Source organism: Dasypus novemcinctus, chromosome 10, assembly GCF_030445035.2.
Source record: "Dasypus novemcinctus isolate mDasNov1 chromosome 10, mDasNov1.1.hap2, whole genome shotgun sequence".
NCBI lineage: Eukaryota > Metazoa > Chordata > Mammalia > Cingulata > Dasypodidae > Dasypus > Dasypus novemcinctus.
Window position 1 is genome coordinate 35652 of NC_080682.1, and position 127633 is coordinate 163284.

At 50.8% G+C, this 127633-nt stretch overlaps 9 protein-coding genes and 1 long non-coding RNA gene across 33 annotated transcripts; 6 read left to right on the forward strand and 4 right to left on the reverse strand.

The window, feature by feature from the left end:
• The first annotated feature begins 7537 nt into the window (after positions 1-7537).
• SCGB1C1 (secretoglobin family 1C member 1) lies at positions 7538-9341 on the forward strand. Of its 2 annotated transcripts, none has more exons than XM_004474911.5 (3): positions 7538-7773; positions 8432-8631; positions 8733-8892. In XM_004474911.5, exons 1-3 carry the CDS (start codon positions 7542-7544, stop codon positions 8796-8798), a joined length of 498 nt encoding a protein of 165 aa, XP_004474968.1. In that variant the 5' UTR covers positions 7538-7541; the 3' UTR covers positions 8799-8892. The 2 variants fall into 2 exon arrangements, with proteins under 2 accessions (XP_004474968.1, XP_004474969.2); XM_004474912.5 differs by lacking the exon at positions 8733-8892 and adding an exon at positions 9173-9341 and having other exon boundaries at positions 7550-7773.
• Positions 9342-10175: 834 nt separating this feature from the next.
• Positions 10176-13768, forward strand: CIMAP1A (ciliary microtubule associated protein 1A). The gene is made up of 7 exons (XM_058304848.2): positions 10176-10258; positions 10596-10718; positions 11022-11222; positions 11565-11666; positions 11788-11909; positions 12627-12767; positions 13435-13768. Exons 2-7 carry the CDS (start codon positions 10610-10612, stop codon positions 13522-13524), a joined length of 765 nt encoding a protein of 254 aa, XP_058160831.1. The 5' UTR covers positions 10176-10258; positions 10596-10609; the 3' UTR covers positions 13525-13768.
• A 626-nt stretch (positions 13769-14394) lies between these two features.
• Positions 14395-18822, reverse strand: BET1L (Bet1 golgi vesicular membrane trafficking protein like). Of its 3 annotated transcripts, XR_011649815.1 has the most exons (5): positions 18700-18822; positions 17419-17510; positions 17138-17194; positions 15409-17000; positions 14395-15306 (listed from the first exon to the last, which is right to left on the reverse strand). XR_011649815.1 is itself a non-coding variant. In XM_058304849.2 (4 exons), exons 1-4 carry the CDS (start codon positions 18716-18718, stop codon positions 16789-16791), a joined length of 360 nt encoding a protein of 119 aa, XP_058160832.1. In that variant the 5' UTR covers positions 18719-18822; the 3' UTR covers positions 14395-16788. The 3 variants fall into 3 exon arrangements, 2 of the variants coding, with proteins under 2 accessions (XP_058160832.1, XP_004474966.1); XM_058304849.2 differs by having other exon boundaries at positions 14395-17000; positions 17138-17174; XM_004474909.4 differs by having other exon boundaries at positions 14395-17000.
• Positions 18823-20311: 1489 nt separating this feature from the next.
• On the forward strand, positions 20312-26431 carry RIC8A (RIC8 guanine nucleotide exchange factor A). The gene is made up of 10 exons (XM_004474907.5): positions 20312-20518; positions 20772-20819; positions 20911-21504; positions 21915-22006; positions 22538-22688; positions 24246-24341; positions 24425-24569; positions 24736-24880; positions 25178-25297; positions 25674-26431. Exons 1-10 carry the CDS (start codon positions 20435-20437, stop codon positions 25792-25794), a joined length of 1596 nt encoding a protein of 531 aa, XP_004474964.1. The 5' UTR covers positions 20312-20434; the 3' UTR covers positions 25795-26431.
• On the reverse strand, positions 25999-53466 carry SIRT3 (sirtuin 3). Of its 12 annotated transcripts, none has more exons than XM_058304843.2 (8): positions 53334-53466; positions 44610-44801; positions 44298-44530; positions 42797-42877; positions 42504-42604; positions 38040-38201; positions 29058-29267; positions 25999-27707 (listed from the first exon to the last, which is right to left on the reverse strand). In XM_058304843.2, exons 1-8 carry the CDS (start codon positions 53414-53416, stop codon positions 27636-27638), a joined length of 1134 nt encoding a protein of 377 aa, XP_058160826.1. In that variant the 5' UTR covers positions 53417-53466; the 3' UTR covers positions 25999-27635. The 12 variants fall into 12 exon arrangements, with proteins under 12 accessions (XP_058160826.1, XP_058160830.1, XP_058160829.1 ...); XM_058304842.2 differs by having other exon boundaries at positions 27503-27707; positions 38034-38201; XM_058304844.2 differs by lacking the exon at positions 25999-27707 and adding an exon at positions 28348-28481 and having other exon boundaries at positions 38034-38201.
• Positions 53467-53970: 504 nt separating this feature from the next.
• PSMD13 (proteasome 26S subunit, non-ATPase 13) lies at positions 53971-66658 on the forward strand. Of its 2 annotated transcripts, none has more exons than XM_071217868.1 (13): positions 53971-54165; positions 55598-55676; positions 59566-59600; positions 59684-59739; positions 59971-60014; positions 60187-60273; positions 61752-61923; positions 62894-62973; positions 63054-63179; positions 64718-64780; positions 65366-65446; positions 65579-65726; positions 66241-66658. In XM_071217868.1, exons 1-13 carry the CDS (start codon positions 54071-54073, stop codon positions 66279-66281), a joined length of 1107 nt encoding a protein of 368 aa, XP_071073969.1. In that variant the 5' UTR covers positions 53971-54070; the 3' UTR covers positions 66282-66658. The 2 variants fall into 2 exon arrangements, with proteins under 2 accessions (XP_071073969.1, XP_004474965.1); XM_004474908.5 differs by having other exon boundaries at positions 53972-54165; positions 65579-65695.
• A 406-nt stretch (positions 66659-67064) lies between these two features.
• Positions 67065-68586, reverse strand: LOC131279941 (uncharacterized). Its single transcript, XR_009187438.2, has 2 exons — positions 68450-68586; positions 67065-67241 (listed from the first exon to the last, which is right to left on the reverse strand). It is a non-coding gene; the product is annotated as an uncharacterized lncRNA (long non-coding RNA).
• Positions 68587-99631: 31045 nt separating this feature from the next.
• NLRP6 (NLR family pyrin domain containing 6) lies at positions 99632-108530 on the forward strand. Of its 2 annotated transcripts, XR_009187440.1 has the most exons (9): positions 99632-100662; positions 101320-101597; positions 101746-101784; positions 101962-103741; positions 104543-104635; positions 105692-105862; positions 106518-106685; positions 107041-107475; positions 108397-108530. XR_009187440.1 is itself a non-coding variant. In XM_004474891.2 (8 exons), exons 1-8 carry the CDS (start codon positions 100634-100636, stop codon positions 107177-107179), a joined length of 2697 nt encoding a protein of 898 aa, XP_004474948.1. In that variant the 5' UTR covers positions 99632-100633; the 3' UTR covers positions 107180-107753. The 2 variants fall into 2 exon arrangements, 1 of the variants encoding a protein (XP_004474948.1); XM_004474891.2 differs by lacking the exon at positions 108397-108530 and having other exon boundaries at positions 107041-107753.
• A 589-nt stretch (positions 108531-109119) lies between these two features.
• On the forward strand, positions 109120-122147 carry PGGHG (protein-glucosylgalactosylhydroxylysine glucosidase). Of its 8 annotated transcripts, none has more exons than XM_058304852.2 (14): positions 109120-109229; positions 109679-109958; positions 110267-110477; positions 110560-110995; positions 111587-111706; positions 111861-111992; positions 112840-112951; positions 113088-113160; positions 113245-113381; positions 113529-113662; positions 113735-113830; positions 113985-114082; positions 114154-114365; positions 119868-122147. In XM_058304852.2, exons 1-14 carry the CDS (start codon positions 109152-109154, stop codon positions 119873-119875), a joined length of 2127 nt encoding a protein of 708 aa, XP_058160835.1. In that variant the 5' UTR covers positions 109120-109151; the 3' UTR covers positions 119876-122147. The 8 variants fall into 8 exon arrangements, with proteins under 8 accessions (XP_058160835.1, XP_071073972.1, XP_023439387.1 ...); XM_071217871.1 differs by having other exon boundaries at positions 113245-113370; XM_023583619.3 differs by lacking the exon at positions 119868-122147 and adding an exon at positions 114437-115070.
• IFITM5 (interferon induced transmembrane protein 5) lies at positions 116574-117953 on the reverse strand. Its single transcript, XM_004474913.5, has 2 exons — positions 117459-117953; positions 116574-117060 (listed from the first exon to the last, which is right to left on the reverse strand). Exons 1-2 carry the CDS (start codon positions 117660-117662, stop codon positions 116848-116850), a joined length of 417 nt encoding a protein of 138 aa, XP_004474970.2. The 5' UTR covers positions 117663-117953; the 3' UTR covers positions 116574-116847.
• Positions 122148-127633: the final 5486 nt, after the last annotated feature.

The following is a 127633-nucleotide window of genomic DNA, read 5'->3' on the forward strand; positions in this document are numbered from 1 at the left end:
AAGAAGCAAAAACTGGCTTACGTAACAATACAATACAGTAATACTGATATTTATAATTGCGCATATGTTATCTTTACCAGAGGCCTTTATTTCTCTATCCTGCTTTGATCCACTGTCTAGTGTCCCTTCTTTTCATTCTGAAGAATGCTTATAGGCCATGTATAGTGGTGACAAACTCCATCAGCTTTTGTTCATCTGATGTGGTGGTCAGGAGCTGTAGGTACCCCAGCAAACACACTAATCCATTCCTGTGGGTGAGAATCCATTCTAAGTAGGATGTTTTGATGAGGTTATGTCAGTTAAGGTGAGGCCAGCCCAATCAGAATGGATCTTAATCCTATTACTGGAGTCCTTTATAAGTAGAATGAAATTCATATGGACAGAGAGAGAAAGCCAGAGGGAGCAGCCAAAATCTGAACATCAGCGAAATCTGGCCAGGAGAAGCCACCATGCACATTGGCGTGTGGTGAGGATCCCAGGATGAAGGATTACCAGCAGCCAACTCCAGAATGTCAGTCTTTGGGGAGAAAACGTTGCCTTGACCCCACCTTGATTTGGCGTTTTTTCTGGCCTGAAGACCAAGAACCATTAAATTCCCATTGTTTAAGCTATCCTTTGGTATGATATTTGCTTGATCAGCCAAGGAATCTAAAACATATGGGAATTCCTTAATCTCTCTCTCACTTTTGAAAGACAGTCTTGCTGGATATAAAGTTCTTGGCTGACACTGTTTCCTTTCAGCACTTGTATATTCCACACCACTGCCTTCTTGCTTCCATGCATTAGTGGAATGGTCTGGATTCTGGGCTCCTAGGTTCTGGGCTTATGTCACATAAAAGAATTGAAGGACACATCATAGGGTAGGCAAGTGAGCAGAGAGTTTATTAAGAAACAGGAAGCTAGAGTGCACAGTCTGAGACATAAACGTGGGCGTGCTGCAGGGGAGCTGCGTGTCTGAGGCTCCAGGTCAGGCCTTTTTAAAGCCCTTCCTCCTCCCCCTTCAAAATGCCGGGGAGGGGCCCAGCTGCTTGCTGCTGATTGGTTGGTTGCCTTGCCTGTTGGCTCTCAGGGGCCAGTGGGGAGGCCTGTTGTCTGAAGGTATCCAGGGCCTTCTCTTGCCCCCCGAAAGAGGTCCAGATGGGATCTTGTGGGCAGGGTCTCGTGGGTCTCTCCAACAGCCTTCCCCTCGGGAGGTTTCGGGACGGGGTCTCATGGCCACGTGGTCTGCCAGGCCTGCTGTCTGCCGGGTCTTCAGCTGTGACCCAACCCCTCCCTTTCCCTAGACTAACCTGCCTCAACTCCCCCTCAGAGAGTTTATACCCATAATCTTTTTTCTTTCTTTCTTTCTTTTTTTATGGTACCAGGGCCGGGGTAGAGCCCAGAACCTTGTATGCAGGAAGCTGGCACTCAACCACAGAACCACATCGGCTCCCCTGAGTTTATCCCCTTGTTTGTTTTGCCTGTTGTTGATTTGTTGTGAGGCACCAGGGACTGAACCTGGGACCTCCCATGTGGGAAGCAGGTGCTCAACTGCTTGAACAACATCTGCTCCTGACCCTTATTCTTAAAGGGGCGCTGAAGGGTGGTGGTCCTTCTTCTGTAGCTGCTTCCTGCTGGGCAGGGGGAGTGGGCCACTCCTGACAGGGTGTAGACCCTCTGACTATTCTATTGAGGTTGACAGAGGACAGGTCTGGCACCATGGTTGGAACTGGAAGAGATCCCCACGTGACTAAAATCTTGTTCTGGAAGGCATTGGTTCTGGAAGAAATAAACTTAGCTGGAATTTAAGATACATAGTCTTACTAAAACGATAAAGAAGATGGCGGTAGGCAGGCCCAAAAAGGGAGCCAGCCATGACCTACAGACCACGAGAGTAGACAAGGTCAGGCGCCTTCAGAGGCTGCATTCTCCCAAGTTGATGGGCAACAGCATTCTTCCTTTAGTCCTTTTTTTCCTCACTCTTTAATTGAATTTTTTAATGAAATTTTTGTCTTCTTTTAAAGATACAAAGATCACATAAAATGTTACATTAAAAATATAAGAGGTTCCCATAATCCCACTCCCCACACCTCCCCACTCCTCCCACATCAACAACCTCTTTCATCAATTGCCATATTCATTTCATTTGGCAAATACATTCTGGACCACTGCTGCACTACATGGATTATAGTTTACATTGTAGTTTACACTCTCCTCCAGGCCATTCAGTGGGTTATAGCAGGATATATAATGTCCTGTATCTGTCCCTGCAATATCATTCAGGACAACTCCAAGTCCGGAAAATGCCCCCACATCACACCTCTTCTTCCCTCTTCCTGCCCTCAACAAATCCCATGACCACTGTCTCCACATCAATGATACAGTTTCTTTCATTGCTAAAGTCACAAAATTCTATAGTATAATACCAGTAAGTCCACTCTAATCCATATTTTTTTCCTCCATCCTGTGGACCCTGGGATGGTGATGTCCATTCCACCTGTAAATCGAGAGGGGGCTTAGATCCCACATGGCTGATGGATGGAATTCTCCTGTTTGCAGGTGTAGATGCTCTCGGTTCCCTGGTGTGGTGGTTGACCATCCTCACCTCCCTGTTAGCTGACCTGGGTAGGTCCAATGAACTGGAGAGTAGGTGTTGCAATTCTGCTGAGGCTCAGGGCCCAGGTGGCACATGAACAGTCCAGAGATTCAAGTCTCCTGAGCAAACACCAAACTTTTCAATCCTACCTCTAAAATGCCACCTTCTCATCATTGCATCACTGCCATCCTAATCCAAGTTCCTTTATCTCTCATCCATATTTCTCCAAATCCCACTAAATGGTATTTCAGTTTCCATTCTTGCTTCTGTATAATTAAAACTCCCTGCTCTCATTCACATGGTCTTAGAATACAGCCTGGAATTCTTTCTCAGACTCTGCAGGCCTGGCAGCATCTGGCTCTTCTCTGCTCCTCGGTCTCTTCTCACACCACCACCCCCTTCCACACTCCGGCATCCTGGTCAGCTCCCTCTGGGAGCATCTGTAGCAGGGGCCTTTGCACCTGCCATTCCCTCCAGCTGCAAGGTTATTTCTCTCTCGACACCACGGCTCCTCCACGTTTAGGCCTCAGGTAGCGTGTCCTTCCTCCATCAGGCCTCCCCCGTCCATCCTATTTAACCTTGGTTATTCCTTCACCTTGGAGTCTGCAACGGCTCCGACTCTGTTTACCTATTCATTATCTGCTTCATTAGAATGCAGTCTTCAAGAAGGCAGGAAGCTCGTCTGTGCCATTCCAAACTGAATCTCTGGACACTGTCAAATATGCAGTTGGTACTCAATAAATAACTCTCCTCTCCATGTGGCAGGTCCTGATGGAATCTCACTAGGTGGTTTGAAATACCCCAGTCTAAAAATTCTCTTGGTCTCTGTGGATTCTACAGTTTAATGATCCTCTTGTACAAAATGCAAAACAAATATAAAATCTTGATTAATATTCATTTAGGTTGGACTGAAGGAGGGGCATAGAGCCAGTGGTTTTGAAGTGTGCCTGTCTTGATGGAAGTTTTTCAATGAGAACTCAACACTGTCTTCTTTAAGCGAATCCCCTCCCATTTTTTTTTAAAGATTTCTTTCTTTCTCTCCCCCTCCCCCCCCCAGTTGTCTGCACTCTGTGTCCATTTGCTGCTCACTCCTCTGTGTCCACTTGCATTATCCAGTGCCACTGGGAAACTGCATCTCTTTTTTTTTTATATCATCTTGCTGCATCAGCTCTCCGTGTGTGGTGCCACTCCTGGGTGGGCTGCGCTTTTTTCACACAGGGTGGCACTCCTTGCAGGGCGCATTCCTTGCACCTGGATCACCCCTAGGCAGGGGCGCCCCTGCATGGCACAGCACTCCTTGTGAGCGGCAGCACTGTGCCTGGGCCAGCTCCACACGAGTCAAGAGGCTCTGGGGATCGAACCCCAGTCCCTCCATGTGGTAGATGGACGCTCTATCAGTTGAGCCATGTCTGCTTCCCCCCTCCCTTTTTTTTTTTTTTTTTTTTTGCAATGCCTAGTATCCTTGTGTGCAATGTATCTTTTACAAATCAAATATTACTGGACAAGTCCTAATTACACAAGACGTGGTAAAGGGAATAAGTTTAATCTGTACATGTCTTTAATGGTAAGGCCAATGTACAAATCCTTATCATATATTTGAACATCTGGTCTTGCCAAACACAGGTCTCTGTTTAAGAAATATTTGCATGTAGAGAATTTGAACATAGAGAATTGCCAATCTTTGGAGACTTTAAGCACAAGCTTTACTTGTGCACCTAAATTCATTTACTGAGTATAAGATTTCTTGCATATTTACTGACTACAGAGGTAGGAAATAGATGAAATTAATTAAAAAACAAATGAAAAAATTCCATTTTGTTTTAACGGAATACTTGTAAATAGCCTTTTTTATCCCCTCCCTTCTTTGTGGCTTTTTGCATGCTGCCTGCTCTGTGTCCATTCGCTATTTATTTATTTAATTTCCCCTCCCCCCTTGCAGCTTGCTTGCTGTGTGCTCTCTGTGTCCATTTGCTATGGGTTTGTCTGTGTTCCCACTTGTCTCCCTTCTTTTTGTTGTGTCACCTGGCTGAGTTGGCACTCCACGGTGTCTGTGGGCCGGGTGGCACGCCGCAGCATGCGGGCAAGCTTGCCTTCACAAGGAGGCCCCGGGATGTGAACCGAGGGCCTCCATATGGTAGATGGGAGCTCATCTGACTGAGCCACAGCCGCTTCCCTAGCCTCCTTTCTTTTTTCAAAAGTCAAAATTTAACCCAAACACATGAATTTTGAGCACTTTAAATACAAGAAAGATGTGGGTAACTATATGCCCATTTTATTATTTTACTCCAGAGTTTGATTATATTCAGTTGTTGTGATGGTTGCTGGTGAAATAGGGATGGATTTGTTCGTGATTAAACAGTGTCTATGTGGTTAAAAGTCTTTGTTCATCCCACCGCAGGGAGAGCCTCACCAGTAGCCAGGGCCTCTGCAGGTGGGCAAGCTGTGACAGGTGTGTCAGGCCAGGGGGTGAGCAGGGGCTGCTGGGAGGAAGGGGCTGCACCTGCCTGTGATTCCCAGAAAGCTGCCCTGTGAAGGTTCCATCTTATCCAAAATTGTTCTGCCTTCTTTTTTTTTCTACAAAATATTAGAATTTATTAGAACTCCATGGTGGAGGCAGGGATGTTTATGTTACTCTTTGAACCTATGTATACATTTGAAATATTTCATAATAATTTAAAGATGCATCGGTCCCATGCAATTTTACCAGTAAGTTCTATAATCCTTCAAGGAACAGGGAGTTCTCATGCTACATACTCTTTATATAAGCTTTCAAAATAAAGAAAATTCTTACAAATCATTTTATGAGTTTACATTAACCGAAACCAACACCACACAAAGATAGTGTGCAAGAAAAGGCTAATCTCATTCACTGATTAATGTCATCAAATAAAATCCACCATCATACTAAAAGAATCATAATTATGAAACAATAAAGGTTATTCCAGAAATGCTCAGATTAATAAACATCTGAAAATCTATTATTCTTGTGTGTGTTTTGAGGATTTTGAGTATTGCATTTTTTTTTAAAGATACATAGATCACCAAAAAAAATGTTAAATTAAAAAAATAAGAGGTTCCCATATACCCCATCCCGTACTCCTCCCACATCAACAACCTCTTTCGTCATTGTGGCACATTCATTGCATTTGGTGAATACATTTTGGAGCACAGCTACATAGCATGGATTATAGTTTACATTGAAATTTACACTCTCCCCCAGGCCATTCAGTGGGTTATGGCAGGATATAGAATGTCCTGTATTTGACCCTACAATATCATTCAGGACAACTCCCAGTACCAAAAATGCCCCCACATCACATCTCTTCTTCTCTCTCCCTGCCCTCAGCAACTCGTGTGGCCACTGTCTCCACATCAGTGGTACAATTTCTTCCACTGCTAGAGGCACAATAGTTCTATAGTAGAATACCAGCAAGTCCACTCTAGTCCATATTTCTCTATCCTGCGGACTCTGGGATGGCGATGCCCACTCCACCTCTCAATTGAGGGGTGCTTCGATCCACATTCTGCTTTCCTTCTAAACTCTGTACTAGAATATGCCCAAGGCAGGAACAGGGGCTCCTCTGCAATGAGCAGCCTGCCTCCGCTGTGCCCCAGATTTATATTCCTGGCTTCAGGGTTTAAAAATCTGCTTTTCTCAATCTCCATCAGCCTCCAAAGGGCAGTGCCCCTTAAAAAAAACCACCCTTCACCTGTCCAGAGGAAACCTCTGGATTCCGGCATTTTGTTTTTTCCTAATCATATTTGTTCTATGATCAGAAAGTGTATTTTTACTTATTTCTACTTTTAATGTGCTCTACAGTAGAAAAAGAATATACATAAAAGGGGACATTGGTTTGGTCCTAGACGCCTATCACCCAAACCTGTTTGTTTTTTTCCCCCTACTTGAGGTCAGATTATATTTAATTTCTTATAATTTTTCCTGGTCTATTCTGAAACACTCAAATGTACATTAAAGTTGCAATTACAGGGAGGCGGATGTGGCTTGAGCAGTTGGGTACCTGCCTACCACATGGGAGGTCCCAGGTTCAGTTCCCAGTGCCTCCTAAAGAAGATGAGCAAGACAGTGAGCGGACGCAAAGGGCTGATGCAGCAAGCTGATGCAATGAAAAGACACAATGAGGAAGATACAATGAGACACAACAAGCAGGGAGCATAGGTGGCTCAAGTGATTGGGTAACTTCCTCCCATATGGGACATCCCAGGTTCGGTTTCCACTGCCTCCTAAAAAGAAGATGATCACACAACGAACAGACACAGAAAGCAGACAGCAAGAACAAACAATAAGGGGGGAGAAAAAAAAATTTTAATGTTGCAATTATAAAAAAAGAAATGTCTTTTCAGGTCAGCCGGCTGGGGCCCTGTAGGACGACTCCAGCCACCAGGTGGCAGCAGAGGACAGGTTAGGGCTGGGGCGCCTCAGGTCTTAAAACGCACCCTCCCTGGCTGGCCTGGCCATCGAGTGGGCGTTGCGCCTGACACGACGGGGACAGTCCAGTCATCAGGCCCTGGGCCTCTGGGGGCACGGCAGCCGAGCCTCCCCCCCAGCCCCCCGCTCCCCGGACCCCGCCTCCCACCGCAGGCCTCCACCACCACCTGACGCCTCGCAGCAGGACCCGGGGCCCCGGGGGCCCTGCCCGCTCGGCTCCCCCCTCGGGCAGTCGTGCCCCTCTCCTGAGTGTTGTCCCCACCTGAGCCACACTGTGGCCACAGACCTACAGGAACCCTGCACCCAAGGAGGCCTCCGGGACCAGGGCTCGGGGCCCAAGCCGGTGGGGCGATCTCACCCCACAAGAGCCGGGGCCAACCCGGCAGAGGTTCTGGGCAGCCCGGCGCCTCCCACGGCCCACCCCACCCCACTATCACGCCCACTCACCCCAAACCATGTGCCCAAACCACCCACTCAAGTCCGCCCTCGGCTCGGCTGCTGCTCTCTGCACTTTGGGAGATGGAGGGGCAGCGGGGAGGGGTCCAGGAAAGCACACGCCCTCCTCACCTGCCAGGTGCCAGGTCACCTGCCAGGTGGGCCGGACCGCCCACCTTGGCTAGGCGCCACCTGCTGGACATAAAACCCGGGGAGCCAGGCCAGAGGCAGCTCCCAGGACGCCGCCACCCGCTGCTCACCATGACGGGGCGCTGGGCCTTCCTGCTGGCGGCCCTCACCTCGCTCTGTGTCTGCCGTGAGTTGTGCCGCTGGGCTGGTGCTAACACGATGCTTCCGGCACATACCTGTGCGCGGAGGGGGAGGGGGAGGGGGCACTGGGGAGCTGAAACACAGGCATCGGTCCCCCTCGCAGTGAGCACTCTGGTTTTCCAGGAAAAACGCAGCCCTGCCTGCCCTTCCTAGCCTCCATCACAAAGTACCCCCTGAGCAGCAGAGATCCTGGGTCAGGGGTCCCCACCCAACCCAAGGCTGAGCCCCAAGTGGCTCCACCCAAGCTCTAACTTTAGCCCCAGGCGAGTCCCAACTTGTGTCACTACCAGCCCCAAGCCAGACCGACCCCAACTCTCCAACCCCCGGGCTAGACCAGCTCCCCAGGAGTAGAGAGGAGCAGGTGAGGTTAGGGCCCACTGGGGGACACCTGGGACAAGTGAGGTGGGCGTGTTGGGGAATACCTGGGGTGGAATGAGGAGGGGCATCATTGGGGGACACCTGGGGCAGGTGAGGAGGGGATATCTTTGGGGGACACCTGGGGCAGGTAAGATGGGAGCACGATGGGGAACAGCTCAGACAGGTGATGGGGAAACTGCTGAGGTTGGACACTGGTGGTAGGTCTAGAGGACAGCATTGGGTTGGGGTCCTCCTCTCCTTGGCATCACCTTGCCCCTGTGATACAGGGCTGGCCACAGCGGAGGACACAAATGAGTTTTTCATGGACTTCCTGCAAACACTGCTGGTGGGGTCCCCAGAAGAGCTCTATGAGGGGCCCTTGAGCAAGTATGACGTCAACACAGATGCCAAGGCAGCCATGACTGAGCTCAAGTCCTGCATCGACGGCCTGCAGCCCATGCACAAGGCAGAGCTGGTCAAGCTGCTGGTAAGGACCGTGCGGGAGGGGCACAGGACCCCTGACTCCCCACCCTGAAGGCCTGCAGCCCTAGCAGGACCCCACCACCCCTGGTAATCCACCCAATGCAGAGTCCTCCCCACCAAAGAACATCCCACAGATGTCCCAACCTGTCTGGTCAACGGAGATGGACATGACAGACCCCACTGCCCCACAGAGTGCCCTTCAGCCAGAAGAGCCCCCAGACTCCATAAAGGTGCTGCTCCGCCAGCCTGTAGGAACCCTACACACATGTGTGTGTGCACACGAGCACATGCGCCCTGCACATGCACAGCTGTGCACTCTGCCTGCCACGCTGCACCCACCACCTCACCAGCTGCCAGGAGGGGACTGGCCATGGGGTGCTGGAGCCCTGCGTTCCCCTGGAGGCTTACCTGCCCTTTCTTAAAAGGGGGGTGTGGGGGGGTCGAGGCTTATGAATAAAATATGTTCTATTAAAAAACAACTCGATAGTGGTGCCTCTCTAGGTGTGGGGCTCCCAGCCCTCTTGGCTCACATGTCTGCCTTCCAGGTGCAGGTGCTGGGCAGTCTAGAGGATGCCTGAGTGGACCCCAGACGTGGCTCCACACAGCCACAGGACCAGCCACACAAGCAGCCACAGCCACGCACTGCCCCACCCTTCCCCATGTGTAAATTCATCCTCCAACTGTTTAATAATCAATAAAGGCCCCTGCAGCTCAGGCTCTGGCCTCTCTCTCCCCCACAAGCAACACACTCACATGCAGGCACACACGGAAAGCACAGAAAGGCCCGCGGGGGCCGTGTTGGGGGGTGGGCAGGGGCTCGGGGCAAAACGTTCCAGAAAGACCAAGTGTCTGCAGGGCGAGTCCAGGGCTGGGTGGGACAGACGGCCCCCATGCTGGGGAGGACACTCTGCATCTGGAAGCTCTTTCAGACACCAGCCTGCTTGATGACCCAGGCTCTAGTCGTCCAGGCCCAGGAGGCCTTTGAACAACCTCACAGTCACTGGAGGAAAGTCTGCTCGGGAAGAGACCCGCCTGGGCCCCAGAGGGACCCGGACAAGCCAGGAAAGAAACCCCCTGCCCCCCAGGGCAGCGCCGGCTCAGAGGCCATGACCAAGGCCAGCAGTGGCTCCAGGCGGCCCTCGGCACTCAGCTGCGGTGGTTGGGGGTAGAGCTGAGACAGGTGGGTGGTCTGAAGGCAGCCGCAGCCTCCTGCCCACCAACACGCCTGGGCCCTGGGCCGGGACTCGCACAGCAGGAGCCTTTCTGCACCTCAGCGGCCGCCCACGCCTCCCTAGTGGAAGGGCTGAGGGTCGTGTGGGCTCCTCAGCCGGCCTCCCCTCCCCCGCGTGGGATCACGAAGACCACAGGGGAGGGGGCTTGCGGGAGCCTTCCTTGGGGTCCTGGGCCCAGGGACCATTGTCTCCGTCACAAAGGCAGCGATCTAGAACCCACCGTCCCACAGAGCCACATTCTAGAGCTCGGGGCCTAGGCCCTTCCCCGTTCTTGAGGCACCTCGGCGAGGGAGAGGCCTCTCTCTCCATGCTCCTTCTGCAGGAACTCCCTGGGACCGAGGCCGGGGGGACAGCACCGCCACAGACGAGGCTCAGTCCATAGGGACCTCTGCACCAGAGGTGAGCAGCCCCCCCAGCAGCCCCTCCTGGCCCCAGCAAGCCTCAGCCAAGCAGAGGTCCCCACGCACACACCTTTGCCCACTGGCCCTTTTGGAGGCCTGAGTAGAAGGAACCTGCCCGGGATGCCTCCTCCCCGTCCCCCTACAGCTGAGAAAGATGGTGAGAAGAGGGTCAGGGTACTCAGTAGTTCTGGGCCAGCACACGAGGTGCTGGAGAGGAAGGGAGAGCTCACATTGCAAGCAGAAAGCCCCCGTTCCCAGCAGGGGTCAGTGAGGGCAGAAGCAGAGATGGGGGAAGGGGCAGGCATGGCGGGTGACCTGCCGCCTTCCTGTCTCAGGGACACAGCTAGCCATGGCAGAGGAGGTGTGGGTGGGAGCCTGGAGGCCCCACCGCCCCCGGGGGCCCATCATGGCCCTCTACAGCAGCCCTGGGCCCAAGTATCTGATTCCACCCACCACGGGTAAGAGGGAGAGGTGGGCGAGTCTAGAGGGGCATGGGTTGGGGTGGGAGTCTGAAGCAGGAATTAGGGAGGCCATGGGTGGGCCACGGGTGGGCCACGGGTGGGCCTGGGTTGGGCCTGGGAGGGCTGGGGGGCTAGGAGGGGCCCGGGGCTCATTCCCTAACTCCCAGCCCCGTGGCTGTCCCCTGGATGTTCTGCCGGTCAGTCCCTCGGGCAGGGGCCCCTCTGGGATGAGGAAGGCAGGGAGGCCAGCGGAGCGGCTGGGGCAGACAGCAGCAGGCCTCTGAGGACCCGGCTCCCCAGGCTTTGTGAAGCACACCCCCACCAAGCTGCGAGCACCAGCCTACAGCTTCCGAGGGGCCCCCATGCTCCTGGCAGAGAACTGTTCTCCAGGGCCCCGCTACAGCGTGAACCCAAAGATCCTGAGGACTGGCAAAGACCTTGGGCCCGCCTACTCCATCCTGGGGCGCTATCACACCAAGTCCCTGCTGACCCCCGGCCCTGGTGAGACCCCAGCCTCGCAGGCAGAGGGCCGCCTCCAGCCACAGCTCCACCCGGCCCTCAGTCCTCTCGAGCAGGCAGGGTGCCCCGGGGCTCCTCCTCTCTCCTGGCCCTGGTGCCCAGGGCTGCCAGGAACCCCCCCACACCCCCGGCGCCCAATCCCTGGACCCAGCCCAGGCCTGTCTCAGCCTATGTCCAGTCCCTGCTTGCTCTCCCACGTCCATCCTGGGTACCCCCTGACCAAACCCGAGTCCACGCCTGCCATCGTGAGGGCCCAGATGCCTGTGACTGCGATGTCGGGGAGCCCCAGCACGCCTCCCTCTCTTCTTTCCCCTCTCCCCCTAGGCGATTACTTTCCGGAGAAATCCACCAAGCATGTGTTTGACTCTGCACCCAGCCACTCCATCTCCGCCCGGACCAAGACTTTCCGGGTGGACAGCACCCCAGGTCCAAGGCGCCTCGGCTCGCCTGCGGGGAGGGTGGAGGGCGCGCAGGGAGGGGCAGAGGAGACAAGGGCGGGCACTGGCTGGACCACGGCAGCAGCTGAGGCCCTCCTGTCCGCCCCCAGGCCCCGCCGCATATGCGCTGCCGGTGGTGATGGGGCCGCACACGGTGGGCAAGGTCTCCCAGCCCTCCTTCACCATCAAAGGCCGCAGCAAGCTGGGCAGCTTCAGCGACGACCTGCACAAGGCAAGCGTCCTGGCCGCCTGGCGCCGCGGGCTGCTGGACCTGGTCAGGACCCAGAACCCTGGGTCCGCCAGCCTTGAGCTGCCCGAGCCCCCTGAAGCCCTGAAGCCCCGGGGTGCCCCAGGGTGCCCACAACGTGCCGGCCCCAAATGAGGAGCTGGGGATCTCCTCCAGGGGTGAGGAGGGGGCAACAAGCAAGGGGCAGTGAGCGCGCCGAGGAGCGAGGGCTTGGAGGGACAGGTGCGGTGTCAGGAAGGGTGGCCCTGGAAGAGGAGACTGAAGGTGAGGGCAAAAGCCGGGAGGCTGAGGGAAGAGGGCTCCGCCCGCTGAGAAGGCCTGGGCCGAACCAGCCACCGACAGCTCCGCCCCTCGACCCCGGACCTCTGGCGGCCTCAGAGCCGCCGGTGTCCCGGCCCAGGTGTGCCCACGCGACACAGGCCCCCCCACAGGACTGGAACACCGGCAGCGCGGCCGGCAGGGGGCGGCACCACCCATCCAGGGAAGGGCCTGCACGAGACACCCCTGCTGCCCCCAGACGGGGTCCCCGGTGCCGGCCGGCGCTGGCTGCACCCGGAAGCGCGTGCGGGTCTGAGCTGCCAGCTTGTAGCTGGCCTTGCTGGACAGCGGCCGGACGCCGGCTGGTGGAGCTGCTCGCCAGCCCCGGGGTCGCACATCCGGGGCAGGCCCCGCCCAGCCCGCTGAGCCGCCGCCACCTCCCAGACCCCAGGGCCTGCAGCCTACCGACAGACGGACGTGCAGCTGACCAAGTTCAAGGCTCCCCAGTACACCATGGCCGCCCGTGTGGAGCCCCCGGGAGACAAGACCCTCAAGCCAGGGCCAGGAGCCCACAGCCCAGAGAAGGTCCGCGAAGAGCCCAGACCAGGGGTGGGGCGGGGGCGGCCCTGGGGGTGGGGCCAGGGCAGGGGACCGGGAGGGGCTCGGGCAGGGGAAGGGCACGGCCTGAGAGGGAACTGGGGGAGCAGAGCCTGGGCGGGGCGGGCGGAGCAGGCGGAGACGGGGCTGCCTGGGCGTCGGAGTGTCCATGGACCCTCAGGACTCGGTGCCTGTCCAGTACCAGAACCGGAGACGCGTCCTCCTCAAGCACCTGCTCGGCGCCGCCCGGACGCCAGGACAACGCCCACGAGCCCAAGCCCAGAGGGCTGGGCGCCTGCGCCGTGTGGGCGGGGCCGCGGGGAGGCGGGCTGGGCGCCTGCGCCGTGTGGGCGGGGCCGCGGGGAGGCGGGCTGCGCGCCTGCGCCGTGCGGGCGGGGCCGCGGGGAGGAGGGCTGGGCGCCTGCGCCGTGTGGGCGGGGCTGCGGGGAGGAGGGCTGCGCGCCTGCGCCGTGCGGGCGGGGCCGCGGGGAGGAGGGCTGGGCGCCTGCGCTATGTGGGCGGGGCCCACGTTGGAGATCTGGGCGTCCTTGTGCAGTATGGGCAGGGTCGTGGGGCCCGAGTGCGCCTGCGCAATGCGGGCGGGGCCGCGGGGCAGGCACGTGTGCTGATGTTTCTCGCCGCTTTTTCTCTCCAGGTGACGATGACCAGGCCCTGCGCGCCCATAGTCACCTTTGGCATCAAGCATTCCGACTACATGACGCCTCTGGTGGTGGACGTAGAGTAGCCCAGCCCCGGCCCTCTCACCGCCGGCCCATGACCCACCGAGCCTTGGCCACATCATGTTTCCGCAACAACAAATTCACCCTGGCTTCCGGGCTCAGATGCCTCCTCCAAGCTGGGTCGGCTGATCCGACCCGCAGGGAAGAGTCTTCGGGACGTTCGATCATTACTATTTTTTCTATGCTACTTTTCTCATTAGCTAATCTTGTTCCTGCTGTGTCCAGATATTTAATAAATCACTGATTCCAGTAGTGACAATTTATCTTGGGGAGAGGATCTGGCTTTTCCGGAAAAGGGCCCGCTAGTCAGCACTATCCTCAGGCAGTCCTGGCTCAGGAAGTGGCCAGAGCAAAGGGACTCAGAAGCCCTGAGCAGCGCCTGCCCTTCTGACAAGCTCTGACTTGAACGTGCTTCTGCTTTCTGTTCCATTTGGGCTCACCCCGCCCCGGTGCTCTCCTCACACTGCCGGGCCTGCCCTACAGTCCTGAGCCAGGGGAGGGTTGCTGAGGACTGCCATTTGTGCTGTGGGGCCGCTGACACTGGAGTAGCCCACACAGGGCTTCCTATCCTAGGTACTCACCGTGGACCCACTGAAGCCTCTCAACAGCCTCAGGTGATGCTACCACCCAAAGAAGGTGCAGAAACTTAGGCAGGGGGCAGATACAAGGTGGTGAAGCTGCTAGGTGAGCCTGCAGTCCATGGGCCCAGCTGCCCTGGACACAGCCTCACCGAGGCCTGAGGCAGGAGGCAAATGCAGAGGGGACAGCAGTGACTCTGGAAGAAGTGAACGTGGGGAAGGAAGAAGGGCCGCAGCCAGTTCTGGTCTCAACTGTCTCAGGCCCCCACGGAAATGAGAAAAGCAAGGACTATGTGGTTACTTTTTCATACAGCTGTTTATTTTTAAATTGTCTTCTTGAATTACGGGGTTGAACCTGGTGGCACCAAATAGGCAACACTAGGCCTTATACTGGACCTCAGCTGTTCTTACTGGCCCATGAAATCAAAGTCAGCACACCTCATTTATCCAGCATAACATAAGAGCTGAGTGGGAGGAAGGGTCAAGACCACCTCAGGAAATTCTAGTTTGAACAAGGTGGCAGCAAGCCAACTTCCTAGAACTCATCCTTAGACAACAGAGAATGTGAAACAAAACAAAACAAAAAGGAACCTAAACTGGACCTAAAACCCAGGCCCCAGGTAGGTGGAAGCACTGTGCAAAGCTGTGGAAATCAAACAGGCACCATGTGCAGGGGTTCTTAAACTTTTTTGTTCCATAGACGCCTTTGCCAGTCAAGTGAAAACCACGGATCCCTTATACACTATACTATGTATTATTATTTTGTTTTTGTATTAATATTATTACACCCACACCAACATATCCCTACAAAACTAATGTTTTTTTGGACTTCCAATTCAAGCTCACAGACCCCTTGTTAAGAACCCCTGTCCTAGAGGAAGCCGAGATGGAGGCCTGTGGAGACAGTAACAGCAACTCTCAGCCAGAGTTGGCAAATTTTTTTCTCAAGGCAAAGGGCACTTCAAAATGCATGATCTAAATTCTTAGTCTGTAGCAGCAGGATGAGAAGTGCAAAGGCTGGTGGCAAGAGTATCCTTAGATCTGATTTGGTCTCCACATCTGAATTATGCTCTCAGAGGCGGAGGAGGGTTTCAGCACCATACAGCCCACAGTGCCCTGGTGGGGATGCCACTTAGGCAGCTGGCAGTGGACAGGTTCCCTGTGGCGTAAGCAGAGGGTCGAGCCCAAAGCCCCAGCACATAAGGACACCTGGAAACAAAAAGACACCTGTGAAGGTGGGAGGGAAGCTGGGAGTCACACCGCCACACTAGGTAGAGAATTTGGGAGGTTAGTCCACTCAAGCAGACTCACTTGGTGAGACGAACAGAGTGCTAAGAAGTAAAAGAGTAGAAAGACTGCTCTCTGGGACACTCAAGTTGTCAAGTCCAAATGCTAAAGAAGGGAATGAGAAAGAAAAGCATTGGGTGAGTGCTTCAACAGGGGGAGGAAGAAGGGAAAGAAGGGGGAGACGAGGGGAAGAGGGAGGAGGGAAGAGGAGGAGGGGAGGAGGTAAAAGAGGAAAATGGGGGGAGAGGAAGGAGGGGGGGAAAGGGGGAGGAGGAGGGGGCTGAAAAATAGCAATAGAAAGACCCAGTCTGGGAGGTAAGCTTCAAGGGGTGGAGCCTGGATAAAGCCTGTGGGAGCTGATGGGCAGCAGGCTGGTTCAGTTTCAGAGGCAAGGCCAGGAACGCAGATGATATGGACAGGGCAGGGGAGGGTCCACAGCTGGATGGCTTGGTCTTAACTGGGTCGCGTCTGACCTGCCCCAGGACTGGTGAGATGTGGGACATGGGGAATGAGGACCCAGGGAAGGGCAGTGGCTCAGATGCTCACAAGGAAGGTTCCCTCACAGTGGGAGGAAGTACAGGGCTTGGTGGAGGAGCAAGTTGCCCACACACAGCCAGGCAACCCCAACACATGTAGACACAGCAGGGCCCACCCATGCTCTGCCTTTTCTGAAGGTCTAGTCTCCCAGCATCCACCTTCAGGGTGCAGTGGATCCACATCCTGGGTGGGAATTCCTGTCCTGAACAAGTGGCCAGGCGACCCAGAACCCAAAAGGACCCAGGGCCTCCTTAGCCACAGGCCACGACCCCTTCCCTTCCCCCCAGGGTCTGGTTTTAGGTGCCTTTTGTGGGTTCCAGGGAGGCGCATGAGGGTGGGCAGAGGGTCCTAGGGCAGGAGCTGGCCTATATTAGTCCACCCTTACTCCATAAGCCTTGGCCGAGAGTAACTGCTGTTGGTGGGGGTGGGCTGAGGACCCTTCTTCCAAGGTGATGGCACCAACTTGGGTTCGAAGCCATAGCCATTTCTTGTGCCAGTTCCATGCTCCACAGATCACACACATGGCCTTGCCCAGAGAAGGAAGGCAGAGGAGCCTTGAGAAGCCTGAGGGTTGGGGAGGGGCTGCTGGCCACGGCGGCCACATCAGATTCCCAGCAGTTCCTCCCCACACTTCCGTGACCCTGCTCTGCCACGACATCTAGCCTCCAAGGGGAGGGGCGGACCCTGCCTCTCCCCAAGGCAAAGGGTCCATTCTGTGGATGCTCCCAGCCAACAGGAGCTCATGGATCAGAGGCAGCACAGCCCCTGGCCACCACAGAAGAAGACTTCTGACCCACATTCATAATTTCAAAGGAGTATTTTGTAGGAAAGTCCTCAGAGCCCAGGAGCCCAGGTGGCTGGTCCTGGCTACCCTGGGCGCCCACAGATGCAGCTCGCCAGCACCCACTTGCTCATGTCCTTGCCCTCGACACGAGGTAAGAGAGGATGAAGAAGGCCACAATCAGGCCCACAGCCACACCACAGAGAAGCTTCCTGTTGTCTCGCCCAGACCGTGCCATTGTGGAGAAGCGCTTCACGCTCCCGGTGAGCAGACCTGTCATGCTTGTGAAGTCCGAGTCCTGGGGGAGGAATCCCAGCAGTGTGACGCATGCTGGCACCTCCACACCCACCCTCACCGGTACCCAAGGACAGCGCCCGTCCCCAGGCGGTGGAAGTCAAGCTCAGCAGGATGCTCTCGAGCTTCGCAAGCCCTTACCATGCCATCCAGGTACCGGTTCTGGTCTTCTGCATCCCTATCAATGTCCAGGGCAAGCTAGTTAGGACACAGAGAGGGCAGGATCAGGCCTCACCAGGCAGGGGGTGGCACCCTCCCCGGGACCAGCCAGAACAAACACCACCCTCACCAAACATGGAGAAGAAGGTCAGGAACATCAGGGGTCACCCAGGCCTCACGCAGCCAGAATGGAAAGCTGCCTGAGGCCCCCAAGCTGTGCCCTCCTGAGTCCCAGCTCCCAAAAGAAAGGAGATACCACAGACCGATTTGAGCCTGGTGACCTTGGAGGCCAGGCTGTCGGCCATCCGCTTGTTCTCCCGGTCCAGAATCTCCTCCACAGCCCCAGGGCTCTGAGCTGCAAAGAGAGGCTAAAGTGATGCATCCATCCATGAGCATGACCCCTGACCCTTGGATACTGGAGAGTAGGCCCTCTGTGGCCTCAGCCCCATCTGGCCCAGTTGGAGGTCTTGGGGGCCTAGGCTTTCACCTGTAACCTAATGGGCAGTGCCAGGTGTGTGAGATGGTAAACAGCTACGTGGGAGCATGTGTCCAGGCCAGGATGTGTGAGGTGCCCTCTAGCGTGTGCCCAGCCAGCACCTGTGACGCCCACTGCAGGACAGGACCAGCGCTAACACCAGGTAGCCAGTGAGACACGGCACCTGCTTGCGGCATCACCACGCATCTACCTGAGGCCTATTCCAGGCAAAAACGGTCCACTCTGGGGAGGGCCCAGGAAACTGTGGAAGAGCCCCAGCCCCAGGACAGCAAGGCTCTGAAGGGGCAACCTGGTGCTGAATAACAGATAACCAGTGAAGGACCTCGGGCAGGCCCTTCTATGCAGAGAAAAGAAGGTGAGTCAAGCCTCCAAGCGGGGACAGGGGTCCACATCCGAGGGCAGGGACTGGGTCTGCTCACCTCTGTCCCACACAGCACCTCTGGCAAGCACCAGCGCGTGGTGCCAAAACCCAACCCATGACTCCGGGCAAGCCCATTTCCCACTGCACATCGGCGCTAGACCAGGTGAAGGGGAATGTGTCACATCAGGTGGGTGAGACTGGCCTCTCCGTGCCGGGAGACACCACTATCAGTGTGAGCCTTCTAAGAGACCGCGGGCCCAGGAATCTGACATGTACAGACCGCGAGGGTAGGGGCGCTGCCAGAAAGCGTCCAATTGTGCGACGCCTGCTGCCAACCCCTACGCGTTCGTTCACTCTAATCGTCACGACAACCCAGCACAGCGCCCATTCTTCAAGTGAGAGCACGGAGGCTCCGAGAGGGGAGACGCCCAGGACCTTCACTCCTAGAAGCGCCTGGCGAGGTCCGATCCAGCGGTAGGGACCCTCGGCGGCGCAGCGGCTGGAGGGGGACACGCGCAGGTCCCCCTGTTTGCTGCTGTCCGGCTCGCTCGGGACCCGACAGGCCCTTCCCGCCGGTGGGCGCCCAGAGCCGGGGTCCTGCGCAGGGGCGGCTCCTGCGCTTCCGGCCCGGACCTGCCCCCAGGCCCCGCCCCCGCCCCCGGCCGGGCCCCGCTTTCCAGCGCTCACCCCGAGCCCAGTCCGCCATCGCGCCCAGCTCCGGCCCGGCGCTTTCTCACTAGCGCAGCCGCCGCTGCCGCTTCCGCGGACGTGGCGCGGGGTCACGGTGAAGGACTTCCGGTCATGATCCCGCCCCTTCCGCCGCAGGCTGGCTGGACTTCCGGCCGAGGCGCGGACTGTGAGCGGCGGTCGGGAGTAGGGGAGCTCGGGGATTGTGGGGTGGGTTCCCTGCTCTTGGAACGCCTCGGTTGATTAGTAGTTTTAAGGCCGAAATATCTCTCGGTTATTCAAACTGGTCGGGTCAGGCGGCGGCACAGCGTCAGGTCCTACGAGGTGGGAAGAACTCGGGCGTCTTTTACTGTTGCCGCAGGAGTTCTCGGTTCACTTGGACCTGGGTGACCTGGGGAAAAGTTCCTATCTGCGTATCAGTTTCCTTGTCTGTAAGTGTTTAGAACAGTGCCTGGAACAAGTAGGGCTGTATGAGTGTTTTAAAAATAAATTAGAGATGTAAAGAATTAAACAGTAATACAAGGAAACAGGATTGGGGAGGGGGCAGTGGGAACATTAGGAGCCAGTGTTTCTTGCCTTTGAAGCCTGCCACAAAGGGCCTGATAATACAAATTATGTTAAAATAATACTTGGGAGGGAGAGTGGACTGCACTCGTTATGGAGCACTTTTTGAGTCTCAATCATTGTTGACTGTTTTGCACTCATACACCTCTAATCCTCACAACAACCCATTGAAAAGGACAATTTTATTATCTCCACCTTACAAAAGAGAACACTAAGTCCAGGCTAGATTGTGTGTCTGGGTCACACAGCTCGGCAGTCGCTATACATAATCAAGCCCTGCCTTCATCCCTCATCTCCCCCTTTCCTCCCTTTCTCAGTACCAACCGTGGCGTCCATTCCCTCGTTCCCATATTTGCACTTTCTATTCCTTCTGCCTGGAATGGCCTTCCCCCAGATCTTTTTGTGGCTCTAAATCTTCGCATCAGGTCTCAGGAAAATGTCACTTCTCCAGAGCCCTTTTCTGTCTACCCAGTACCACAATCGCAGCACTATCGAACCACTGATCGACTAGACTCTCCTTGTCCGTTTTCCCCTCTAGAACGCAACCTCCACGAAGGCAGGGTCCTCTTCATCCGCATCCCCGCCGCCTCGTCTGCAGCAGGCGCTCAACAAACGCCTGTTCATTAAACCAAGTGGTCCCGAGACAACAGAGCCCTTTCCACTTGGGCTTTCCCCCTCCACTCCATTCGTTTTGTAGTGGGTGGAGACGAAGGGGATAGTTTTCCTGCTGGAAATCCCAGCCCAAGGAGCACGCGAGGGAGGGGGTCACCGGCTGGTCCGAGCAGGGTCTTGAAGCCCGGCCGGACTCGCCGAAGCAGCCGGAAGACACCAGCGCGGTCCAGGGACCACCTTAAACGGCCCGCAGCCCAGGCCCGCCCCGCCCCGCCCCGCCCCGCCCCGGCCTCCCCTGCGTGCAGCCCAGGCCCCGCCCCGGCCTCCCCTGCGTGCAGCCCAGGCCCCGCCCCGCGCCGTCCCGGCCTCCCCTGCGTGCAGCCCAGGCCCCGCCCCGGCCTCCCCTGCGTGCAGCCCAGGCCCCGCCCCGCGCCGTCCCGGCCTCCCCCGCGCGCCCGACGCGGGCTTCCCGGGGCAGGGCGGGGTCGGTCTGGGGCCGGCGCCGCGGAGCGGGCTCATTTACGGCCCTCGGCCGGATCCTTCCGGCGTCCGGGGCGCCATGGAGCCCGGGGCGGTTGCAGATGCCATGGAGACGGGTCAGGAAGACGTGATTATAGAGGCTCTGCGTTCGTACAACCGGGAGGTGAGCGCGAGCGGCGGCCCTGGGAAGTGCGTGGAGGGGGTGGGGTGCGAAGCGCGAGTGCGCGTTGTGGGCTGAGCGTGGCGGGGCGAGGGGTGCTGACTGTACGTCGCTTGGCGGCGCCACGCCTGTGGGACACGCTGGGGGACTGTGCGCTGCGGGGGCGCTGGAGACAGACCCACCGGGCACCCCCGGCGGGGACCGGCCCTCCCCTGCGTGCGCCAGTGTCCCGAGAACCCACCCGGCTTCTCTGCAGAACTCCCAGGTCTTCGCGTTCGACGATGCTCAACAGGAAGACCGGAAGGTGGGTGTCTGCCGAGGGCGGGGGCGTGGGTCCGGAGGCGGGGCGTGGAGGGGCTGAGGCCTGGGGCACCCGCTCTTCCATCTGCCCACAGAAACTGGCGGAGCTCCTGGTCTCCGCCCTGGAGCACGGCTTGCCGCACTCCCACCGCCTCACCTGGCTGCAGAGTATCCGCATCTTGTCCCGGGACCGCAGGTGCCTGGACCGGTTCACCAGCCGCCAGAGCCTGCAGGCCCTGGCCCGCCATGCCGGCATCCTCGCCTCTGAGGGGTCTGCCCCCGAGCCCCCAGACACGGCTATGGACGTTGTACTCGAGTCCCTCAAGTGCCTGTGCAACCTCGTGCTCAGCAGCCCCGCGGTGCAGGAGCTGGCAGCCGAGGCGCGCCTGGTGGTGAAGCTGGCAGAGCGCGTGGAGCTTTATGGCCAGAGGTGCTTCCCGCATGACGTCCAGTTCTTTGACCTGCGGCTCCTCTTCCTGCTAACCGCATTGCGCACAGATGTGCGCCAGCAGCTGTTTGAGGAGCTGCAAGGAGTTCGCCTGCTGACTGACACGCTGGAGCTGACGCTGGGGTCGGCCCCTGAGGACAGTGCCCCTGAGCTGCTTCCCGCGCAGGAGACTGAGCGCGCCATGGAGGTCCTCAAAGTGCTCTTCAACATCACCTTCGAGCCCACCAAGAGGGAGGCCGAGGTGAGGCCCCCGAACCCAGGGGCCGTGCGACCTGCTGTATGCCTTCAAGCAGAGTGTCACATGTAGAGAGGACCGGGGAGGCCAAAGAGGGGCCCTTCCGAGGAGGAGCCTCAGAGGTTTCTGAGGGAGGTGGGGGGCATTTCCCAGTCTGGAAGCTCAGGAGCTACAGGTGTGTGTTGTTTAGGGAACCTGCAGGTGTGCTCTTGGGAATCCAGTCTTGGAACTTTGGGGAAAACAGCACTGGTTGTTGTCAGCCTCACTACCCAAGAGGTGTGCAGTGGGAGAGATGCAGCTTCACAGTCACAGTGGCAGTGGTAGGGCAGGGTCATAGGGTACAGCCTCAGCTGGCAACAGCTGCAGCTCCCAGGTAAGTGGGGTCCTGACTGGGATTCTTATTTCTCCCTGGTCAGGAAGATACCGCCCTTTATTGGCACCTGGGGATCCTTTTGCGGCGCTGTGTGATGGTGTCTGCTGCTGGAGACCGGACTGAGGAGTTCCAGGGGTGAGGAGCCTGGGGCTGTGGGGTTGACTGGAGCAGGGCTGGGGCTTAGAGGCACTCCTTGGCCGTAACTGGCTGGGAAGCTTGTTCTGATGATTTGTTAGCATTTCTTGGTTCTGTGTACAGATCAGAACCACCTGGGAGCCTGGGCTCCATCCCCGGAGTCTGCTCTCGTATGTCCAGTGGGATTGACAAGTGTTCTTCATAGACATTTAGGCCAAGGGGGAAGGGCATGCCAGCCTGCACCTTGATGCCAGGGTGGTCACTCACTTTCCACTGTTCTCTGTGACCTGCTTACCAGAGACCGCCTGAAGCTCTGTGCCAGCCAGCAGAGAAAGAGGGTGGGGTGTGGGGGTGGTCTACAGGTATGCTCCCCTCCCCCTCATGCACTGCAAAGCAGGCACTAGGGACCTGGCTGGTGCTTCCCTCCGGTCCCAAGACACTGGCTCACGTCATGTGTGGCTCAGCAGGGTGGGCACCTGGGGATCGCACCTTGTCCATCCTCCCCGCTCTCACCTGGTCACTTGTCTCTAGCCACGCAGTCAATCTTTTGGGGAATCTGCCCCTCAAGTGTCTGGATGTTCTGATCACCCCGGGACTGCACGTGGGCTCCCTCGAGTTCATGGGAGAGGACGTGGCTGTGATCCGTGTGCTCCTGGGCTTTCTGGAGAAGCGTCTAGACCAGGTAGGCAGGGGCCCCGGGACCCTGGCCTTTCCGCACCGGTCACATCGCTGCTCAGCACCATCGTGCTGGTGTGTGCAGAGCCTCTTCACCTCTGTGGTCCGGCCAGGCATGAGACAGACCTTCCCTGAAAAGCATGGAAATTCTCCCCTTTTGAAGGTTTTCTTCTGGTTCCTACAAGGACACAATGTCAAAACAGCCTGATTATCAGAGTCTCACAAAACACTCATGTATTTTTTTTTAAGATTTTTTTTTTTTTTAATTTCTCTCTCTTTCCTTCCCCTACCCCAGTTGTTCGTTCTCTGTGTCTATCTGCTGCGTTTTGTTTCTTTGTCCGCTTCTGTTGTTAGCGGCATGAGAATCTGTGTCTCTTTTGGTTGTGTCCTCTTGTGTCAGCTCTCTGTGTGGGTGGCGCCTTCTTAGGCAGGCTGCACTTTGTTTCGCACTGGGCGGCTCTCCTTACAGGGTGCACTCCTTGCGCATGGGGCTCCCCTATGTGGGGGACACCCCTGCGTGGCACAGCACTCCTTGTGCGCATCAGCACTGCACATAGGCCAGTGCACACGGGTCAAGGAGGCCCGGGGTTTGAACCACAGACCTCCCATGTGGTAGACGGACGCCCTAACCACTGGGTCAAGTCTGCCGCCCTATATATATTAAATCTTTTGTGGCATACCTCTTGGAAGGTCCTGGGAAAACCCCAGCCCTCGTTTGTGACCTTCAGACCCGTAGACTCACTACGCGCAGGCAGCCAGGCTTCCGGTGGCTCCTGTTAGAAGCATCAGTGCCCCTTGCCCCTCCCTGGCTTTCTCCAGTAACCCTGGAACCCACAGGAGCCTCTGGGCAGTCCCTCCTCTTTGATTCCTGCAGCTGTACCACAGGGAATTGGGGTGGTTGGTTGGGAGTTTGCCAGCAATAGCAGGTGGAGTCGTGTAGCTGGCTGCAGACAGGGCGGGTCACGGGGCAGCGTGACCAAGTCAGGGTGGGGCACAGCACTGAGTCCAGTGGCTGTGTCCTCTGCCCTTGTGGCCATTGCTGCTGGTGTGGGGCCAGGGCAGTGACGGGAACGCTGGGAGGAAGGGAAGTTCGTGCTCTATGTCAGCTACGCCTGTAGCTCTGAGGGAGCCCTGGCCAATGGAAGTGGAGAAACTTCCTGGGGCAGAGAGATCTCATGGGACCTGCTGCTGCTTATTTAAATACAAAACATTTAAGTGCCCATTTAAAAAAGTTTTTCTTCTAAACAATTTCTTTTAGGACCCCATACATGTAAAACAGACACTTAACTACCGAGCTACACCTGTCTTGCTAAAATTAGCTAGAAGATTACTCAAAAAAAGAACAGAAAGCAGGAATACAGTCACTTTCAAAAAAGGTTAAAAATCCAGACAAAGGGCCACACAGAATCTTGGCTCAGCAGAACAGCGTCTGGCTGGCTTGAGATGCGTCCACATCCCCCTGGGGCCTCAGCCCCTGCTGCCAGGAGCAGCAGGTGTGGGAGCGGCGCCGGGGGCAGGCCTGGGAGGGTTGGGTGGCCGCTGGGTGACAGAGGCTCCTCTGCAGGTGCACAGGCTGAAGGAGGGCGTGGCGCCCGTGCTGAGTGTGTTGACAGAGTGTGCCCGCGTGCACCGTCCAGTCAGGAAGTTCTTGAAGGCCCAGGTACAGGGCGGGTTGAAGCCAGCCCTCCTGGGGGGTGGGATGAGGCCCTGGTCACAGGGACTGAGGGAAGGCCACCTTCCCAGGTGCTGCCCCCACTGCGGGACGTGAAGACCAGGCCCGAGGTGGGCGAGCTGCTGCGCAACAAGCTCGTCCGCCTCATGACACACCTGGACACAGATGTCAAGAGGGTGGCAGCTGAGTTCCTGTTTGTCCTATGCTCTGAGAGTGGTGAGTGGGGTTCCCAGTCTGCCTGCCCCTCCCTGGCCAGGGCTGGGGCACTGATGGGGTGAGCAGGGTCAATGTGCCCATCTTGCCCCTCCCCTTGCCCAGACGAGAAACCCCACCCCACCTCCACTGGAGCCACAGTGGGACACTGACCCCCACCCACCCCCAGTGCCCCGCTTCATCAAGTACACCGGCTTTGGGAACGCCGCTGGCCTGCTGGCTGCCCGGGGCCTCATGGCAGGGGGCCAGGCCAGGGGCCAGTACTCAGAGGATGAGGACACGGACACAGAGGAGTACAAGGAGGCCAAGGCCAGGTGTGCGTCCCTCACGGGGTTTGTGGGCCCTGCAGGGCTGGGTGCTGGGCGGTCCGGGCGGCGAAGGTGGTCCTCAGTCCGGCATCTTTTCCTAAGTGGTGGCTTTTCTTAGGTCAGAACGTTCCTTTCCGAGAGCAAGGCAGAAGGGCCCAGAGCCTGTCTGGGGGGGTTTCTTCCTATAGTCAGCCCCACCCAAAAAAAAAAAAGTTCTCGCTAGGCCAGGCTTGTGCGGGAAGAGCTAGGACCCGCCCTGGAGCGGCACTGATGCGTTTCCCACACTCCCTTCCTGGGAACCAGCATAAACCCAGTGACCGGGCGGCTGGAAGAGAAGCCTCCCAACCCCATGGCGGGCATGACAGAGGAGCAGAAGGAGCACGAGGCCATGAGGCTGGTGAACATGTTCGACAAGCTCTCCAGGTGTGTGGGGGCAGGGGCCGCCCCGGGGGAGAAGGCTGAGGACAGACCCAGGGAGGCAGGACGGGGCGGCCCTCAGGACACCAGCAAGGCCCGTTCTGAGCGCTGAAACCCCTCGTCCTGGGAATCCCAAGGAAGGGAAATGAGCTCTCATTTGTTCTCTGTAGCAACCCAAAGGAGGTCGGTATTGTGCCCATTTTATAGAAAACCAAGACAGAGACCCAGAGGAATTAGAGACACTGCTTAATGCCTCAAATTCAGTGGGAAGCAGTCAGGTTTCAGGCCTGGTCCCCATCGGGTTCCCCTTAGGCTTCCCCAGTAAAGGAGAGCAGACTGCCACTGCCCACCCACCCCAGCCTGCCACCGCCTTCCTCCACAGGCACAGAGTCATCCAACCCATGGGCATGAGCCCCCGGGGCCACCTCACGTCCCTGCAGGACGCCATGTGTGAGGCCACAGAGGGGCAGCTCTCCTCAGACCCCGACTCAGAGCCCGACTGAGGCTGCAGCTCTGCCCTCCTGTCCGAACTGGTGCTGCTTCCAGAGACGTCCTCGGAGCCACAGCCTGGGAAGCTCCGGCCCCTGGGCCACGAGGCCTCATCCCCTCCTTCCAGTCTGGAGACCCTTTCTCATTATTCTCAAAGGTCTGGTCATGATTTGCCTTCAGTCCAATTCATAATCTCTAGGACTGTGAGGAGCTTGTCCTACTATAAGGAAATTTAGCCTTTATTTCTACAAACAAAACAAGTTCTTTTATGTGTGCCAAGAGGAGCCCGTGTGAAGATGACAGCCTGGGGGAGGGTGGGGCTGGTGGCCGAGGAGTCACGAGCTTGTGGGTGTGCTGCCTGCAGCCAATGTCCAGGCAAGTGCTGTGTTTCGCAGGGGAAGGACTTTGTACCTGCTGTTGATGTTTCTGTCCCCCTGGGTGCATGACTGGACTTGCCTTGGCCAGTCGCTGTCATCTCCTGCAAGTTCTCACCTATTGTGATACAGTTGAATCTCGACCCTCCTACTAGCTTAAACACTAAGTGTTTATATGAAGGAAAAACACCCCTTGTTAAACTATCAATCAAGATTCTGTAGTGCACTGCAAATAGCTCAGAAACATCACCCCAAAATAAAGAAGTTTTCGGCAAAAGTATGTGTGTGAATTTATCTGTAAAGCTCCAAGCAAGAGCCACCTTAAGTAGCACAGGAACTAGTTTGATTCTTTTTAGTATTCCGCTTTTCCTGCATCACCCACGTCTTAGTTAAGGGGCAAGACCACAGGCCCCTGTGTGCCCGTGGGTAAAATTCCTTCACTCCCCAGAGCTCAGCTGGCCGTGAGGAGCATGAAGTGTCATCTTTTGGAGGAAATGTCCAAGCAGCCAGATTCTTGGTGAGCCCAAGTGCTGAGAAGGGCGTGTGTGGGTGGGAAGGAGCCAGGGAGGGCCTCCTGAGGGGCCATCCAGGCTGAGCAGAAGCAGAGGGCACAGCTTGGCTGGAGCAGGGTCTGGGGAGCTGCAGGGTGAGGGCTAGAGCAATGCAGCCCATGTTAGGAATTCTAACAAAGGCCTGGTTGAGAGTATGGCAACGGGGAGACCGCCTAGAAAGCTGCTGGAACGGTCCATGGAGAGGCTGGTGTGAAAAGTGTCCTGGGGGAGAGGCAGCAGGACCCAGTGGCCTTCAGAGGGCTACCGGTGCTCTGAAGGGCCTGGGGTGAACACGGATCTCAGGGTGGGAGGAAGGTGCTGGCCTGTCTCCAGGGTGAATTCAGGGACTTCCAATAGGGATGAAAACATCCACATAGTCTCCAGGACCTCCACATTCAATGCCAACATTTGCATTCCTTCTCAAGAGAAGAATGAAGGGAATCCCAATTTTTACACTAAAACCTATTTCATGCCAAAAACTAGGGACAGATTCTGCGCAATTAAAAGGAGCCCTACTCATGACACTGGTCGGGTGCCCAGGCCCAGCACTGCACTTGGGGAACCGAGGCCAGGTGCCACGCCCTGAGCCCGGGCGTTTCTAAGCCAACAGCGATGCTGAGGCTGCTCTGCAGACCGAGTCTAGGGCTCCACAGCCTGTTCGGGCAAGAGGGCCACCTCAGAAGAAAGCCGCTGCCACTGAAGAGTTCCTCACGTGGGCACTGGAAGAGCTTCAGCAGAATGAAGAGTTAAAACTGCAGAAGAGTGGGCCAGGCAGCACCTTCGCGTCCCTGGCAGGGCCGGCCGAGATGGTCCCACGGCAACCTCCGTCCAGTCACTGGTCCATTCTCTATTCCTCAGGCCACGTGTCCTGCTTCGGCCAAAATCTGCACGTCTACCCAAGCTGTGTCTTCAGGGAGGAGGCCTCACCGGCTATGGGATGTGGCTCTGGTGTGAACCACTCGCATGTGGGCCCCCACCGCCTTCTCTGCCCTGTGCGTCGAGCTGCAACACAGTGGGGAGACAGTGGTGGTCTCTGTCAACACCAGACAGGCCACAGGTCTCATGGGCCAGGGCCTGGGTACAAGCACCTGGCTACAGACCAGCAAAATATTTCTATAACGGAAGTTTTTCTCTTTACAAATGCTGCTGTTGTGTCATGTTATAACGGTCCTGGTGGGTCTGGGGGAGAAGCAGCCAAATGGAGACCCTCATTCTAGGGATTTTAAACAAAAATCAAGACATAGATTCTCACATGCTCAAAACATCCACCAATTGGAAAAGTAACAAATTCATCCCTCTCTGTTTAACTACTCTCAGTGACTTTTTAAAAAATAAAATCATAAATTTCCATGAAATAAGAATGTAGCATAGGTCAAAAATGGGCAATAAGAACTGGGAAAACCAGCCAGGTCAGCCTGGCCAAGAAGGTCCCTGGCTCTCCTGGTAGCAGCCAGGAGTCACCTGGCTGTCACTGTCCTTTTAGAAGGGCAAAGCCTGGGACCCTCTGCCTTCATGGTCAAGTGGCCCAGCACACAATTCTGGCACTTGACAGTCTTTGTAAAATAATGAGGTGAACAAATGGCATCAGCACCTCATCCTTAAGGGCCAAGCTCTGGACTGAAAGGCGGAACCAGTGATGGTGACACCTAGCACGTGTGGAGCAGGACATTCTATGTTTCGTCTTGTTGAGTGAGCTGTGCATTCTTCTCTGGCTTGGTCTTGGCAGAAATGGGGCCAGAGGCTGAGGGCCTTTTTCTAGCAGAGACGGGGAGGGTCCTGGGGAGGCAAGTGTCACACACAGCTCTGGGCTTTAACTGTTTACTGCCACCTCCCATAGAAGACAACCCTCACATCCATTTCTACGTGATTCTCATGGGGAACTGCATTTTCTGTAAATTCACTTGTTTATAGGAGCTCTTACATCTTTTCTTGGCCAGAAAGGTCAAGGTTCTTTGGCTTTCTACCCTCAGAATATTAAAACCAATCAATGGCTCTCACACAGACTCACTGCTTAGAAGCACCGCAGTGCAGAGAATTCAGCTTCCTTTACCCTGCATCATCTCAGAAATCACATACCAGCTCTGAGTGTGAGTTTTATTTTAGGGACTACCCAGACTGCCTGGAACTGAAATCCCTCCACAATTAACCATGTGGCCTGGACAGCAGTCACTTGAGGGCCATGTCTTCATCTCGAAAATGGTGGTGGTGACGATCTCCCAGGCAGAAGCCTGGGAAGGGCCCAAGTCAGTGTCTGGTATATGAGTAACATCCCACACAAGCTACCACCATTACCGTCTTGACCAGGTCAGTGGACCACGGGCAGCAGCCTATGGGCCCGCTCTGATTCTGTACCTTTTCCATTTCCCGCTGAACAAGATCCCGCACCTCTTCTGTCCAGCCAAGGAGCTTCACCAGCCTCTCAACGCTGTGCACCACATCCCCCAACTGGGCCACGTCCTGGCTCCGAGGGCTTGACGCGAAGGACCCCACCAGATCACGGTTGATGAGCACACGGGGCACTGAGCTGCAGACGGCTTCAGATAAGCTGGCAAAAGGCTCCACCTGGAACAGCACCCAGGACAGAGAGGGGCCAGTGTCAGACGCCCTGGGCCCTACCCACACGCGACACCTGAGGCCAAAGATCCAACCTCAGGAGGCACTTCTTCCCATCAGGCCCGAGCATGCGTCTCCCCCACCGTAAGCTGAATCTCCCTCCCGCCCTGCCTGTTCCCACATCTAACACCGTGGTCCCACCCACTTTGGAGGCTTGTCTGGGCTCACTTTTTCTTGCCTGCCTCTCAAAGTAATTATGCACAACCTCCATGTCTCCACTCCTTGCCTTCAACCTATAAACGCATTCCCTTCTTACCTGTCCTCCCGAACCACACAGTCGTGTCCTCATCCTACTTTGCTACTCTAGCACGCCACTGACTTACTCAACAGTCTCTTCCTACTGGGTCCTGCTCATTCTCCCAGCCAAGCCACACGGAGGAGCCACGACTTGCTCCCACGGAGCTTCACCTCCCACGTCCCCCAGAGGCCTGGCCCAGTGCCATCCAGCTGCTGCAACCTGCTCTGAGAAGAAACTTCCATGATCATGGTTAACAACATAAAAAATGGAGTAATGAATAAATGGTATTGAAACTGGCTCATTATCAGCAAGAAAAGTACTCAATTCCTGCCTTCCATTTTAAAAATTCACAAATTAAACCTTTAAATGCAAAACAAAAAAAAACAGTTCTTGAAGAAAATTTAGGATTTATGCCTAAGGGTAGGAAAGGATGTTTCAGACATGACAACTGAAGTTAGAAAAGACAGGCAAATTACATTTCATTTCATTACATACTATGCGCTAGTACAGAGAAAAATAAAAATAAGCCTCTGACCACCATATATATTTTTAACATGTGCCAAATAGTTAATATCGCTCATTTACAAAACAGCTCTTTCAAGTGACAAGTGAACAAAAAGATAAAACCCAATCAAAAATGGGAATAAGATACAAAGAAATATAAGTGGCTAATAAACATTCAAAAAGCTGCACCTTTTCATTACAGTAATGTAAAATTGTATACATCTTTTAACCACTCAGAGTGGCAGAAACTTAAAAGGCAGATGCTATCTGGTATTGGTGAGGCTCTGTGAGATGACCTCTCCACACTGCCAGTGGGAGGGTAACTGGCATTTTCCTGGAAAGCAAGTTCTTGACATTTACCAACACTTACCTATAGAAGTGTACAAAAATGTGTACACAAGGGAAGCGGCTGTGGCTCAATCAGCTGGGCTCCCGTCTACCATATGGGAGGCCCTGGGTTCACATCCCAGGGCCTTCTTGTGAAGGCAGGGTCGCCTGCATGCTGCGGAGAGCTGCCGGCCCACAAGCGCCGCAGAGAACTGACTCAGCAAGGTGATGCAACAAAAAGGGAGATAAGTGAAAACACAGAAGAGCGTGCAGCGAATGGACACAGAGAACAGACAACAAGCAAGCTGCAAGGGGGGCAATAAATAAAAAATAAATACAGACACACAGAAGAACACACAGAGAATGGACAGAGAAAGGAGGGGAGATTAAAAAAAATGTGTACACAAGGATGTTTACTATAGCATTATTTCTTATATTGTATGTATTTTTTTTATTTTTATAACCCATCAATAGGAAACTGCTTAAATAAATTTTGGTGTAGACCCACAATCCTGTTATGTTTAAATTCTTGGGGCTGGAGGTGCTTCAGAATTCAATATATTTCAAGTTTTAGAAAGGACAATATACCATATATATTGCTGCACTACTAAAATCTGGGTTAGTACTGCCTAATCAAACTGTGAATATATCGTCCACAAAACATGTGGTATAAAGTCCACGAATCACTCAGTTTAAATTGTTACTACACATACAAAAAAGCACCCAGAGGAGCCGATGTGGCCCAGTGGTTGGACACCAGCTTTCACATATAAGGTCCAGGGTTTAATCCCTGGTCCCAGTACCTTAAAAATAATTGTTTTAAAAAGGCATCCCACCCTTGGAGTTTCTCAGAGTTTAGACTGCCAAAGACCCCAAGAGGCAGGTCTGCCTGTGAGCATTTGGGACATACTTGAAGGAGAAAACAGCACAACTGCAGAATGTAGCATACAGTGTAAAAACTAGTTTCTGCTTAAAAAGATAACAGATTGGGTGGGAAGATGGCAGAGTAAGAAGCTCTAGGAACTGGTCTCTACAGAACTGTCTACTCTTCTGAAACTCTGGCATCTAGTAGAACATTGTACAGCATCCAAGACAAAGCTGGATGAAGAGACTGGTAAACTGTGGATAAATACCAGTGATTTGTAACTACTTTCTTCCCATTTAGGGCAACAGGCAAATGTGTAAAATAACATTTTATACATATTTTAATGGACATACAATAGATGAAAATGTAATCTGAGACAATAACATAAAGGGGGTGTGACAGAAATACATAGGAATAGAGAGTTTATATACTACCTCAACTAGGTTGGTACTAGTTTAACTAGGCTATTATTAGTTTAGTAGGTTAATTGTAATTACAAAGGTAAACACTATAAAAATAAAAACTATAGAGAAAAAGTAAGAAGAAGGGAATCAAAGTGATACACTACCAAACAGTGACTAAATACAAAAAAAGACAGCAATGAAGTAATTAAGGAATAAAAAACATACAAGACATTCAGAAAAAAAATAGCTAAACAGCAGAAGTAAATCCTTCCTTCTCAGTTATTATCTTAAATGTCAATGGATTAAACTCTCCTATTAAAAGGCAAAGACTGGCATACTGGATGAAAAAGCATGATCTGTCTAAAACAGATTCACTTGAGGTACAAAGACACAAAGAGGTTGAAAGTAAAAGAGCGGAAAAAGATATTCTACACAAACAGTAATCAAAAGAGAGCTGGAGGGAAGTAGATGTGGCTCAACCAATTGGGTGCCCGCCTACCACATGGGAGGTCCTGGGTTCAGTTCCTGGTGCCTCCTAAAGATGACAAGCAAGACAGCGAGCTGATACAATGAGATGATGCAATAAAGAGATACAACAAGGAAACACAATGAGAGACAGGAGCAGGGCTTAAGCGATTAGGCGCCTTCCTCCCACATGGGATGGTACCAGGTTTGGTTCCTGGTGCTTCCTAGAAAGATGAGCACACAACAAAGAGAGAGAACAGACAGCGAGCACAAACAATGCACACACACACAGACATTCCTTCCCATAACAGAATGTATATTCTTCTCAAGCCTCAATGAACCATCCTTGCATTCCTGGCATAAATCCCAGTTGGTCATAATGTACAATCCTTCCATATACTTTTATGGAACATTTTCCAGGATACATATGTTAAGTCATAAATCAAATTGTTTTTGTACTTAATCAGCATTTATTAAAAAATTGTGATTAAAAGTAATGCATCAGAACACTGATTCAGCCAAGACTCAATAGATGCTAAAACTGGCAGGTAAAAAAGTTTTATGAGAAACTGGGTATTTGCATTGTCATCTCAATGAATCTGTCCATAAGATACATATTAATTACAAAGGGGGAAATTATAACTTTCCAGAGAAGAAACTGACAGATACCCCCATAACTCTGTGGTCATAGTTAAAACAGACATTGTGTACCTCTTGATAGGATATACTGAGAAGGATACACCAGCACCTCTGTGGTATTCCTGCTAAAAATATATAACTTAAATCTAATCACCAGGGAAAATCAGATGAGCCCAAACTCAGGCCTGTAACCTTCAAAAATGACAGTGCGGGAAGCGGACTTGGTCCAATGGATAGGGCATCCACCTACCACATAGGAGGTTCACGGTTCAAACCCCGGGCCTCCTTGACCCGTGTGGAGCTGGCCCATGCACAGTGCCGATGTGCACAAGGAGTGCCCTGCCATGCAGGGGTGTCCCTGCATAGGGGAGCCCCACGCGCAAGGAGTGCGCCCCGTAAGCATGAAAGAAAGTACAGCCTGGCCAAGAATGGCGCCGCACACACGAAGAGCTGACAGAACAAAATGACGCACAAGAAGAAACAGATTCCTAGTGCTGCTGATAAGGATTTAAAAAAGCGGTCACAGAAGAACACACAATGAATAGACACAGAGAGCAAACAACGGGGGGGGGGGGGGGGGAGGAAGGGGAGAGAATTTTTTTTTTTTTTAATGACAACACCAAGAAAAACAAAAGATGAGGAATGTTTCAGATTAAAGGATGCTAAACAGATATGACATCTAAATGCAATACCTGATCCTGGTTTGGTCCAGGGACTAGAAAATAAAATTCTCTTTAAAAGGCATTACTGGAAGGAGCAAAGGTGGCTCAAATGATTAGGCACCTTCCTCCTACACAGGAGGCCCCGGGCTTGGTTTCTGGTGACTCCAGAAAGGGGAAGATGAGCACACAATGAACATACAGTGAGCTCAAACAACAAGGGGGTGGGGAGAAAGAAAGAAATAAAATAAACCTTAAAAAAAAAAAAAAGAGTTGGAGTGGCTAAATTATTGTCAGACAAAATAGATGAAGTCAAAAGAGATCACAAGGGACAAGGAAGGATATTATATATTGATAAAGGTTCAATCCAATAAAAAGATATAATGATTATAAACATATATATATCCCATAACCCCATAACAGAGCCCCAAATATATGAAGTGAAAACTGATCCATAACTGGAGAGAGAAGTAGACAGTTCTACAACAATACCTGGAGACTTCAACACACCACTTTCAATAAAAGAACATGTAAACCAAAGATCAATAAAGAAATAGAGGACTTGAATGACACTATTAGCCAATTAGATCTAATGAATATATACACACATGTGCACGCGCGTGCACACACACACACTCTACCCCACAGCAGCAGAATGTACATTCTTCTCAAGTGCACATGAACCACCCTTGCATTCCTGGAGTAAACACCACCTGGTCATGGTGTGTAATCCTTTTATATACTTTTATGAAACATTTTCCAGGATATACATGTTAAGTCATAAATCAAATCTTAATACATTTTAAAATATTGAAATCATACAAAGTATCTTCTGGGACCACAATGGAATAAAGCTAGAAACCATTAACAGAAGGAAAACTGGAAAACATTACAAATTTGTGGAAATTAAGTAACACACTATTTAAAATCCAATGGGCCGAGAAGAAATCACAAGGGAAACTCATAAATATCTTGAGACAAACAAAAATGAAAACACAACATATGAAAACTTACAAGATGCAGCAAAGGCAGTGCACAGAGGGAAATTTCTAGCTCTAAACGCCTACATTAAAAAAAGAACACAAGTCAATAATCTAACTTCTCACCTACAGAAACTACAACAAGAAAAGCAAACTAAACCCAGAGTTAGTGGGAGGAAGGAAAGAGTAAAGACTAGAACAGAGAAAAATGAAGATTAGAAAACTAGAATCAACAAAACCAAAAGTAGGACTTTTTTTTTAAAGATCATATAAATTGATCTTTATCAATTTAGCCAGACCAACAAAGTAAAAGAGAGAGGACACAAATAATTAAAATCAGAAATAAACACAGGGACATTACAACTGACCTTACAGAAATAAGGATTGTAAGAGTACTATGAACAATTATATGCCAAAAATAACAACACCTAGATGAAATGGACAAATTCCAAGAAAAATAGGAAGATAAAGAAAGTCTCAACAGACTCATAACAAGGAGATTGAATCAGTAATCAAAAACCTACCAACAAAGAAAAGTCCAGGACCACAGATGTCTTCACTGCTGAATACCCAATATTTAACAGCAATCCTTCTCAAACTCTTCCAAAAATAGGAGAGGATGGCTACTAACTCATTCTAGAATGCCAGTATTACCTTGATACTAAAGTCAAATAAAGACAGCCCAAGAAAAGAAAATTACAAACCAATATCCCTTATGAATATAGATGCAAAAATCCTCAGCAAAATACTGGCAAACCAAGTGCACCATATATAAACGGATTTTATATGATAAACAAGTGGGATTTACTCCAGGTATACAAGGATGGTTCAATATAAGAATATCAATCAGTTAAATACACATTAATACAATAAAGTTTTTTAAAAACACACATAATCATCTCAGTGCAGAAAAGGCACCTGACAAAATCTAACATCCTTTCGTGGAACTTTCTCAACATGATAAAGGGAATTTATATGAAAAACACATAGCAAATATCACACTCATTAGTGAAATACTGAAAACTTTTCCCCTTAGATCAGAAACAATCAAGGATGTCTGCTGTCACCACTGTTATTCAACAGTGTACTGGAAGTTCTAGCCACAGCAATCAGATAAAAGAAAGAAATAAAATGCAAGCAAACTGGAAAGGAAGAATTTAAACTATCCTTAATCACAGATGACAATTATCCTATAAAAAAAATCCCAAAGAATCCACAAGAAAGCTACTGGAACCAAATGAATTCAGTAAAGTTGCAAGATAAACATGCAGAAGTCAATTGGGTTTCTGTACGTCAGGAATGAACAATCTTGAAAAGGAATTCAATAAAACAATTCCATTTACAATAACATAAGAGAATGAAATACCTAGAAATAAATCTAACCAAGGAGACAAAAGACATGTATGCCAAAAATGACAAAACACTGCTGAATAAAATTCAAGAAGACCTAAAGAAATGGAAAGGCATTATGTGTTTATGGACTAGAAGACTTAAATATCTTCAGGATCTTATAAAAGGCAATGGATTTTTAGATTTTACACCAAAACCACAAGCAACAAAAGAAAAAATAAATAAAATGGGTTTCATCAAAATTAAAATTTTTTGTGCATCAAAAGGACATTGGGGGAGCAGATGTAGCTCAAGCAGTTGTGTGCCTGCTTCCCACATACGAGGTCCCGGGTTCGATCCCCAATGCCTCCTAAAAACAAAAACAAAACAAACAGCAAACAAAAAAACCAACGGGGGGAGCCAATGAAGCCCAGTGGTTGAGCGCCAGCTTCCCACATACAAGGTCCCAGGCTCAATCCCTGGCCCAAATACCTCAAAAAAAAAAAAAAAAAGACATTAGGAGGAGTGGGTGTAGCTCAGTGGTTGAGCACCTGCTTCCCCTGTACAAGGTCCCAGGTTCAATCCCTGGTACCTCCTAAAAAAAAAAAAAAAAGGACATTAGCAAGAAAGTGAAAAAACAACCTACAAAATGGGAGAAAATATTTGGAAATCATATAACTGATGAGGGTTTAATATCCAGAATATATAAAGTCCTACAACTCAACAAAAGGCAAGCAACCCAGTTAAAAAATGGGTCAGGGGTTGAATAGATGTTTCTCCAAAGAAGATAATCAAATGGGCAATAAGTATACAAAAACATGCTCAATATCAATAGCCACTAAAGAAATAAATTAAAACTACAATGAAATACCACTTCACACCCACTATGATGGCTATTATTAAAAAATCTGGAGATAAGTGTTGGCAAGGATGCAGTGAAACAGGAACCTCTTACTTTGTTGGTGGGAATGTGAAAAATGGTGCATTCACTACGGGAAACAGTTTGGTGGTTCCTCAAAGTTAAACAAAGAATTACTATATAACCCAGCAATCCTATTCCTAGGGGTAAACGCGAAAGCATCAAAAACAGAGACTCAGACAGATGTTTATACAGCATGTTCACCGCAATATTATTCACGATAGCCAAAGGGTAGAAGCAACCCAAGTGTCCATCAGCAGATGAGTGGCCAGACAAATGCGGTGTGTCCATGCAATCGAATATTCAGCCATAAAATTAAGTGAAATGCTGGTACACACTGCAGCATGGATGAATCTTAAAGACTTCACAAAAGGACAAACACTGTATAATTTCTCTTATATGAAATACTTAGAATAAAGTAAATCCACACAAAGAAAGCACAACAGTGGTTACTGGGGTTGAGGGCACAGGGAAGTATGAATTTTGGTTTGGGATGATACAAATAATCTGGAAATAGGTAGTGAAGTTACTGAGTATCATCAAAGAATGATCCCCTTAAAATCGTTAAGATGATTTTTGTGTTATGTATATTTTACCACAATTGGAAAGAGTTAAATTAATTATTTAAAAAAGATACCGTAGCTGTATATGTATTTTTGTATAAAAAAGAAACCTGAAAGGATATAGAAAATTTTAAAACAAGTGTACGGTATTGTTATAATCAGGGAAAAAAGCTATTTTCAGAGTAACGCCTGCTCCCTGTGGCACCCCAGCTCCTGCCTCTGTCTAGAGCCATGGGTCTAGACATCCACCGACAGCCCACCTGGCCCCAGCGCTGAGCCCAGCACCCTCCCTCCAAGTAGCTCCTCCACCAGTGACAGGCTGAACCCTGCAGGCCAGGCTGGACCCTCCACAAAGTGATGTCAGGCCCACGGCCAGTCATTCTCTTTTCTGACAGCACTCTCAGTCGTTCCATCCGACCCATACCCAATACCGCTGCCCTCTCTAGGGCTGGCCTCTTGGACACTGGCCTGTCTCCAATCCTGAGGGTGACCTTCTCAGGATCTTCAGGTTTCCTGCAGCTTCCAGCACAGCACCTGGCCTGCTCCTCCCCTCCCCTCTCATGCCTTCCCTTGTCCCCACATGCTGCGCCCCACCTACACTTCAACTCCCACCTCCCCATGCTTCTGCAGACACTACTGTCCCCTAGGCCAGAAACCAGAAACGCCTTTCCTTGCTTCCTCACTACCTGATCCACTCGCCCTCCAAAGCTGGTACCCGAATGCCCCAAGCTCCTGGCACTGCCAGGAGCTCCTGTGTGTCCCCCAGCAGTGACTCCCCTGCACCCCACTTCCCTCCCATCCACTGTGCAGTGCTGGGCCTGACCACAACCTCCAGGGAGGTGCCCAGGATGAGCAGCAGATCTGCCACAGGGAAGTCAATCAGGTGCAGCAAGAACCTCTCAGGCAGCGGCTCCCCAAAGAACACGATGTCAGGCTTCATGATGCCAGAGCAGACAGGGCAGCGGGGGATCCTGTCCGCCATCACGTCGGCCTGCAAGAGAGGGCACAGTCCCAGGGAGCCTTTAATGGTGAACTCTCCAAATACCCCAAAAGCTGAGAGAAGAGTACAGTGAACCCCCACATTCCCTAAACTTACCCAGTCCCATCACTTATCAACATTCTACTCACTTTGCCTCATCTATCCCTCAAAATCTTTAGGGGCTGGGATATTTAAAAGTGAATCCTGGACATATCATTTCACCCATAAATACCTGCGTAGCTATCTAGTATCTAATGACTTAACAAAAGACAAACCAAATCGCAGTGCTACTAACACACCTAACAGTATTCCTTAACATCATCCAAGCTAAAATCTCTCCAATTGCCTCATAAAAGTATTGTTTTTAAACAATTGGTCTGTTGGAACAAGGATCCAAACAAGGCCCACACATTTCCTTTTTTTTTTTCCTTGAAGACACCAGCCCCTCATCTGCAGATCCGCTGGCTTGGACCAGCTGCCTGTCCTGGGGGCCCGGTCCCCTGCCACCCCCAAGGCAGGCCTGGTTCTGGCTGTTCTTGGGCAGCTCACTCCCCAGATGGCGCCGTGCGTCCTGCGGCGTCCTGCCAGTGGCACGCAGTGCTAGCTGCCCGCGACGGACTCTCCACAACCAAGCCCAAGACATAGCAGGGCATGGCTTCAGCAACCCCAACACTGTCCCTAGGTCCATTTTCCAAGGTGGTTACAAAGGGCTTTTTCTTGATGGTTCTTTTTGCCTTTAGGATACATCTCAGTAGGGGCAAAAATACAAATATTTGAACAACTCTTCTCTGTGAACTTTTTTTGAAATGTAATTTAGTTTTTTAACATGTTTCTAAAGTCAATGCCATTTTTTTTAATGATATAGAGAAATACAGATTTCTTCTTTGCAGTCATATTTGCAGTAAATTTTTTTTATTTACCTTTGTATTTTTAATAAAAAAAGTTTAGTCTTTTCTTTTGTGATAGCATCAAATACTTCAAAATCATACCAAGTCATCTATTTTCCTCTAAGAAATTATAAAGAATCAATTTTACTTTCTTCTAGCATTTTTTTTTTAGCTTTATAATCTATCTGGAACCTATTTTTAAGATGTAATGTGGGAAAATAGTATATATGTGTTTTTTCCCAAATTACTGACATTACCCCAACATTACTGAAAAACCTCTCTCTATTGTTCTGTGATTTGCCATTCTAATATTTTAAATTACTAGGCACATCATGGTCTACTGTGGTGTGGAACTGTTCTGTACCCTGGAAAATCGTGCTCTTAAAGTGAATCCATTCCTGTGGGCATGAACCCACTGTACGCAGGACCTTTTGATGAGGTTATGGTGTGCTCCAGCGTAGGTCTTAATCCTCTTACTGGAGTCCTCTATAAGAGAATGAAATAAAGGCAAAGCAGCAAGGACACCCAGAAAAGAAGGGCAGGTGCCACCATGTGCCTTGCCATGTGGCAGGGGAGTTCAGGATTGCCAGCAGCCAGTCTTCAGAAAGAAAGCACTGCCTGACAACGCCTTGATTTGGACAATTTCCTCATCCTCAAAACTGAAAGCTAATAAATTCCCACTTTCAAGACAACTTATTTCATGGTATCTGCTTTCAGCTGCCTAGCAAACTAGAACAGCTATGTATGGAATGCTTTATTCCAGAGTCTAGCTATTTACACTCTCAGATCATCGCTACCCTGATGATTACTGTGCTTTATTGTACTCTTATATTAAATAAGACTAGTTCTACCTGCTTTTATAATCTTGCTGAGAATGTGAAAAAAATTATGTGAAATTTCAAGAAAAGTCCTGTTAGAATTTAGACTGAGAATGCATTAAACATTTGGAGTAGAATTAACATTTTATGATTTAATATTTCAATCAAGCAAAATGTTTTCCCCTCCATTTGTTTTCATTTTTTGTACCACTAAATAAACATTACTTTATCTCTCTTTATATCATACATTTTTATCACAGTCATAGCTTCTACAATCTGTTTTATGATGACTCTCAAATGTACACTTCCCACACCTATTTTTTTTAAGATTTATTTATTTATTTATTTCCCCTCCCCCCCCGCCACTGTCTACTCTGTGTCCATTCGCTGTGTGTTCTGTGTCAACTTGCATTCTTGTCAGCAACACTGGGAATCTGTGTCTCTTGTTGCATCATCTTGCTGCATCAGTTCTCCATGTATACGGCACCACTCCTGGGCAGGCTGCGTTTTTTTCACGCAGAACAGCTCTCCTTACGGGGCGCACTCCTTGCGCATGGGGCTCCCCTAAGCAGGGGAACCCCTGCATGCATCAGTACTATGTATGGGCCAGCTCACCACACGGGTCAGGAGGCCCTGGGTTTGAACCCTGGACCTCCCATGTGTTAGGTGGATGCTCTATCAGTTGAGCCAAATCCACTTCCCCATACCTTTCTTGAGCTCCAAACCCACTGGCCAGATGCCCCCGAGAACTCATGCCCAGGTCGTCTTCCTCAAGCCCCCACGTCCCCCGAGAACTCATGCCCGGTCCCCATGTCAACCACGCATTTGGCCACTGAGCTCTTTTGAGCCAGTCGCATCTGCTCCTCTCCTCAGATGCTGCTCAGTCCAGGCCCCTGTCATTTCTTATCCAGACTACCTGAAAAGCCTCTGAGTGATTCCCACCCCCCTTCATAGGCTCCTGCCCCCTCAAAAAAATCCAACCTGCTGCCAAAAATAAGTTTCTAAATGTAATTCCCACCACATCATTTCCCCCTTAAAAGCCCTCTGATGTCTCCCAGCGGTCTTCAGGATGAAGTTCAAACTAGCAGAGCACGTGAGCCCCTTCCACCTCGGGTTCTGCACACGCTGTCTCCTCCACCCTCTCCCCGGTTCTTCCAACTGCTGTTCATCCCCAAGACTGACCTCGGGACTATTCGCTCTTCAAAGTGCCTCCAACCCACCTTCTTCCCACATCTGAGTTTGGAGCTCTCCTAGTATCTGGTACATGTTTTTAGTAAAATTCACAACACTGAATTATTCTGCTGGTTGACTCCACCTTGTTTTGATTTGTTCATTTTTTATCAATCACACCCAGTGCTGAACTTAGCACCTGACAGTCTAAACTATTTGTTGAACAAATTGACCATCCAGTGAATGAATGAGTTGATAAAAAAGACTCAATATGCACTTATGGAAGTCCCACTATGCACAGTTGAGGTGCTGAGTTGTACCGGATCTGTGGCACCCTCGTGTTTCAGAGTTTTACATTTGTTAAGACCTTTCCACTCTATCCTATTCTACTTTAAGAAACCCATCCTAGGGAAGCAGATGTAGGTCAAGCAATTGAGCTCCCACCTACCACATGGGAGGTCCCTGGTTCAGTTCCTGCTGCCTCCTGGAGAAGACGAGCTGACACCAAGCTGGCATGACGGGCAGGCACGGTGAGATAATGCAACAAGATGATGCAACAAGGAGACACAAAGAGGAAAGACAATGAGAGACACAACAAAGCAGGGGGCTGAGGTGGCTCAAGTGACTGACCTCTCCCACACGAGAGGTCCCAGGTTTAGTTTCTGGTGTCTCCTAAAGAGAATTCGAGCAGAGAGAGCACACAGCGAAAGGACAGAGAGAGCAGACAGCAAACACGAATAACAAGGGAGTGGTAAATAAATAAATATTCAAAAAATAAAAGAAACCCATCCTACAGATAGACTTACAGACATGCACAGGGGTTTAAGCATGGGAATCACTTCTCCTTAATTTTTGGGGGGGAGACAATGGGACTTGAACCCTGGACCCCGTATGTGGTACGCCTGCAGTCAGTCACTGAGCTACACCCACTCCCCTGCATTACTTTTAATTAGTGAAAAACAGAAACCTCTTAAATGTCCTCAATAGGTGAATGGCTAGACGTACTGTCTACTAGTTATGAAAAGGAGTAAGCAGAACTGTAGGTATTGATACAAGACTCAAGATGTCCCTGAAATTCTGCTCAGTAAAAAAATTTAAAAATTTTAAGTTTACTATGACCTCACTGCTGAGTATGTACATAAATATGTGGGTATATGTTTATATATATGTATCTTTTTTTTCTTAAAGGCCTAAACATTTATACCAAACAGTTAAAAGTAGGCTGTAGGAATTGGTTGAAGGGAGATTCATTTTTTCCTGCATATTTTTGTACTTCTTAATTTTTTTTACAAGCTCGTATTATTTTTTTCATTTAAAAATGGAATTATTTTCACTCTACTATTGTTTTATTCTCTTTCCAATGCTTATAAAATACTCCTTTTCCAGACAACCCCACCATGCGCTGCAGAAAGGAGAGAACTGTCAGTGCATTGACTCACCCAGGAATCCTCCCCTGGGAAGGAGCTCCGGCAAACTGTGCAGGTGGCAGAGGCAAAGGTCCCGTGAGCCTCAACCAGCTTGGAGGCAGGGATGCCCGACACTGAAATTCAAACCAAGAGTCAGTACTGCTGCCTCCAGAAGGCCAACAGCTAACTTCTGGGCTTGGGAGGTCTCCCAGGAAGAGTCTCAGCCCCTCATGAAAGCCTGATGTCCCTATAGGTGACACTCCACAAATAAGAACAAGGTCCAGGAGGCAAGGAGCTCTGCTGGAGCCAAGCACAGCAAAACATGCCTGTCACAGCACAGCCGAGAGTGATGGGAACCTCAGGTAACAAACTGTGGCGAGGGAGGCACAATACTGCCAATGGTATATCTGAAAGTGAGTAAAACAGGAAACTTTAGGTTGTATATATGTTACAGAATAATTTTTTTTTAAATCCATAGAATTATGTAACACAAAGCATGAACTCTGATATAAATTATGAACTATAACTAATAGTATACCCATAATAACGCTTAATCAATTGCAAAAGGAAAAAAAAAAGTGGGGGCAGGGGTGCTATTTTGTACAAAAATGTGATCTGTGTTACAGTGAAGTACATCCCTACCTAGGACCACATCTTCTACCACACGGACACCAAGTAAGCGCGAGGGGACAGAGGCAGCATCCTAGCTGCAGACGCCCGCCCATGCCCGGGCAGCCTCTTCACTTTGCAGGGCTGTGGCCCACACCAGGGCTCCCTGCTGCCCTCAGGCCCATCCCACCTCCCCAGGAGGAGGTGTCAGCCACACGGGTAGCCCTGCCAGCTCTGCTGAGTGAGCACTTCCTGGGTGCTCACTTGGTAAAACCACAATACCAACTAATATATTAACTGATTAAATTTATGATGGGTGGGATTCGCATCAAAATGATCTGAGGGTGAGGGAGAAGGTGGGGGAGAATATAGATGAAACAAGGAGTAGCCCTAAGTGACAATTAAAACTGGGTGACATGATCCTGCAATGAGGGATACATGACATGATATGCTTATACATTCTATGCATTATAAGCATTATATGCTTATACAGCCTGTAAAAACGTACAATGGGAAGGGGATGTGGCTCAAGCAGCTGGGCTCCCACCTACAACCTGGGAGGTCCCAGGTTTGGCTCCTGGTGCCTCCTAAAAAGAAGACAAACAGACAGCAAGTGCAAACAACTTGGGGGGGAGGATAAAATAAAAACAAATAAATCTTTAAAAAAACAAACAAAAAACTGTACAGTGCAAGGTGTAAACCATAAGCTAGAGACCTTGACTAGTAGCAATGCCTCAATTTAGCTCATCAACTGTAACAAATGAACCTCACTAAAGTAAGACGTTAATAATGGGCAAATGTGTATGGGAGCTTATTTAGGAATCCCCTATACTTTTGATGTAATGTTCCTGTAATCTAAAAGTTCTCTAAAAATAAAGTTTATAATGCTTTTTTTAAAAACTGAGATGGCTACATGAGGGTCCATTACGTTTTTTTATATGCATGAAAAATTCCATATTTTTAAAGTAAATTTTTTAAAATCCTATCAGATTAGCAAAACCAGATGCTCCCAACATCACTGAGTTCTTCCTGAAACGCCCATCCCAGCAACTTATTAGAACAAACACACTCCACCACCGAGATCCCACAGCGGCCAAAGGCACACAGAGGACAGGGCATGGCTCCTGGCTCTAGAGGATGAGGTCACACAGGAGACCTGAGGCGCTGGACCCTTCCCTGCAGGGTAGAGAAGACATGCCCCGGGGCGGCAGTGCTCACCTCTCTCAAGCCCATCAATATTCTGTGTGTAGAGGCGCAGAAGCAGTCCCTTGTCATGGAGGAGTCGGAGAAAGTAGTGAGTGATGTTGGGCCTGTATTTCCCAGGGTACAGCTCCTTGGCCAAAGTGAAAAACGGCTTGGGGTTATGAAAGAAAAACGAGAGTTCGAAAATGGCTTCAGGGTATGGGAGGTCATACTGCTGGAGATTGCTATAAAGGCCAGTCTCTGGAGATCTGCAAAGAGAAAAAGGGGTTCTGAAAACCCTGCTGAGACAGCTGAGGGCGGTGAGGGAGGCGTAAGCGCCAGTGGCACCTGAAGTCTGGAATCCCGCTGGGTGTGCTGATGCCAGCCCCCGTCAGGACCACCAGCCTGCGGCAAGCTCTGCTTCGAATCAGCTCAGCTATGTCCTGCAAGGAGAGTTTCTCCTTCCCGCTGCTGCCTCCCCTTCCAAAGATGCCTGAGGTGCCAGTAGGAAAAGATACAGGCCTTCTGTCACCTGGAACACTGAAGAAAAAGCAACGAGAGAGAAACTTAGCAGGCGATGATAACGCTCATACCAGTAAACACACGTTCACCCCTTCCCAGTGTCCCCCCACTGAGACTGTCTACACACTTCCCTCCAGCCCCCAAACTGATCACCTTTCTCACAATGGATGGTTCCCGGACTAAAACAGAAAGCTGTCCCAACTCAGGAATCAAGGCTTACTTGGGAGCAAAAAATTCCAGTGACTAGGAACCATGAGAGTAAGTTTCATTTCATAAACCCATTCTCAAGAACCAGTGATGATGAAAGAACGCAGAGTGAGTCGTTTCAGGGCTCCATGCCCCCACAGAACAAAGAACTGGCAGAAACATCTGCCTTACAGAGCCAGAAAACAGTTAAAGGACTGCAGTAACAGGGTGTGCATCAAATCAAGAGGAAAGCTAATTAGGCAGCAACAGGCTCTCCTGGGCCCCTGGCTACCCTGGCCCTCAGCTCTGCATAGAGCAGGCCCAAGCTCTGGTGTGGGTTCCTGGTTGTTCTGGCAGGAGCGGAGTAGCCCTCCTGCACACACTGTGGGCGTGTAAGTCTGCCCCAACCCAACAGGCAGAGGCTGGAGGGACTCACTGCCCAGAACCTGCCCTGCAGGAAGAAGGCAGCTCAGGCCTACAGAGTGCACCTGGAGCAAGGGATTGCTGACTGCAGGACAGACAGTGCAAAGGGCTGGGAGAGACTCAGGAAGCCGTGTAAACGAGGGGGATTCCTAGGCCTACAGCACATCTGTGGCCATTCTCTAAGCTCAGTGCACGGACAAGCCCTGGAAAGCCCTCACAACCAGCTGGAAATGAGCTTAAGGAACAGAAGCCTTGCAGTCTAAGTTCTGTCAATAACACAATAAAATATCAAAATATCAAAACCTTTTAATGAAAGGTTACAGGCGGCGGACTTGGCCCCAGTGGTTAGGGCGTCTGTCTACCACAGGGGAGGTCCGCGGTTCAAACCCCAGGCCTCCTTGACCGGTGTGGAGCTGGCCCATGCGCAGTGCTGATGCGTGCAAGGAGTGCCGTGCCTGCAAGGGTGTCCCCCTTGTAGGGTAGCCCCACACGCAAGGAGTGCGCCCCGTAAGGAGAGCTGCCCAGCGCGAAAGAAAGCGCAGCCTGCCCAGGAATGGCGCCGCACACACGGAGAGCTGACACAGCAAGATGACGCAACAAAAAGAAACACAGATTCCCGTGCTGCTGACAACAGAAAAGGACAAAGAAGATGCAGCAAATAGACAGAGAACAGACAACCAAATAGACAGAGAACAGACAACCGGGGTGGGAGGGGAAGAGGAGAGAAATAAATAAATAAATCTTAAAAAAAAAAAAAATGAAAGGTTACAAAACATACAAAGAAACAAGAAGCGATGGTCCAGGCAAAGGAGATTAAAGCATTAGAAACCATCAATGATCAAATTCAAAACTTTAAAATTCTTAGTAGAAAATATCGATTGGGAAATAGTTCCTAAACCAGACCAAGCAATGTCTATTTGAAAGAAGACTGACAACTGCAAATACATTCAAATTAAAAATGTTTATTAAACGATACTTTAAAAGACATGGTAAAAATTAACAAAAGACTAGTGTCAAGAGTGTTAAAAAAAAAAACAACTTTTTGAAATGTATATGAAAAGCCCAACCAACACTATAGAGAAATGGGCAATAACTAGGAATAAGCTTTACAGAGAAAAGGGAACACCTACATCCAATAAGTAGAGATGCTCAACGTTAGTGATGAGGAAATGCAAATCAAGACCAAAATAATATGCCAATTTATACTCTAGCCAAAAATAACGTCTGACTATACCAGAGGCAGAGAGAACATGGACCCACTGAATGTCTCGTGTGTTCCTGGCGACAGTATAAACTGGGGCAACCACTTTGAAAAGCAGCTGGGCACTACCTTCCAAACCTGAACTTTCACGTACTCTCTGATGCATCCATTTCAAGAGTGTCCAACAAGAGATGTGTACAAAAGTTATCACGGAAGCACTGCTCACAGTCTCTAAAGTCTGAACATGAGGATGAATACTGTAGGATATTCATACAATGGATTCTTTTAGAGACAATTCAACAGTCAAAATAAACTAACCATAACAACACTTTAAAAAGTTGACTTTGGAAATATAATACCAAGTGAAAAACATACTCCCAAAAGATTACAAAGAGCATGATAAGAATTTGTTTCCCTCCCCAATTCTCCTTATAGTAATGCAAATGTTTATCCTTTGTCTGTCCCTGTGTATACTGGAAACAGATAAATTGTTGTTACTTTCCACAGGTCTACAGCCAGGGGGACTTTGCCCAAGACAAAATGTATTCTATAAACTGATTGTGATATGGTTTTGTACTTAGCATTGTTACTGATTTTTTTTTTTTTAATATTGCAATGTATTTGGGGATTCAGAGGGTGGAATGTGGCAGTTTAAGATCATTTATAAATCCCAAAAAAGAAAGATTATGTTTGTAAACTGGTCTGTTTCTCTGAGCATGATAACCTTTGATTGTATTAGATTCAGCTGAGTTGTCTTTGATTAAATTAAGGTTAGGGTTTTGATTTGACCATGTAAATAGGGTAAAACTTAGGTTAAGTCCCCACCCTCTTGGTGGGCTGATATAAAAGGGCGCTCACTCAAGAAAACACAGAGGATACAAAGGAGAGAGAGAGAGCTCCATAGACACAGAAGAGGAGAGAACTTGGTCATTTCGGTCCTGCCATGTGACAGAAAAGAGAAGGCTCAAACAGCTAAAGCCCTGAAAAGAGATGAGCCTTATGCCAGCCTACAGATCAGATCAGAAGAAGCTGGGTCCACCGAGCTTTAAGAGGACGAAGGTCTGAGAGACCCAGCAGAGATCGCCCGCCATCTTGCGTCAACATACGGCAACAGACTTCGATGAGAAAGTGTCTCTTACAGTACCATAAGTTGGACTCTTCAGGGTCTTGTAACTGCAAGCGTCCATCCCAAATAAATACCCTTTATAAAAGCCAACATATTTCTGGTACTATGCATCAGCACCCCTTTGGCTAATACACCTCCTGTCTGTTTGTGGAAGAGTCTGAGCAAGATTGGTGTCAAGTCTTTTTGGAATGTTTGGTAGAATTCCCCTGTGAAGCCATCTGGTCCTGGACTTTACTTTCTTAGGAAGTTTTTGATTACTGATTCAACCTCTTTACTAGTTACTGGCCGGTTGAGATCTTCTTTTTGTTCTTGAGTCAGTGTAGGTAGTTTGAGTGTTTTTAGGAATTCATCCATTTCATCTAGACTAATTAGTTGGAGTTAAGTTCATAGTACCGTCTTATAAACCTTTTTATTTCGGTGGGGTCAGTAGTAAGGTCTCTCCCACATTTCTGATTTTAGTTCTGTGTCCTCTCCATTTTTTTTTCTTTCATCAGTTTAGCTAAAGAATTTTTGTGTTTTCTTTAAACAGCCAACTTTTTGTTTTGTCAATTCTATTGGTTTCCCTTCCTCCCACCCACCCCAGTTGGCTTTGTCTGTTTGCTCATTGTTCTTGCTTGTTTGTCTGCTCATCATTTTTTTGCTCGTTGTCTGTGTTTTCAGGAGGCACGGCGAACCAAATCCAGGACCTCCCATGTCAGAGGTGGGCACTCAACTGCTTGAGTCACATCCTCTCCCCTACTGATTTTCTATTTCACTTATCTCTGCTCTAAGCTTCGTTATTTCCTCCCTTGTGCTCAGGGTTTATTTCACCTTTCTTTCTCTAGGTCCTCCAGTTGTGAGGTTAGGTCTATGATTTGATAGCTTTCTCTTTTTTTAATGTATGCATTTAGAGCTATAAATTTCTCTCTCAGCATGGCCTTTCCTGCATCCCATAATTTTTGGTATGTTGTATTTTCCTTTTCATTTACCTCAAGATATTTTCTAATTTCCCTTGTGATTTCTTCTTTGACCCATTGGATATTTAAAAGTGTATTATTTAATTTCTACATATTTGTAAAATTTTCCATTTTTCCTTCTAATATATGTTTACTTATATCAGTTTTACTAGAAAGTTACTCCACTTTTTACTTCTCACAGAATTTAAAAGGCAAATGCATAAAAAGTTGTGAGAAATCAGTGGTTTTGGATTCGTAATTTGTAACAGAAACTACATAACAATGGGGGAATGGCTAGGAATATAGTTTGTATATACCATTTGTATTAGCCAGCCAAAAGGGGTGCTGATGCAAGTACCAAAAATCTGTTGGTTTTTATAAAGGGTATTTATTTGGGGCAAAAGTTTACTGTTACAAGGCCATAAAGAATCCACTCAAAGTACCATAAGAGGTATTTTCTCACCCAAAGTGTGTTGCCACGTGTTGACGCAAGATGGCAGGCAATATCTTTGAGGTTCAGCCTTCCTCTTTCCTCTTAAGGCTCCGTGGGCCCAGCTCCTTCTGATCTCAGCTGTAGGCTGGCGAAGGGCCCATCTCTCTTCACAGGGCTTGTTTCTTTCCAGGCTCAGCAGCTCTGGTCTCTTCACAAGGTCAGCTATCAACTATCAGGCTGGCCCCAGCATCAAGTTCTCTCTTTTTCAGTGCCTATGGAGCTCTCTCTATTCCTCTGTGTATCTTCTCCTATGTATCTACCTCTGTGTTCTTCAATGAGCATCCATTTATACAGCCCACCAAGGGACTCAACCCTGCACACCCTAATGTCGAATCAAAGCCCTAATCTTAACATAATTTAATCAAAGCCATCTCAACTGAATCTCATATAATCAAAGGGTATCACACCCAGAGAAACAGACCAGTTTACAAACATAATCAGTATCTCTTTTGGAATTTATGAATAATAGCAAACTGCCACACCACTGAAGTTAAGCTGGTAACAAAGCAAACAAGACTGTTAGAGATTTAGGATGTTAAATTTGAGACTCATGGTAAATACAAAGAAAATATCAGAGAATATGCAAACACATGTGAACAGAAATTACAGTACAAGTTGTCAGAGGCAAAGGAAGGGGTAATGCATAATGGGTGTAGAGTTTCTATTTGGGGAGATGGAAAAGTTTTAGTAATGGAAAGTGGTGAGGGTGTCACAATATTGTGAATCCCATTGAATGATATGCTTGGGAGTGGCTGAGATGGGAAAGTCTACATCATATACATGTCCCCACAAATTTAGAAAAAACTGCAACTAAAGCCATAATGACAATGAAATGCAACACATGTGGGATCTAGCAAGGGAGGAGAAGAGGCTCAAAGGGACATTATTGGAATACAGAACATAGGCTTCATACCAATTTTAAACTTCTTGAACTTGATAACTGCACTTAAAGTGGTCACAAAGTGAATATCCTTGTTCTAAGGAAATGTACATAGCAGGATTAAGTGTTCAAGAGGCATGGTGTATATTCAACCTACACTCAAGAGTTCAGAAACAGACTGATAAATACACAGCTGAACGGATAGAATGATACAGCTAATGTGGCAAAATATTAAAACTGGATCTGGGTATGGGGGGGATGGTGGAGTTTCTGTATGGATTTTGTATTATTTCTGTAACTGTAAATTGTTAGATTTACAGTTACTTTTGTAACTGTAAATTTGTTTTGTCTTTTCATTTATTTTGTCCTGTAAATTTGAAAGTATTTCAAAATAAAAAGTAACAAATAAACAAGAGCCAATCATGAGAACAGAGGCTCAGACCAAAGATTCAACCCAAAGCCAAGAGTGTCCCTTTGTGGGGGCTCTGGGCAAGCTCTCAGCAGAGCCGCACATCCTAATGTGCCTGGGCTATAAGAAATTTGAAGTGACATTCCAAGAAAAGTAAACTCATTAGACTTCAGGCTAAATATTATCAGGATGACAATGGGCTCTTGAGACCATTCCCAAAAGAAACATTCGCCCCTGATAGCTAGGGGTTCAAGCTGCTACAGATGTGATACATCCACAGCCACTCGAGTAGGCAGCTCAGTATCACTCAGCTGCCAAATAAATCACACTGGCAGGCCCAGGTGCTGGGTGGACTCCAGCTCAGGGCTATGAGTACAAAATGGGCATTCAGAGGCAAAAAGCACAAAACACAAGGCTTGGCACATGACAAAGCCCAGGAAAGCAACAGGAATAAAACAAAAGCAACAGAAAATAACACAGAGCCTGGGGCAAACCCTGAAAATGATCACCTCCAGTTGTGCAGTCATGCACAGGGTCCAGAAAGGCCTTATGGGTTTACACATCTTTGCTCTTAACCAAATTGCAAATGTGTTCTTCACCTCCCAATAGCAGCCCGGTGAGACCAGAGGCCAGTGCTGTCAGGCCTCCACTGCTCAGGGTGCCTTCCTCACACCCCAGTTCAGCCCTTCCAGGAGCTACTTCAACCTTCCCAGACGAAGGCTTCTCCCACCCAAAGGACCAAGGCCCTGCCAGCAACCATGCTGACCCCACAATCACTTCAAAATAGGTTTCCCTACCTTGGTCCCTAAACACCTGCCATCGTCTCACCACACTGGGTCCCTGGTAAATCATCATGGGACCAGAAATGAGGTCTGAAGAAGCTGCCATAAGCCTGAAGACAGAGGACTTGCATCAAGACACCTGAGGGCCCGCACAAGACCCTCACCACGACAGCTTGGAATGTACAGAGACCCTCCCTATAACATTTCTGACTGCCTGTAGTGAGATTCCTCCACTCTGAGGGAAGAGTCAAAATTTCAACTGACAGCCTTCTCCAAATAAATGATGATTCTTAAGTACAAACAGACATAAAAACAGGAAACAAAGCATTTTACTTGTCACACAAACAAGAAATAAGCACCCAAAATATATAAATAACATTTTTTAGATACAGATCAGGACAATTTATAACTTATCTTGTAATTGGTATGATCATAACTCACTTCTGTGTCTTTTTCTTTTGCTCCTTAGAAAGCCAACACTGCAAAATCTCTTCAAGAGACGGATCCACTGCTGCCGTGGTTTTCCCGGAAGCTCAGCATGCATTGCTTATAATGGCTTCCACTCCCCACAGAATCCTAAAGTCTTAGTACAGCATATACAACCTTTGTGGTCCACTCCTGTAACATTTTTAACCTCCCTCCACTCCCTTTCACAAACCCCTCATTTGGGTCAAACAAAAGACTCCCTGTTTTATGGAGATGCGCTAACTCTTCAGGCTTCCAAGCTCTTTTCTCATTCAGCGTCTACATTTCAGGAGCCAAGGCAGGACCGAATGCCACCTCCTCCTAAGCCCCTTCTGAGTCCCAGGGAGAAGCCACTTTGCCCTCCCCTGGAAGGCTGCTTTTATAGTGCCTGTTACCCACTCCCCACTTCTGTGCAGCTGCCTCACACAGTGGTGTCTGCAACGGCGTGACTCGGGTGACTTGGCTGCCGGTCACAGCGAGGTCATAGCTGCCTTGGGGAGTGGGAGACGGGGGCCTGGAGAGGCACATGGGTGCAAGCTGGGAGAGGCACGTTGTAGAGGGAAACAGGGCAATTTCATCTACAAGGCCCGAAATCAAAAGTCAAGGGGCAGAAATTCCAAACGACAGAAAGCCAGTGCGAGCTCCTCCGGGCCACCCCCACACCTCCTATTTCAGAACAAGTGGCAACAAAGACGATTAGTTTCATGCTGGCAGCGCCATGTAGACCAGTAACTGACCACCAAACATGCCAGTCACAGACCACCTACAGATCATCTCTGACACTAGAACAAGCTCCGTGGAAACACGTGTTTGTCCGTCCTGTACCCTGCTCTGTCCCCGCACCTAGAGGAGTCTGCCAGAGTTAGCACTCAAGGAGGGCTTCTTGGAAGAAGCAATGTCTCTTTATTACAAAATCTTCATTAACATTTTTACAAGCTGTGAAGATGGTATTAATATCAAGTAACGTACCATTACTTGCTTAAATATTTGTCCACTTTTGGGCACTTAGGTTTGCTTCCAATTTTTATCTCTACACATAATTGTATGATTAGCAACTTTGAGCCTGAGGATTTTTCCATTTGTGGGCTCACTTTTTAGGTAAGGACCCCCAAAAGTGCAATTACTGTGTTTAAGTGTATGAACACCTGCTGGTGGGATGGAAGATAAAAAAAACGTAAATCATATAAACCTCCAGTCCCAGCAATTCTACTGCTAGGAATTCATCCAAAAAGTAAGGTATAAACAAGGTTATTTACCAGAGCATTATTTGCAGTAACTAAAGACTGGAAACTACCTCAATAAAGGAATGAACGGTTAAGTAAACCATGAAACCTCCACTGGGATTCTATGGATCAGGTAAGAGAATAAGGATTTAAGCACTAAAATGGAAGTAACTCCAAGGTACACTGATTTAAAAGGCAAGGTACAGAACGCTTCTGTACTTAAAAGCGGGGTCAGGGGTCAGGACTGTTGGACGTGCCCACGCAGCCGCCGCGGAGGCCACGAGACCGACGCCCTCGCTGACCTCGGGACACCCGGTGGGCCGCGCGTTTTCAAGGACTCGCAAGTGCCTTCCCCGCTCCGCCCCGACCACAACGCCCGAGGCCCGCGCTCCACACAGGCCCCGAGACGGCCGCCACGCGGACTGACCGAGGCTGGCGGCTCCAGGGCCCGCGGGAGCGGAGAAGCCCTTTCCCTAGGGCGGGAGCCGCACGCCAGCCCCACGGCGCCATCTTCGTCCGCGACCCGCGGCGGCCCCGCGCGAAGAGCCCCGCCCCCGCGGGCCAGGCCCCGCCCCGCGAGCCAGGCCCCGCCCCCGCGCGAAGAGCCCCGCCCCGCGGGCCAGGCCCCGCCCCCGCGCGAAGAGCCCCGCCCCCGCGAAGGGCCCCGCCCCCGCGGGCCAGGCCCCGCCCCGCGCCCAGGCGCAGTGCCTCACGAAGGTCCGAATAGACCCCACGGCCCTCGTAGGCTGGGCCCGAACGAGGCGCGTGCATTAGTACCTGACGCGCCAGCCATTGTCCCCCGGGATGGTGATGGCGACACTCCCACTTCCTGTGCGCCCTGCGCCAGGCTTCACACGTACACTGACACTGCTAGGAAGGTGCTATGTGATCCCTAGTGGAGGTGGAAAACGGCCGCTTCGGCCCCAGGCGGCTGCGGTCGGCTGCCCGGGGACCCGGTACGGACCCCGGAGAAGTTTCTGTCCATAGGGACGAGGCGTCCAGTTACCTTGACAACCAGCGGAGGCCCGAGGCCGACCTGCAGCGCTCCCGGCCTGCCCCGCGCGGCGCCGGAAGTGAGTGAGCACTTCCGGCGGCCGTGCTCCCCGAACTGGCGTCTCGCTGTTGCCTTGGGTAGTGCCGCCGGCGCGGTACCTTCCTGCGGTCATGAAGGACGTACCAGGCTTCCTACAGCAGAGCCAGAGCTCCGGGCCGGGTCAGGCTGCCGTGTGGCACCGTCTGGAGGAGCTCTACACGAAGAAGTGAGCGCCGAGCCGGGGGTACCCGGGCCCCCGGGAATGGCGAGCGAGGGCGAGGGGCCCCGAGGTGGCTGGGCCGGGCTGGGGTGGAGATGGGGGCGGGAGGGTCGGGCCTTAGTGGACTGAGGGCGCGCAGGTCGGTGTGGGGAAGGCCTGAGGAGGTGGGGACGTGTGGGGAGGGTGGCGACACTCTGGCCCGCGAAGTGTCTGAGGAACCTCGAGGGAGTAGGGCCAAAGGGAAGAGGGGTGACAGCACGCGAGGACCGAGGAGCCCTGCTGTAGCCTGGGTTTTTGGGTCTAGGATTCACTGCCGTCCTCACTAGGAGCTATGGTTGAGGCTTCTGAGCCCCCTTTCCTTCTGGCCTTACTGAAGGGGTTCAGGACTGGCCTGTGATTTTAGTTTTTGATTCCAGTCAAACAAGCCTTTGAGTGTCAGGCTGCCACCACTTTTGAGTAACAAATCCCGGTGACTTGTACTTAGTCTTGTCTTAACTATCTCCAGTTATCTTTCTCACTCCCTGGAGAGTATAAATCAGAGGCCAGTGTAATTTTGTTCCTTTCCCTGTTGGTTCTGCAGCTGGTTACACGCTGGAATATAAGTCCACTTCCCCTCTCTCTCCTGGTCCCTACTTTCCTATGCATTTCACATTGGGCTTTGTGTCTCTAGAAACAGGATGGGTTTCAGAACAATTAAATTGTTGCTAAGCACCAACCTCTTTTAACACAAATAGAAAATAGAGTAAATAGCTAGCATTGAGTGAGCGCTATGCTCAAAGTACACGTCCTATGATTACCTCCCTGGTATCAACCATAGCATTTAGATTAGTGCTGTTCACATGGGTATTCAGTACATGTTTTGATGATATTCAGCAGCCTTCTGCTATTAGCAACTTTGGTAAGAAAATTGTTCGTGCTTGGTCAACAATTGCTTGTATTGGGTAGCATTTTATGTTTTCCAAAGCATTTATATATATATACATTATTAATATTAGCCTTCAGTCTTTGAAAGGCTATGCACTGTTCTAGACATTCCATGTTTTAGCTCATTTAATCCTTCAGCTCTATTCACAGATGTGGAAACAGAGTTCAGTTTAAGTACCTTTCCTGAGATACAACTAATATGTATGAGAGCCAGGATTTTAACTTAGATCTGTGTGATTCCAAAGTTCTTTTTCCTAATTGAGCCTCAAAATCACGCTTTGAGGTAGTCTAGAAAGATATCCACTTATAGCTGGGAAAATTGCATCGTAGAGATGTTAAAGTGATTAACCATCTATTAGCAGAGCCAGAAAAAGAACTCAGGCTAATTAGCATATGCTTTAGTATTCTTTCTTCTGTATAGTAGAGACAGTATTTATTTGGTAGGACCATGAAGGCTGAAGGTGTCTGAGATGCAATAATAATTTACAGGTCTTGACGGCCTTGTGTTTTTCAGGTTGTGGCATCAACTGACACTTCAGGTGCTTGATTTTGTGCAGGACCCATGTTTTGCCCAAGGAGATGGTCTCATTAAGGTAAATAATTTATCATACTGAATCAGATTATATAAATGTACTCAAGGACTTTTTAAAATAATAGATGGATTTTCTCATAATAAGTGACACTTATTCAGCAATAACTATATGTCAGACACTGTTCTAAATGCTTTACATATTATTTAACCCTCATAACCACATTGGGAGGTAGGTACTGCTATTATCTTTGATGTTTTTAAAGTAGACACAGAGACACCAAGAGGTTAAGTAACTTTTCATAAGTCACAGCTAATTAAATGGCAGAATGGGATTCAAACACATTTTGCTTTTATGTATCTAAACTTTCAGCCTAAAGTATCACCTTGTAGCAAGCCTTTATATCTTATTGTTGAAAGATATTTTTTGGAGTACTGTACTTTTAGAAAACTATTATAATAAAATTGAAACTTAAAACCATTAGGATATAGAGAAGGATTATCATAGGAATTGTTTAGACAACTACTATTGCTCCCTCTTCTCACCCCTTCTGATTCTTGCTTGCTCTCAATGCTTCTGGGTGCTGTGGAAGACAGAATATCTTTTGTGCTTCACTTGTGCGGGGAGTCCCGTGTGCTACCAAACTGGCTCTGTAATAGAGCACTTTCAAAATTTTGTCAACAGGAAAAATAATACGTTGAGTTTCCCAATATTAAGAGTTATCGAACTGTAGATTAATTAACTCGTATTTCTTTTCTGGAGTTTTGGGGGAGGAGACTTTTGTTTTTATATTTGGCATAGAAAACCATTTATTTCTAGCTATTTTGGGCATGTTTGTGTTTGGAATCAGCAGCTGTCTATTTCTTCATACCTGTCTTATTTCTTCCCTCATCTGCCCATCCTCTGCTTATCCTTAATAAACCTCATGATGCTCAAGGAGCCCAGCGTCCTCTGATCCAGGTCCCCACATCTCCTTCAGCTTCTCAGATGCCATAGGCCATCTTTTTTCTGTCCCTTTGTTCACTGCACTCTGCCCAGCCTCCCCAGATTATGTGTCAAACCCCCACGACTTTGTTCACCAATAACCTCCCCTGTGAAGTCTTTCTTGGCATCTTTCTCTTTGATTCTGAATGAATTGAAGAATTATACTTGAATTGTAACTGATAGCTAGCTCATAATTATAGTTTGAGTTATTTATCCTGAACACATTACTTTATATGTGCTCAGAGTGAAGCTTAGGTGCCACGTCACTGTCCTATCATATAAGATATTGTGTATACCTATCAGTTTGGCATTTTACTGCTTAGAAGAACTTGTAATCACCTCCTAGCCTAGAGATTTTGCTGGGCATTTTCTCTTCTGGATTATGTGGGGAAATTAGAAATAAGACTCCATCTTAATATTTGTTTCCTAATGTTCTCTGTTCTATTCATGGAAAATTCATTTATCTCTGTCCTTCACTTCTTGTCTTTCAGTCGCTTTTCGCACATGACAAAATAGTTCCTCAACCTCTTGCCAGTGTGACACTTACTCAGTTGTGTGTGTGTGTGTGTATGTGTAAAATAAATCTTTAAAAATTGTTGGGACCCAGTCCACGTAAGTGCAAGATAGATTAGTCATGAGGTGGCAATCAATAGAAGTGATTTTGAGGTTCTGGACTTAGCGTGGGCTTTTTTTTTTTTAGATAATTACACGAATTATAATAGTTATCCCAGAAGAGTTGAAGTCATTTATTTCCTGTGGTTCGATTTAATATCTAACTTGTTATAGGGACATTTCATCTATCTCCCTTCAAATCCCAGGGGAACTTCAGGCTCTCCTTGTCAAAGTAGGACCCATCTGGAGGCTCCCTCCCCTACTGTGCCCACGCAGGCTTCTCTTCAGTGAGTGGTGCTGTCCAGACATCAGCTCAGCATCATTCTCAGCCCCTCCGCCTTGCTTCTGCCCTGTCCCTGATCAGTTCTTATTCAGCTTATCAACAAATCTCTCTCAAACTCACTTTTGCTCCCTCACTTCTTGTCTTGGCAGTAGCATCATGACTGATCTCTCTTAGTCTTTTCATTTGCTATCTTCTCTGCCCCCAGGTGTTTCTAAAATTGAAGTGTGATCATCTTTTTGCTTGCTTAAAACCCATCACTGCTCAGCTTGGACTTCAGGAAAAAGACCAAGCCCCTCCTGGCTTGTGCTCAATACCTTCCACCTTCTGTCTCTTTCAGAATACCCCTGAAACAATGCAGTTTTTTTTTTTTCTTCTTTATTGCTTTTGCACGAGTTGGTTCTTGTCTGGAATGTTCTTTCCTAATTGCTCCCTCTCCCACACCAAATTTTCCCACCCCTTTTATAAAAAAGATTTATTTATCCCTCCCCCCCTCGTTGTTTGCACTCACTATCTGCTATCTATGTTGTGTGCTCTTCCTGTCTGCTTGTCTTTTTTTAGAAGACATCAGGAACCGAACCCATGTGGGAGGGAGGTGCCCAGTCGCTTGAGCCACATCTACTACCTGCTTATTGTGTCTCTCATTGCGTCTCCTCATTGCGTCAGCTTGCCACACCAGCCCTTCATATCAGCTCACTGTCTTGCTTGTCTTCTTTAGGAGGCACCAGGAACCAAACCCAGGACCTCCCGTGTGGGAGGCAGGCGCCCAACTACTTAAGCCACATCTCCCTTTCCACCCTCTTAATTGCTCTTTTAAAAAAGGTTTTTTAAGCTTTAGATTACATAAATGATACATCGAAAATATAATTCCCATATACCCTACCCTCTATTCCCTTTATTCCCTTATAATTGCTCTCTGATCCTTAATTTTTTTATTTATTTATTTATTTTTAAGGTATCAAGGTGAGGGATTGAACCCAGGACCTCATATGTGGGAAGCTGGCGCTCAACCACTGAACCACATCAGCTTCCCTTCTTCAGTTACCACCTCTTCTAGAATAATTTTCCTTGAAACCTCTTTCTTTGGCTGATCTACCTCTGTGTGCTTTTTTTTTTTTTAAGATTTATTTATTTATTTATTTCCCCTTCCCCCCATGTGCTTTTCTTATTGCTCTTAAACTCACAGTATTGTCGTTTATTTGTTTACAAATGTGTCTTTTCTACTAGGCCAGGAGCTCCTTGAAGGGAAGTTTTTTCTTACTTTTTCCCATGACCATAGACCCTAGCAAAGAGTCTGAATGAGTGCCAAAATATTTCCTGAGTGGCTGAGAAGTTTGGTAACAGGATGTAATTAGCTTGTAAACTTTTTTTTTTTAAGATTTATTTATTTATTTATTTCCCACCCCCCCGCCCCCCGGTGGCTGTTCTCTGTGTCTATTTGCTGCATCTTGTTTCTTTGTCCGCTTCTGTTGTCGTCAGCGGCACGGGAAGTGTGGGCGGCGCCATTCCTGGGCAGGCTGCTCTTTCTTTCACGCTGGTTGGCTCTCCTTACGGGAGTACTCCTTGCGCGTGGGGCGGCACTCCTTGCGTGCATCAGCGCTGTGCATAGGCCAGCTCCACACGGGTCAAGGAGGCCCGGGGTTTGAACCGCGGACCTCCCATGTGGTAGACGGACGCCCTAACCACTGGGCCAAGTCCGTTTCCCTGTAAACGTTTAAAATCTGAAGGAACTCCATTCTGTCAGGACAGTGAACAGTTCAAACTGATAGCATATTTTACTTGGAGGAACTTGGAGGGAGGATATAAGAGTTGACCTTTAGGAAATTCTTAGAGGGCAGTGTTCTATTCCCAGCAACATCACCTTTCTATAAGAATCCATTGGAGATCATTTATGTGAACTTAAATAAGCCCTGGTTTGGATCTCCTGTCATTCAGTTTATTGAAAGCTTACTATGTGTTAGACATTGTGGCTGCCAAGCTCATAACCGGATAACATTGAACTAAAAATAGTGTTTGGAGTCTTGGTTTTACAGACTGAAAGACACCCTGTAATTCCTCCATGTTTTTATTCCACAGCTTTATGAGAACTTCATCAGTGAATTTGAACACAGGTAAACCCTCTGTCAGTTCTTCACTTTGATAATGAGTATGTGGATATGCATTGACAAACTGAAAGAGGTGGTTTTTGTTTCAGGGTGAACCCTTTGTCCCTGGTAGAAATCATTCTTCACGTAGTTAGGCAGATGACTGGTGAGTCTCATTTTATTTCATGAAGGAACAGGTCCAAATGGTAATTAAGATGATCTTGATATATAAGCTAATTGAACTTACACATTTTTGTAGAAAATCTTAGATTCTAAGTTATGTGTTAGACTTAATGGTCTAAGCCTAAAGATTATCCAACTTGAAAGCTTCTTGGTTGGTAGAAACCAGTCTGCAAAGGTGTTCTGTTGGTGGTTCTGACTTTGCTCTTTCTTCTAGATCCTAACGTGGCTCTTACTTTTCTGGAAAAGACTCGTGAGAAGGTAAATGTGAAGTTTGAACTATACCTTTTGGACTGTTTGTGATTTATGGTGTCTGCGCACACAGCTTGCATTAATTTTCCGTGGTCATGTAATCTAATATACATATGGAATGGCTTGCTTTGTTAGTCTGCTGCCTAGACTTCTGAGGTTCCCTTATTTATGATGTCTGTAGGTGAAAAGCAGTGATGAGGCTGTGATCCTGTGTAAAACCGCAATTGGGGCTCTAAAATTAAACATCGGGGACCTGCAGGTTACAAAGGTGAGATCACCATAATACTGATTTATCTTTGGTTTAAAAAGTTGTTTAAATCCATAGGGAGAACATCCTGTTTTTCCTCCTTAACTGTTTATTTTTACATAATTTTGAATTACAGAAAAGTTGTAAAAAATAACACAAAGAATTTTCTTAAAGTCTTCACCCATTTCTCCGAATATTAGTGTTTTACCACTTTTGTCTGTTCTGTGTATGTGTGTAGTTTTGCTGAGATGATGCCCATTACCCTTAAACAGAGGCACACTCGCCCTGTGAGGGCCCAGCACCTACACCTGAGGTCTTATTGGCAGCTCGTGTGCACTCTTCATCCTCCCCTGCTTTCTAGATATGGCACTTCCTGCCTATGTTTATATCATGCTTATTTTCATTTAGTGCATTTGGGAATAGGTGGTAGGTATGGGTGGCATAGAGACAGCTGTAAGTGATCAGTCTGCCTTGTTTAGCCAGAAACCACAAGTTAGTTTTTATTTTGTTCTGTTATAACCTTAATTAAAGAAAGTATTGGGTGTAAAAGGTTGAAATTGCTCTTGTTCTCATTGCTCTAAAAAATACTTTTTATTTTGCATATCATTTCCCAGTCCTAGCCATCATGCATGCTTACTGCATTTTATTTTTAAATACTTAAGACATGTAAAAAGCCCTAAAACACAATAAAGAATACTGCGGCAGACATTCCTGTTCCTGCCAACCTGCTTAAGAATTAAAGCAGCACCAGCACAGCTAGAGCCCTGTGCAGCTCAGGTCCAGCTCCTCCACCACTTGGTATTGCTTTAACTTACTAGTTCATCATAACGTCGATAGGTGTAATTACTTCATTTTTTCCATTTATGATTATAGACATTTAGGTTGTGCTTTGTTTTCTGTTAGAAGCAATGTACTTATTTTCCTTTCTGTGCCTGAGTCCTTGCGTACATGGACACGAATTCCCTGCATTACATACCTGGAAGTGAAATTTACTGGGCTGTAAGGTGCTTACATCTACAAGTTTATAACGTATTGCCAGTTTTTTCTTCATGAGCATTTCCAATGCTCCATATCATCAACACTTGATATTTTCAGATTTTTTAATTCTTGCCCATCTGATGGGGATGAAAAGTTACTTCAGCATGGGTTTGATTTTCATTTCTCTGAGAACTAGTAGTTTTTTGGCCATTTTCCACTTGTATAGAATGCCCATTAATACCTTTTACCCACCTCCCTGCTGCATTGTTTGCCCCCTGATGGATTCGTGCTTTCCATGTCCTGATCATGACCCTTTGTGGGTTACACGTGCCATAAGTATCTTTCCCAGTACTCAGGAGCTTCCTTTGTACTTTTGTCCTGTGTTTTGGATGAACTAAAGTTTTCTATTTCAACGATGTATTTATCAGTCTTTGTGATTTTTGCTTTTCAGAAAATCTTGTCCTATATTACCTTAAAACCTTACAAGTTAAAATAAAGACAATCTTGCTTTCTGTATGTAGGAAACAATTGAGGATGTTGAAGAAATGCTAACCAACCTTCCTGGTGTGACATCAGTTCACAGTCGTTTCTATGATCTCTCCAGTAAATATTATCAGACAGTTGGAGACCATGCGTCCTACTACAAAGATGCTCTGCGGTTTCTGGGCTGCATTGACATTAAAGATCTGCCAGGTAATGTTGGGCCACTTTGAGTCAGCTCCTCGTTGTACAACAGGCACGTTCTCCAAACGTAGACACTGCCAGGGCTCTGGGCAGCAGGTCTCAGGACTGTTCAGAGGCATTCATTTCTTCGTGAAGGAATCCCATTGGGCTAAAGTACAGGGAGATTCGTTTACCCTTCTGTTTCCATGTTGTATTTGTCTTCAGCATTTAATTCAGATGAAAATGAGGTCAGCTCCTGAGCCACTCACTGTCCCTTCTCCACGACCTTCCTGCATTTGGAGCATGAAGGTAGAAGTGCCTTCGTGTCCCCTGCTGGGGGAAGGGCACAGTAACTCACAGTCTGAATACTGAAATGCCAGACCCATGAGAATAAATTACAAAACTGTTTCAAGAATTTGAGAGTGGAAGGAAAAGTGACCAGTGAGTTTTCGGGAAAGTGCAAGGAATATGTATTTTAAAAATTTTCAGCCTACTTTAGACATTTCGTACAATAAATTGGTAAAGCTGAGGAGGCCAGCAAACCTTAATAATGTTGATGCAGCTTTGATTGTTGCTCCTTAAGAAAAATATATTGGAAATAAGCAACTTATGTGGTCAGGAGAATAACTTCTGTACGGGAACAGAAAGTAGATTAATTCTAGTCTGAAAAGAGGCTAAATGAGGTAACTTTATAATAGATAAGAAATAGTACTACCCACAGCTGGAAGGGATTTAAGGAACTCTTTCCTCCAGGAATTAGTACAGACTGAAACTATAAATAGATTTGCATATTTTTGGAAAATAAGTAAATAAATGTTCTTTCCACAAAACTCATGCTCCTGATATAACTTGAGTCCGTGTGTTACTTTAGAAGAGATGCTCTTAAGGCTTTGTCCCAAAACCATGACAAAGACGGTCCTTTTCTTCTTACTGTGCAAGACCTTAAAGCCAGTCAGGACTGGGGCCACAGAACGTAACTGGTGTGTTGTTGTTGCTGTAGCCTCCGAGCAGCAGGAGAGAGCGTTCACACTGGGCCTGGCAGGACTTCTTGGTGAAGGAGTTTTTAACTTTGGAGAACTTGTAAGTTGGCGTGAACACAGATTTCTTGAGAGTGAGTGGCTGCACACTTTTCTCTGGCTGACTGCCCACCCCTCTCACAGCTCATGCACCCTGTGCTGGAGTCGCTGAGGAGCACTGACCGGCAGTGGCTCATTGACACCCTCTATGCTTTTAACAGCGGCAACGTGGAGAAATTCCAGGCCCTGAAGGCTGCCTGGGGCCAGCAGGTGAGCCATGGATTGGGGCTGCTGAGTATTTCCTCAGTACCTTTGCGTTCATTCATCATGCATTTGTTCATTTAGTCAACAGTCTATGTCTGACATGCAGGGAGGCACTGGGAGAAGAGAGAAGAATGAGAGGCTCAGGCTCTCATAGAGCACTGTAAAGAGTAGAAACACATCGAACCGGCTGTTAGCTGGTTGATTAGTTAGGATACTGGTCAGAGCCACAGGCATTCTGCTGTCTTGAACCTGTGCCTGGTGGGGGGCTGTTGCAGAAGGCTCCCTCAGAGAGGTCTGCTGTGCTCAGGGCCTTGGGGTGAGTAGAAGCAGCCGGGAGCCAGGCCTGGGAGGAGCATCCCCAGCAGAAGAAAAGGGAGCTATTAGCATGTTGGCTGAAGTGGGGAAGAGTGAGTCGGTGGTGGAATGAGCAGTCAGTGGAGGGGGGCCGGTGGGGGTTAGTGAGAGGTGCTTCAGGAGGACCTGAGCTTTAATGGTGTTTTCTTAAAAATGAAATGATGAGAAGCAAATATTATTAAATGTAAACATCATTGATTTTTGATGGTAGGAATTGTGTTTATATTTATAGTTTTGTCTTTTTCAGAACTTTAAATTTTCTCTAAGTTTAAAATAAACTTGTAAAAATCTACACATAATGGAGCAAGGTAGAGATAAACAAAGGGACCATGAAGAAGCAGAAGGTACCTGGTCCAGCCAGGCCACCCTAGAGCCTGAGGCATGCAGAGAGTGCTGGAGAGAAAACGTGGCTTTCAGAAAGAAAGATGGCTAGTCATAGAAATCTAAATGAAAGAAGGGAAGGAACTCAGATGCATGCTAGCAGTGTCTGTCCAAGCAGCACAACCTTGCCAGGGTGGAGTGGACCCTTTCTGAAGCGTTTGTCCAGTGCCTGTGGCAGGAATGTCCCTGCTGGGGCTGCCTCTGTCAGGGTATCAAGTTCCTAAACATTGGAATCAAAGTAATCAATTCTCCTTCTGTGCTCACCAACCACCTGCTTGCGGAAGATGGCCCAGGCCTTGCAGAGGGGTGTGTTCTGGTTCTGACAGTGCTGTTCATGACGAGTTAGACGATAGGCTGCTCTTTGGACTTAGAATAAGTCTTCCGAGCTGAGGGAGCCTGTTCCTAAGACCTGGTGCCCTGACACTGTGCTGATCCTGAAGGCTTTGGAGCCTGGAGGTCTTGCTTGAACTCACCAAGGCAGCACACACCCTGACATTACCTTGTGCCCCGGGAATCTTCTGGAAACTTCCACTGCCTGTATTCTAGCCTTGTGCTATTTGTGACAAATCCTATCAATTTCTTGTGTGAAAAATGGTTTTCAGTTAGGTACTCTTAGGATTTGTCAAGAAAAGTAATGTTCAAATCACTTGAAGCTAATGAGCCTCAGCTATCAGCAGTGTACAAGGCTTTGATTTGCCCAGTTTCTCTTTGTTTGAATTGCTGTTATAGAAGGAGCTCCAGAGCCAGATCACGCACCTGATAAGCACAGATGCAGGTGATTTGTTTTTATGTCTTTCTATACTTTACAGCCTGATTTAGCTGCCAATGAAGCCCAGCTTCTGAGGAAAATCCAGCTGCTGTGCCTTATGGAGGTAAGCCCACTCTCCCAGGCAGGTGTGCCAGTGGCTCTGGAGCCTTTTGGGCATAAACCCATAGTGATGCTTTTGTCTGCCACACTGCTGCTCTCCCTCACCTTCTGTCCCTTTGGCAATGCTTGCGTTGTGTGTATTTGCTTCTTGGTTTGGAGAGTTCTCTGACCTTCTGAACTGAGAGCCGCCCCTTCCCATTACTGATCCACTTGTTGTCCATGTGCTTGTCTGTCTTTCCACTAGAATTTAGGCTTCTTGAGAAAATGCATCTTGTCCTTCTGATTCATCTGTGTCACTAGCTCCAAGTGCAGCCCTGGCACGTGGACTGCAGTCTCACAGACTTGCCAAGTGGAAGAGGGATGCTTTTGTCCCTTCAAAGCTTAATTTCCCCTTTGCCATTCTATTCTAAGCTTTGGAAATTTGTTCTTAATGAGATATGTGACTAATATTAAGGAGGTTTAATACGTGGCGTACTACTGATAAGATCATCTATACATTTTCAGAGCAAGTATTAATAAAAATATCCTTATCAATCAGCTCTGACAAATTTTATTTGGAAAAATAGCTAATAAAACTCTTTTTTTCCAGATGACTTTCACACGACCTGCCAATCACAGACAACTTACTTTTGAAGAAATTGCCAAAAGTGCTAAAATCACTGTGAATGAGGTATGGTTCTTGGGCCTGGGGCACCACAGACAGAGGGGCCAGGGACCTGCAGGAGCACACTGGTCCTAGACTCTGTCAAAAAGAAAAAGCATCTTGGGTCTGCAGATTACAAGTCGGCCCCCTCTGCCCCAGGTGGAGCTGCTGGTGATGAAAGCGCTGTCCGTGGGCCTGGTGCGAGGCTCCATCGACGAGGTGGACAAGCGAGTCCACATGACCTGGGCTCAGCCCCGCGTGCTGGATCTGCAGCAGGTGACGCTGTCGAAATACCTGGTTTGCCTGGGTGGGTTTTGGGTCATATCTCTGTTTTGTTTGGATGGACACCATTTAGGAAGAAAACATTATTAAACAGATTGTGGAGAATGAATTACTGCTGTAGGGACTAAGGGCTTTTTAAAGACTAATTTAATGCAAGCCTGGGATTCGAACCCTGCATTTAAAAGCTTAGTGTGATAACAGTGACGGTTGTGCTGATGATGCCTTTTAATCTCAAAATTGGTGCTCCAATCAAATGTGTTCCTGGTTCCGTGATTTGAGCTCACTCGCACCCTGTTCACATTTGCTAGAAATTTAATCCCACAGATTTCCTCCATTCTTGCCTCCTTTCCTTCATACAAGTTTTAAACATCCCTGTGGTAAGACTTGACTGGGATAACCCATCACACACCAGCCCCCCGCCCTGCTCTGGTGCCCTTGCTGTTAGCCCTGCCCTACAGGGCGAGCTGACCGTGCGGGTGCTGCACGGCCTGGCCGCTGCACCGAGCCTCATGCCCACGTGGTCTTGCCTCTGCCCTCAGATCCAGGGCATGAAGAGCCGCCTGGAGTTCTGGTGCACTGACGTGAAGAGCATGGAGATGCTGGTGGAGCACCAGGCCCACGACATCCTCACCTAGCGGGCCGGGCTGCCTCTGCCCACGGGAGCCTCTCTGTGCTTGCTGGACCTGGCAGCTGGAAGACCTGCATTTAATTGGGGTGGGGGGCTGGGGTCCTGTTCAGAGTGAAACAGAAGGCTGTCACTGGAACCTGTACACTTCTGTACACTCTTGGGGTAAAGGAGGCCAGCATGAGTGCGCCAGGAAATGAAGAGCTGGCCCGGAGTTCTCTGGAGAGCACTGCCCTCAGTTTGGGTTTGAGTTGGTTTCCGTGTGCATCCACCCACGTGCCCTTCCCAGTGTGGCTTAGGAATGTTTCTATAATAAAGGCCTCAGATTTGTCCTCTTGTGGTTCTGTTTACTTGGGCTTCACTCCCAGGTGAAACCTGTGCCCCAAGGTATTAGAAATCATGTTATCAGAGCTGGGGAGGGTTTGGTGGAGATTCAGCTTTGGCCTCTCTTCTCCCTCGACTCTGAGGAAAAGGCCTCCCTGGCAGATAAGGTGGGGCTGGGGAGTCAGACTCGGGGCTGGGGGCACTTGAGCAGGAGGCATCTCTGCCTTAATGTTGCTCAGGGAGATGAGTCCATCCCCTTGGGCCTCCTCGGCTGACTTCCCTGACAGGTGTCTGTCTCGTGCCACCGTGAGAGTGGACATGAGCCAGCCTTCGGGATACCTGCTGGGCGTCCAGGGGCACCCACTGCGCAGGGCTTGGGGGCATCACGGCACTTAAACAACAGTCACCCCAGTGAACGGTGTGGGAGGGATTTAATCATCTTTTCAATCCTGTGCTTGGAGCGGAGCCGGAGCCGCCGCCTGGGGGTCTTCATCTGGCTGAGCCTTTCTTGTAGGTCTCCAGGTGGGATAAGACCCAGCCCGCAGGAACCAGGAAGCTGAGGAACATGGTCGAGAGGGCGATGGCCTGCTCCTGCGTTAGGGGGAGGACAGAGTCAGGGCTGTGGCCCACGGACCCGGGTCTGAGGTAGGAGACCCGGTGCTCACCAGAGCCACGGTCAAGAGCTGGAAACAACGCCCTGCTGCCACCCCCTCACGACCCTTGGACGAGGCTCTTTATCTGCCTCCAGACTTCTCTACCGGGAGGAGCCCTGGCAAGTTGTGGGCAGTAAATAACTCCTGTCATCATCAGCGACCTGCCCCGGGTCTGCTGGCGGAGTCCAGCCCAGCTCTGCTCATCTGAACCACTCAACACCGCCCCGCGCATCCCCCATCCCGTCCCCGCCCTCCCCCACCCCATTCAGCTTCCAGCATGGCTGCGTTTCCCTCAGCCTTCAACGCCTTCCCTCCAGCTTTGCTCACAGTCAACCCCGGGCGGGCACGCCTGGCTGTCGGGCTGTGGGCATGTCGCTATTCAGAGCTGAGACTAAGCTGCTTGCAATGAAATGCAGGCCCTTCTCCAAATGAAGAAGCCAGGGTGGAGGTGCTCAGGGCCCCTCTGCGACCGGAACCCAGCCGTCAGGGCTGCACTTTGGGAGCAGGGTTCCAAGGCCCAGCCTGGGCCCAGGCCTCCTGCCCCCTCGTTCCTACAGTGATCAGACACCGGCAGAGACCTTGGTCTGGGCTCAGCTCTCAGGTGCAGCTGGCTGCATGACCTTGGTTTGTTTATACAGAAAGGAAAGACCACCGTGCCCTCCTGGGGTTGTAAGGGTTAAATCAGGCATGGGCCCCCGTGCGGAGGTGGAGGCTGCTTGGAGAGCCCGTTTCTTCAGGCCTTTCTGAGGCGAAGGTGAGTTTCCACCTGCAATCCCACTGACCCTCAAAGCAGCTCCACATCCCCCCTTCAAAATCAAATGGATGGATGGAATGCTTTATGAATATCAATAAACTTGATTTTAAAAAAAAGTTGAAGCGAATGTGCTGCCCTCTGAGCTCAGCCTTTAGCACCCCTTGTTTGCCAGTCAGCAAGTGGGGGTGAAGGGTGGAGAGAGCCTCTTTGACCGCTGACCTTGGGAGCCTGGCCTTCGGGAGGCCAGCATGGGACTTGGGCCCAGGCCCCTCAGCTCCGGACACTGTGCCCAAAGGACCTCCCTCCACTGACCTTGCCTGTGTCTCGCCCAGAAGCCCCAGGAAATGGGCCTCGTCCTGCCTGAGCCCGTCCCCTGCCTTGGGGCCACTTACCCCTGGAGAGGTGGGTGTCTTGGCTGGCCTGGCAGAGATGTGCGCACTGGGGACCACCCGAGGCCTCAGGCTGGCCTGGAGCAGCCGGGCGGTGCGGGGCCACTGGGGCATGGTTCTGGGGTCACCTCCCTGAGTGCCCTACAACTCTTCTGCTCTGAGTCCCTGCTTGGAGTGTCCTGAGCAAACTTGGGCACTGGGCTTTTTATAGCTCCAGGGGCAGCTGCAGCTGTCCTCGCCTATCACAGCCCTTGGCACGAAGCCCTGGGGGCACACAGGGGTGGGAGGGGGTGAGGCAGAAGCTCTGCCGGGGCTCTAGCTTCTGTGAGAAAAGGGAGCCCCACAAAGGAGCAGGTCTGAGGGAGTCCGAGTCAAGGCTGCAAGGAGGAAAAAGGCAACAATTTGCGTTCACTTCAGACACCTGGGTTATCAGCTGTGCACGTGGGGCTCTTTCGGCATCCCCTAACTTGAATTCCAGACGGCGGCTCACCCAGCCCTGTCCTGGCCTGCACCGCTGGGCTCCGGCTGAGCGACTCCCACCCCCATGCTGTGGGGACACAGAGGAGGGGAGGGGCGTTCAGCTGGCACTTTGCACTCCTGCCCTCCAGGGCCCCACGTGGGTGAAGGCACTGACGCAGAGTGCAAGTGCTGTGCCCACAGGCCGGGAGGGCCGCCCTTGCCAGGATCTGAGCCTGCCTGGCAGTGTCACCCAAACACGAGCGCAGAGCTGCCCCTGTCTCCCTCTGCTTCACAGACATGAGCTGTTCATTCCCTCCCACGCGAGCACAGATGAGCAAACTCGCCTCTGCCCTCCAAGACCACTTCACCCCTTCTCTCTGCAAGTCCCTCCCCCATCCCAGTGACCTTGTGCTTTCCCTGAGGAAAGTGGCCAGGTGAGCTGCCACCCTGCCAGGGCAGAGGTCTGTTCTCCAGCCTCTGTGACTGCTGGACCCTGTGCTCCTCAGTTGCCCCCACCTTGTCCAGACTGCCTGACCACTGACGGCCTCGGGCCTTAAGCTCCAGATCTGATCCAGCCCCCGTCTGAGGGCTGTGACCCCCTGCTCTCCCGTAGGTGGGAGCCTTCACCCCCACCAGAGCCTGAGTTCCTGAGCCAGCTCCCACCGCGTGCCTGCCCCCACCGCCCCGCCTGCAGCTGCTTGGGCCTCTTCTCTGGGTGTCAGCCTTCATTGCCCTCTGGTTCTCACACTCCACGTTCGACATGACCACATGTCCAGGTCTAACAACCTCCCTCCCCAGTCCAAGCCACAGTGACCTCAGTGACCCCAGAGCAGTCATTTTAGAGCAAATCACATCTTGTCACTTTCCCTGCTCAGCACCTCTTGGAGGTGCCACTCATACTTGGGGTGAAATTTTCCTTGGAGGCCCCGAACGATCTGACCCCAACCCCCGGAAGGCCTTCCACCTTTCCCCAGACACACCCAGGAAGGGGACCTCGTGTTTTCATGTCATTTGTTCAGTCGGCCTCTCAGCTCTCCTCCAGTTCCATCTAAAGCAGCACGGCTTCCTCAGCAACTGTTTAATTTTTTTCAATGTCCTGATCACTTTCCAATGACATATATTATTTACTGTTTACTTCCCTGGAATATAAGCCCCCCAAGGGCTCGCCGTGGAGTCTGCCTGGACGAGTGGACAAGTGGAACATCAGTCAGTGTGGGATGGAAGGAGGCATTTCCAGTGCACGCCAGGCTCGGGCTGGACCAGGATCCAAAGGCAAAGAGGGCCAGGCCTGGCTGGGGCACTTGGCGACCAAGCCAGATGCACGGGAGGAGCAGGTGCTTGCCCGGCACCATGCCGGCTCGCCCATGAGAGCCATTGCCCCCCGCTGGGCGGGGGGATGCCCTGGGAGCACTTGCCGGCTGACACGGTGCGCAGGAAGCAGGGTGGGCTCAGGGCCAGGGTGGCTGCACGGTGGGCGGGACCCTGGGGTGGGCACCTCCCAAGGCGCCCCACCACACTCCCTCCCCTGAGACTCACCAGAAACCCTCATTCCTGGCCTTGGCCCAGGAGAAGAAACGTAGCTGGCATTAAGCCCATGCACCGAGTGGGCACTCACAGCCCAGGAACTGGATCCCCTCCTGGTTTAGTTTCCTAAAGGTTCTGCTCCAACAGTGGAGTACATTAGCCTACAGAGTTGAGGCCAAGAAAATGTCCAAACCAAGGCCCATCAAGGCAAGGCCTTCTTCCCAAAGCCCACCTGCCGGCAGTCCTCGGCACCTCTACCACACGGAGAGGCACATGGCAGTGTCTGCTGGGCTCCCTTCTGGGTCTTGATTTCAGCTTCTTGCTTCATGGCTTTCTCTCTGTGTGTTCATTCTGTTTATAAAGGACTCCAGCAAGAGGATTAAGAGCCATCCTGAGTACTTGGAGTTGTCCTGGGTGGTGCTGCAGGGACAGTTACTAGACATTTTATGTCCTCCCATGGCCCACTGAGTGCACATAGTATGGGCTATGGAGTGGACCACTGACCATGTGGGGCAGCAGTGCTCAGAGATGTATTCACTAAGTGCAATGAATGTCCCATGATGATGGAGGAGGTTGTGGTTATGGGAGGAGTGAGGTGAGGGGGGTGGAGGGTATATGGGGATCTCATATTTTAATGTAACATTAAAAAAATAAAGATAAATTTAAAAAAAGATCCATCCTGAGCGAGGTGGGTCACGTCTTAACTGAAGAAGTCTCATCCAAGAAGGTCCTCCTTACCACGGGCTCACACCCCAGGACCAGATTAGCTTTAAGAGCAAGTTTTTCTGAGGTGCACACAGCGTCAAACCTCACACCTCCCTTGTGGCAGGGGTGGCCTAGGACAGGCATCTCCATTCTCTGAGGGGCTGCGGGAGAGCAAGCGGTGCCCACAGGGCGTGCTTCCTTGCTCTGGGGAAAGGCTGGAGGCAGGGGAGTGACCGCAAGGCGTCTGTAGAGGCAGTGCAGCGTCCAGGACAGCCCGTGCTCTCCTGGCTGTGGGGGCCACCGACTGCCAAGGGCCCACCCCCATGTGGCTCTGGAGAGGTGGCAGGATGGGTGGGTGTTGGGGTCAGGGCCCAGGAGGGGCTGGGACGTCCAGTCCTCCCCAGAAATGCTAGGAAAAGGCAGTAATCATGCTCCACCAGTAACGCAACCCAGGGGTCACACTTGACAACGGTCTTCCTGACCAGATGGTAGTGGGCCGAGCCCAGGGGCCAAGAAGCAGTAGGACGTCCAGCCACACCTGTGCCTGGGCCTCCAGACCCAAACCCCAAGCAGTTGGCTTAGAAATGGCCAGTTCATCAAGTGAGCACAGCCCCAGGGAGGATTTTACTTTTGTTCTTTCCTGGAAATCACGAGTGGTGTAAGGTGAGGGCTGCCTGCTGCCTCCCAGTCTGATCTCCCAGCCAGCCTCGCGGGCGCCTCCCCGTTCTGGAATAATCCCTTCCGCCTGAACCTTTAATTACAGCCTTGGGGCCACGCGGGCTGCTCTTCCCGCGCTCTGAGGCGCCCCGCCCGCCCCTGCCAGCTGGGTGGGGTGCAGGGTGGGGTCTCGGCCTGGAGAGGCGAGGGCTGGACCCGACGGCCGAGCCCGGCGCCTGGCTGAGCACTGAGCAGCCCTGGCGCTTCAGGCCTCTGACCCCAGAACCGCTGTCCGCAGCAGACCCTCCGCGGACCTGCGTGGCCCCCTCGTGGCCCGGGAGTAAGGGGCAGGTCCGCGGTCACGGCTGACCGGGGAGCGTGACCCGGGAGCGGGAGGCCCTGCGGCGGCAGCCGGGGAGGACGGAGAGCGGCTGCGGCCCGGCCTCGCCCCCTGCTCCTGCTCCTGCTGGTCCGCCCGGGGCGCGCCGGCGCCGCGAAGCCGCGGACCCGGAGGAGGACGGACTCCCGCGTGCGCGTGGCGCCACCCTGCGGCCGGGCCCGGGACCACAGGCACGGCCTCTGCGCAGCTCCCCTCGCGCAGCCACCCGGCGCCAACCCACAGGAAGGGGTCTCAAAGTGTGGGCCTGGGCCTTGTTAGAAACGAATCAGAAGCTCAAGGGGTGCGTCCGGCAGCGCTGAACAAGGCCTTGCAGGTGATTCTGATGCATGCACGTGTTTCCATTGAACAAAATGCTTCACACTGTTTCATTCTAAATTAAATAGCCACTTCGAGAAAAATTTAAATCTCACCCAGGTTCCCAAACTCTGCCCCTTCCCTGCATCTACAAAAATACACTTCCACTAGGTATTTCCTGGTTAGCAGAAAGTACCTAAAATTTTGCCCATGGGCAGAGGTCCTGTAGAGGGCGTGACTTCCTGACCTCCTCCTCATCTCCTTCCCTTGGTCCCCCTACCCAACCTTCTACCCAATCACTTTTCAAAGACCACGGCCACAGGGGAATTCTGGTCACAGCATTTCCACAACCCCGACAGTTTTGTTAGCAATACTGCACCATAAAAGAAGAGACCATGGATCCAGCCTTTCACTTTTCCGTCTTTTCACCTTCAGCAGTGAGAATAAAACTTTATCATATTTTTCTTCTTTAATGTTTACGGGATTAAATGATGCCCAATGTAAATCCAGACATGTCCTTGATCCAATAGTAGGAACATTTTCTCTTATTTCTACCAAAGGGAATTTATAGTCATCGCAACGTGGTGTATTAGTTTTCTATTGCTGTGCAAGAAACTACGACAAATTTAGCAACTTAAAAGAACACACATTTAATACCTCAAAGCTTCTGGTCGGTAGTCCAGACATGCTTTAGCTGGGTTCCCTGCCCAGGATCTCGCCAGGTGTAGGCTGGGCAGAAGCTCTCATCTCATCTGAGGTTCAGAATTTTCTTCCGACTCCACTGGTTGAGCAGAATTCAGCTCCTGGTGGTTATAGGACTGAAGTCCGCATTTTCCAGCTGCCTGTCGTCTGGGGACCTCCCCAGCTCCAAGAGGCTGCCCCCAGTTCTGCCCATGGCCCCTTAACAGCTGTACACAGCCTGGCTGCCTGCCACTTAGTGGCCAGCAGGAGAATATTTTCAGCTTCAAATCTCTCTCTTTTTAATATAAAGTTCTTGTTTTAGAACAGTTTTAGATTTACAGGAAGACTATGAAGATAGTTCAGGGAATTTCATATACACACACAGTTTCCCCTATTACTAATATCTTAAATTTGTTGCAACCTATGAACCGACATTGATACATTATTATTAATTAAAGTCCATATTCTATTCAGTTTCCTCAGTTTTTGTCCTTTTTCTGTTCCAGGATCCCATCCAGGATGCCACATTACATTAAGTCATCAAGTGTAAAGGTTCTTCTGGGCTATGACAGTTTCTTCAACTTTCCTTGCATTTAATGACCTTAGCACTTTTGAGGAGTATTTGTCAAGTATTTTCTTGAATGTCCCTAGATGGGATTGTCTGATGTTTTTCTCCTGATTAGAGTGGGGCAATGGGTTTTGGGAAGAAGACCCCAGAGGTGGAGCGCCCTTCCCATCCCATCCCATCAAGGGCACAAACCATCGACGTGACTTATCACTGGCGGTTGAACTTGGTCACCTAGCTGCGTAGTGTTTGTCAGGTTTCTCCACTTGAAGCTACTCTTTTTACTTTTCCTTTCTGCACACTACTGTATAGGAAGGAATTCACTTTTCATAGCACATACTCAAGGAGAGAGGAGTCATGCTCCACTTACATGAGGGCAGAATCTGCCTAAATTAGAGATTTGTCTCTTTGTCCCATTTATTTATTCAATCATTTATCTATAGCAGAGTGGCTCCATGAATATTTATTTTATATTTTGGGTTAAAATCCAATACGACTTTATTTATTCTGTTGCTCAAATTGTTCCAGCTTTGGCCATCGAGATAGATTGGCTTTTGTATCCTTTTGACATATCCCCATCACTGTGGGGTGTTTGTTTCGTTTATTCCTTACTTTCTGGCACTTAGAAAATGCTCCAGGCTCATCTTATCTATTTCTTGCTCCAGTCCTATAATCAGCCTTTTCTCTAAAGCGCCCTGGTTCATTTTCTGGGAGAATGGCATAAGAAATCAATATCTGGGTGCCAGATGGATACATGACACCATGACTTTGTCAAAGCCCACAGAACTTTACAGCAAAAAGAGTAAATCTTAATGTATGCAAATTTTGAAAAATTATTTGGGAAGTCAGGGGAATCCCAAAATGAAGTGCAGCATGTGACAAAATAATCTAACTGTATTGCAAATATATGAAACAACCTTGCCGAAGGGGACAAGGGGGAAAGGTGGTGGCCGAGGTGACATTGGGTGAGTGGCATGTAGTCTGTAAGACTAAATGCTAAAGAAACTGTGCATAAGCACTGAAATCCACTTGACAGAGTTGTTCCCAGAGAGGGAATATATATGAAAAGCCCACAAAAATTAGTAATAGAAAGACCAACAACTTAACAGAAAATGTAAATGAGTGATCGTGCAGCAGAGACTGCTGACCTCTCCACAGCTGCGGTCCTGCCCTCCTGGACTCGGAGCTGGACGGCATTGTCTACCGCTTCCCGTGGTTAGGCTTGGCCACCTGACTGTGCGGAGTGACATGCACGGCTTCTGGATCTGACCCCGCGTCTGTCATGCATGACATCGTCCGCTGGCCCAACCCCAGGTGACCTTGGAAACACATGCTGCGGGGAGCAGGGACTCTATCGGCCTGGGTGGCTATCCAGTCAACCTATCCAACTACCAACTCTATTACTTGAATGATAAATACATTTATATGGTATTTGAGCCATTATACATCTTGGGATCTAATGTTACTGCAGTTAGAAAAATCCTAACTAATGCAGATAAGATCAAGCAATTTACAGACAAAGAAATACAAATGGTCAATAAACTTGTGAAAAGAGGCTTAGCTTCTGTAATAGTCAGAAAAATGCAAATTTAATCTGCAAAACTCTAAATGATGATTAATATCCAGTGTTGGTGAGGGTGTGGGGTAAACTTGGTCTCAAATAAGCTGTTTGTGGGAATATAACTCAACAGAGTCTTTTTGGAATACTATTTGATAATCCTTATCTATTGTAATTGGGCATGTCCTTTGTCTCTTGGCCCTTCTGTTCTACAGAAGTACTTGCATGTATGTCCAACTTATATGTATTAGGTTGCTGGTTATAGCACTCTGCATAGTAAGGGGGGAATGGGAATAATGCAATTTCCTGGTTAAATAACTTGTTCTACATCTCTACCATGGCAACCACGGTGAAAGTAAAAAGAATGAGGTACATGCGCCAACATGGAAAAATGTACCAAGCATATAATTAAATTAACAAAAGCAAATTAAAAAGCAATGGATAATGTCCACACGTGAATACTACTCAGCAATAAAACGAACAAGCTACCAGTACACATGGATGGATCTCAGATGCATTATGCGGAGTGAAAGAAGCAGGACTCAGAGGACAAGGATATACCAGGGCTTGGCAAACTATGGGCAGGAGTCAAATCCCACCCAGGGTCTGTAAGTCAAGAATGGTTTTTACATTTCTAAAGGACTGGGAAAGAATTCCAAGTACTGTACCTTTTAGTTTAGGAGATCACAGTCTACAGACTCATTTACTTATATTAGAGAAGATTAACCTCATTCAAAACTTACTGTAGTTCATAAATTAACATAAATACAGAAGCTGATGCAATTAAATAAAAACTTCAAGATTTTATTTTTAAAGTTTTTAGATTCTAACTTTTTCTTCAGGTTATTACCAGCCCCATGATCACCACTGGTTATGGTTCAGTTTAACCACATCAGTTATAAACCCTCTTTTATAAAGAAACTGTAAGTGAAAATTAAAATTTCTAACCAAAAGGTTTAGGGTTTTCCAAATTTCAAATAATGAATGGAACGAGAATATCTGCTACCATCAATTCAAATCAACATTGTACTATAGGCCCTAGCCAATGAAATAAGGCAAGAAAAAGAAAAAAAAGTATAAGTGTTGGAAAGAGAAAACGAAACTGTCATTATATAAAGAGAATAGATAAGCTAGTAGAATCAGCAGGTGTATTTAGCAAAGTCACTGGATGAAAGGTCAACATACAAAAACATTTTATGCTTCTATATATTATCAGCAAGTCATTGGAAAATGAAACAAAAAATAAAGTTTACAATGCATAAAAAATAAAATGTAAGATGTGCATGACGACTACATAGAAAACTATAAAACATTCTTGAGAGAAATTAAAGAAGCCCTAAATGAATGGAGGGATATATCATAGTCATGAATTAAAAGACTCATTACTGTAAAAATATCAATTCTCCCAAGATTCAACCATAGTTTCAAGTGTAATTCCAACCAAAATCCCAACAGGGCTTTTTTTTTTAATGGACTTTTTAGTTAGTGGGAATTTACAAGCTGATTACAATAAGTAAACAGAAATGCAAAGGGCAAGAGTAACTAAGACAATTATAAAGAGGAAAAAGAATAAAGCTGGAGAACTGATATTCTAGACTTATTATAAGCTCTCATAATTAGATGGCATGGTAATGGCACAATATAGATAAGTAGACCACTAGAGAGAACAGAAAATTGGGTAGCAGGTAAGGTGGCACTGCAGGTCAGTGGAGAACATGTGGTCTTTTCAATAGATGGAATCTTTTTTAAAATAATAAATGTATTTGTACTTGTGGTATAATATACATAACATAAAAATAATTTTAAACATTTAAACTGGACAATTCTCTGAAATTAAATACATTGACAATATTGTATAACTTTCACCACTATTTCCAGACCATTTGCATCACTGAAAACCAAAACTCATACTCATTTAGCAAGAACTCCCCACTCCACCTACCACCACACGTGGTAACCACTATTCTGTTTTCTCCACAGATTAGTTTGTTTTAAGTATTTCATATAAGAGAAATCATTCAGTATTTATCCTTTAGTGCCTGGCTTATTTTGCTTGACATGATGTAGCCAGGGTTCATCTATGTTGTAGCGTGGACCAGCATGTCACTTATTTTTATGATGTTGTGTGGATATACCAGATTTTGTCTATCCATTCATCTGTTAACGGACACTTGAGTTGCTTCCATCTTTGGGCAATTGTGAATAATGCTTTCAATACTTTCGGGTATATACCTAGGAGTGGAATTCCAGGGTCATTGGAACCTCTATGTTTAATTTTGTGAGGAACTGCCAAACTGTTTTCCACAGTGGCCGCACTAATCTACGTTCCTACCAATAGTCTATAGGGTTCCTAATTCTCCACATCCTCGCCAATACTTATTTTCAGTTTTTTAAATAATAGCCATCCTAGTGGGTGTGAAGTGGTATCCCACTGAAGTTTCAACTTGCATTTCTCTAATGGCTAATGATATTGAACATCTTTTCATATACTTTGCTGGCCAGTTGAATATCATATATGGAGAAATGTCTATTCAAATCACTGGCCCATTTTTTAATTGGGTTGTTTATATTTTTGTTATTGAATTGTAGGAGTTCTTTGTATATTCTGGCTAGTAAACCTTTATCACATACATTTTACCAAATATTTTTCCCATTCTATAGGTTGTCTTTTCACTTTTTTGATAGTGTCCTTTGATGCAAAAAAAGTCTTTAATTTTGATTAAGTCCATTTTATCTGTTTTATCTTTTGTTGCTTGTACTTTTGTTGTCAAATCTAAAAATCTTTTGCCTACTACAAGGTCCTGAAGACATTTCCCTATGTTTTCTCATAAGAGTTTTGGAGTATTAGGTCTTATATTTAGGTTGTCGATCCACTTTGAATTGATTTTTGTGTATGGTAAGAGGTAGGGGTCCACATCAGTTCTTTCCCATGTGGATTTCCAGTTCTCCCAGCACCATTTATTGAAGAGACTGTTCATCCCCTATTGAAAATATTTGACCTCATTCTTGAAAATCAGCTGGCTGTAGATGTTTGGAATTAACTTTGGACTCTCTCAATTTTCTTCCTTTGGTCTATGTGCCTATCCTATGCCAGTACCATACTTTCAATTACTGTAGTTTTGTGTACTTTTATTTTAACAAATCAATTTTATTGATACATATTAATAAAAGATACAATTCATCCAAAGTATACAATCAATGGTATTTGGTATAACCACATAGTTGTGCATTCATCACTTCATTATTAGAGTATTTTCATTCTTTCAATAATAATAATAATAAACAAAAACCAGACAAACAAGAAAAATTCTTCCCCTCTTAATCTGTTTTCCCTGCTGTACATAGCTGCTATTTCTGGCTATTCTTGCACAATTATTCATTTATTTAAGGAGTAGTTTTATTGAGATATATTCACGTGCCATACGATTTATCTAAAGTGTATAACCAATGGTTTTTAGTACAGTCATAATTTTGTGTATTCATTAACATGAAAATTTTTTAAACTATTTCATTACTCCAAAAAGAACCCCTTAGAATGCCTTCCCCAGCCCTACATAACCACTAATTTCATCTTTATAAATTGATTTATACTTACATTTTATATGAATGGAATCATACAACATGTCTGGCTTGCTTTGCTCAACATAAAGTCCTCCAGGTTCATCCATGTTGTCATGTGCTTCACAACTTCATTTCTTCTTACAGCTGCATAATACCCTATCATGTGAATAGACCGCAGTTTATCTCTTCATTGATTGATGGACACCTGGGTTGTTTCCAACTTTTGGAAATCATGAATAATGCCGCTGTAAAGATTGGTGTGCACATGTCTGTCCGTGTCGCTGCTCTCAGTTCTTCTGGGTATATACCCAGCAGTGATACTGCAGGGTCATGTGGCAAATCTATATTCAACTTCTTTAGGAACTGCCAAACCGTCCTCCACAGTGGCTGTACCATTCTGCATTCCCACCAACAATGAATAAGTGTTCCTATCTCTCCACATCCTCTCAGCACCTGTAGTTTTCTGTCTTTTTAATAGTGGCCATTCCGATAGGTGTGAAATGATCTCATTGTAACTTTGATTTGCATTTCCCTAATCATTAGTGATGTTGAGCATTTCTTCATGTGGTTTTTGTGTGTGTGTGTCATTTGTATTATTTCTTCTTTGGACAAATGTCTGTTCAAGTCTTTTGCCCATTTTTTAATTGGGTCATTTGTCTTTTTATTGTTCAGTTGTAACATCTCTTTATGTATCTTGGATATTAAACCCTGAACGGACATATGATTTCCAAATACCTTCTCCCATTGAATCGTCTGCCTTTTCACCCTTTTGACAAAGTCCTGTGAGGTGTGAAAGTGTTTAATTTTGAGGAGTTCCCATTTTTCTATTTTTCATTTTGTTGCCTGTGCTTTGGGTGTAAAGTCCAAGAAACCACCACCTTCCATAAGATACTTACTTTTTAATTTATTTCTCCCCACCCCCCACCCCCCGTTGTCTGCACTTGCTGTGTCTATCTTCTTTTTTACTTTAGGAGGCACTGGGAACTGAACCCAGGACCTCTGATGTGGGAGGAAGGCGCCTTATCACTTGAGCCACTTCCATTCCCTGCTTTGTTGTATCTTTCATTATGCTTTTCCTCCTGTGACTCTTTTTGCACCATCTTGTTGCATCAGCTTGCTGCACATGCCCATTGCGTTAGCTCACTCTCTTTCTTTCTTCTTTAGGAGGAATCCGGAACCTCTGCTCCCTGCTTTGTCCACATAGATGAGGGTTTATTTCTGGACTCTCATTTCTATTCCACTGATCGATGTGTCTCTCTTTATGCCAGTACCATGCTGTTTTGACCACTGTAGCTTTGTAATATGTTTGACGGTCAGGCAGTGAAATTCCTCCCATATCGCTCTTCTTTTTTAGAATGCTTTTATCTATTTGGTGCACTTTCCCTTCCGAACGAGTTTTGTAATTGTTCTTTCTCTTCTGTAAAGTAGGCTGTTGGAATTTTGATTGGTCTTGCATTGAATCTATAAATCAGCTTGGGTAGGACTGACATTGTCACGATATTTAGTATTCCAATTCATGACACAGAATGTCTTTCCATTTGTTTAGGTCAGAAAGTCCAGCATGCCCAGGAGTGGGGCCGCACACATGGAGAGCTGATGCAGCAAGATGATGCAACAAAAAGAAACAGATTCCCGGTGCCGCTGAGAAGAATACAAGTAGACACAGAAGAACACACAGCAAATGGACACAGAAAGCAGACAACTGGGGAGGGGGGAAGGGGAGAGAAATAACTAAAAAATAAATCTTTAATAAATAAATAAATATATATATATATATGATATCCCCATATGCCCCACCCCCCACTTTTCCCACATCAACAACTTCTTTCATTAGTATGGTACATTCATTGCATTTGATGAATACATTTTGGAGCACTGCTGCACAGCATGGGTTATAGTTTACATTGCAGGTTACACTCTCTCCCAGTCCATTCAGTTGGTTATGGCAGGATATAAAATGTCCTGCATCTGTCCCTGCAATGTCATTCAGGACAACCCCAAGTCCTGAAAATGCCCCCACATCACACCTCTTCTTCCCTCTCCCTGCCTTCAGCAACTACAGTGGCCGCTGTCTCCACATCAATGACATAATTTCTTCCATTGCTGGAGTCACAGTAGTTCTATAGTAGAATACCAGTAAGTCCACTCTAATCCATATTTTATTCCTCCAGCCTGAGGACTCTGGGATGGTCGTGTCCACTCCACCTCTTAACTGAGGGGGGCTTCGATCCCACGTGGCTGGTGGGTGGGAGAAGGACAGCTGTCACCCGTTCCCCGTGGAGCATGATGCTAGTGTGGGCTTTTCATATATGCCTCTTATCATATTGAGGAATTCTCCTTCTACTCCTATCTTTCAAAGAGCTGTTATCAATTGAGAATGTTGGATTTTGTGAAATGTCTTTTCTGTGTTGATTGAGATGATCATGCTTTTTTTCCCTGCAATTTGTTAATGTGGTATATTTCATTGATTGATTTTCTTACGGTGAAATAGCCTTGCATACCAGGAATAGTCCTACTTGGTTGTGATATAGAAGTTTATAAGTTTTTAGATATGCTGTTGGATTCAATTTGCAAGTATTTTGTTGAGAATATTTGCATCTATGTTCATTAGGGAGATTGGTCTATAATTTTCTTTTCTTGTAGTTCCTTTATCTGGCTTTGATATTAGGGTGATACTTGCTTCATAAAATGTGTTGGGTAATTTTCCCTCCTCTTGAATTTTTTGGAAGCATTTAAACAGGATTGGTGTGAATTCTTTTTTAAATGCTTGGTAGAATTCACCTGTGAAGCCATCTGGTCCTGGACTTTTCTTTGTTGGGAGATGTTTTTGACAGATTCAGTCTCTTTAAATGTGATTGGTTTGTTAAGTTCTTATATTTCTTACAGTGTCAGTGTATGTTGTCTGTGTGTTTCTAGGAATTTGTGTTACGTTTTGAAATCAGGTAGTGTGAGTCCTCCAATGTTGTTCTTTTTCGAGGTTGTTTTGGCTATCTGGGGCCCTTGGCAATTCCCTATGAATTTGAAGGTCAGCTTTTCCATTTCTGCAAAAGAGGCTACTGGAATTTTTATAGCGATTGCCTTGAATTTGTAGATCTATTTAGGCAATACTGATATTTTAATAATATTGTTAAAATACCAATATCTTCTAATCCATGGACATGGGGTATTTTCCCATTTAGTTACGTCTTTAATTTCTTTCAACAATGTTTGTAGTTTTCAATGTACAAAGTCTTTCATTTCCTGGATTAAATTTACTCCTAGGGATTTTATTCTTTTAGATGCTATTGTAAATGGAATTGTTTTCTTTTTTTTTAAGATTTATTTATTTAATTTGCCCCCCTCCCCCGGTTGTCTATTCTCTGTGTCTATTTGCTGCGTCTTGTTTCTTTGTCCGCTTCTGTTGTCGTCAGTGGCACGGGAAGTGTGGGCGGCGCCATTCCTGGGCAGGCTGCTCTTTCTTTTCACGCTGGGCGGCTTTCCTCACGGGCGCACTCCTTGCGCGTGGGGCTCCCCCACGCGGGGGACACCCCTGCGTGGCACGGCACTCCTTGTGTACATCAGCACTGTGCATGGCCAGCTCCACACGGGTCAAGGAGGCCCGGGGTTTGAACCGCGGACCTCCCATGTGGTAGACAGACGCCCTAACCACTGGGCCAAGTCCGTTTCCCTGGAATTATTTTCTTGAATTCCTTTTCAGATTGTTCATTTCAGGTTTATAGAAACCCAGATGACTTGCGTGTGTTTACCTTGTATCCTGCAATGTTGCTGAATTCATTTATTATTTCTAGTAGGTTTCTTGGGGTTTTCTATATATAATATCATGTAATCTGTGAATAGGGATAATTTGACTTCTTCCTTTCCAGTTAGAAAGCTTTTATTTCTTCCTCTGGCTAGAACTTCCAGCATCAGCACTGCGCATGGGCCAGCTCCACACGGGTCAAGGAGGCCCGGGATTTGAACTGCAGACCTCCCATGTCGTAGACGGACGCCCTAACCACTGGGCCAAGTCCGCCGCCTCAAATGCCTTTTCTACATCAATTGAGAAGATAATGGGTTTTTTCCCCCTTCATTCTATAACATGCTGTCTTACATTGATTGATTTTCTTATGTTGAATAATCCTTGTATTCCTAGAGTAAATCCCACTTGGTCATTGTATTAGTCAGCCAAAGGGGTGCTGATGCAAAATTCCAGAAATTGGTTGGTTTTCATAAAGGTTATTTGGGGTAGGAGCTTACAGCATAAGCCATAAAGCATAAGTTACTTCCCTCACCAAAGTCTATTTTGAGCAAGATGGCTGCCAATGGCTGTGAGGGTTCAGGCTTCCTGGGTTCCTACGTTCCTGGGGCTTGCTTTTCTTTGGGTTCAGGATTCCTTCTTCCTGGAGCTGGCTCCTCTTTCCTCTGCGTGCTGACTTCCCAGGACTCCAGCTTAAGTCCTCAGCATCAAACTCCAACATTAAAACTCCAACATCAGAAACCCCTCAACTCAGTCCTTTGCCTTTTATCTGTGAGTCCCCACCCATCAAGGGGTAGAGACTGGGTGGGGACGCAACGCCCTAATCATTACTCAGTCATGCCCAGGTATAGATCAGATTACAAGCATAATCCAATATCTATTTTTGGAATTCATAACCATATCAAACTGCTACAACACTCATCATGTATAATCCTCTTAACATACTGTTAGATTCAGTTCACTAATATTTTGTTGAGGACTTTCGCATCTACATTCATAAGGAACTTTTGTCTGTAATTTCCTTTTTTTGTGCTGTCTTTATCTGGCTTTAGTATCAAGGTAATGCTGACCTCATAGAATGAGTTAGTAATCTCTCCTCTACTTTTTAAGAGTTTGAGAAGGATTGGTGTTAAATCTTCTTTAAATGTTCGGTAGAATTCAGCAGTGAAAACATCTGGTCCTGGAGTTTTCTTTGTTGATATGTTTTTGATTACTGATTCAATCTCTTTGCTTTTTAAATTTTCTTTTTGCGTCATTAGCGGGTTGCATATTTCTAGGAATTTGTCCATTTCATCTAGGCGTTCTTTTTTGGCATATAATTATTCATAGCACCTTCTTATAATCCTTTTTATTTTTGTAAGGTCAGTAATGTCCCCATTTTCATTCCTGATTTTAGTTATTTGTGTCCTCCCTCTTTTTCTTTGTTAGTCTGGCTAAGGGTCTGTCAATTTTATTGATCTTTATAAAACACCCAACTTTCTCTTTGTTGATTCTATTGTTTTTCTACTCTGTATCTCGTTTATCTCTGCTCTAATCTTTACTGCTTCCTCCCATCCTTCCTCTAGCTTTGGGTTTAGTTTGCTCTTCTTGTTCTATTTTCTTTTGGTGTGAAGTTAGGTTATTGATTTTCTATCTACTTTCTTTTTAAATTTAGGTATTTAGAACTATAGATTTCCCTCTGAGTACTGCCTTTGCTGTGACCCACAACTTCTGGTATGTTTTGTTTCTGTTTTCATTTGTCTCAAGATATTTCCAAATGTCCCTTGTGATTTCTTCTTTGTCCCATTGGTGTTTAATTTCCACATATTTGTAAATTTTACAATTTTCCTTCTGTTGTAGATTTCTATCTTAATTCCATGTGGTCTGAAAAGATATTTAGTATGATTTCAATATTTTTAAACTTACTAATATTTGATTTGTGGCCTAACCTTTCTATCCCAGAAAATGGACCAAGTGTACCTGAGAAGAACCTGCTCCTGTTGGGTGCAGTGATCCACATACCCCTTAAGTCTAATTTATTAATGGTGTTGTTTGAATCCTCTACTTCCTTAATGGTTGGTTAGATGTTCTACCAATTTTTTTTTTTAGATTTTATTTTATTTATTTCTCCCCACCCCCCCTCATTGTTTGCACTCCCATGTGAGAGGGAGGTACCCAATCACTTGAGCCACATCCATTCCGCTCTACAATTACTGAAAGTGGTATATTGAAGTCTGAAACTATTATTATTATTTCTCTCTTCAATTCTGTCAACTTTTGTTTCATCTATTTTGGAACTCTGCTGTGAGATGCATATATAAACCTTTTTGTTGTATTGAAACTTTTATCAGTATAATATCTTTCTTTGTCTCTTGTAATCTTTTTTTACTTAAAGTCCATTTCGTCTGGCAATAATATAGTTCTCTCTCTCTCTCTCCCCCTCCCTCCCTCCCTCCCTCTCTCTCTCTCTCTCCTCGCCCCCTTCTCTTTTGATTATTGTTTGCATGGAATATCTTTTCCACCTTGTTTTCAACCTCTTTGCATCTTTGTATCTAATGTGATTTTCTTATAGCTAGTATAACATATAGATGGATCATGCTTTTTCTTCCAATCTACCAGTCTCTACCTTTAAAAAAGGGAGTTAAATCCGCTGATATTTAAGGCAATAACTAAAAAGGAAGACTTTAGTTCTTCCATTTAAATATTTGTTTTCTGTATGTCTTGTATGTTTTTTTGTTCCTCAATTAAGCCACTGCTGCTTTTTTTGGTATTTAGTCACTATTTGGAAGAGTATCATTTTGATTCCTTCCTTCTTTCCTTTTCTCTATATTTTTTAGTTATTTTCTTAGAGGTTAACTTTGTAATTACAATGTATATCTTAAACTAATAATGACCAAGTTCAACTAGCACCAGCCTAGCTTAAGTAGCATACTATCTCTCTATTCCTATATATCTCCTATCCCTTCCTCTTTATGTTATTGTGTCAGAGCACATCTTCATACATTATCCATTAAGTGAACTTTACAATGTTATTATACACGTTTGCTTAAGTCATATGGGGGGAAAAGCAGACACAAACCAAAAGTGCAATAATACAGTTCATGTTTACCTATGTAATTACTTTAGCAACGGTCTTTATTTCTTCTTATGGTTGAGTTCCTCTCTAGTGCCTTTTACTTCAGCCTGAAGGAACCCCTTTAGCATTTCTTGTAGGGTAGGTCTTTCAACTTTTGTTTATCTATAAAAGTCTTAGTTTCTCCATTAAGCATTTTTTTGTAAGAGAAGTTGAAGTTTTACAGAAAAATCATGCATAAAATACAGAGTTCCTATATACCCTCTTCATTATTAACACTTTGCATTAGTGTGGTAATTTGTTACAATTGATGAATGAAAAATTTTATAATTGTACTATTAACAATAGTCCACACTTTACAATAGAGTTCCCTGTGTTGTACAGTCCTACGGTGTTTTGGAGTTTTTTATTTTAATCTAGTTACATATTACAATCTAAACTTTCCCTTCTCCTTCATTTTTGAGAGATAATTTTTCTGGATATATAGAATTCCTGTTTGTCACTTTTTTTTCCTTAAGGGCTTTAAATCTGTTACCCTACTGTCTCTGACCTCCACGTGTTTGATGTTATTTGCTGTTAAATCTTATTGAGGATCCCTCCTATATGACAAGTCACTTCTCCCACTGTTTTCACAATCCTTCTTTGTGTTTGGATTTTGACAATTTCACTACAATGCATCTTGGTTTAGATCTCTTAGAGTCTATCCTGTTCATGGTTTGATGAGCTTCCTGGATGTGTATATTCATGTCTTTCATTAAATTTGGGGAGTTTTCAGCCATTATTTCTTCAAATACTTTTTCTGCACCCCTTTCTCCCTCTCTCAGACTCCAGTTATGTGTATGTTGGTTCACTTGATGGTGTCCAACAGCTCCCTCATGTTCTGTTCATTTTTCTTCATTATTTTTCCCTTCTGCTACTCATACTGGATAATTTCTATTGTCTTGCCTTCAAGTTCACTGATTTTTTCTTCTGCGTGTTTAAGTCTGCTGCTGAATCTGTCTAATGGTTTTTTTCATTTCAATCACTGTACTATGCAATTCCAAAATGTGTTGGTTCCTGTGATGGTTAGGCTATTGTGTCAACTTGGTCAGATAATTGTGCCCAGCTGTTTGGTCAAGCAAGCACTGGGCTAACTGTAATACAAGGGCATTTATGGACTTTAGTCACCATTGACTTTACTGCAGTGGTAAATCATAAATAGTTGATTACAATTATATCAATCAGGGATATGGCCATCAGCAATCAGTGATGCTTTATCCAATCAGTTGAATGCCTTAAAAGGGGAAGTCATTCCAGCATTGAGTGAGAATTTTCCAGCTCATCTTTGGACAGCCAATGTCTCCCAGAACTCATCAAGGACCTTCACTGGACTTTCATTGGCGCCCCTGCTTGCAGCCTGCCTGTGGAACCTGGACTTGTGCATCCCCGCGGTCACATGAGAGACTCTGATAAAATCGTTCGCTACTGACAGGTATCTCTTGTTGATTCTGTTTCCCTAGAGAACCCTGACTAACACAGTTCCTTTTCACAATTCCCATCTCTTTATTTTGTTTAGACAATGTTTTCCTAATTTCCTTTAGTTCTTTGTAAATGGATTCCTTTAGTTCATTGAGTCACGCAGCAAGATGATGATGCATCAAAAGGGAGACAAGGGGAGAGTCAAGGTGAAGTGGAGCAAGACCAGGAACTGAGGCTGTGCAACTGACAGGGAACCTCTCTCCCCATCAGAGGTCTCTGGGACCAGGATCGAATCCCAGTGAATCCTAGAGGAGAGAAATGAGAAGAAAAGGCAACACAGACAGCAAAAACAGCACGGCGGGAGGAGGGGAAATAAATAAATCTTTAAAAATAAAAATAAAAAATAAAATGGTTGATTTAAAGACTTTGACTGATAGTTCCAATGCATGAGCTTCCTCAGGAATGGCTTCTGGCAAATTCTCTTTTACCTATGAATGGGCCATACTTTCCTGTTTCGTGTGCGTGTGCTTTGTAATTTTTTGTTGAGAAGTGGACATTCTGAGTATTATGTTGTTATAACTCTGGAAATCTAATTCTCCCACTCCACTGGTATTGTGTTTCTTTCTTTTGAGGGCTGGAACTTTCAATTTGTGTTTTTTCCAAACCATTTCAGCTCCCAAATGAGGAATGGAAAGTGACAAGGGAAACAAAACAAAACAAAAGGTACTGACTTTCTAGGGCTTCCTTATTGCTTTTCCCCAGGGATCTGAACTGCTCCGAAGCAGGACTGGTGATCAGAGCACTCCCCAACCCCAAATCCCCACATTTAACTTGGAGGTCTAGGTCCCCACAGCCCACCCTGGCTGAGCCAGGAGCCAGCGTGCAGCCCCCACTGCTGCCTGCCATGGGCTGGGGGATGGAGGATGGCAACTGCTGCACAGACGGTGAAAGTCACGAAATCTACACAATTTACCAGCCACTTCCTCCAACACTTCCCTGAATATTTCACAGTGTTCCACTGGACAACAGAGTTCCAAAATAGCTTATTTGGACAGTTTCCGCCAGCTCAGTGGTTGTCTTGGTAGAGGACTGATTCCTGGACTTTCTACTCTGCCACCTTCCTACAATCCCCCCGTAAATGGAATCTCAACGCCCACCTCACACCATAGGCCAAAATTGCTTACAGGTGGACAGGAAATCTCACTGTGAAAGGTAAAGCAATAAATCAGTTAGAAAATAAAATAAGGGAAGCAGATGCGGCTCAAGCAATTGGGCTCCCATCTACCATCTGGGAGGTCCAGGATGCGATTCCTGGGGCCTCCTGGTGAAGGCGAGCTGGCCCACATGGACAGCACAGCAAGATGACGCCACAAAAAGAGACACAGAGGATGGACAATAAGAGACGCAGCAGACCAGGGAGCTGAGGTGGCGCAAGAGATTGAGCACCTCTCTCCCACTCCAGAAGGTCCCAGGATTGGTTCCCAGTGCTGCCTAAAGAGAAGGCAAGCAGACACAGAAGAACACACAGCAAATGGATACAGAGAGCAGACAATGGGGGGGAGGGGGGAGAAATAAATAAAGCTTAAAAAAAAAAATAAAAGAATATAAAAGAATATCATCATGACCCTTGGGGTAGGGAAAGATTTCTTAAACAGGACACAAAGGGAAAAGATTTATAAACTTTAAACTTAGAAACATCTCTTTATCAAAAGACTCCATTAAGAGAGTGAAAAAACAAATCCAAGGTGTCTTGGTTTGTGTTTTGTAGACCCCAGAAAATTACGTTCTTAAGCGAAACCATTCCTATGCCTACAAAAGCAATGTAGATGGGGCCTCTTGATTAGATTCAGTTAAGGGACCCTTAATTGCATCACATTTGACTAGATCGATTTAGGACCATTGATTGGACTACATCAGAGAGCCATGCTCTGGGTTAGGTCTCTGTCCTCGTGCTGGGGTCTTACATAAGTGGAGAATTGGAAGCAGGAACACAAAGACAGCTGCCATTTTGACCCTGCCATGTGAGAGAGAGGGTCATCCGCAGTCACTGAAAGACAAAGAAGCCTTGAGAGGCTGAGAACAGTCTAAGTCAGCAGAGCACAGAGGCACGGAAAGAGGCCCCAGAGGCGAGCCCCACAGAGAAGCTCAAAGCTGAAGAGTCAGCTCTGCCCTGAGCTCGACTGCCCACTGCTGAGCTCTGAGCACTCTGGAGAGGGGCGGCCACGTGGAGAGCCGCCATTTTGCCTTGCCACGTGGCAGGAGCCCAGGATCCGACCAGCATCGGTGAGAAAGCATCTCTGATGATGCTTTGATCTGGACATTTTTACCGTCTGGGAACTGTAAGATTTTACCCCAATAAATCCCCACTATAAAACCCAGCATATTTCTGATATTTTACATTGGCGGCTTTGGCAAACTGAAACACCAGGATGAGCCAATATTTGCAATACACAATAAAGACAAAGGACTCACTCCTGCAAATCAGTAAGAAAGATAGGCAGGCAATGTGATAGGGAGGTGGGCAAGAACCTTCATGAGACACTTCACAAAATAAACATCCAAATGGCCAATAAAAGTAAAAAGGAGCTAAACCTGTTTTGTCATTAGGTAAAAATAAAATAAAACCACAATGAGATACCACCACTCATAGACCAGAGGGGCTAAAACTAAAACACCCGGTACTAACAAGCATGGACAAGGATATGGAGTGTAAATTGGTACAACACTGTGGAGCTCACCGGTGAGCTCTGAAAGCTGAAACGTGCACACCCAGACGGAGCAGCTTGACGCCCAGTGGAGAGTACTCCTAAGTGGGAGAAGCGCATACATAACTCAGCGAAGGACATGGTCAAGAGCAGCCACAGCAGCATAGCAGCTAAAACCAGGAGCTGCCACTGGAGTAGACTAGACAGATAGTGTCACGTTTGAGCAGCAAGCCCCTGTAGCAGCCTGATGAGTCCCCGATCCTACATTGAGTGAAAGAAGCCAGCTCTAAAAGGATGCACTGTGGGATTCCACCCACACCGAGTCGAAGCTGGCAGCGCAGGTGCGTGGTCAGAGGTCAGGAGGCGTGGCCTTTGGGAGGGTGGGTCAGTCTGTTCCCCGACCTGGCAGTGGCTGCCAGGGGGCCGTTTTGAGACGATTCGCTGATCTGTACACGTGTGTGTGGGTTTTACCTCAATTAAAAACATTAGTTTTTCTTTTTGGAGTAATGAAATTATTCTACATTTTTTTGTGTTGATTGAAGGACAACCTTGTGATTTTACTAAAAGCCATTGATTATACACTTGGCTAGGTCGTATGGTATATGAATGTATCTCAGTAAAACTGCTTAATATATAAATAATTGTGCAAGAATAGCCAGAAATAGCAGCTACGCACAGCAGGGGAAACAGAGAGCGATTAAGAGGTGAAGAATTTTCTTGTTTGTCTGTTTTTTACTATTATTATTGAAATAATGAAAATGTTCTAATGATTGAAAAATGTACAACTATATGATTACACCAAATATCATTGATTGGACACTTTGGATAAATTGTATGCTTTATTAATATGTATCAATAAAATGGATTTGTTTATTAAAATAATAAATAAGCAACATGTTTTATATGCTGTTTATTTTTATTTATTTGTTCATTTTATGGTACTAGGGCAGGTCACTGAGCCCCGGATCTTGCATGTGGGAAGCCGGTGCTCGGCCCCTGAGCTGAGCCCCTGAGCTGGTTCTCTGTTTCTCTGCTTGTCTGTTTATTTGTTTTTAGGAGGCACCGGGACCTCCCATGTGGGAAGCAGGCACAGTTTGAGCCACATCTGCTTCCCTGTTTATGTTTTTTTAAACATAACCCACCAGAGGATGAACAGAAAAGGGAAAGGATCTGACTTAGGTTTTTCCGAGACCTCTGGTTGATTAGAATCCAGGTAAGACAGTGAAAGACGAGCTTTGTCCAGGGCAGCGGCTGCGGTGCTGCAGCAGATCCGGGCAGGAACTGAGGACCGGCCTGTGGAATTTCATGACTGGCTGGGTTTGGGGCATCAGAGAGAAGTCACAATGACTCCGGAGTTTTTGGCCCAAGCAACTGAAAAGATTGAGTTACCAACATCTGGGATGGGGACGGTTACAGGCGAAGCACATTTAGGGGAGAAAGACCAGGAATTCACTTGGGTTTGAGACATACAGGTGGAGGCAGGTGCATACCTGAGAAGGATGTTAGGAGAGAGTTGCGGGGAACTCGCTCTCGGGTGTCTTCCTGGTACTGGTGGTGTTTGAAACCGAGAGTGTGACAGGTCCATAGCGGGTGTGCAGGGAGCGGGGTGGACCAAAGACTGAAGTGAGGAGGAAAAGAGACAGAGGAGGCCCAGGTGGGCAGGGAGCAGCAGGTGCAAGGACTGAGAATGGACCCTTGGACTTAGCATCTCAGAGGTAGACTGATAAGAGCGGTTTCTGTTTCGGTGGATGGAGAGATGGAGGCAAAACTTGGAGTGGATTTAAGGGCGAATGGGAAGGAAGAAAACGCAGGGGCACTCGAGAAATGGGCCGCAGCAGGTGCGGTAACCGGGGCCACAAGGTGAGGCTCCTCTGTGCCAGGAAATTCCCAAAAGGTCACCACGGAGAGGTGGATGTCAGAAGGCTGAGCCCCTGGCGGGGAGGGGTCCAGGGCGCGGGGACTGCCCGGGGCAGACTGGAGCCACAGGTGTGGCCAGAGGCAGCTGCCAGCAGAGGGTGCACAGGGCGCGGAGCGGAGGGAGGCCGGCGCCCCCGGGACCCCGCCGCACAACGGCCCGGGCTCAGGGCCCACCGTGCTCCCCCTCCTCACCACCCCGACTGCCTGTTTCTAGAACATTCCAGGCCTGTCCCCAGCGGACCTCTGCACTGCGTGTCTGTCGTCGCGGTGCCCCTCTCCCCGCCTCTGCTCTGCCCCATCTTGTCCTTGCCCTGGCATGTCTGGCCCCCGCTTATTCCCACGTCCACTCTGGTCTCCCAGCTCCTTGCCGGCAGGGGAGTGTGCTCACGCTCGGCCCTGCATCCTCAGGTACCCCCACCCGGGCCGGCCTCCACCTCCCGTGGGCCTGGCATGGCCCCAGACCCACTCCCAAGCCCAGCCACCTCGCCGGGGTCAGGGTGACCCCCTCGACCAGCCAGGGAACGACTAACTCAGGCGGAGGATTTTCTGGGTTTCTGTTCCGACCAGAGGCTCAGAGGGAGGCTGGTGTGGGGTGAGCGCCCAGCAGACCCCTGCTCTCCGAAGGCAGGAAGGGTCAGCGACGGCCACTGGCCTGATAAGACTTCATGGACCTTGCCCTGGTGGCGCTCATCTTGCGTCCTGCCAGGAGCCTCCACGCACCTGCAAGAACACTCGAGCTAATAATTAATCAGATTATGGAGCACCGGCTTTCTTTGCCTTATTTGTGAGACCAGTTTAAACTTTTCTGTCTTGGCTGCTTTCCTGGCCTTAGTAGTTAGCATCTGAGAACTGGGAGTCGGCCACGCAGGCTCCACGGAGAAGTGTGTCCGTACTGGAGAAGGGCAGGTGCCTGGCAGCAGAAGGCAAGCCCCGGGGGCTCCACGGGGCCTTGCTGGAGGAAGCAGCTTCGGAGCAGAGCCGAGGGCCGCCTGCCTGCAGCCCAAGGACCGGAAACCCACGTGGCGTAGCCCCTCAGCGGCAGCCCTTCCCTGGCTCACACTTGTGCCTGTGTCCACGTCCCAGCAGGGCCGAGGGGACTGAGGCCAAAGCCAAGAGCTTTTCCTGCTCACCAGGAGACGCCCACCCACCAGGCTGCCCCCTCCTCTCATTGGCCAAGACCCGTCCCACGGCCACCCCTGAGATCACATTTTAGTGTCAGAATCGTCGACCCAAAGGGTATCGGAAATGAAAGACAAAGAGAGATTGGGATCAGGGGATCCGAGAGCACCGAAGCCTCAAGCTCATCAGACAAGCTTACTGATCTCAGGGGCTTCCTTTTATACCCCATCAGCCTGTTAAAGCAGGCAATTATTCCTAGTTAGTTATTACCATTACATCAACCCATTCCAGGAAAAGTAGATACACATCTAATGTACAGGACCTACATGATTACACCTCTAGTTACAAAATCACAGTGTTCTTTAACACTGATTCTATAAACAAGCCTATAAATCTTGTTGCTCACTTTGCCACCTGAACACACGCATCTCCTTGCTGGCCCTGTGACCTGCACGTAAAGCCACGGTGACAGCATGTCTCAGTGGTCAAGGAAGTAACTTGCCTAATGGAAACAATGTGCCTTTGTTTCCCACATTTAGGGAGGCACACGGCAATGCACCCCGCCCCTGCTGGAGGGGAGGAAGGGGCGTGGGCCTCCGGTGGGCAGCCGGCAGGGCGTGGCACATCTGGCGCCAGCTCTGGGGTGGTGGAGAGCGGGGCTGGGCAGGAAGCTGAGGGCCAGAGGGGACTGGGCCCAGCAGGGGCGCGATGGGGTCAGCGCAGGGGAGGGAAGACACAAGGGGTGGCCGGTGAAGCGTGGCTGTGAGGACACCGCAGAGAGGGAGGGGGCTTCAGCCACTGCCTTGAGGGTGGAACTTGGGCAGAGGGCAGACGCCGGAGGACTTCCTTCGAGGAAAGTGCCCCCGTGGCGGGGTGGGCCCCGTGTCCCTTGACGCCAAAGCCTCACACAGCCGCCTCGTTGCTCAGAGACTTCTGGAGTCGCGCTGAGATCCCCAGATGCGGCTCTCCTGGCTCACGAGGCTGTTGGGACTTGGGTGGGTTCCCCCCGGGGACTACTGGGGCTTACGGACCTAAATCCCATGACCTTGAGCTGAAATGACCTCACACAGCTGAGCCAAGGCCCCTGCTGCCGGGCCTGGTGCGCGTTAACCTCGCCTGAGCCTCCAAGTCTCCTGGTTGGGGGGTGGGCAGTGACGCCGGCGGAGCCGGGGGGCGCGGCCCAGCACCCCGCTGCGGGGCTGAGTTCTGGCCCGGCTGCAGGTGGACACACAGCCCCGGCCTCCCCTGGTGGCCCCCTTACCCCTGGCAGGGCTCCACGTGGGAGGGGGCCACCCCCAGAACAGGCCAGGGCTGCGTCCGTCCTGCTGAAGCCCCGGCCATCGGGCGATCCCAGCAGCCGAGCTTACAGGCCCCCAGCAGGCACCAGAGGGAGAAAGAGGTCACCCGCCACAGGTGCGCCCACCAGGTCCAGGCTGCGGGAAGAACTCCCTCTTGAAGCTAAGCTGGAATATAACTCATATGTCATGAAATCCACACGTGTAAAGTGTACAATTCAGTGTTTTTAATACATTCACAGAGCTTTGCAACCATCACCACATCCAGTGCTCACGACATCTCATCCCACCCCATTAGCAGCCGCCTCACTCCCCAGCCCAGCCAGCGCCAGGCCCTTCCCAGCTCCCCGGATTTGCCTGGCCTGCACCTTTCGTATCGACGGAGCCACACGCCGTGCGGTTGGGGCGCCTGGCCTTTCACTTGGCGTACTGCTTTTGAGGTTCATCCGTGTTGCCGCTTGATCCATACCTCACTCCTTTTGGTAAATGAATAATTTTTTCTTGTGTGGATATATCACAATTTGTTTATCTGCTCATCAGTTGATGGACATTTGTTTCCACTTCTTTGGCTATTTTGAATATTGTTGCTGTGACTATTCATGTGGAGGTTTTTGTGTAGATGTATGTTTCCTTTCTCTTGGCTACAGATCTAGGAGTGGATTTGCTGGGTCGTTTGGTAACTCCATGTTTAACTTTTTGAGGAAGCATCAGACTGTTTTCCAAAATTGCCACGTCATTTTACATTCCCACCAGGAATGTGTGAGGATTCTAATTTATCCACTTCCTCACCAACGCTTGTTATTTTCTTTTTTATGAACAAATCAATTTTATTGATACATATTAGTAAAGCATACAATCCATTCAAAGTGTACAATCAATGGTATTTGGCAAATCACATAGTTGTGCATTCAACACTTTAATCATTACTAGAGCACTTTCATTATTTCAATAATAATAACAAACAAAAAATTCATCACCTCTCAATTTCTCTATGCTTCCCCAGTGTCTTTTTTTATTATAGCCGTTCTAGTGCATGTAATGTGTATTACATTATGGACTTAATTTGCATTTACTTACTAATGATGTTGAGCATCTTTTCATGTGCTTATTGGCCAATTTTATATACTGTCTATGCCCATTTTTAAATTGGGTTATTTGTCTTTTTATTGTTGAGTTTTAAGAGTTCTTTATTTATTTTGGATATAAGTTCCTTATTAGGTATATCATTTTCTTAATGGTATTATTTGCAACACAAAAGCTTTTAATTTTGATGCAGCCCAATTTATTTTTTTTCTTTTGTCTTTTGTGATTTTGGTGTGCTATCTAAGAAACCATTTCCTAACCCAAAGTCACAGAGAAGTTACTCTTATATTTTCTTCTAAGAGTTCTTTTTAGTTTTAGCTCTTAAATTTAGGTCCATGATTCATTTTGAGTTAATTTTTGTTTATGGTATAAAGTAGGGATCCAACGTCATTCTTTTGCTGATTTTCAGTTTTCCCAGCACCAATTGTTGAAAAGATTCCCTCCACTCCAGCAAACTGACTTTGTGACTTTGTAAAAAAATCAATTTACCAAATAAAATTTAATTTAATTTAAAAAACAAAACAATTTACCATAGATGTATAAATTATTTCTGGGTTCTCAATTCTATTCCATTGGCTTATATGTCTCTCCTTATGCCAGAACCAACTGTTTTTATTACTATATCTTTGTAGAAAGTTTTAAGATTGGGAAGTGTGAATCATTCAACTTTGTCATTTTCATGATTGTTCTGGTGCATTTGGCTCTCTTGCAATACCATATGCATTTTAGGTTATGCTTGCCCATTTTGGCAAAAATATCAGCTGGGATTTTGATGGTGATTTGTGAAGAATCTGTTGATCCATTTGGGGGAGTGGATTAGTCAGGGTTCTCTAGGCAAACAATCAACAAGAGATATCTGTCATTTGTGTGGGAGTCTCTCACGCAGCCAGCCGTGGGGATGCACGCGTCCAGGTTCCGCAGGCAGGCTGCTGAAAGTCCAACGAAGGTTCTTGACAAGTTCTGGGAGATGTTGGCTGTCCAAAGATGAGCTGGGAAATTCTCTCTCTCACTTCCCTTTTTTTTTTTTTTTAAGATTTATTTTCATTTATTTCTCTCCCCTTCCCCCCACCCCATTATCTGCTCTCTGTGTTCATTCGCTGTGTGTTCTTCTGCATCCGCTTGCATTATCAGACAGCACCAGGAAACTGCGTCTCTTTTTTGTTGCGTCATCTTGCTGCGTCAGCTCTGTGTGTGTGTGGCACCACTCCTGGGCAGGCTGTGCTTTATTTGCGTGGGGCAGCTCTCCTTCTGGGGCACACTCCTTGTGCGTGGGGCACCCCTATGCGGGGGATACCCCTGCGTGGCATGGCACTCCTTGCACACAGCAGCACTGTGCATGGGCCAGCTCACCACACCGGCCAGGAGGTCCTGGGTATCAAAACCTGGACCTCCTATATGGTAAGTAGACTCTATTAGTTGAGCCACATCCATTTCCCCACTCCCCTTTTAAGGCATTCAACTGATTGGGTTAAGCCTCACTCTTGCTGATGGCAATCTCCCTGATGGATTTCATTGTAATCAGCTATGTACGATTTACCACTGCAGTAAAGTCAATGGTGACTAAAGTCCATAAATGCCCTTGTATTACAGTTAGCCCAGTACTTCCTTGACCAAACAACTGGGCACAATTACCTGGCCAAGTTGACACAATAACCTAACCATTATAGGGAGTATTGCCATCTTAGCAATGTTAAGTCTTTTGATTCACGAACATGGGATATCCTTCCATTTATTTAGATGTTCTTTAATTTCTCTCAACAATGTTTTGTCATTTTTAGCATGCTAGTCTTGCACTTAAGAGTATTCCTAAAAATTTTATTCTTTTCTATGTTATTATAAATAGAATTATTTTCTTAATTTTGTTTTCAGATTATTCATTGCTTGTATCCTGACACTATACTGATCTTTTTAATAGCCTGTTAGTGGATTCTTCAGGAGTTTCTGTATAAAGTATGTCATCTGGAGACAGAGGTAGTTTTACTTCTTCCTTTCCAATTTGGTGGCCCACTTCATCTTCTTACTTGAGTCTTCAGTACAATGTTGAATAGAAGTGAGGTGGTAAGAGTTAACATTTTTGTCTTGTTCCTGGTCTTAACGGGAAAACATTCAATCTTTCAACATTAAATACGATGTTAGCTGTGGTTAAGGAATAGAAATTCCCTTCTATTGCTAATTTATTGGGTGTTTTACATCATGAAGTGGCGTTGGATTTTATGAAATACTTTATCTGCATCAATGATTCATGCTGTTTTTTTCCTTTATTTTATTAATACAATGTGTTACAGTTGGGAAGCAGATGTGGCTCAAGTGAATAGAGTTTCCCCCAACCATATGGGAGGACCTGGGTTTGATCCCTGGGGCCTCCTGGTGAAAAAGAGAAAGAGAAAGTGTGCCTGTGCAGCAAGCCAGGGTCTGTGCAAGTGCCTGCATGGTGAGTTGGTGAGCACAAGTGCCTGCATGGTGAGTGCAAGTGCCCACGTGGTGAGCCAGTGCCCGCACAAGTGAGTCATGCAGCAAGATGATGATGCAACAAAAGAGAGACAAGGGGAGGATCAAGGTGAAGCACAGCAGAAACCAGGAACTGAGGTGGCGCAATTGACAAGGAACCTCTCTCCACATCAGGAGTCTCCAGGATTGAATCCCAGTGAATCCTAGAGGACAGAAAATGAGAAGAGAAGACAATACAGACAGCAAAAACAGCAGGGCGGGAGGAAGGGAAGGGGAAAAAATAAGTAAATAAATAAATCTTTTTAAAAATGATATGTTGCATTAGCTGATTTCTTTTTAGGAGGTACTGGGGATTGAACCTGGGATCTCATACATGGGAAGCAAGTGCTCAAACCACTGAGCTACACCCATACCCCATTAACTGATTTTTAATTGGCAAACCAACCTTGCATTTCTGGGAGAAATCTTACTTAGTCATGGTGTGTACGTTATTTTTATATGTTGGAGGAGTTTGTCTGCTAGTATTTTGTTAAAGATTTTTTGTTTCTATAGTTTTCTTGTTATATCTTTGGTATTGGTATCATACAATTAGTTGGAAAATGTTCCTTTCCTTTATATTTTTTTGTAAGCATTTGTGAAGGATTGATAGTAATTTATCCTTAAATATTTGGTAGAATTCACCAGCGATGTTCTCTGGGCCTGGGCTTTTTCATTGTGGTAAGTTTTTTTTATTACTAATTCAACCTCTTTACTTGTTAAAGATCTATTCCAATTTTCTATTTCTTCTTGAGTCAGTTTTGATGGCTTGTGTTTTTCTAGGAATATATCCATTCTGTCTAGGTTATCTAATTTGTTGACACAGTAGGCTGGATCAGCTCTAAGCCCATTTTGTCCTCTCCTTATCCACTTCTCCAAAAGGAGGTTTGTAGAGGCTTCAAATGGTTCTTTCTCTGGGGTTAAAAATGGAGCAGTCAGACTAGGGAAAGAAAGACACATGAAGTATCAAGAACCAGGCTTTTCAAAGGAAGGAGCACTGAGGCAAGGGGACCCCAGAGCAGAGTGGGTGCTGGGGCGGGGGGGCAGGAGGGAAGAGGAGTCCAGGGACAGCACGTCCCCTGCTGCCACGAGGGGAGAACTTGGGCATGGAGAAGAAAGAACCAAAGAAGACCTCCGTGAAGCTTTGCTGGGTAGTCAAAGCCCTGTGTGTGTGTGGGGGGGGGTACTTTGAAGAAAGTCACCACAAAGTCTAAATTATTTTTTAAAGTCATCCTTTGGAAGTAGCTCTGCTTAGAAGATATACCTTGTGGATGATACAAATCTGGACTAAACTGCCACTTCCACCCAGCTGGCTCCACCGTCCTTTCCTTGGCTTATTTCCTTTTCCTGGTCTGCTACTCCTTTCTCTCCCCGTCCCGCCCTCCTTGCCCTCTCCCATCCCCAGCCATGCTCTGCCCCTGGCCCCTCTCTGCTCACAGCCTCCTGCCTGCATCCTCACCTTCCACTGCCCACCTCACACCTATGGCCAAGGGTTCCCAGAAATGGGGCTCCTTTTATCAAATCCCCTTCAGGGGCTGTTATCAGCAGATGCTGAGTTCACGGAGTGCGGAGTGCGGGAGTCCACTCAAGGTGGGTCCCTCTATGGAGATAGGGAGGTCATGACCTTGGCATTCCCAAACAACAAGCCTGGTGACCCTTCCACCCCGCAGAACAAGCAGGAGCAGGCACCTTTCTGCTCCTCTGTCCTGGGCCATCGCTGCCCTGCAGCCCTCAATGTCCTCAGATAACAGGAAAAGAGCATTTCAAGGAAACGGTCAACAGAGCTGGTGAGAGGCAGAATGGGATCAGAACTGGGTGGATCAGGGTTAGAAATCAGGACTCTGTTGTTAACACTTGACATTGCTTCAGAGTCGCAAGGACTTTGTGCACATGAGCCACTCTCACTGGGATCGCCAGAGCCCAGGGGAGGAGCCTCAGGTAGGGACAGTGCACACCTGCCACCGCTGGAGCAGCGTCACTCGGGCCAGGCTTCAGACACGAGACCTCTGCAGGCTCAAGAAGGGGGTGGACTTTGTGTAAGTACGGCCAGTCCTGGCTCTGCTGTCCCAAGGGGAGTGAGTGCAGTGACGAGGACGCAGGGGCATGGGCCCGGGGGAGCGAGCACCGGGCAGGCCGTCCTTGTGCATCCCCCTGCCTCCACCGACTCCTGGCCCCAGAGGCGTCGGGGAAGCTGCTCATGTCCTGGCTCCCGACAGAGCTGCGATTCTGCACAGGGAACTTGACAAGGCAAAGCGCTGCTGAGGAAACAAATGGAGACACTTCAGAGCTCAGAAGTACGTGGCTGGAGCCTAGCACTCCACAGCTGGGGCACATGCACACGCACACAGCAACCGCGCACATTCACCCGGGGCCGCACAGAGTGCACCTCCGCGTGGTCTCTTGCGGCCCCGGGGCAATAGCACACATTCACTTTCCAAGTCCAAAGCTGCGTTGTCCTTTGCCCAGGTCGGAGTTCGCGAAGCTCGGGTGGGCAGTGCTGCTTTGCAGCCATCTCGCCCGCCCTCTTGTTCTTGGAGTGCCCCTTTCTTAGGAAGCCTTCTTTCACCGTGACTTCGGGATTTACCCCTCCTGATGCCGTAAGATTTCAGGCTGGCTCTAGGTCAGCCCCTCTTCCACATGTTCCTACACACGTTACCTGCCCACAGGTGTGCCTCCAGCCACACCCTTGGGTTCTCAGGGAACCCTAACCAAATAAAGGAGTCAGTAGAAGATCAAAGGTCACCAAGTCAAGCTTTTAAAGGGTGGTGTGCACATGCGCCAGCGTCTGACCTTGGCACTGCGGCTTAGTCTGGACCAGGCCACTGCTGGCGGTGGACATGGCTGCGGTTTGACCTCTTCCTTGGACTTGGCTCCAGGCGGGCTGGGGAAGGCTCGGCGCTCTGATTCCTGTGCTAGACCCAGGGTCAGGACTCCATGGGTGAACCAGAGGCCTCCGGTTCCAGGTGAGTCCCGGCTCCCAGAGCGGCCCCCTGGACCCTGACAGGTCCCGCCAGGAGGGCGGTGGGTTCCTCCTCATCCTGCTTCCCCCTGGGGCTCTACGTGGCCCTCCCATCCTTCCCCTACTGTCCTCCGGGCTCAGGATTCTAGGGACTCCCTCCCCACACAGAAGGAACCCCCTGAATTCTGACCTGTGGCCCTGGCAAGGCCCTGGGAGGACACTGCCCCAGGTGGGGTGGGGTTCCGGCAGATGGGTGGTGGGCTGGGCAGCCCCTCTCAACGACTTCCTTTCAGGGGTCTCACTCTGCTCCAGGCACCCAGGAAGGGTGGGCGGGGAAATAGGACCAGCCCTGGGGGAGGCCTTGCTCTCCAGGGTCCGCCCTGGCCTTGCCAGGTGTGTGGGAGGAGGGTGGGGGAGGGCCGGCGGCCTGGGACCCCGAGCCCCTAGGGCCTGGTGAGCCGAGAGCAGTGCGCCCAGCGAGCCCCCTTCACCATCGGAGCAACTGGCGGCGGGGCCTGACTCAGCAGGGAGCCTGGGACCCCGGGGTGGGGTGTGGCCGATGCCAGAGGCACCCCCTCCACGAGGAGCTTGACGCGCGCGCTGGCCTGGGGCGGTCTGGGGGGCCAGCGTGCGCCTGACCCCTGCCTGCCCCCACCCCCAGGGAGCGCCGCGACGCCGCCGCCCGCGAGCTGCTCCTGGCCGCGCTCGAGGACCTGAGCGAGGAGCAGCTGAAGCGCTTTCGCCTCAAGCTGTGGGACGCGCCGGCGGGCGGCCGCAGCATCCCGCGGGGGCGGCTGGAGCATGCGGACGCCGTGGACCTGGTGGAGCGGCTGGCCGAGTTCTACGGGCCGGAGCCCGCGCTGGACGTGGCCCGGAAGGCCTTGAAGAAGTCGGACGTGCGCGACGTGGCTGCGCGCCTCAAGGAGCAGCGGCTGCAGCGTGAGCGCGGGGGCCGGAGGGGGCGCGGGGGTCGCCTGGGCAGAGACCGGGGCCATCCTCCTCTCGCGGGCCCGGGGCTTGCAGCCCGGGCGCTCCTGTGGGCGGCTCGACCCCGCCCGGGGGGCCTCAGCGCTCGTTTCCCTTGCAGGGCTCGGCCCCAGCCCCTCGCCGCCGCTCTCGGTGTCAGGTAGGTCCGTGCCCTGGTGGGCGGCGGCGGCGGGGCCCGAGCTGACCCAGGCCCCCCGGGGGGTCTGGGCAGCTGGTTGAAGGAGAAGCGGGGGCTGGGGAGGGGGCCGGGGCGGGGCTCAGCTCCGAGGGGGCTGCCAGCTCGCCTGTCCGGCCCTGCCGCCCCCGTCCCCTCTAGACTACAAGAAGTTGTTCCGCGAGCACGTGCAGCAGCAGCACGCCAAGGTCAAGGAGAGGAACGCCCGCTCCGTGAAGATCAGCAAGCGCTTCACCAAGCTGCTCATCGCGCCCGAGAGCGCGGCGCTGGAGGACGAGGCGCTGGGGCCCGAGGCGGGCCTGGGCGCGCGCGGGTGGAGTCCGGAGCCGGTGCGCGCGCGGCGCTCGGACACCGACACCTTCAACCGGCTGTTCAGCCGCGACGCGGAGGGCGGGCGGCCGCTGACCGTGGTGCTGCGCGGCCCGGCGGGCATCGGCAAGACCATGGCGGCCAAGAAGATCCTGTACGACTGGGCGGCGGGCAAGCTGTACCACGGCCAGGTGGACTTCGCCTTCTTCATGCCGTGCCGCGAGGTGCTGGGGCGGCCCGGCGCGTGCAGCCTGGCCGACCTGATCCTCGAGCAGTGCCCCGACCGCGGCGCGCCCGTGCGGCAGATGCTGGCGCAGGCGGAGCGGCTGCTCTTCATCCTGGACGGCGCCGACGAGCTGCCGCCCGCCGAGGCCGCTCCCTGCACCGACCCCTTCGAGGCCGCGGGCGGCGCGCGGGTGCTGGGCGGGCTGCTGAGCAAGGCGCTGCTGCCCTCCTCCCGGCTGCTGGTGACCTCCCGCGCCACGGCGCCCGAGCGGCTGCAGGGCCGCCTGCGCTCCCCGCAGTGCGCCGAGGTGCGCGGCTTCTCCCACAAGGACAAGAAGAAGTACTTCTACAAGTTCTTCCAGGACGAGTGGCGGGCGGAGCGCGCCTACCGCTTCGTGAAGGAGAACGAGACGCTGTACGGGCTGTGCTTCGTGCCCTTCGTGTGCTGGATCGTGTGCTCCGTGCTGCGCCAGCAGCTCCAGCGCCGCCAGGACCTGTCCCGCACCTCCAAGACCACCACGGCCGTGTACCTGCTCTTCATCTCCAGCATGCTCAGCTCCGCGCCTGCCACAGGCGGGCAGCAGGTGCAGGGCGAACTGCGCAAGCTGTGCCGCCTGGCCCGCAAGGGCCTCCTGGGGCACAGGGCGCAGTTCTCCGAGAAGGACCTGGAGCAGCTGGAGCTGCGCGGTTCCAGCGTGCAGATGCTGTTTCTCAGCAAGAAGGAGCTGCCCGGCGTGCTGGAGAACGAGGTTGCCTACCAGTTCATGGACCAGAGCTTCCAGGAGTTCTTCGCCGCGCTGTCCTACCTGCTGGAGGAGGAGGGGGCGCCTGGGGCACCGGCTGACAGTGTCAGGACGCTCCTGTGCTCCGAGGTGGAGATGCGAGGCCACCTCGCACTCACCACCCGCTTCCTCTTTGGGCTTCTGAACACTGAACGAATTCGGGACATCGAGCGCCACTTTGGCTGCGTCGTCTCGGAGCGGGTGAAGCAGGAAGCCCTGCTATGGGTGCAGGGCCAGGGCCAGGGCGTCACCGTGGCGGTGCCAGAGAAGCCAGAGGGCCCTGAAGGGCTCAACAGTTCCGAGCCGCTGGAGGAGGACGAGGAGGATGAAAACGAGGAGCTCAACCACCCTCTGGAGTTGCTGTACTGCCTGTACGAGACGCAGGAGGATGCATTTGTGAGGCAGGCACTGCGCAGCCTCCCAGAGCTGGCGCTGGAGCGAGTGCGCTTCAGCCGCATGGACCTGGTGGTCCTGAGCTACTGCGTGCGGTGCTGCCCCCCGGGGCAGGTGCTGCGGCTGCTCGGCTGCGGGCTGGGCACTGCTCAGGAAAAGAAGAAAAAGAAGAGCCTGGCGAAGCGGCTGCGGGGCAGCCTGGGAGGGAGTGGGTGAGTGTGAGCCTCGCACGGGCGGCCTGAGAGCTAGTGCGTCCATGTGCACCTGAGCTTCTACCTGGACCCTGGGGGCTTGACTGGAGACGGGAGGGAGACATGTTAGGTCCCAGGGCTGCGGTCACCCAAACCCCTTGCTAGGTCGCCATCCATCTTTCCAAGATGTTCTCCCTGAGCTCACTCAGCCACCCACATGCACGGCGGCGCCCCCGGCTGGCCCCAAGGCTCTGAACCCCCCCATGCTGCCTCCCCACATTAGGCTTCCTCACAGCCTACCCCAGAATGCACCTCCTGTGCCCTGAACCTTTGCACCTGTTGTCCTCTACACCCAGCACACTCCCGGAAGCCTGTCCTGGCTCCCCGGAGTTGCCTGCCGGCCACCCTAGGCCAGGAGCATCTGCGCCTGCTAGCTCATCCAGGGCACAGCCAGGGGGCTGTTGTATTTAGTGCCAACCCAGCCCCTGACACAGGGGCTCAGCGTCTGTGAAGGGAATGAGCATTGGGAACCCAGCAGGCTGGGCCCAGGGACACCCACTGCAGGTGTGAAGGCAGACGCAGGTGCCCCAGGTGCAGGCAGCTTGCCCCCCTGCTCCCACACAGGCAGGAGCTGGCAGGGAGGTGCTGCCCTCTGGGGTCACGGGAGGGGGGGGCAGGGGGAGGAAGGGACAAAGGGCTTCTGGCTCAGCCTGGGCTTGAGGGACAGAGTCAGCTCCGAGCCCCCAGGCCCAAAGGAAGGAATTGCTTATGGGAGGGAGGGGCTGAAAGGTGAGCAGGTGGTCTTAACTTCCTGTCTCCCAGGAGTTCTCGAGCCACGGGACAGCATCCAGTCTCTCCACTGCGCCCACTCTGCGAGGCCATGACTGACCAGCAGTGTGGCTTGAGCAGCCTGACGTGAGTGACCCCCCCCCCAGGGCTTCCCAAAGAGGGGGCTCAGAGCTGGGGGCCAGGGGCAGGGGCAGGGGTGTGATCCTGTGTGAGGAGAGGAGTGGGGAGGTGTGGGTCAGGCTGAGAGCCGGTGGCTCTGGTGACTGGGGCTGGGGCTGCCAGAGGAGGGAAGAGGGGGTGGGGGCCCTCCCAGATTAGGCGCTAACACAAAGGAGGGTCCTGGCCCCAGATCAACGGGGAAGTAAAGCCAGGGTGCATTCTGGGGAGGGATAAAGAAGTCAAGTGTATGTTCCTTCCCAAAGGAAGGCTGCTAAGTGCACTTGGAGAAAAAGGGGGGCAGGGTGCCCCACGACCACACTGGCCAACAGAGCTCGGCCTCCCTGTGAAGTGGGGCGCATAGGTTGTGCCTCAGAGGGCTGAGGTGAGGATTAAGAGAAACGACACATGCTTGGCAGTTTGTGCGTAATAACTTTCCAGGAATTGTTAGTGGCCACAAATAAATGAAAAATAAGAAAAATGACAAGAGCTGGTGCCGAAGGGTCACGGTGAGGTGTAGCATGCATCAGTGTTGGCGTGGCAAATTAGTTTGGCACTTGGTAGAAGGGGCCTGAGATAAACTTATTCTCAGGAGCCATAAGTGTTTGCATTTGGCTGGGAATGCTGCCACTAAACGAAATGCACAAAGGTGTTTGTCACAGAATTGTCTTAATGGCCAAGACTTGAAACAATACGCCTGCCTGACCGCTGGGAATCGGCTAATAACTGGGGCCATTCTTGATGTGACGGGCTAGTGTACGGCAACTTGAGATGGCGAAAGTAAGGCTTGTGTAGGCTGATCAAAAGACCCATAACGGTAAAAAAAAAGCTGACACAGCATGGCATCGTGTGGAAAAGTGGAACACAGCAGCACGTGTGCCAAGTGGCTGCACTGTGGGTCCAGGAGGCAGCGCAGCACCGGCCTCCCACCTGAACCCCAGCCACGGAGAGCTGCGCAGTTTGCACAGCGGGGGAGCGGTGAGGTGACCAGAGGCCCAGTACAGACCCTATGCTTCTTGACCACAGGCTGTCTGGCTGTAAACTCCCCAACACGGTCTGCCGGGACCTCTCAGAGGCCCTGAAGGTGGCCCCCGCCCTGAGGGAGCTGGGCCTCCTGCGCATCGGGCTCAGCGAGGCGGGCATGCGGATGCTGTGCGAGGGCCTGGCCTGGCCACGGTGCCAAGTGCAGACACTCAGGTGAGGCCCAGCCTGGGGGCGGAGCAGAGGGAGCTCAGGTGAGGCCCAGCCTGGGGGCATGGCAGAGGGAGCTCAGGTGAGGCCCAGCCTGGGGGCATGGCAGAGGGAGCTCAGGTGAGGCCCAGCCTCGGAGCAGGGCAGGAGGGAGCTCAGGTGAGGCCCAGCCTGGGGGCATGGCAGAGGGAGCTCAGGTGAGGCCCAGCCTCAGAGCACGGCAGGAGGGAGCTCAGGTGAGGCCCAGCCTGGGGGTGGGACAGGAGGGAGCTCAGGTGAGGCCCAGCCTGGGGGCATGGCAGGAGGGAGCTCAGGTGAGGCCCAGCCTGGGGGCGGGACAGGAGGGAGCTCAGGTGAGGCCCAGCCTGGGGGCGGGACAGGAGGGAGCTCAGGTGAGGCCCAGCCTGGGGGTGGGACAGGAGGGAGCTCAGGTGAGGCCCAGCCTGGGGGCGGGACAGGAGGGAGCTCAGGTGAGGCCCAGCCTGGGGGTGGGACAGGAGGGAGCTCAGGTGAGGCCCAGCCTGGGGGTGGGACAGGAGGGAGCTCAGGTGAGGCCCAGCCTGGGGGCGGGACAAGAGGGAGCTCAGGTGAAGCTGAGCCCGGGGGCAGAACGGGAGGGACTGGGGCCCGGGCACCTCCTAAAGGTCACTGTCCTCTGCAGGGTGCAACTGCCTGGCCGCCAGGAAGTGCTGCAGTACCTGGCAGGCCTGCTCCGCCAGACCCCAGCCCTGGCCACACTGGACCTCAGCGGCTGCCAGCTGCCAGGCCCCATCCTGACCGCCCTGTGCGCAGCGCTGCAGCACCCCCGGTGCAGCCTGCAGAGCCTCAGGTGGGGATGGGGCATGTGCTGGGGCCCTGGGATGGGTGGAGGGCGGGGGGCTTCCACCAGGGCCCTCCCAAGGGACTGCGCTCAAACACAGCAGTCTTGACTCCTGCCCTTGGCCTTGACCAGTCTCTGCCTGACCAAATGCCCATCTGTTGTCCAGTGCACCAGGCCACAGTCTGGCCATTTGACTCCCCAGAAAGCATTTGTTTTCAGCCGCTATCCCTTCCTCCAGCCTTTGCCTAAGACCCCGTCATCCCCCAGTCAGGCCCTGGCCCTAGCTCCTGCCCTTTCTCCAGGCCCTGGCCTGGGCCCCCTTCCCCTCCCTGACTGACCCTCTGACCTGTCCATGTGGCTACAGTTTGCCCTCCAAGGAGCTGAGCGAGCAGGAGCTGCAGGAGCTGAAGGCTGTGAAGTCGGCGAAGCCAGGTCTGGTCATCATGCACCCTGCACTGGACAGACCCCTGGAGCCTCCCGAGGGGGTCAGCAGTGTCCTCTGAGTGGCCAGACCATGGAGCGGCGACAACAGTCAGAGCCCTGCAGAGGCGGCTGCACCTGGAAGGACGGGAGGACGTCGTTCTCTGCCTCTGGGCACCTGTGGGGCAGAGGGGCAAGTGGACAGCCCACCCAGGCCCAGGATGTGGCCCCCCACCCCACCCCCAGTGCTCCTTCCTCTCCTGGGACCCCCCAAGCACCTCCCAGCAGCAGTGGCCCCAGAGCCCCCATCACTTGAGCACTGACAGCCTCTCCTGGTCTCCTCAGCAGAGACCCTCGTGCTGACCCGACCCTCGAGCACGTGAGCTTGTTTTCGTCTCGTTTCTGCCATGTTGACCATTTCCACGAGGGAACGGAAGCCCTGGGTGGGCTGCCCCGAGCCCTGGCATCTGCTTCCCACCATGGGTTCAGCCGGCTCTGGGCACCCCAGTCCTAGGCCAGGCCCTACCACTTCCTGGGGGGAAATTCCCTTCCAGAATCCACCTGTAAAGCCCCTCATTCCTTCACTGCCGAGAACAGACAAAAACCCCTGCCCTCCTGCAGCTGGCATTGTGGGCAATAAATGCACATGATACCTAACATGACAATCACGGGATATGACACGGCAGATACACACGTGGCAGGAGCCAGTAAATGCAGGGGGGAGTGAAGCCGAGAGGAGCAGCCAGGGCTTCCCAGTTGGAGGAGGGGGTCTCGGTAAGGGCAGGAATTTGAACACAGAAGGGAGGGAGCGAGCCGCGGGCCCCACACTGTCCTGAGGAACAGTGCTCCAGGAGAACGTGCAAGAGCCTCGACGTGGAGAGAGCCGGAAGGTTCCAGAAAGGGCAAGGAAGCTGGTGCAGCTGCAGTGGGAAGGGGGCAGGGCAAGGAGACAAGGTCAAGAACCGAGGTGGGGCCTGGCAGCCCCAAAGGACTTTCATTCCGCGTGAGGTGGGGCAGTGCAGGGCTCTGGACAGGGGTGTGTGTTCTGGTTTCCTGGCTGCTGAGACGAAGGCCACGCGGTGGGCTGTCCTGACCACAGGGGTCGGCTGGCTCTTGCATTCGGAGCCGGAAGGCTGGCTTCCTCCCCGCGTGGCATCTTCTGGCCGCCGGCGGTCCTGGAGTTCCGTGGCTTTGCCGTGACGTGGCGGCATCTCCTCCCTTCTCCTCCGGGCTCCGTTGACATCCAGCTTCTGGCTGGACGTGGCTTCTCTCTCCGTCTGACTTCCACTGTCCTGTAAAGGACTCCAGGAATTCGCATCAGCCCAGCCTGACCCAGGGGGCCACAGCCTGACTGACGTCACGCCTTCACGAGGTCCAGTCGACACTGGGTGCCGAGCAGGAGGGTGTTCAACGGGACACACGCAACTCCCACACGTCCCGTGTCTGTGTTGACAAGGGCTCGAGGGCAGAGCAGAAGCGGGGAGCCCAGCGAGGGGCGGCTGCTGCTCTGGCAGGAGGTGGGCACTCAGCTTCGAGGGCAGGTTAGCCACGGCTCTGTCCTGGCAGCTGGGGGGGCACTGGAGGTTTCGGGGAGATCTAGAGTTGGGTGTGGACCTCTTGGATCTGAGACCCCCCAGTGGAGAGGATGGCTGACCCTGAGTCTGGGCTTGGGGGAGGGCAGCCTGTGGCGGTGCCCAGTTGGCACCCACAGCCCTCGGGGAGCATGGTGGGCCCAGGCTGGGCAGGGGCACCACGGTCTGGGAGAGGGGCCTGGCGTGTGGCCAGCACGAGGCAGGGGGGGCCCGCAGCAGCAGCCTGGAGGGTGGCGGGGGCACAGCCAAACCCCACCCCACTTCTGGGTCCAGGCCCCGTGCTAGCCCCTCCCCTCGGCCCCTGCGTGTCCAGTGTAGGCACAGATGCACCCGGTGGCCAGGAGGGGGCTGCCCTGCGTCCCCAGCTGTGAGCAGGCCGCCTGGCCTCCAGGCAGGAGGCTGCCCCGCCTCTTCCCTCGGCTGCCGGGGCGGGACCCTGAGCCCTTCCTGGTGACGCGGCCCCATGGCGACTTCGGCCTCCAGACCCTGGAGGGGCAGCACCGACCCCGAGGCGGAGCCAAGGATGCAGGCTCCCGCCCAGGTGGGGGCTGCGAGCGAGGGGGAGGCCGGGGAGGGGCTGCCAGCGAGGGGGACGCCGGGGGAGGGGCTGCAGTGAGTCCCCGGGCGGCCTCCCCACCGGAAGCTCCTTCCCTGCCCCTGCCCAGGGTCCCTCCCTTCCACGGCCCGCCCCTCCCACGCCCTACACGCTCCCCAGCCCTCATTCTGGCCTCCTCCCTGTCCTGGGCACCCAGGGGACAACGTCCCTGGGCTGCAGCCCCCCACTTCTGGTCCCAACCGCATGACTGTGGGGAGGGGTCTCCCAGGGGGCCTGAGAGCAGACCAGGAAGAACAACGAAGGGTCCGCTGGGGTTCTCAGGCGACAGTTTGGGGACTTCGTTGGTCCCGGAGGTCAGGTGAAGGGTCCCCTGGGAAGCAGGCCCTGGAAGAGCAGGGCTGCCCCGGGGCCCCCATCTCCCGCCCCCTCTCCAGGTCCCTCAGGTCGAGCGCTCTGTGAAGGCTGCCGGCGAGGACCCCACCGTATTCGCAGCCCACTCTCTGCCCAGTGACCCTCGCCTCCTGGCCACAGTGACCAGTGCGTACCTGGGAACGCGTGTGTACCACGACACCATGCACGTGAGCGGCGTGTACAATGGGGCTGGGGTCAGCACCCACCGGGCGGCCCTGCCCAGCACCCTCAACGTCCGGCTGGGGGCCCCTGCAGGGGCAGGGGAGCAGCTGACTGAGACCTTTGCTCTGGACACCAACACAGGTAGCGCAGCCTGACCCCACCCTCGTTTCAGCCCACCCTGACACCTGCCAAAGCAAAGGGGGCACAGAACAGCCACGCAGCGGGGGCAGGTGCTGGCCTCAGCCTGGGGTCCACCCTCCCTCCTGGCAGGCCGAGCGGGCCCCTCAGACTGGCTGGAGCCTGGGGTCACCGTGCAGAGACGCCCGAGGTCGGAGGGGCTCTGCTCTGGCCGGGGAGGCGGCAGCTGTCAGCTTCCACGGTGGCCCTGAGTGGGGCACAGGCACCGCCCCCCTCCTCGGCTCCGAGGTGACCGCGGCCCCCGCCCCCAGGCTCCTTTCTGCACACCCTGGAGGGGCCCCACTTCCAGGCCTCCCAGCGCCTCTACGCCCACCGCACGCTGCCCCAGGTCCTGGTGTCCAGCGTGACCGTCGCCCGCCTGGCCGCAGGGCGCCAGCCCGTCACGGTGCAGCTGCAGGCCGCCTTCTCCCCAGAAAGCCCCGACCTGGACCTGCACCTGGGCCCTGACCTCCAGGGTGCCCGGTGAGTGGGCCACGGGGCCGGCCGAGGGCAGCAGGGCCCCGGGCAGCGGCGGGGAGGCCCTGACAGCACCTCGCCCTTGCAGGCACCTCTTCGGTCACACACTCGTGCCCGAGCAGCCCGGGGGGGCGCACCAGGAGGTGCACGTGCTATGGACGCCAGTGCCCCCAGTTCTGACCCTTCCAGAGGACGAGGAGGACCGGGCCTGGGAGTTCCTGACTGCTGTAGGCAGCAGCCAGGCAGAGGCCCAGGCCCGCCTCGTGGAAGCCCTGCGCCTGCAGGCCCAGGGCGCACTGTACACGGCCCACACCCGGGCCTGGGCCCAGCTCTGGGCAGGCTGCGGCCTGGAGGTGGCAGGGCCCCTGCCCCTGCGCCAGGCCCTGCGCAGTGCCCTCTACTACCTGCTCAGCGCCCTGCCCCAGCCCGGGGCCCCAGGACACATCTCCCACGGCCTCAGCCCTGGCGGCCTGTCCAACGGGAGTCAGGACGAGTGCTACTGGGGTCACGTCTTCTGGGACCAGGTGCAGCCCTCCCTGTGGTGCGCAGCGTGTGGGGCTGGGGGTCGTGGGGCAACCCAGGGCTGTGGCAGGCAGAGAAGGCCTCCTGGAGGAGGAGGCATGGGAGTTTGGTGGAAACATAGGTGCAGAGGCCTAGAGGGGGGGCTTGCATGGAGTGTGGGGAGGGGCTCGCAGCGGGTGTGAACAGACCCTCATAGAGAGCATGTCCTGAGGGCTGTGGGGGCATGGGGGCCCCGACCAGGGCAGTGACGTTGACAGAACTGTGTTCCAGCAAGCCTCGAGAGGCCTCTGCGTGGGGCGAGGGTGGAGGGCCTGAGAGTGGACAGGCATGGGGCAGGCGCTGCCTGGGGGCTGCCAGGCATGGCGCCGTGGAGGGGGCAGGAGCTGACCCAGGCCCGCTCTGGGGTCAGCCGAGGCCTGGCGGGCAGCGAGCAGCGGAGCCCTCCCTGCTGCCACTTCCCCGTGCCCGGGCTCTGGCCGAGCCCCGGGGGTCCCACATGCTCGCTGGGCAGCCCAGGAGACGGCCTGAGCATAGGGTGCTGGGGAGATGGGCCGGGCACGGCCTCTCCCGATGGAGGGTCCTTGTGCTCCCAGGACCTCTGGTTGTTCCCGAACGTGCTGATGTTCCACCCGGAGGCCGCCCGGGCGCTGCTCGAGTACCGGGTCCGCACGCTGGGCGGCGCCCTGGAGAACGCCCGCAGACTGGGCTACCAGGTGAGGCCGGCCCCCGCCCCGGGGGCCCAGGAGACGGCCAGCCCCATACCCCTCCCTGGGCCCCCTCTCAGTGGGGCCAGGACTCTGGGTCCACTACCCCAAGGCGGGGCGACTGCAGGCCCCAGAGCAGGGTCCAGTCGGCTTCTCCCCACAGGGCGCCAAGTTCGCCTGGGAGAGTGCGAGCTCTGGCGAGGAGGTCTGTCCCGAGGATATTTACGGGGTCCAGGAGATCCACGTCAACGGGGCCGTAGTTCTGGCCTTTGAGCTGTACTACCACACCACCCAGGTGAGGCGTCGCCCTGCCCGCCAGGTGTGACCATGCTGCCCAGGTGAGGCGTCGCCCTGCCCACCTGGTGTGACCACCCCACCCAGGTGAGGCGTCGCCATGCCCGCCAGGTATGACACCACCCAGGTGAGGCATCACCCTGCCCACCAGGTGTGACCACACCACCCAGGTGAGGAGTCGCCCAGTCCACCTGGTGTGACCACACCACCCAGGTGAGGCGTCGCCCTGCCCACCTGGTGTGACCACCCCGCCCAGGTGAGGCGTCGACCTGCCCACCAGGTGTGACCATGCTGCCCAGGTGAGGCGTTCCCTGCCCGCCAGGTGTGACCACACCACCCAGGTGAGGTGTTGCCGTGCCCGCCAGGTATGACACCACCCAGGTGAGGCATCACCCTGCCCACCAGGTGTGACCACACCACCCAGGTGAGGCATTGCCGTGCCCACCTGGTGTGACCACACTGCCCAGGTGAGGCATCAACCTGCCCGCCAGGTGTGACCACACTGCCCAGGTGAGGCATCGCCCTGCCTGCCAGGTGTGACACAGCCCAGGTGAGGTGTCGCCCTGCCTCCCAGATGTGACCACCCCTCCAGGTGAGGCATCACCCTGCCCACCTGGTGTGACCACACCGCCCAGGTACCACCCACACCCCCCCTCCTTGCCTGCCTCCCTGGGGCCAGTCCTGCCGGTCTTCCTGGCTGGGGGTGGGCATCTTAGAGCCAGACCCACGTGTCAGGGGTTCTGACCTCGGAAGCGTGGTCATTAGAGCAAGAAATAGAGGAGGGAAAAGATACAGTGAGCTGACGGTGGCTGGAGTTGAGGTCATCTCGGCGTGACCTGCCGCTCCAGGACTTGCAGCTCTTCCGAGAGGCCGGTGGCTGGGAGCTGGTCAGTGCCGTGGCCGAGTTCTGGTGCAGTCGTGTGGAGTGGAGCCCAGAGGAGGAGAACTACCACCTGAGAGGTGAGGACGGGGCAGGGGCGGGTGTGCCCTGGGGGACCCGTGGGGGCGGGGCTCCCGTGGGGGCGGGGCTCCCGTGGGGGCAGGGCTCTTTCCAGGTCCCTGGTGTGTCGAGCACCGCCTTGCGCCCTGTCCCTAGGAGTCATGCCCCCCGATGAGTTCCACTGCGGGGTCAACAACTCCGTGTACACCAACGTCCTGGTCCAGAACAGGTGAGGCTCGGGTGGGCTGCCCACCCTACCCCGCCCCACCCTGCCGTGCAGGGCCCAGCGGCCTCACGCCCGCTGCCTCCGCAGCCTGCGCTTCGCCGCCGCCCTGGCCCGGGAGCTGGGTCTGCCTGTCCCCGGCCGGTGGCTGGAGGTGGCCGGGAAGATCAAGGTGCCCTTCGATCCGAAGCGGAACTTCCACCCCGAGTTTGACGGGTACGAGCCCGGTGAGTGGAGCCCGAGGCCCCGCGAGGCTCGCCTTCCCGCGTCCCGCCCCCAGGCCGGGCGTGGAGTGTCCGCACGGGACGTCCCCTCCGGACACCCCCTCGCGCGCCCCGGCCTGCGCCTCCACGTCAGCAGCACCTGCCCCCCAGGAGAGGAGGTGAAGCAGGCGGACGTCGTCCTCCTGGGCTACCCGGTCCCCTTCCCCCTCCGTCCTGCCGTTCGGAGGAAGAACCTGGAGATTTACGAGGCAGCGACGTCCCCGCGGGGCCCCGCCATGAGCTGGGTGAGGAGGCGGGTGTGCGGGGTGGTGGGCGCAGCCCGTCCCACCCGGGCTCACTCGGCTCTCTGACCTCAGAGCATGTTTGCCGTGGGCTGGATGGAGCTGAAGGACCGGGCGCGGGCGTGGGGCCTCCTGGAGAGGTGCTTCGCCAACGTGGCCGAGCCCTTCAAGGTCAGCTGGCCGCCAAGCCCCCAGCCCCGCGCCGGCCTCGGCGCGGCCTCCTGGGCAGGGAGGGGCTGGGCCCCAGGCTGACCCGGGTGCTCCTGCCCCGGGCGACACGGCAGGACGGCGCCCGGGGGTCCCGTGCTGACCGCCCTGCCCCCAGGTGTGGACGGAGAACGCGGATGGGTCGGGCGCCGTGAACTTCTTGACGGGCATGGGCGGCTTCCTGCAGGCGGCCCTCTTCGGGTTCACGGGGTTCAGGTGAGAGCCGCGGGTGGGCGGGGGGCAGTCCGCTGCCCAGCCGGCCCCCCCAGAGCTCCCCTCACCCACAGGATCAGCAGGATGGGCCTGGCCTTCGACCCCTCGTGTCCGGCGGGCGTCTCTGGAGTGCGCATCTGGGGCGTCGTCTACCTGGGGAGCAGGATCAGCTTCTCCTTCTCCGAGGACACCGTGACCATCGAGGTCACGGCCCGGGCAGGGCCCTGGACGCCCCCGCTGGAGGCCGAACTGCAGCCGTCAGGGGCTCGGCTCCCCCTGCCCCCAGGTGCGTGGCCCCAGGCATGGGGGGTGGGCCCAGGGGCGGCCCACCCAGCTTCTCTGTCCTCTCCCCTCCAGGACACAAGGCCAGCTTTCCCCTCTGCGCTGGTCGGATACAAAGGTGCCCCCTGTAGCGCCTCGTGGAGGGCCGGAAGCCGAGGCTCTGAAGACCCTGGACCCCTGCCCCGGAGCCCCCAGCCCCCGCCCCGAGCCCCTCCTCAGGGGCTTCGGCACCATATCCGGCCCCCTCTTGAGCCCCTTGCAGGCGCCCAGGCTGACCGCACGCCCCGTGTGGGCGCGGCCTGCTCCTGTAGGGAAACCCTGTAAGGCCGGGTGTTGAAGAGGTCTGCAGCCCCCACGGCAGGCGCTGCCCCCGGTGCCTCCCACACGTCCACGCCAGCGTCCCCGCTCTGGCCGCCGCACGGCTAAGCTCCCTCTCCAGGGTCCCGCTCCTCACCACCTCCTGCCGCGCCTCTCTGGGACCCTGCAGCCGGCCCCAGCCTTCGCACGGCAGCTCATGTCCGCCCTGAGGCACAGGCCACCGGAGAGCCCTGGTAGAGCCGCCAGCCCACGGGCTGAGCAAGTGTGCTCCTTTAAGGAGCCAGTGTGCTTTCCTCCCTTTGAAAGTGACAGGTCAGGTCTCCCTTTTCACTTAGGAAAAGGGGCCACATTCTTGGTGCTGGCAAAATATCATTATTCCATTTTCTTTGTCTTTGGTGGAAGTGTCAGTCCTGGGCAGACAGACCAGGGAGGGGTTAATGGGGCTGGGGGCTGGGGCAGCCAGCAGCCCCCTCAGTGTGCTGTGCCCCTGGGAGGAGCAGGGGCTCATCTCGGCACGGGCCCGCGGTGGCAGGGGGCCCTCCCAGTGGCCGTGTGTGCCGACAACTGCGTGTGCTCAGCGGGCGGCCCGTGGGCAGCTGGGGGGGGCAGGAAGGGGGCAGCGCCCATCGGTATCATGGTTTAAATTGGGGGTCCCCAGAAGGGGCCAGGTCTACCCACACACTCCATCCTCAGCGCCTGGGCAAGGGCCGCTTCGGCCCGTGCCCCTCACCACGGCGGGCCCTTCCTCGGGATGTGCACAGCACATGCTCTGACTTGGGGACAGCGTCTGCTTCCAGCCTCCGTGTCAGCACAGATCAGCCAGTGCCCCCGCTTCACCCAAACCTGCTGACACCTGCTTGGGGCCCACCTCCAAGGCGGCACCGGCTGTCCCGGCTCCCAGCAGGGGCTGGCACAGGGCTCTGTCTCCCGGGGCTACTCGACCGGGCATGCCCAGTCCTCGGAGCCCAGTGTAGGACCCGCGCCGTCCACACGCAGCTGCCCCCAGTGCTCGCGTGCGGCCGTCACTGCAGGGACTTGACGGCCAGCCGCTGCTGCGGGAGCAGGCAAGCAGGTGGGGCGCTCAGGGAGGGAAGGGGTCCTGGGCGGGGTCTGCAGACCCAGAGCTGCCCTAGTTAATGTTCCCTGCAATTAGCGCTGTCCTCAGCCAGGCCACTGCGAGGCCCAACGGACCTTGGCCCAGCCACACAGGGCGTGAGCATGTCCCACAGCCCCCCTCGTGGCCCTGCTGGATGGGGGGCCTGTGTTGGGCACAGAGGGGCGGGGATGCAAGGCCTTGCCCAGCACATGAAGCTCAGGCAGCGGTGCCCCACTCTGCTCTGCTTCTCCACGCAGCTGTGAGCGTGTGTACCTGGGAGGGAAGGAGGGAGGCAGACGCAGACGCAGCGCAGGTGTGGCGTGGCCCGTGCCATGCTGCGTGTGAGTGTCTGCGCATGCGCCCGGCCTCGCCGGGGCTGTCCTGCCCTCCCAGTCACCCTCACTGGCCTGAGAGGGCGCCCATGAGAGCTCAGAACCGAAGGGACACATGGTCCGGACAGAGTGACCCAGAAGGACCACAGACAGGACAGAGAAATGCTCAGGGACCGGGTCAAAGAGAGGACTCTACGTAAACTGCACATGCACACGCGTGTGCACACACACAGAAGGGGCACACCCACAGCGTTCTGGAAAAGCCACTAAACCACAGCCCGGCGAGCAGCAGAGCTCAAACCCTCAGTTCCCAAACTCGGTCCTAAAATAACCTGGGCCTCCGCCCCAGAGGCCGCAGGGGCCGTCCAGGGCTCGAGGGGGGCTGAGGAGGTCCTGGGTAGAGCCCCCGCAGAGGACGCGGCCCCCCACCCCCCAGCCGGGAACGAGCCCCAGGAGGCACTTTCTGGGTCGAGGAGCTTTTAATGTGCAGGGGGTGGGGGGGCAGGGGTTAGGGAAGGGTGGGGTGCCCCCGGGCCAGGGGCCCTCGAGGTTGGGGTGCAGTCCCTGGGGTCTGAGCGGGGGTCTTCTGGTCAGAGTTAGGTGCCCCGGGTAGGCTGGAAGCTCCAGGTCTCACCCAAGACCCCAGGTCCGGGCGGGGCTGGGACGGACCCCAGGAGGGTGGGCTCTAGAGGGGCCCCGGGCCGCGGCCTGTCCCAGGGCGGGCGTCCCTGCGCCAGGACTCAGTCGTAGTCTGCGTCGTCGAACCTGGTGGTGAAGAAGGCGGCGGAGCCCTTGGCCAGGCGCGACAGGTGCAGGGCGCCGGTCACCACCAGGGCCAGCAGCAGCAGCGGGGGCACCAGCGTCCACATGGCCGCCAGGATGTTGTAGCACTTGGCTCTGGAGCCCAGGCGCCGCGCCGCCTCCAGGTCCCCGGCCACCTTCTGGTCTCGGGCCTGCGGACAGGGGTCAGAGCCACAGGCAGGTCTCTACGCGTCCTCGGGGGCCCCAGCATCTGTGTGGGGGGGTGGCCTCCACCCACTCCCTTCGCTGCCCCCCACCCACTCCCTTCGCTGCCCCCGTGGGCATGAAGGACCCCAGCCCAGCTGGCGGCTGGACGGGTGGCTGTGGGGGCTGGCCCTGGGGTCTGAGACCCCCACCCCAGGGCTGCGCACGGGAGGGGGCTCCTGACAGGGGCATCCCGGCCTGTGAGAAGGCCCTGCTTGGTGAGAGCCTTGCGGCCGCCCCGGGCCCCACGCTCTGTTGGGTGGGCTGGCACCGCCCTCGAGGGCAGCCCCTCCTTTGCCCAGCAGTGCCCGACCTCACCCGAGTGGGTGAGGCCCACGCGTCCCACCTTCACGGAGTAGGCCAGGGCCAGGAAGCCGAGGCAGCACAGGTTCAGGTAGAGGGCGCTGAAGACCGACCAGACCAGGTGGTCGCGGGGAGGGGGGCGCGGCGCCGCGAGCGCGAGGACGGTGTGGGCGGCGCCGTCGGCCTTGCGGGGCGCCGGGGCCCGGGGGTCCTCGCGGGGGTCCTCGCGGGGGTACGCGGTGTCCATGGGTTCCAGCGCCGTCTCGCCAGCGAGGCTCCGGCTGCGGGGTGCGCGCCCCGGCCGCTCTTATAGCTCGGCGCCTCCCGCGCGTCCGCGCCGCCCGCTAAATATAGCGGCAAATTACAGGCTGGGGCCGCGGCGCGCCCTCCGGGACCCCGGGCCGGGGCGGGCGCGGGGCCGCGGACCTCCCACCGCGGGGCCGCGCGCGGAGGGCAGGGGGCGTGCAGCGGGGCGCCCCCGGGAGCCGCGCCCCGGCGCCGGCGGGGACCCGCGCTGGCCGGAGCTTTCCGGGGAAACTCTCAAGCCACTTAGGCGCTCGGGGTCGCAGTTTCCTCTTCTATAGAGCGGGCATGTAATTCCCACTTCCTAGTCCGCTCATTCACCCCATTGAGTGTCCCCCGGGGGGCGCCCCCCCCCGCCCACAGCAAGCCCAGGAGGCGGTCAGGGTGGAGAAGGGGCGGTGGGATGCAGGAGACGGGGTCGCTTTAAGGAGAGGCCAGAGCTGGGCACAGGGAGAGGCAGGGGCTGAGGCTCTTGGGGGGGCGGGGGGGGGGACCGAGGGGCCGAGGGGTTAGAGAAGGTGTTAGTTGAGCCCAGACCCAAAGGCCCAGGGGCCGAGTTTGGGTGACCGTAGGCCAGGCGGTTTTCCTGCTGCTATGCGGGTCCTCCTGACCCTCGTGGAGACGCCTCCCCCGGCTCCAGGACCGCGCCCTTGCCGGCAGCGCGGACTCCCGCTTCCCCGAAGTGTGGCTTCTCCTTTGCAAAGGCCACCCGCACCCAGAGGCTGGACCCAGCCTGTTCTCCCCAGCCCGGGGCGGGCGGCTCCGAGGCTGGGGCGCCTCACGCGCACCTCAAACCCGACTTCCAAAGGAGACCCCTCCAGGCTCCCTGGGGCCTGCTTGCCCAGCCCCCCCCAGCGCGGGTGACTGTGACCCTGCCTGTCCAGTGGCCAGGACGAAGCCCTGGCGCTCGGAGGGGCAGCCCCCCCAGATGTGAGAGGGCTGCTGCCACCCCATGCTCCGAGTGGGGCCTGTGGCCCGGGGTCTGGGGATAATGCGGTGGATGGGGCCTGCACCCCAGTTTTAGAGAGTGTGGACACTACAGTGCTTGGGGAAGGGGGGCCCAGGCACTTAAAGGGGTGCTGCCCCCTTCAGGCCCAGAGGGCACAGGATGGTCCACAGACGGCGCGCGGGCTCTGGAATCCAGTGGCACTGACGCTGCTGGGCTGTGGACTTGCCAGCGATCCACAGCCGTCTTCCTTCCAATTTCTTCCTTCTGGAGTGGCATGTCTATCCTAAGCCTATCCCACAAGTGTATCTTGGAAGCAGAAAAATCATTTTCTAGGTTTCACAGGTCCACAGACAGGGGAATTGTGCCCCAGGACAAACCACACCCATAACTCATTTTGATGAGACTGTTTTGCGTTGTTACTGAAATGGCTTCAAGCTTTGGTTATACTGGATGGGGTGCATGTATTTTGCATGTGGAAAGAACATGTCTTTTTTTTTATTGGATTGTCTTTTTATTGTTGAGTTGTGTGAGTGCTTCATATATTCTGAATACAAACCCTATATATATATTTTTAGGAGGTACTAGAGATTGAACCTAGGACCTCATATGTGGAAAGTAGGTGCTCAACCACTGAGCTACATCTGCTCCCAGAACCTGACTTTTTGAGGTCAAGAGGGCAGACTGGAAGGCTGGATTCTGTACCTCCTCAAAAGGCCTGTCTTCCTTCCTTCCTTCCTTCCTTCCTTCCTTCCTTCCTTCCTTCCTTCCTTCCTTCCTTCCTTCCTTCCTTCCTTCCTTCCTTCCTTCCTTCCTTCCTCCCTCCCTCCCTCCCTTCCTCCCTCCCCTCCTTCCTCCCTCCCTCCCCTCCCTTCCTTCCTTCCTTCCTCCCTCCCTCCCTCTCCTTCCTCCTTCTCCCCCTCCCTCCCTCTCCTTCCTTCCTCTCCTTCCTTCCTCCCTTCCCTTCCTCAAAAACTAAAATAAAAAGACAATACAGTTGGATAAAAGCATATATTTCTCAATTAAAGGTACTGGATACATATACTTTTTTAAAATCATACAATATGTTACATGATATATTTGGTTCATAGTAATGCAATCATACAGTATCTGTCCTTTTGTGCCTGGCTTGCTTCACTCAATATAATGTCCTCTAGGTTCATTCACGCTGTCATATGTTTACAACTTCATTTCTTCTTACAGCTGCATAATATCCCATCATGTGAATAGACTACAGTTTGTTTATCCATTCATCAGTTGATGGACACCTGGGTTGTTTCCAGTTTTTGGCAATCATGAAAAACGCCACTATGAACATTGGTGTGCAGATGTCTATTCATGTCTCTGCTCTCAGTTCTTCTGGGTATATACCCAGTAGTGGTATTGCAGGGTCATGCGACAAGTCTATATTCAACTTCTTTAGGAACTGCCAAACAGTCCTGCACAGTGGCTGGACCATTCTGCATTCCCACCAACAATGGATAAATGTTCCTGTCTCTCCACATCCTCTCCAACACTTACAGTTCTCTGTCTTTTTAATAGTGGCCATTCTGACAGGTGTGCAATGATATCTCATTGTACTTTTGATTTGCATTCCTCTAATCATTAGTGATGTTGAGTATATTTTCTTGTGTTTGTTTGGATTTTTTTTTTTGTCATTTGTATTTCTTCTTTGGACAAATATCTGTTCAAATTTTTTACCCATTTTTAATTGGTCATTTGTCTTTTTATTGTTGAGTTGTAACATCTCTTTATATACCCTTGATATTAAACCCTTTTTGGACATGTAACTTGCAGATATTCTCTCCCATTGAGTCAGCTGCCTTTTCACCCTTTTGATAAAGTCCTGTGAGGTGCAAAAGTGTTTAATTTTGAGGAGGTCCCATTTATGTATCTTTCCTTTTGTTGTGCGTGCTTTGGGTGTAAGGTCAAAAAACCACCACCTATTACTAGGTCTTGAGGATGCTTCCCTACATTTTCTCCTAGTAGTCTTATTGTCTTGGCTTTTATATTTAGGACTTTGATCCATTTTAAGTTGATTCTTGTATAGGGAGTGAGATAGGAGTCCTCTTTCATTCTCTTGGTTATCGATATACAATTCTCCCTGTATCATTTGTTGAAGAGACTGTTCTGTCCTGTTAACATGAACTTGATAGGTTTGTCAAAAACTGGTTAACTGTACAGGTGAGGGTATCTTTCTGGACTCTCAATTCTATTCCACTGATCGATGTGTCTATCTTTATGCCAGTACTATACTGTTTTGACCACTGTAATTTTGTAATATGTTTCAAAGTCAGGCAGTGAAATTCCTCCCACCCCAACTCTTCTTTTTTTAGAATGCTTTTGGCTATTCAGTTGCATTTTCCCTTCCAAATGAATTGGTAATTGCAAAAGACATGCTCTCGGTCTCAGTCTGTGTTCCTGCGGAAGTGAACCCCTTGGTAAATACGTCCCGTGAAGATGTATCAGCTACGATGTGGCAGACTGGGTCGTCAGGGTGGACCCTACTTCACAATGCTGGGGGCTCTACGCAGAGGAGCCAGGGACCTGCAAGAGCAGACACTGTGAGGCCCAGAGCCCAGCCCAGGAGCTCGAGGGCGCGGCAGCCCCAGGACGCCGCAGACTGCAGGACAGCCCGGCCTGGCCACAGCCTTGCTTGGGGACTTCTGGCTCCAAAACCGTGAATCAGCAAATGCTTGTCGTTTAAGCCCGCCCACCGTGTGGTGTTTGTCATAGCAGCCTGGCAGTCTAAGACATAACTGTAATATATGTTATTGTTTTGCTGTACCTTTTGTCCATATGTAAGGCCTCTCTGTGTTTCTTGTAAACTGTTTCATCTTGCAATGGTCTAGCAGCCCCCACTCTACTTGGTTACTATTACATATCTTTTTCATGCTCTTATTTTCAAATTATTTGTATCTTTAAATCTAAAGTGAGTCTATTGTAGGCAACATATAGATGATCTCATTTTTATATCTAATCTGCCAATCTCTGCCTTTTAATAGAATTAACTCATATGTATTTAATGTGATTACTAATGCAAAATGATTTAATTCTGCAATTTGGCCATTTGTTTTCTGTATGTCTTATGTTTTTTTGTGTGGTTTTTTTTTTGGTCCTCAATTCCTCCATTACTGATTTTTTAAAAATTTAGTTGATTTTTATTGTAGTGTACCATTTTGATTCCCTTTTTCTTTCCATTTCCTTATATATTTTAGTTATTTTTTTAGTGGTTACCTTGAGGATAACAAATAACTTGGTAAACTTACAGCCATCTAATTTGAATAATGCTAACTTGTTTTCCTTGGTTTACATACTCTGTGCTGCTATATATTTCCATCCCTCCCCCTTTGTATTCTTACATCACAAATTACATCTTGATACATTCTATGTCCTTTAACATAGATGTATACATTTTTATGAATTTGCCTTTTATATACTATAGGAAAAAGAGAGAAATTACAAACCAAACCAAAAGAAAAATACTGCCAGCTTTTGTATTTACCTATGAAGCTATCTTTTCTTGTATCCTTTTTTTTTTTATGACTTAAAGTTACAGTTTAGTGTCCTTTTATTTTAGCCTAAAAAACTCCCTTTAGAATTTCTTCTTGTAAATCAGTTCTATTGGTAGTGAACTCTTTCTGGAAATTCCTTTATGCCTTTATTTCTCTTCCTTTTTTTTTTTTTTTTTTTTTAGGAGGTACAGGGGATTGAACCTGGGACCTTGTACATGAGAAGCAAGCACTCAACCACTGAGCTACATCCACTCCCTCTCCTTCATTCTTAAAGGGTTGTTTTATCAGATATAGAATCCTTTATGGTGGTTTTTCCTTTCAGAACTTCAACTATGTCATCCCACTGCCTTCTGGCCTCCAAAGTTTTTGAGGATAGGGAAGCAGACTTGGCCCAGTGGTTAGGGCGTCCGTCTACCACATGGGAGGTCCGCGGTTCAAACCCCGGGCCTCCTTGACCCGTGTGCAGCTGGCCCATGCACAGTGCTGATGCGCGCAGGGAGTGCCGTGCCACGCAGAGGTGTCCCCCGCGTGGGGGAGCCCCACGCGCAAGGAGTGCGCCCGTGAGGAGAGCCGCCCAGCGTGAAAAGAAAGTGCAGCCTGCCCAGGAATGGCGCCGCCCACACTTCCCGTGCCGCTGACGACAACAGACGCGGACAAAGAAACAAGACGCAGCAAATAGACACAGAGAACACACAACCAGGGGAGGGGGGAGTTAAATAAATAAATAAATCTTTAAAAAAAAACAAAGTTTTTGAGGATAATCAACTGTTAGTCTTATTGAGGATGGCTTGTGTGTGACGAGTTGTTTCTCCATTGCTGTTTTCAGAATTCTCTGTCTTTAGGCTTCAACAAGGCTTTTATATGTGTTGATGTCAGTCTCTGAGTTTGCCTATTGGGAGTTTGTTGAGATTCTTGGATGTGTATATTCATGTCTTTCATTAGAGTTTGGGAATTGTTTGGCCATTATTTCTTCAAAAACTTTTTCTACCCCTTTATCTCTCTATTGTACATCTAAGACTCCAATAATACATATGTTGATTTGTTCAATGATGTCCAAAAGGTCCCTCAGGCTCTGTACACTTTTCTTCATTCTCTTTTCTGTGCTTCATACCAGATAATTTCAATTGCTTTATCTTCCAATTCACTGATCCTTTTACCTATCTGCTCAAATATGTTGTTGAATCCCTGTAGTGAGTTTTTCATTTCAATTATTGTACTGTTCAGCTTCATAATTTCTGTTTGGTTCATTTTCATAATTTCTAAATCTTTACTGGTATTCTCATTTTGTTTGGGCATTGTTTTCCTAATCTTCTTTAGTTCTTTGTCCATGGTTGTTCCCTTTATCTCTTCAACATTGTATTAGTCAGCCAAAGGGATGCTGATGCAAAAATACCAGAAATTGGTTGGTTTTTATAAAGGGTATTTATTTGGGGTAGGAGCTTACAGACACCAGGCCATAAAGCATAAGTTACTTCCCTCACCAAAGTCTATTTTCACGTGTTGGAGCAAGATGACTGCTGATGTCTGCGAGGGTTCAGGCTTCTTGGGTTCCTCCTTTCCAGGGTCTTGCTTCTCTCTATGTTCAAGGTTCCTTTCTTTCTGGGTCTTGCATCTTCCTGGACTCAGCGTTCCTTTCTTCCTGGGGCTTGCTTCTCTTTCCTCTGTGAGCTTACTTCCTGGGGCTTCAGCTTAAGTTTTCAGCATCAAACGCCAACATCAAAAACCCTCAACTCGGGGAAACGGACTTTGGCCCAGTGGTTAGGGCGTCCATCTACCACATGGGAGGTCCGCAGTTCAAGCCCCGGGCCTCCTTGACCCGTGTGGAGCTGGCCCATGCGCAGTGCTGATGCGCGCAAGGAGTGCCGTGCCACGCAGGGGTGTCCCCCGCGTAGGGGAGCCCCACGCGCAAGGAGTGCACCCATAAGGAGAGCCGCCCAGCGCGAAGGAGGGAGCAGCCTGCTGAGGAATGGTGCCGCCTACACTTCCCGTGCCGCTGATGACAACAGAAGCGGACAAAGAAACAAGAAGCAGCAAAAAGACAGAAAATAGACAACCGGGGGAGGGGAGGGGAATTAAATAAATAAAAATAAATCTTTAAAAAAAAAAAACAACAAAAAAAAAACCCTCAACTCTGTCCTTTGCCAACACCCTAATGATGTGGCCCAATCAAAGTCCTAATCATAATTTAATCATGCCCAGATGCAGACCAGATTACAAACATAATCCAATATCTATTTTGGAATTCATAACTATATCAAGCTGCTACAAACGTATTTAAGAGAGTTGAGTTAATGTGTTTGACTAATAGTTTCAATATATGAGTTTTCTCATGAATGGCTCCTGTCAAATTCTTTTTTCCTTTTGTATGGGCCATATTTTTCTCTTTATTTGTATGTTTTATAATTCTTTGTTGAGAATGGACATTCCGAGATAATGTTGTGGTAACTTTGGAAATCTAATTCTCCACACCTCAGATTGCTGGAACCTTCGCTGTGGCTTTCCCAAACTCTTTTTGCTCCCAAAGGGGAAAGGAAGATGTGATGGTTAGGTTATTGTGTCAACTCAGCCAGGTAATTGTGCCCAGTTGTTTGGTCAAGCAAGCACTGGGTTAACTAATACAGGGGCATTTATGGACTTTAGTTACCATTGACTTTACTGCAGTAGTAAATCATAGATAGCTGGTTATAATTACATCAGGGTTGCTGCAGTTGAAATGAAGGCATTGATTGGAAAAGAGTGGAATCCAGAGAATTGGGATGGAAACATATGGGCTGATGATGATATTGATGGAGACACTGGAACCCTGAATTCTGCTGAGACTTTACCAGATAAGCCTGCATGGCCTGCCCTTCCCAGACCACACCTTGTCAGCCTTGTATCATCCAGCCTCCAGCCTGCCCCAGGGAGTCTGAAACAACTTCCAGCCCTGAGATGGGTACCAGCCAAAATGAAGCCTGCCCTGCCCAGCCTCCTGCCTGCACCAGGGAGCCTGGACCTCCTCCCAGCCCTGAGGCAAGGACCAACCAAACTCCAGCGTGCACTGCCTAGCCTCCAGTCTGCCCTGAGGAAACTGCCTTCCAACCCCTGCCTGAAGAGGTTAATCCTGTCTCACCAGAAGAAAATGCAAGGGAATGCCCTGAGGTCAGTAGCTTGCAAGGCATTTCTAATCCTTCTCCTTACCACCCCACCACCTCTCTTGTCTTCCAGACCTATTACTAGACTAAAATTTAAAAAAACCCCAAAGGTGAAATATAAAGTATGACCAATGAGGAAGTAAGGTATACTCAGAAAGAACTGCATGCATTTTCCAAGTTATATAGACAGAAATCAGGGGAATATGTGTGGGAATGGGTACAAAGGGTATGGGATAATGGTGGAAGGAATATAAAGTCGGATCAGGCTGAATTTATTGATATGGGCCCACTAAGCAGAAATTCTAGATTCAACACTGTAGCTCAAGGGGTTAGAAAGGGCTCTAACAGTTTGTCTGGGTGACTGAAACCTGGGCCAAAAGATGGCCTAGCTTGTCTGAGGTTGAGATGCCTGGTTAGCCCTGGTAGAAGAGGGGATTCAAAGGCTTAGGGAGATTGGAATGCTGCAGTGGATTTACCATTTAAGAGCTGCCCACCCACCCAAGGAATGTCCAGAGGACACACCTTTAACCAGGACTGTGAGGAATAAATTTGTAAGACTTACTCCATCTTCCCTGAAGAGCTCTGTGGTTGCTCTTCTCTGTGGTCCAGATATTACTGTAGGGAGGGCTGTGATGGAATTAGAATCCTTAAACATTATGGGGATGATTGGATGTCGGTCTGGTGAAAGGCAAGTATCTGCAGTTAATCACTAAAGTCAAGGTGGGCGTGGCTGCTGCAATGAAAGGCAGATTCAGAAAAGCACTCACAATAGCCTGAGTCATGCAGAGTTATGGCGTTGGCTAATACATCATGGGGCACCTAGCCGTGAAATAGAGGGGCAGGCTACTAAATTTCTTCTGGACCTGTATAAACAGAAGAGTTCTGGGTTGAGTAAACAAAACCCTAACTCAAATTACAGACACAGAGAATTACGGCCCCTCAATTCCCAGACTTGAGACAGTTTACAGACCCAGAGCCCCTTGAATGAGGAGGCCAGCTCTCCTTGGGGAAGGGTCCTGTTAAACTGCCCAAAATGTATACTCTTTTTTAAAGATTTATTTATTTATTTATTTCTCTCCCCTTCCCCCCCCACCCCAGTTGTCTGTTCTCTGTGTCTATTTGCTGTGTCTTCTTTGTCTGCTTCTGTTGTCGTCAGTGGCACAGGAATCTGTGTTTCTTTTTGCTGTGTCGTCTTGTATCATTTCTCCGTTTGGGCAGTGCCATTCTTAGGCAGGCTGCACTTTCTTTCACGCTGGGCGGCTCTCCTTAGGGGGTGCACTCCTTGCGCGTGGGGCTCCCCTACACGGGGGACACCCCTGCGTGGCAGGGCACTCCTTGTGCGCATCAGCACTGCGCATGGGCCAGCTGCACACGGGTCAAGGAGGCCCGGGGTTTGAACCGCGGACCTCCCATGTGGTAGATGGATGCCCTAACTACTGGGCCAAGCCCGCCGCCGACTCTAGACTTATTAGTAAGGCCTTTGATTTGTGTGAGAGAGCACGGGAGATAAATCCAACTAAAATACAAGGTCCTTCCACCTCAGTGAAATTTTTAGGTGTCCAGTGGTGTGGGGCAGGTTGAGACATCCCTTCCAAGGTGAAGGATAAGCTGTTGCATCTGTCTCCTACTATGACCAAAAAGAGAGGGACAATGCTTAGTCTGTCTCTTTGGATTTTAGAAACAACGCATTCCTCAATGTGCTACTCCAACCCATCTACCAAGTGACCAGAAAAGCTGCTGGATTTGACTGGGGACCAGAACAAGAATAGGCTCTGCGGCAGGTCCAGGCTGCTGTGCAAGCTGCACTGCCACTTGGGCATGTGACCCAGCAGATCCAGTGGTGCTGTCTGGAGCCTTTGGCAGGCCCCTATAGGAGAATCACAATGCAGACCCTTAGGATTTTGGAGCAAAGCCCTACCATCCTCTGCAGATAACTATTCTCCTTTTGAGAAACAGCTTTTGGCCTGCTACTGGGCATTAGTAGAGACTGAACGCTTAACCATGGGCCATCAAGTTACCATGAGACCTGAGTTTTTTGTTACCAGGGCTAGGATTGTACTGGGATCTCCAGTGTGGGAAGCCAGCACTCAACCACGGAGCTACACTGGCTCCCCTGGGTTGGTTTTTTCATTTGTTTGCTTGTGGTTTTTTTGTGTCAATGTTGTTTTTATTTTTGTTATTTAAGAGGCACCGGAGACTGAACTTGGGACCACCCATGTGAGAAGCAGGTTCCCAACCGCTTGAGACATGCCTGCTCCCCCATTTTTTAATTAGGTTGCTTGTCTTTTTATTGTTGAGTTGTCAATTTCTTTATATTTTC

What these genes read in the sequence shown, in the direction of transcription:
- SCGB1C1 (XM_004474911.5), top strand. Translation starts at nt 7,542, where the DNA reads ATGGAGGGGCAGCGGGGAGGGGTCCAGGAAAGCACACGCCCTCCTCAC. An exon ending in CACCTCGCTCTGTGTCTGCC is followed by an intron (nt 7,774 to 8,431) that starts GTGAGTTGTGCC and finishes CCTGTGATACAG; the next exon opens with GGCTGGCCACAGCGGAGGAC. An exon ending in CAGAGCTGGTCAAGCTGCTG is followed by an intron (nt 8,632 to 8,732) that starts GTAAGGACCGTG and finishes CACCCAATGCAG; the next exon opens with AGTCCTCCCCACCAAAGAAC.
- CIMAP1A (XM_058304848.2), top strand. Translation starts at nt 10,610, where the DNA reads ATGGCAGAGGAGGTGTGGGTGGGAGCCTGGAGGCCCCACCGCCCCCGG. An exon ending in TCTGATTCCACCCACCACGG is followed by an intron (nt 10,719 to 11,021) that starts GTAAGAGGGAGA and finishes CCGGCTCCCCAG; the next exon opens with GCTTTGTGAAGCACACCCCC. An exon ending in CCGGGTGGACAGCACCCCAG is followed by an intron (nt 11,667 to 11,787) that starts GTCCAAGGCGCC and finishes GTCCGCCCCCAG; the next exon opens with GCCCCGCCGCATATGCGCTG.
- BET1L (XM_058304849.2), bottom strand. An exon ending in AGGTCACCAGGCTCAAATCG is followed by an intron (nt 17,175 to 17,418) that starts GTCTGTGGTATC and finishes GGACATTGATAG; the next exon opens with GGATGCAGAAGACCAGAACC. An exon ending in ACCGGTACCTGGATGGCATG is followed by an intron (nt 17,001 to 17,137) that starts GTAAGGGCTTGC and finishes TTCCTCCCCCAG; the next exon opens with GACTCGGACTTCACAAGCAT.
- RIC8A (XM_004474907.5), top strand. Translation starts at nt 20,435, where the DNA reads ATGGAGCCCGGGGCGGTTGCAGATGCCATGGAGACGGGTCAGGAAGAC. An exon ending in TGCGTTCGTACAACCGGGAG is followed by an intron (nt 20,519 to 20,771) that starts GTGAGCGCGAGC and finishes GCTTCTCTGCAG; the next exon opens with AACTCCCAGGTCTTCGCGTT. An exon ending in CCACCAAGAGGGAGGCCGAG is followed by an intron (nt 21,505 to 21,914) that starts GTGAGGCCCCCG and finishes CTCCCTGGTCAG; the next exon opens with GAAGATACCGCCCTTTATTG.
- SIRT3 (XM_071217861.1), bottom strand. Translation starts at nt 53,416, where the DNA reads ATGGCGCCGTGGGGCTGGCGTGCGGCTCCCGCCCTAGGGAAAGGGCTT. An exon ending in CCCTGGAGCCGCCAGCCTCG is followed by an intron (nt 44,802 to 53,333) that starts GTCAGTCCGCGT and finishes CTTTTTCTTCAG; the next exon opens with TGTTCCAGGTGACAGAAGGC. An exon ending in TATTGATGGGCTTGAGAGAG is followed by an intron (nt 42,878 to 44,297) that starts GTGAGCACTGCC and finishes ACTCACTTTCAG; the next exon opens with ATATACCATTGGCAGTATTG.
- PSMD13 (XM_004474908.5), top strand. Translation starts at nt 54,071, where the DNA reads ATGAAGGACGTACCAGGCTTCCTACAGCAGAGCCAGAGCTCCGGGCCG. An exon ending in GAGGAGCTCTACACGAAGAA is followed by an intron (nt 54,166 to 55,597) that starts GTGAGCGCCGAG and finishes TGTGTTTTTCAG; the next exon opens with GTTGTGGCATCAACTGACAC. An exon ending in CTAAAATCACTGTGAATGAG is followed by an intron (nt 65,447 to 65,578) that starts GTATGGTTCTTG and finishes CCTCTGCCCCAG; the next exon opens with GTGGAGCTGCTGGTGATGAA.
- NLRP6 (XM_004474891.2), top strand. Translation starts at nt 100,634, where the DNA reads ATGGGTGAACCAGAGGCCTCCGGTTCCAG. An exon ending in CAAGGAGCAGCGGCTGCAGC is followed by an intron (nt 101,598 to 101,745) that starts GTGAGCGCGGGG and finishes TTTCCCTTGCAG; the next exon opens with GGCTCGGCCCCAGCCCCTCG. An exon ending in TGCCAAGTGCAGACACTCAG is followed by an intron (nt 105,863 to 106,517) that starts GTGAGGCCCAGC and finishes TGTCCTCTGCAG; the next exon opens with GGTGCAACTGCCTGGCCGCC.
- PGGHG (XM_058304850.2), top strand. Translation starts at nt 109,152, where the DNA reads ATGGCGACTTCGGCCTCCAGACCCTGGAGGGGCAGCACCGACCCCGAG. An exon ending in CCTGACCTCCAGGGTGCCCG is followed by an intron (nt 110,478 to 110,559) that starts GTGAGTGGGCCA and finishes TCGCCCTTGCAG; the next exon opens with GCACCTCTTCGGTCACACAC. An exon ending in TTCCACCCCGAGTTTGACGG is followed by an intron (nt 113,371 to 113,528) that starts GTACGAGCCCGG and finishes CCTGCCCCCCAG; the next exon opens with GAGAGGAGGTGAAGCAGGCG.
- IFITM5 (XM_004474913.5), bottom strand. Translation starts at nt 117,662, where the DNA reads ATGGACACCGCGTACCCCCGCGAGGACCCCCGCGAGGACCCCCGGGCC. An exon ending in CCCTGGCCTACTCCGTGAAG is followed by an intron (nt 117,061 to 117,458) that starts GTGGGACGCGTG and finishes CCCTGTCCGCAG; the next exon opens with GCCCGAGACCAGAAGGTGGC.